This window comes from Mercenaria mercenaria, chromosome 16, assembly GCF_021730395.1.
Source record: "Mercenaria mercenaria strain notata chromosome 16, MADL_Memer_1, whole genome shotgun sequence".
Lineage (NCBI taxonomy): Eukaryota > Metazoa > Mollusca > Bivalvia > Venerida > Veneridae > Mercenaria > Mercenaria mercenaria.
In genome coordinates, this window is record NC_069376.1 from 45,288,727 (window position 1) to 45,432,905 (window position 144,179).

Consider the following 144,179-nt stretch of genomic DNA (forward strand, 5'->3'; position numbering starts at 1 on the left):
GAGAGAAAACATATCATCAAAACTTCTGTTGCAAACATGTCTTCTTTAGCTAAGCAAATTGATGTAACAGTTACTGATAAGTTCATATTTGTGGTGACCTAAACACTATAAACCAGGCCTGCAGTCACCCTGACTATCTGTTGTATAGAGGTTCCGATTTCATACTTGAACGGGTTCGCATATGTGTAGGCTTTCATTACTATTACGCGTCAGCGGTAGAACAATTCAAAATATACACGTTTAATCATTTTTGGCGAACTTGATTAAATCAATCGAATTTATTCAAGAAGGTGCGTTATTATCACCATCAGCAATATTACGTTCAGATGTTCTACCCCGTACGTGTACATGTGCAAACATGAAATAGCAATCTTTGTTTTTTCAGACCTCACTTAATGTTTGGACTTTTCCTAAAATTGAACCTAATTAAAACAAATTTTTGCAGTTATATCGTAAGTTCAAATTTTATTATAAGCAGGCTTGAAGCTCGAAAAACGGGCCGCAGGTCAGCTCTTACACAAATTGAAAAACAAATAAAATTGTTATCCTTTTTATGACGGGTAGTAATACAATACAATTCCCGGTGGGAATTCGCTTAAAATGAGTTTCGCGACGTCCGCTTAAAAAGACGAAATTGAGGTATGTAAAGTTATAACTTTGCTCAGTATGAGAGAATGATAAATTTTCTCGAAAAGGCGAAATGCTATTCGACACAAGTATGATAATACATCATATATGTAAAATATCTGGTTTGTAATTTCTGATTCGGCTTTATCATCACAAAAACATCTGGCGACACGAAGCGTGAAGAAAGTATGACATCAACAAAAATGGCAGTTTCTGACCTCATATGCACAATCTGATGACATCTGACGCTTCTAATGATAAACTTACTGTAATAAAGTAGCGAAAATCACATTTATTTGCTTCAAAATCGGCTTACGGGGACATAATTGACAAATAAAAACATCGGGAATTGGGTTGCGCCACAGGGATGGAGTTGCTCGTATAAACACCATGTCAAACGTTTCTGTTACGTATTTGACTGCATAACAAGTTTCCGCGCACACATTGTTCAATGGAAATAATTGTCTGAATTATTTCAAGAAAAATGGGACTTTGATTTGGATTCCATCGCAAAGAAGAAAACACATGCATTGTATCATTGTGCGTACCAATGGTACAATGGACCTTAGAAATGTTGGTGTAATTAAAATGGAAATATAATCCTGAGGAAAACATGCATGAGTACTATATTTTTACAGCTCTGTGTTACTATCTATATTATTTGCATAAATATATAGCAATTAGTGAACAAATGGGTTACGTTCGCAATTCTGAACTAACATTGACCAAATTCCATTGACTGCATTTACACAAATCTAATTTTCCCTGGTAAAGGAATACTGCTAGTTATTTTTCTTTTTTTTTCTGGACACTCTTCTGTCGGAGTATTTTTGTTGCAAGAACTAATTGAGATGTCTTCCTGCTGAAATGTTGTTACATAGGTCGCACGTATACAAAACATCAATAATCAGGGAGAGAACAGATCTACGTATCGCAGGGTTATAAGTTCGATCTTCGGGTGAGGCTTATTGTCTCTGCTTTAAAAGACATTTACTCCGAAATCATTTGTCCTCTAACTATGATTCATGTGAAGAAGTTGACACATACAGAAAACAGGTTACTACGGATACCGAATCTCTGGCTTGGTTAATCGCAAGTCCAAACTAAACTGAAACACAGCTTTAACCGGCGACCAATGCTACATTTTTTGCACCTCAATTTGAACAGCATACGCTTAGTGTCTGCGTTGATTGTATATTTTTGCAAACATTCCATTGGATTATCTTTACGTTGACCGTAAACTGCTATTAACACTGGCTATAAAGGATTTTTTTGCTAAAAACTAAGTAAATAAAACTTATATAAGAAGGAAAAAGGACATTGTAAAATCAATCGGGATGTAAAAAAGGATTATTATATGTACAATATAAAACCATTCAATCCTTTTTTCAAAAGTTCTCTAGAATATTTATCCCTATCTTTGCATTCAACTGTAACAGTTATATTCGTATACACTATCCTGTCCCAACTTTTGTCATACGGAATAAATGTAAGTAATTTTATTTATTTTATTCGGTCTTACATTAGGAAAGTCTCGCGTAGTCCTGTAGTCACATGTTTTCATCCTCACCTGAATTTGATGATCTTTTTTCACAAAATGGGCAGATTGTTAGTGCCGACGCATTTCAAATTATATTCGCAGACAGGCCTACTTAAGCGAACCATCCAAGATATTTTCACTAGATCTGACAAGCAACAGATTTTAAAATCCACTATGCTTTAGAATTGAAATTGAAATAACTAGTTTATAATTTCTAAATAACAGAATATTCAAAGTATCTAATTCTATATAATGACCCTTTATTTTACAAAATTCTGAATTTTGCTATACGAATAACTCATGTAACAGTTTTCATCGGACCTACTCCGAACAACAGAATGCTTTGCAATTAAGAGAACCTAAGGATAATAAATTCAATGCTTGCTTTTATCGACAGCAAATGTAAGTCATACAATGTTTGTTTGGAACTGTCAAATTTCATCCTGTTAAGGACAAGTTTTGCACACACGTTTTGAATACGTTGCATCTTACGCACCTCAAGTTTAGCGACACAATACAGTATGACATCGCAGTAATTAAGATGTGAAATAACAAGAGACAAAGGCTGCTTTATTTAAATATTTTTGACTGTTTTTTAATTCATAGGTTAATTATGCGTGGCTGTACGATATTTCCAATTTACATGATTTTTGAAGTTCAAGGTTTCGTCATGAAATGTACCAAGATATCTAATTGTGCATTCACGTGACACTTTATGAATGTTAAAATGAATAATGGAAATCCAATTCAGTCTCTCCTTTTATGTACATTGTGTATATTTAAGATTCAATATTCAACATTTGTAAATCCAAAATTATTTCCAATACTGATATAATTTATGCACAATGAAAGATCAAAGCAAATTTGAAAAATCCACTTTAAACAGCAGTTGAGAACAAATATCATATCATATCAAAACTGTTTTGTTTATTCTTCGATTCAATTGGTGAAGTTAAATTCTTTTCTACAATCAACTAGTGAAAATAAAGCAAATTAAAAGCGTCAGAAAAAAAAGATCACTTGAAATGCCCAGCCTACATCACAATGGTACTGACTTTAAAGTTTAGTCCTTTAAAATTTATCACCTCTAATAAAACTTATTTACATTCGGTACAGAATACACAAACGGTTTAATTAAAATATGCCAGAAAATTCCAACAAGAAGTTGCTTCAATATAATTTATATTAAGAATATAACTGATTCTGAAAAATAGCAAATACCCATATTTTATCTATATAACAATATTATCAAAGTTCACTGAGTGCACGAAACAAACTCTTTCTTCTTATGCTCAGTCCTAGTCAAGCAAATGGTGTCGCACTATGTGTACATCATATTAATGACCGTTCATTGACAGAGATCTATCAAAAGAGTGCATTTACTGTTGAGGATTTATAAATATAATTGAACAGAAATTGCAAATTTTTGGCTGGTATACTTTTGACTTCAATCATTAAAAAGTACACAATGTGACAATTCCAGCATTCCTTTAAATGCCAAGGAATGGACTTATTTTAAAATTCAGGCACATAAAATACATGTGCCCTTGACGTTTTTATTTCAGACAATCGCCAGGCAGAAGGCAGAATATACGCCTCATGGAGTGTTCGGTTCTACAACCTCCCGATCTCAAGTCCTGTGCTTTATCTTACTTAGCAAACCAGGTAAACTCATGACTGCACAAATTTGGATGAACGCTAAGATAGTAAACATCGTTGATACTGTTCTCGTCCAAAAATCGTCCTAACGTTTCGAACATTTCCTTTTAATTAAATTAAAATGTATAAAAATGATAACACGTCAATAATTTCTACAGAGATTCACACACTATACTCTGTTTAGTGACGATATTTATTTGAAAATAATACAAGCCATTACCTGTTATGCTTGAAAGTAATATAGTGATTATTTCCAAGAAATAAATTAACTTTTGATCAATAACAGTTGTCTCAAAATGTTCTCTTTCCTTTACAAAGTTGACTGACCGTTTCAATATGGAGACCGTATGGGGGTGGGGGAGGGGGGAGGGGGGTTTCGCGTACTTTACTTTTTATAATTGAATGCGATATATACGCGCACCCATTACAAAACCAAATATTTTATCTGAAAGTGAATGAATGACAGTCGATCTTAGTCATGTTACTAATTGATGTAGAGAGGTGTTTAGTAATTAACCTTATTACTCCAGAATTTTGTAAAATTATAGCTGAAACTTGGACACTGTCTTTGCCTTTCACCAGCTGCTAAAACGGAGCATGTTTTATTTCACTCGTACTAACAGTTATTACGTTCATACTCGAACAATAAACACCAAGAAATAGGTATTTGGACAGTTTTGACGATTAAACATGTTAGAAAAACAAGATTATATATTTGTTATCACGACAATTGCCATTAGTCAACAATGTCAATGCACCGATTATTCGGAGTTCTCTGAACAATAATATTCCAGTTCACATAATATAATCGGTAGAAGTCACTGGTGATACAATAAAAATGCTAGTGTGAGAGATCCCGCAGTCGTGGTCAGAGTTTAAATACTTACATTCAGTTACAAAATGTATTTATAGGGTGTCGTACTGGTCCAGATGTTATCAATGTACATTAATTAGTAATAGAAAAGTAAGTAACAGGTACTGTTTTGGGGACGTTGGGGGAGAGGGTGGGTTGTTAACGTCGCACTGACTTAATCATAGGTCATATGGCGACTGTTCAGCTTTGACAGTGGAGGAAGACCCTAGGTGCCCCTCCGTGCATTATTTTATCATGAGCGGGCACCTGGGTAGACCACCGATCTTTCTTAAGCCAGCTGGATGGCTTAGTCACATGAAGAATTCAACGCCAAGATGAAGTTAGAGCCTACATCGGTAAGGGGCAAGTGATTTGAAGACTTTAACCGCTCGGCCATTGAGGCCCCAATATTTTTTTCAGTCAAGTGTGAATTGTAACAATTCCGCGATTGAATGCTATAAATGATAATTATACATGTATTATATATAAAAGAATGTAAAAAACATGAAAATTACATCTTTTATTTTGTCCAATCCGTTCTTTTCACCAAATATCAACTCTATTATTTATTATCTCGCTATACAAAAGGGGAGCAATGTTATACTAATGTTATACTAATGTTTAAATTAAAATAACTATTTATGACAAACCTTTTTACATGTGTCTAAAATAGAAATATTCTTATAATAACAAAAAGTTGTTTTTGAAATTCAAAAGATGGTTTACAAACATTGTTATTGTAATACTGAACTAGCGGTAAAACAGCACCGAGCCTACCAATCAAATTCCCATCTTATTTTGTCACTTGTACTGCTGCTCGGCAGCTTTTGTCTAAGGTAGGCCTTTGCAGACTTTAAACACGCTTCTAAAGCTAGCAGGAGTGGATTACTCGTCATCGGATCTGGATACCGCACATATTCATAATTCTTTATCGGGTAGAAAAGTGATTCAGGAATGCCCTTGACTTCTGCGTATTGTGTTATCTTTGCTTTGATGCTTTTGCTGTAGAACATATTTCTGATGTCCGACCGAACTTTCGAGCAAATATGGTCTACATGAGTCAATAACGCTATTCGTGGAATTCCTAAAATGGAAACAGCACAACTGAAAAAAGACGTTCTGATTCAAATTCCCTAGTCATACAGAAATACGTGCCTTCGTCATGCATAATAGATTAAAATGATAATAAACACAACTTTAAAATTAAATCATTACATATTTTCTACTATTCTTGCACCATCATTTGATTTTTGTTCTATGTGGAATTGAGAGGAGCGGTGTTTAGTGGATAAGGTGTCGGCCGCTCAATCCAGGGTCGTGTTTTTGAGCCCGTCTCGGGTCACGACCATAACTTCTCATATGACACCAGTACTGAATTTTCCAGGATGTGGACTCGAGAGTGGTTCAAATAAGCTTGCAGCTTCCATCACAATTGAGCTAAAACAACTTAGTATAAACTAAACTAATATGTATTGTTTTTCACTAAAATGTACTCACATGTGTTTTATTTGAACTTTTAAAACGCCTAATTGTGAATTGTAAAAGTAAAATAATTTGTTTATCACATATGAATTCTAATTTATTTTATTCTGCGGAAGCAGCAAGTCGTGGATTTGTGGTGTACACCCATATGAACGCATAAAAATAGCATTCAATCCATAATTAGATATTTAAATATTTGTACACAAGTTACACGAATCAAATTATTGCAATACATAGATATATCGTCTTTTTTTAAGAAAACGTCCGGTAATAATGCAAATGTTTGAGAGCTGTCTTTACTGGATAGTCTAATATAAGCAGGATAAAGATAAATCTGCAGATAAACAGAGAATCCTTGTATATAAGAATGCTATTTCTAAAGTAATTAGAGATAAAATCTGCACACAGAAGGACGTACCTAAATATTGTCTGGTGTCATTTTAACTAGTCCCATGTAGGTATAAGAGTCAAATTTGATTTAACAAAGTACAGTAAAATAATATATAATAATGTACATGTAATGTAATGTCATAGGAATGAATCATGTCTTAATAAAACAAAACTGACTAAATGATAAAAATAACGATGCACGTTTAATTATGAATTGCATAGACGCATTGTAACCGGATAATATAAAACCTCAGTAATAGTTCTGACTGGATAATGTTTTTACCTGGCTGTGAAACCGTGTCATAGTTCTACCTCGGCTGTGTTTTACCTGTTTCTACTTTCGATTCAGTAGGTACAGTTAATGTTTTAGTGCATTTTTGGATTTTAAGAACAAGTAAGTTTAAGCTTCTTTCATTATATTGTCTTTTGCAGTAGCTGTATCTAAAAACGTTTCAGGTTTAATGATAATCAAAACATCTACCGTGTATTGTTACATCTAAATTACATGAAAACATTTATTTCTGTAGATTTTTTTTCGAGAGGTATCAGATCAATATTAGGTATTCCAGCAAACGCATTCAGTCATGTTATTAGGTCCTTTTAAGCGTGCTTATAATTATTTGATTTACAGTTAAAGGCGTGGTGTTTTCACATATTCTTGGATACAGAATAGCCCAAGGAAACACAGAAACATGTTTCAAAGGGTAGGTGGAAGATTCTGAAGAATGTTTCGTCCTTGACAGAAGGAAATGTAAAATAAATGAAAGGTATGTCATAGAATATCATATAAATTTTAATAGGTACTTGACCAAATAAATTTTCAAAATGAAGGATTGCCATACAAAATTTCAACTAAAACACCATCTGTCAATTTTTTTACCAAGACTGGTGACTAATATGTACTTAATATTATAGAGCATCAAAAACGTCTGTTTCATAATTAAAAATGTGATGACACCTGCGCATTTTACGAAGTCTTATTCTCCGTATGCTGTACACATATAATGCCGATTATGTCCGAATCTCCAAAAGATCAATCTCGGTGAATGTGATAGTAAGGGTAATATCCGGGTACGGCAAACGTATAAGCAAAGATGGAACAGAAACGTACGTCGGCACTTTTCATCCTGCCATTTAAACATAATTTGTGTTCTTTTGTTGAATCCCGCAGGAGAATACTTACTAGCATACTTACAGTGTGTTTAACCGATTATTGTAAAAAGTCATAATGCAAGCACAATTCAGGTGCAAGTTAATACTCAAGTATATATTTATCATATAATACTTCTATGAGTAACTTACACACGGTGTATATTTATATCATGCAATTATTCATCAATTACTTATCTCTTACCTATATTTTTTGTAATACCATTTAACAGTATAGATTTAGTCTCTACCTGGTGGAAAAACTTTTCGATTGTTTTAATCCAGATGACATGTACATAGATGAGACTTGAACAAATAAAAATCTATGATATTTGAAATAATCGGAAAGATTCTGGTCCACCAAATATGGAGAAATGGTGCAAGAAATAACTATACTACATGAAAGCTATAACTGCCTACATTCGACCCTTTCTTTAGAATATCTACTAAAATATAGAATATCATAAAAATTATTGGCAAATAACAAATATTAAACTATTAAGAAGGAATTAATATACATCTTTAAAAGCTAGTTAAAATACGGTATATATTACAGTTGTTGATTTTTGTTGTTTTTTTTTTTTTGTTTGTTTGTTGGGTTTTTTTTTCGATTTCAGTGTTCAACGCATAAAGAATTTTTATGAATCGTATTTTAGCATACCGTAAAAAGATTGATGAAGTTGCATCAAGCGGGTCACGAGAAGTAGTCGTTTAAAGATATTTCTATATTTAACTTTAGTGTCCTTGAAGGGGCCATGTGCCAGCCTTTGAATAATTTTCAGAGAGGACCTTCTAAATGATGCTGTCCCCAAATGATTAAGTTTGTAAAGGACCTTGCAATAATGCTACGAATCAAGATCAGTTGGTTCATGAAAGAAGTGATGTAAAGTAATTTCTATTTTTAGGTTTAACAGTCCCTTAAAGAAGCCAAGCGCCCCCAATGGAACACATTTGATATAGGACAGTAAAACGATGCTTTAGACCAAGTTTGATGACGCTCCATCCAGTGGTTCATAAGAAGCTGTTTTAAGGTATTTTTATTTTTAGCTTTAGTGACGAATAGCTCCCATTTGAATCGTTTGGGAGATAAACTTATAATGGTGCTATATACCTCGTTTAATGAATATCTTTTAAGCGTTTCTTGAGCAGATGTCGTTAAAATGAGTTTGTATTCTTAGCCCTTACGATCCGTAAAGGGACCGACTGCCCACATTTGAACAAATTTGACAGAAGATACTTATTATCGATGCTACAGACCAAGTTTGATGAAGATCCATCCAACATTCATGAAAATAAGTCGTTTAAAGGTATTTCTACTTTTAGCCCTAGCATTTGAATAAAATTTGGAGGTAGTCTTAAAAGGTTGTTACAGACCAAGTTTGATGAAGATTTTTTTAAATTTTATTTTTGTTGGATGTAACGTCGGCCCGACACATGATAGTTCAAATGGCGACTTTCCAGCTTTAATGGCGGAGGAAGACCCCAGGTGCCCCTCCGTGCATTCTTTCATCACGAGCGGGCACCTGGGTAGAACCACCGACCTTCCGTAAGCCAGCTGGATGGCTTCCTCACATGAAGAATTCAACGCCCCGAGTGAGGCGCGAACCCACATCGATGAGGGGCAAGTGATTTGAAGTTAGCGACCTTAACCACTCGGCCACGGAGGCCATCAAGCGGTTCATGACAAGAAGTTGTTTAAAGTGTTTTTATTTTCTGCTCAGACGACCCCTAAAAGGGGCCAGTGTAAAACATTTGAAGAATCTTCATAGAGGTCAGTGCCAAAATGCTGCTGATCAAGTTTGGTGTAATTCTGACCAGTAGTTTCAGAGGAGAAGATGTCTAAGTAAAACTGTACACGTGGAACGCGGGACAACGGAAGCCGGACGAGCCACATATACTAACGGCTCACCCCAAAACAAACTTCAGGTGACTTAAAAGGGTATCGGAAATTGTGTTTATCAAGGTCGACAACTTTGCCCACATATTTTTCCTTCGATCATTAACTTCCAGTTTATTAGTCTAATTGGCAAATAAATTGCTTTTCACACATAACGTGCGAGGCATAAATAGCAAAGGCATGCAGTACATAGAAAATGCTGTAACAAAATGCAAAACAAACACAATTATTGTGTTTCAAGAAACAGGAATATCACCAAGGCTATTACATCTCTTGACAAAAACAGCTTTCATATAATTTGATGATTAATGCAACATACGCGTATTATTTATCGGCATAATATGCTCGTTTACTTAAAATTGAATGCTTAGACGGGTATAATTAACATCCGGGTTTCTTGCAAATCAATGAATCGCGCTCTCGGTTCTTGGATACTTTGCAAGAAGTTCCAGTGTGGTTTGTATCATGGTTTACCTGCAGTGTCATTATAACTGTTAACTTCTATCTGTAATTTTCTTCAAGTGAGGGAGAGACGTGGCTATAAGCCGAGCTCTAACTAAGAACATGTCTTAGGTCCCTCCTACAATACTGTAGTGAAATGTTGAACTTTCTGAAATCGTTCTCTATTTCAGTTAGAGTACGCTTATCTAAGATCAAATTTAAGCCGCTCACGTGTTAGTACCGACGATTACAATAGAATGTTAACTTGTCAATCAAAATTAATAGCCGAAGTTCATATTGGCGGACCATGATACGAAACAGAAAGCGAAGGGGCCACTAGAATAATGAGGTTATTTCTCTAAGGCTACGCCTCTTTTCTATTACTTATACCCGTATAAACGTACAAAAAATAGCATTTAATTCTTATATTTACATTTTTACGGTAACTTGCTACAAAAATTAGTGGCCTGGTATCCAGAAGTATCAGAAAACCAAATAAATGTCAGGATAATAATTGTTTCGACATGTAAGTAGCTTCTGGTAGGCCTACAGCCAAAAACGTCCAAGTTCAATTGTAACTCGCAGCCTTCCAATTAAAAAACAGTTCCTGGTTTTTATTTTAGAGTATTGCTAAATCCAGTGAAAAATCATACAATCGTGTCATCTCAGTTTTGATCTTTACCGCAAGAAAAATTAGTTAAAGTTCCTTTGGCCCAATTTCGATAGACTTTTTCGGACGACGCCATTTTGTTCACGTTTTATTGTATATGACGTCAGACTACGCGTCTCGCGGAAAGGACCGTACATGAAATTATTACACAAATGTTGTTTACACGAAAATAAAGTGTTTTTCCCCCATTCAAAATGTATAATGAATGTAAATATTCAAGTTTGAACTGGGTATTAGCTCAACAATTTTCGTTGAATTTCAGATTAAAGTGGTACTCTGTTTCAATTTCATTTGGATTGCAAATACCATCTACCAGTCTGGAGGCGGTGTGAATTTAATCTAAAACAGGTAAGTGGCTTACGTAAAGTGTATAAAAATATCATAATGAAACGAAGTTTTATTTATTCTCTTGTTAGGTATCAGGTCGCACCGACACAATTATAGGTCATACGGCGACTTTCCAGCTTTGATAGTGCATGGAGGAAGACCCCAGATGCCCCTGAGCGGACAACTGGGTAAAACCACTGACCTTCCGTAAGCCAGCTGGATGACTTGCTTACATGAAGAATTCAACGCCCCGTGTGAGGCTCGAACTCGCATCGGTGAGGGTCAAGTTTTATATTTTACAGAATGTCATACATGTGCAAATATAGATCTCGTAAATCACTTTTCAAAATACAGGCATAGTTTACAATAGTATCAAATCATGTAGGTCTTATTTGATGCTTTGTCATCGGCATACAATATAGGTGGATATCGCGACGGTATGACGACCTCACGTAGTTTTACATGGCTTATTTGCTTTTCAATACAGCAGGTTCTACAGACGACCACGCGTGTCTAAATAACAACTGATTTCCACTATGTCGGACTTCATATACATCTCTGGCATTTCTACGATTCATATTTAGTGTTAAAAGCTCACCGCGAAATTTAGGAAAATATTTACATTCATTTCGGCAAAAAAAAAAAAAAAAATTAGTAACATATAATCAATGTATGCATAATGAAGAACTGCTTTAAAAATGATTTAATATTATACCCCATATTTCTGAGAAAAATTTTGTTTTTGTTTCGAGGAATGTTACCGTTATTAGACTGACAATTACGTAAAACATGTCTTACTTTAGATGTTGTCCTCATTCTTTAGAAATTTAAATAGGCAAGTGTACAGCGGCAAGTAGAAATAACAGACTTCGTAAAATGCGTACGCGAAAAATGTTGAATCAGAATACCACTTATTACTATGTTTTGCTTTACATCCTGGCCTATAAATATCATTTAGTAAACGTGTATCTTGCCAACTTATGATAAGTTCTTATGTGCAAGAAAAAGAAACTTATTGCAACTATGCAAACTTCTTGTTAAAGCATTTGCTTTACGATCTAGCGTTATAGTCTAAAAACCGTTTTATTTTTGTGCTTTATGCAGTATATATATGTGGTGTATGCATGTCAAATCTTAAGTGCATATATGAGCCGCGCCATGAGAAAACCAACATATTGGCTTTGCGACCAGCATGGATCCAGACCAGCCTGCGCATCCGCGTAGTCTGGTCAGGATCCATGCTGTTCGCTTTCAAAGCCTATAGCAATTAGAGAAACCGTTAGCGAACAGCATGGATCCTGATCAGACTGCGCGGAAAGCCATTATGTTGGTTTTCTCATGGTGCGGCTCATATATGTATGTATTGTTAACGGCAACGATTTGCCAGAACTTGCAATAAAATTTGAACTTGATGTTGAATCTCTGTAAATTGTTTCTCCTATTGGTTCTGAGCAGCTTTGTTTATAAATTAAATTCACAAATGCAAACTCAGTCGAGTGTAGGTAACCAAAAACCATACATTGTTCTGTGTAGTGTGAAGTTAGACACTCCTTTATTTGTATTTTTCACTGCCTGCAATAATAAAAGAATTGCAGAATGATCATACATTTCCAAAAACATATTAAGATATGCAGCTGGTATTTTAAGATACATGTTTACCATTTGCCATTGTTTTTATGCCCCCACCACTTTGGGGGTGGGGGGCATATAGATTTGCTCTTGTCCGTCCGTCCGTCCTTCCGTCCGTCCGTCCTTCCGAAAATGTTGTGTCGCGCGTAGCTCTGAAAGTAGTTGACGTAGAGTCACAAAACTTTACAGGAATGTTGGTCAGTATGTGTAGTTGTGCACCTGGGGTTTCGCGTCCAGATTCATTCAGCCATGTAGAAGTTATGGCCCCTGACTTTGTAAAAATTGGTCATTTTAATGTTGTGTCGCGCCTAGCTCCAAAAGTATATGACCTAGAGTCACAAAACTTTACAGGCATGTTGGTCAGCATGTGTAGTTTTGCACCTGGGGTTTCGCGTCCGGATTCATCCAGTCGTGTAGGAGTTATGGCCCCTGACTTAGTAAAAAAATGGTCATTTTAATGTTGTGTTGCGCATAGCTCCAAACGTATTTGACCTACAGTCACCTAAGTTTACAGGAATGTTGGTCAGCATGTGCAGTTGTGCACCTGGGGTTTCGCGTCCGGATTCATCCAGTCATGTAGGAGTTATGGCCCCTGACTTAGTAAAAAAATTGGTCATTTTAATGTTGTGTCGCGCATAGCTCCAAAAGTATTTGACCTAGAATCACCAAAGTTTACAGGAATGTTGATCAGCATATGCAGTTGTGCACCTGGGGTTTCGCGTCCGGATTCATTCAGTCGTGTAGGAGTTATAGCCACTGACTTAGTTAAAAATGGGTCATTTTAATGTTGTGTCGTGCGTAGCTCCAAAAGTATTTGACCTAGAGTCACCAAAGTTTACAGGAATGTTGGTCAGCATGTGCAGTTGTGCACCTGAGGTTTTGCATCCGGATTCATTCAGTATTGTAGGAGTTCTGGCCCCTGACCTGGGAAATAATTGTCATTTTTGGCCCCTGACCTGGGAAAAAATTGTCATTTTAATGTCATGTAGTGGGGGCATCTGTGTCCCATGGACACATTTCTAGTTTGTTTTTTTTTTCTAATTTTATATAAATTGTATATTTCAGAGAGAAGTATTCAAGATGCTGTATTTAAACTGCACTAGATGGACTTTGGTTTTCGCGTGTATTATGAGTATGCTATTGCACTGTACTGTGTGTACTGGAGAAGATTACACAAATGAAGAAGACAATTCTGTTCTTTCCAGTATTATACGGCTTTTCTATGCACTTTTCGAATTTATCTGGATGTTATTTAAGTTGATCAGCTTCTTATTTGGAAATATAATTGACGTCGTTGTGTATTTTTTAAATTTGGTTGCAATATTGTTTCATCTTATATCTTGGTAATGGTGTATAAATCTGAGATTTTGATATTCACACTGAATTATTTATGCTGGAAATCAATTGTAACTTGTAAATGACCAAATCACTTCTTTACAGTTGTGAGGCAAGACATTCAATAGAACTATCGGCGTGTCAACGCAGGTTACACGTCTCACTCTGACTTAAGAAATTCATCCGCCAACAAGATAATAATGTTTCTCACAAATTATTTACTTACAGCATGCAAGATACATACTTTGTTGTGTTTACAATCTAACAGCCATATGACAACACTATAGATGCCCATTGGCACTGTATTCAATATATATTAGATTTGTCCAGTTGACCGTGTGAAATATGTAAATTAATCTTTAAGAGTATGAAATATGTAAATTATTATTTTTCCGAGCAAGAAAAGGATGCACAGACCTATTTTGATATTAGTAAAGTCGAAATAATTATTTTACTGACAATGTGGTTTCAAGTCGTCCGAGTCGGCTGGGTCTTCAATTTTAAACGTAAGAGTGATGTTATAAAACACCCAAAGGGTAAGTTATATCAAATACTTTTTTTTTTAAATTATTTTTTACACAGCTGAGTTGAGCCAGAACTATTCTGTAAAAGATCACCGAAGCAAAAACGATTACTTTCACCGTTTTTCGTACTTTGTAAAATATAAAAACAAAACTTACCCTAAATTTTAGCAAAAAAAAAAAACATTCACAATTGACGTCAATGGAAAACAAGGGTTGAACGTTTAAAAAGTACAAAGGGTAAGCGAAAGCGTAAACTTACAACATTTAAAATTATATCATCATTTAAAGGAAAGATTATCAACGACTGTCACCGAAGCAAATTCGTTATATTAAACCATTTAAAAGATATAACGAATAATCGAAATTATCCTTCGTTATTTAATGTGTCAAAAAAAAAACAAAAAAAAAACGATATTCGAATTATTGGAAAAATTGAATATGGGTCTTTGTATAAAAAATCCTGCGGTTGTTTATATTAAATGTAAAGATTTATATTTTGACATTCTTGTTTATTTCTAGTTTGTTTTCTACAGTTAAGAAAAAAATAAAAGTGTACACATTAACAGTGTTTGTGTTGATAAACACTATTTCAACTAATTGTTGGGGATGTTATTTCAAGAAAGCAACTGACAAATATACAAGTGAGAACTTCCCCATACTGTGTCAAACTCACAGTGAACAATTAAGAGACTGAATCAATGACCATTTTATTAGAAGTTTGTGTTTCACTTTATGTGGGAAAGTTGCTGTGAATTTGAATTGACAGAAAATTAAAGAGGCAGCACCATGAAATTAAAATTAACACGAGGTAAGTCAACTTGTAAAAAGAGATCATTTATGCCTCATGGATGCTATTTTCATGAAATATATAAGAAAACAGCTGTAATAATTAACTTGGCTGATGGAAAATTGAAGGGACATCTTATCACAAGGGCATATATTCTAACATTTTACAGTAATTATTGTTATAATTTCTGTATTATTCACGACCTCTTTGCATTAAGCTGTGTATGCAGATCGTTCCGATTAAGTTGTAACTTTTGGAATATATACTGTCTATACTGATCATTATTTTAATTAAGGATGACTACCCGTAATAGGCCTCAAATTCACCAAAAGCGTACATACAACTTGATAATGTAAGCTTTGGAAATGTCAAACGATAGAAATAAGGTGCATATTGACAAGCTATATGGTGAAAGAAGTTCTAAAAAAATTCCTTTAAATTACCTCCCCTGATTATTTCGGTTTTTCATGAGTTATCTCCCCAGAAACTAGAAAAAAAGTAATTTTTTCTTATTTCCTACGGGGAATTTTAGATTTCCTTTTGATATTTGTATCAGAATCAAATAATGCAGCTTTCTACCGCAAAATTTTCTCGAAAAACGAGCTCAGATTCTCATAATCAAAGAAAGTATATATTTCCCATATGCATCAATGTTAATTTCAATACCGATTATCTCCCTAAAAAATGCTAAAATTCGAAAAATCTCTGGATGAAACGTTTTTAATGTTGAATATCTTTAAAGTGACCAAATTTCATTTAAATATTACCATCCAGTTACAAGATATGAAATATGGCTGTTACACCATGTTATCCTAGTCCTAAATATAAGACCTGACATAACTCATATCACTTCATAAGTTCATTTTAATTGATATTTTACATTTTTTATTTTCCATGTTATGTCAGGTCTTAACGTTGAACTGAAATAACGTATAGCACGAAAATCGCTTCAGATTTGAATTTTGATCTGAAGGTTTTTTAACGACTTTCTGGCAAAAATGACTGAAACTTCCACATTTATCATCCCATGTGCGAAAATTTGGTCGAAAATAGAAAAAAATCCAAAATTAAGTCTCTATGTTGTGCCGAAAAGTCGATAAACGTGATTAGAAATAGAATTAGAATAGAATTATGAAATTCCGCTCTGTCTACTGGCACTAGATTTTCACTCCGTCGTACACCTATTTTACACGAGTGTGAAGTTGCCTACAATTCATAGGCTTTGAGCTTTGACAATTTGTACCGACAGAGTCAGGCTAGCAGACGACAATATTTTCCGTAACAGCTTCCGAGTACTTACGGATAACGGCGGAAAAAGCCGGAATTTTTTAAGAAATGTTCACTGTACACACTAAAATGCAAAAAGGACCAAACAAACCATTATTAAATTTAAAACAAATTACACATAACGAAAATTGAATATTTTTTCTACATTTTAGGAGTATCAATTTTTTTATTATTTTCGGAAAATATCTCATTTTATCTGTTATATCTGAAAAAGTCAGTTTTTTTACCCGTTTCCTACAGAGTCTATATGGACTGAGGTGGGTCTATTTAAAGTCAAAAAGGACCAACCAAATATTAAAATATTTAAAAAAAAAAATATTCAAAATATTCGGAATAAATTAAACTTTAATTTGTGAGGTATCGAATTTTTTATTTCCAAATATAACATTTTCTGTTTAAGTTTAAGTAATTTTTTCCTTCTTTGTTTATATAGGCAAATTTATCGATTTTCCGATAGATCGACGTTACTAAAAGTTGGTAATGCATTATACATTTGCTTCAAGAAAACGAAAAGAAAAAAGGGTGTTGAATAGCATGCAGTGAAATGCAAGGTACCCTCATATTGCCGCATTTCAGAAAGCGGACCGCAGAGAATAAACACCCTACTTTCGTTTTCAAGTAAATAACTCGAAAACATGCGAATATTAGCATGAAAAGTGTCCTATTATATGTAAAGTTCATTCCACGAGTGAAATAATGCCCACTTTGCCCACGTTTTACGCACAAATGCGCGAAAAATGGAAAAATTAGGATCTATTTATTTCGGACTTCTTTCTGAATTCATGGTGACTGATTTATAACATTTCGTTATGTCGCGTTGGCGTGCGCGCGGTTGATGTAGCACATTTCGTGGTTTCGACCAAGCCAATGCGCCATAACGAAACTTACCACGTGACATGTCGAAATATAAAACGCGACAGAACGAAACATTTTTCGTGGTGGCGCGTGCGCCATCAAGACACTTTTCATGTTGGCATGCACGCCAAGACAAAATGAAATGTTTCGTTTTGTTGCGTTGAGGCGTGACTATAACGACAAAAACGTGCCACATTGCCGTACGCATGCCAGTGCGACATGTTGAAACTACTTGTTTCGTCTTGGCGTGTGTTTATCTTTGTTAATGTCGCCCACACCATTGTGCAATAAAATTTTCCGTTCTGTTGCTTCAAAAGCCGCCTACACGCTTTCGCAACATAACGAAACGTTCTAGGTCAACCACCATTATATTCATTGATCAGTAACCGACATAATGTTGATCCCTCGGCAATATCTTTAATATTTGTAAAGTAGAACTAAATTGATTTTCCATTTTTAAAATAGAATTTTCAAAGATTGTTTCAATACAGGACGTTCTTTAATGTTAACTTAGCAAATAAAGTGCTCTTGCTGTAACAGTTCATTCAAAATTAAAAAAAAATCACAATTACAAAAAGGCAGGATGTAACGAGATAGGGCCTTCCTATACGATCGGGTTTATTTAGGCTTCTTTATTTACAAGAACAATAATTCTTAACCTAAACTTCTGAATTTCAATCTTAAGTACGCTTAAATTATTCTTTCCACTTTTGGAAGTGCATTTTTCTAAGTCAGCCGAGAGTACGTTTTGAATGCGCTAGCCACTGTCAAGATAATAAAAAGCAAAATTTAGTTTTTGATTCATTATACCGTATAATTAAAAACTCGAGTGCATCTCTGTTTAATAGGATATTACAATATAAACTTTGTATATGTGTTGTCGAAACGTGTTGCCGGTTTTAGAACGAATTTATTTCTGTCTACGATGCTTATCAATTACGATGTGTTGATTTGTACATCTGAGGGTTTTTTTTTGTATTTATAATTAACATTGAGACATTTTTTCTATTTTGCTCTCGGAGGAATAAACGGAAAGGAAAAAAATAAATATTATCATTGCTTCGATTTGATAAAAGATAAAACAAAATATTATATGTAAGGTGGCTAGATTCCATTGCACGCATCGTATTGAACAGTAGTAATAATGCTGATTCATTAACGTTTTACCTACAACTACACGCCATGTACCCGGATAATCTTAACTCTGTTCAGCGACCCTAACTCAGTGTCAACATGGCGGATGTAAAGCCGATACAACTTTGTTTTCTGTGTAATTACGATGTATAAAGGAATTTTCTGTTGATATATCTATCTCCATCGATCAAGTATATATTTATTTCAAAATGTATCATGTTAAATATATCAATCCTTGTGGTTTCAGGTGGAAAAACGACGAACAAGGCAACTTTATCAATGAAAACTTTTACAAAAAAATCTTTAAAAATACTTCTATGCTTTTGATGCCTCGAATTTTTTGTTGTTTGAAAGCAAAGATATACTGCTTTATAGGCCCGTTTACCCTATGTTGTTAACCCACTACATGTTGACACAATACATGTTCAAATGTACGGACAGCGAGAAAAGGGATAAAAACCTAACTTTGATTTGATAAAAACCGAACTCAGTTTACATAAGGAATGGATAAAAACCTAACTTACACGAAATTGCGTGACGGATAAACACCTAACTGACTAGTATTCTATAGAAATGAATGAGTTGACATGTACATGGTCTGATTATTGTAAACATTACTTTATAAGCGGTATTGTCTTCAAACTTTGTCATTAATTTTACAAGATGTTATATGTATGCCCACTACAGCCAAATATTTATTTTTTTCATAATTTTAATATTATGCAAATAGCAATGTTTGGAATAATCTGGATAAACCCTAAAAAATAACTCAGTATAAAAGTCAAAATTATTATATTTATATAATAAATTATTTAATAACACCGATGTTCGAAGTTCTGTAGTCCCCAACCCTCTCTCCCTCCATCACACACACACACACGCGCGCGTGCGCGCGAGCGCGCGCACGCACGCACGCGCGCACACACACTGTTTCAGAAGAATGTTGTTTGTTTCAAATCTTGTATATCGTATAGTGTAAGAGATTTTTATAGAGGTGCTAATGGAATATTTTTGATATTGTTTAATTTTGATTAGATTTATGATTAATTATTAAATATGATATTTTTCAGGCGGTAAATAGGGAAGAAAGGTGTGTGTGTGGTGTGGTGGGGGGAGCGATGCATGGACTGACGGGACAGGGGTGTGGGTATCCTTACATTTTTCACTTGTCCACGGACACTTAAAATTCACTTGTCCATAGTCAAATTTCACTTGCTCTGATTTGTAATATTAAACCTTCATGAAAGCGCAAATAGACTAGAGATCGAGTTCTTTATTTAGGACAATAAAATAGAAAAGCATATCACATAACTGTGGTAAAAAAATAAGCTGTTGAAATATTTGCCTTTTAACGTTTATAAGTCTGAAATCGCGTAAGCAGTGTTCGGGATCTTTTGGGGTCATGCCCGAAACACTGCCCACGTAATGGTGCAAAGCCAGATGAATTCAGAGAAAGACTCTTAAAACGTTCCGACTTATTTTAGTCATACTTGCGATCTCTGTGTGCTTTTGATTTTAATTTGGCTGACTACTTGCTCAAATATATTTTCTTTGACAGTGACTTATTGTCTCAGCAGTTGGAATTCTACTTACAAACTTGTCATAATACTTTTTTAAGTTGTTTACGTTTCTGATGTCTTTAAAATGTCCTTTTAGTTCTCTGTGTGTAACCCTTGTTGTCCTTTTTTAGTTTTAGGTACAGAATGCTATATGCTGATGATGCAAATATTGTTCTTCAGCTACTTTAAGTAGTTCTTATGTTCCCTTTAGCATGTATATGATTTCTTCTTTTATGTTTTTTTTTTTTTTGTTTTTTTTTTTAAATGCATGTTGTAAAATGTGACTCTTCTTATTTTTGTGTAGTGTCAGCTAATCTTTTTTATGCGGCTTTAAATGTGCTAAATCTGTATGTGGTAAATTACTTTTTTCCTTTTATTTGCAAGTAACTATGTGCTATTTTGTTTTAATGCGCTGTAACATGTATGTGATAATTTGTGATTTGTTTCTTATCTACTTTGAGCCAGATGCTTTATTTGCTTTAACATATTTACATTTTATTACAGCTGTTTTACTTATGTTGAGCTTATTTACATGTGTTTGTCGGAAAATAGCTTTAAGCTAGTGTTATATGTTTATACTTATCCGACGTTAAATAGATCTTCTTGTATCTAAATCTTCTCTGATATTTTATCATAGTCACCGAGTTACAGTGTGCGCGAGACCTAGTCAAAGAACCCATTATCTTTATCACCTCCATACACTTGAAGCAACACACAATCTAAATGATATTTTATGTTTTCTCATTTTATACCTGAAAAAGTATGCTTGTCCGCGGACACACAGAATGAAAAATGCACTTGTCCGCCGGCAAAAAATCACGGGTCGGATAAGTTGGACAAAGGAATCCCATATCCCTGCAGGGGTGGGTAGATCAAAGAACTTCGAGCATCAACAGTCCATAAAAAAGCACAGACGAACAGCCGTTTTCGTTTGGTTAGGTGTTTATCCGTTCTAAGTTTGTATTTATCCAGCACTGTTTCCTGTACCAGTTAGGAATTATCCCCAAATTTAAACCTACCTCATAATCAATACAATTTCTAAGCTATAAAAATCAATTTCAAACTTTGATACTGTTAAACATTGTCAAAGAGATATTTCTGGAACTAATACATTTAATAAGTAAAGTCTTGCTGCAATTTCTGATACTTTAAACAGTTAGAAACATAAAACATGTTCATTTTAAAGACATTTTTGAGTACATTTTAATGAATTCTAGCCACATAATGTGACATTTCGATTGAAATATTTAGTACACAAACATGTTATCAATACAGGCTATTATGACTATCAAAAGTTGTACACTAACATTGCATACTCACATAAAAACATGAAACAAGAGGGCCATGATGGCCCTATATCGCTCACCTGTTATCATTGCACTTGAGGACAAGAAGGTCCTCAGAAAAAATATCTAAGCCCAAAGGACAGGAACAACAAAGGGAAGAAATTTAACCAAAAAGAAAAAAAAATCTTACAAGGTATAAATATGTTAAAATACACCTAAAAATTGGAGATACCATCCATGTTGTACCACAGAAAACTGGTCTCGTGTTTTCCCTACGGCCAATAATAAAAAAGTTACTAAAAATAAGCTATTTATAGTAATGTAAAAGGGAAGTAATTAAAAAAAACATGACATAAAATCAGTCCATAGTTATCTACCCTGATTGTCTCAGTCCAACTAATAACAATAATGAAATTTCAAATAAGTCCTGTAAGTACTTAATGATATAAATCCATTTTGATTCCAATCAGGGGAGGTAATCAGATATAAAATAACTCTGGAACCTACGATTGGGTCTGATTTGTCATGGAATCCAATATTTATTGTTGTTGAAGATATTTTGGAAGTTTGTATCAAATAAAACCATAAATGAAGTCTCTATATGGCTGCAAAAGCCAAAACAGCCAATTTTGGACCTTTAAGGGGCCATAACTCTGGAGCACATGATGGAATCTGGCCAGTTGAAGAAAGGAAGCAAGATCTTATGGTGATACAAGTTGTGTGCAAGTTTGGTTAAAATCAAATCATAAATGAAGCTGCTATTGTGCAGACAAGGTCAAAATAGCTAATTTTGGCCCTTTCAGGGGCCATAACTCTGGAACCCATTATGGTATCTGGCCGTTTCAAGAAAGGAACCGAGATCTTATGGTGACACAAGTTTTGTGCAAGTTTGATTAAATTCAAATCATAAATGAAGCTGCTATTGTGCAGACAAGGTCAAAATAGCTAATTCTGGCCCTTTCAGGGGCCATAACTCTGGAACCCATTAAGAAATCTGGCCAGTTCAAGAAAGGAACCAAGATCTTATGGTGATACAAGTTGTGTGCCAGTTTGGTAAAAGTCAAATCATAAATAAAGCTGCTATTGTGCAGACAAGGTCAACATAGCTAATTTTGGCCCTTTCAGGGGCCATAACTCTGGAACCCATAATGGGATCTGGCCAGTTCAAGAAAGGAACCGTGATCTTATGGTGATACAAGTTGTGTGCAAGTTTGGTTAAAATAAAATCATAAATGAAACCACTATCGTGCAGACAAGAAATTGTTGACGGACGCACGCACGGACGGACGACGGAGATCACAAAAGCTCACCTTGTCACTATGTGACAAGTGAGCTAAAAAGACGAGGAAATTAGCTATATACATCGTCTTTCTGTCAGCCATGTTGGCACTGAGTTAGGGTCGCTGAACAGAGTTGGGATTATCCGGGTACTTACGTGAACTATAGACTTTACCTTGCTGTGAAAATGTGTCGTGATTTATCTCGACTTTGTTTACCTGTTTCTACTTTCGATTCAGTTGAAATAATATTAAAGTTTTATTGCATATATTTCGGATTTTGAGATATAAGTAAGTTTAATCTTCTTTATATTCTTACTGTTTGCAGCAGTCGTATCTTTAAAAATACTTTCAGATCTAATGTTAATAAACAAGTGCTAACAGTGCTATGATTATACATGTCAATTACGTAAATTATAAACATTTATTTCTATTGTTGTTTTTGTTGTTGTTGCTGTTTTCTTGGCAGTGCCAAATCAGTATCTAGGTACGCCAGCATCATTTCTTTAAACATTTACTCAAAGTAACAGCGAAATATTACCGATTTACTTTAGTATATGCAACTTTACAAGTAGCTGCTTAGGTGATGCTCAGGTATATATTAATTATAATCTTACACACGGTGTATATGTTATATCATGCAAGTATACAACGAGTACTTAATTCTTATATATGTATATTTTTCAATGCCATTTAACCATATGGATTTAGTCTCTATAAATAGGGAACGATAACGAAAACATTATCGGAAAAGTCGATTATGTCTTTATTGGTAATTCAGGGTTTATTCTATGGTAGATAGGGTTTTCTTTAGAGTCAATACGATTCAAAAGTAGTACAACTATTTTGTCACGGATAATGGTTTCACTACCCGATTCCCCGTTTCTCAATAATAACATTTAACACGTTATTGTTGCAAATATTGTGCACCAACCTAGAGCACCAACATTTCGATTGTTTTAATCCAGATGACGTGACCAAATGTACATAGATCAGGCTAGAACAAATAAAAATATATGATATTTTAAATAATCGGAAAGATTCTGGTCCACCACAAGTGGAAAACTGGTGCAAGAAATAACTATAGTTAATGACATGTACGTCTGCTAACATTTTTTTTATCTCAGTACTAAAATATGAAATATCATAAACATTATTTGAATGCATTGATGAGTGGAAAGGATTTTGTGTTTGTTTACATTATAACCGTTGGTCTGAAGTTTAATTTTGATATGATTTTGGTATTTTTATGAAACTATAGTCCATTTTATTTGACCTGGCGGGGCGTGGTTTCGAGACGGTCCACTATATTATTGTGTAGGGTATGTAGTACATGTAACAAGTGTAGCGTTGAATTTTAGTCATTGGTTGCCGAAGGTTACGGAATTGAACAATTGTATTGCTCTACCTGTTTTGCTCGTTTTTTTTTTAGATTGCCATTGTTTGCATAAGTCAGAGATAAACTCCGTCCCGCCAGGTCGAATAAAATTTCAATGAGACACATTTACGAAGTCTTACATACCCGCATAGGCGTAGGAGCAGGGGGGGCCAGCGGGGGCCAGGCCCCCCCAAAGCTAGGAGAGTGGGGGCCAAAGTATAGTTTGGCCCCCCGAATATTTTGGAAAAGAGATATAAATTGCAGTCTAATATAACATTTACTTAGCATCATATAATTCTTTTCAACCTGATTTCTGATTTGCATTTGGCCTTCCCTTGTATTCTGACTAAAAATGTCTCTTTCCCACGGGTGGTAAACGCGCAATCCAATTCCCGCCGGGAATACGCTTAAAATGGGTTGCGCAACGTCCGGTGTTGGTGTTGCGCGTAAAAAATGACGAAATTGCGGTATGTGAAGTTATGATTTTGCTTAGTATAAGACAAGAATAAATTTTCTTGAAAAAAGCAAAATGCTATTCGACACAAATATGATAATACATCATATATGTGAAATATCTGGTTTGTAATTTACGATTCGGCTCTATTATCACAAAAACTCGGGCGACACGAAGCGTGAAAAAAGTATGAAATCAACAAAAATGGAAGTTTCTGACCTCATTTGCCTAATCTGAGGACATCTGATGCTTTTTATGATAACTCAACTGATATAAAGTAATGAATATCAAAAACATTTGCTTCAAATCCTGCTTACGGGGACATAATAGACAAAAAATCATCGGGAATAGGGTTGCGCACCGGGAATGGAGTTGCTCGTATACATCATAATGTATATAATGTATACGCGCAACTCCATTCCCGGGGCGCAACCCCATTCCCGATTATTTATTGCCAATCTTTCCCCCAAAAGCAAACGTTAATTCAAGTGTATGTAATATTCATGACTGTTTTACACGCGTTTGATCATTAGAATCGTCACATTTCCAGAAAGAAGGCACAAGAGTTAGAAAATTTGCATTTTTCATGATTCCATGTTTTTTTGACAGCTCGAGCCAGCAGAGTTTTCGTGATAACAGAGCTGATTCTTAAATTAATAAGTTAGTATTTCACACATATGATCTTTATTCATTTTTGTGTCGAATAGCATTTTGCTTTTTTTCGAAAGCACTTTTAAATGTGTCATTGTTTACAAAAACAAAAACCCACCTACCTCGATTTTGTATATACTGATGCGCAACACCAGCACCGGAAGTCGCGCAACCCATTTTTAGCGTATTCCCAGTGGGAATTGGATTGCGCGTTTACCACCCGTGTTTCCGTAGTGTGAGTACTGAAATCTGTACGCGCCACGCCAAGAATTGTTTACATTTTATAAAAATAATATATCATTGAGCGCAATCACTACAGTTCCGGTTTGAGCATCTGCAAAATCAATGTAGGCCTAACTATTAAGCTCTTACGCATGTAAACGTTATGTATTTTTTTTTGTTTTTCATTGTCCATTCAAGGGAAATGATATTTCCACAACTTTATACCACAATTAGACAAATGCTAATTGATTGTATGTCCAGGGCTTCAACAGAAGAATGTAAAAAAATGGCACGCTTAATTAGAACAATACATAATATGACTGATTAAGACAGTTCAGTGCCTAGTCGTATGTGTATCACCAGAATAACTCAATGATTGCTAAAACATAAAGGTTTGAGGGGCCTATGGCCCAATTAATCCCTGTACAAGGCTTTGAGTCTTTGTCACGAATAATGCACCGAGGATACCTTGCCCACCCCCCCCCCCCCCACAAACCACCGGTCGAAAATGTTTGCCCCCCCCCCCCCCCCCCCCCCCCCCCCCAAAGTTAAACTCGTTCCTATGCCCATGACCCGACTAGTCTTAGATTGTAAGTTTAAACTTTCAGTAAAGGCTGTTTCTAAGTGCTGAAAGCAGGCTTAGCTTACATTATTAATATTTTCATTGAATTTATCAAAGAGTTATAAAAATAAATTTGTATTTTATACTTCTTTAAATTTATTAATTTGAGAATTTTTGATAGAGACTGCAATCGGTTAATTTCCTATCTTTAAACGTTTGACAGATAAAAAAAAACTGCAAATGATAGCACCAACGGCTATACTGTTTCATACTCTGAAATTCTGGATAGTTGAGCAGAAGTTGTTAGTATTCTTAGCCCTAGTGATCAGTGAAAGGGCCGTCTGTCCACACTTGAAAAAAATTGACAAAATACTTATTAATGATGCTTCAGACCAAGTTATTAAAGATCCATCCAGCATTCATGAGAAGACGTTTTAAAGTATTTCCAGTTGTAGCCCTAGCAGCCACTAAAGAGGGCCAAGTTCCCAACTTTGAATGAAATTGGGAGAGGATCTTATAATGATGTTACAGACAAGTTTGATGAAGATCCACCAAACGGTTCATGAGAAGTTGTTAGAAGTTTTCTTTAGCTCAGGCGGCCCCTAAAAATGGACCAGTGTAAACCAGTTGAACAAACTGACCAAGTTTGGTGTAATTCTGACCAGTAGTTTTACAGATGTCTTAGCATAATACGCGTAATACTTATTGACATAACATGCTCAGTTACTTAAACAAGTAATGCTAGTTTTGGACGTTTCTGAAGACGGGTATAATCAACGAATTTCTCGCTATCACTGAATGGCTTTCTCGATTTTTGGATGATTTGCAAGATATCCAAATGTGGTTTATACCTGTATAAAAGTACAAACATAGCATTTAATTCTTATATTTACATTTTAACGGTAGCTTGCTACAATAATAAGTAGCCTGCTTTCCAGGAGTATAAGAAAATGAAAATAAATATCGGGATAATAAGTATTTCGACATGTAAGTAGAACCGCTAAGAAGACCCGCACAAGTACAATTGTAACTAGCAGCTTTACAATAAAAATACATTTCCTGGTTTTTATTTGAAATATTGCAACATCCAGTGAAAAAAGTCATACAGTCTTGTCGATTCAATTTTTATCTTTATCGTAAGATTTTTTTTTCGTAACCTGGGTAACAGCTCAACAATTTTCGTTGGATTTCAGAGTAAAGTGGTACTCAGATTCAATCTCATTTTGGTTGCAAATACCATCTACTTGTCTGGAGGCGGTGTGAATTGAATCTAAAATAGGTAAGTGGCTTAAGTGAAGTGTAAAAATATGTCATAATACAACGTTTTATTAGCTCACCTGTCACATAGTGACAAGGTGAGCTTTTGTGATCACCCTTCGTCCGTCGTCCGTCCGTCCGTCCGTGCGTCCGTCAACAATTTCTTGTCTGCACGATAGTGGTTTCATTTATGATTTTATTTTAACCAAACTTGCACACAACTTGTATCACCATAAGATCTCGGTTCCTTTCTTGAACCGGCCAGATCCCATTATGGGTTCCAGAGTTATGGCCCCTGAAAGGGCCAAATTTAGCTATTTTGACCTTGTCTGCACAATAGCAGCTTTATTTATGATTTGATTTTTACCAAACTTGCACACAACTTGTATCACCACAAGATCTTGGCTCCTTTCTTGAACCGGCCAGATTCCATTATGGGTTCCAGAGTTATGGCCCCTGAAAGGGCCAAAATTAGCTATTTTGACCTTGTCTGCACAATAGCAGCTTCATTTATGATTTGATTTTTACCAAACTTGCACACAATTTGTATCAACATAAGATCTTGGTTCCTTTCTTAAACCGGCCAGATTCCAGTATGGGTTCCAGAGTTATGGCCCCTGAAAGGGCCAAAATTAGCTATTTTGACCTTGTCTGCACAATAGCAGCTTCATTTATGATTTGAATTTAATCAAACTTGCACAAAACTTGTGTCACCAAAAGATCTCAGTTCCTTTCTTGAACCGGCTAGATCCCATAATGGGTTCCAGGGTTATGGCCCCTGAAAGGGCCAAAATTAGCTATTTTGACCTTGTCTGCACAATAGCAGCTTCATTTATGATTTGATTTTAACCAAACTTGCACACAACTTGTATTACCACAAGGTCTTGGTTCCTTTCTTGAACTGGCCAGATCCCATCATGGGTTCCAGAGTTATGGCCCCTTAAAGGTCCAAAATTGGCTATTTTGGCTTTTGCAGCCATATAGAGACTTCATTTATGGTTTTATTTGACACAAACTTCCAAAATATCTTCAGCAACAATAAATCTTAGATTCCATGACAAATCAGATCCAATCGTAGGTTCCAGAGTTATTTTATATCTGATTACCTCCCCTGATTGTAATCAAAATGGATTTATATCAGTAAGTACTTATAGGACTTATTTGAAATTTCATAATTGTCATTAGTTGGACTGAGACAATCAGAGTAGATAACTATGGACTGATTTTATGTCAAATTACCTCCCTTTATTTCAAATTAAAATGGGTATATCTCCGTAACTAATGAAGATACTGATCTGAAATTTCATTTATGTCAACAGATTTATTTGGCAGAGCCTTCTTTTGTTCACTTACAATATTTTTTTTTTAATTACTTCCCTTTTACGTTACTATAAATAGCTTATTTTTAGGAACTTTTTTATTATTGGCCGTAGGGAAAAACCAAGACCACTTTTGTGTGGTACAACATGGATGGTACCTCCAATTTTTAGGTGCATTTTGACATATCTGTACCTTGTAAGAAAGTTTTTTTTCTTTTTGGTTAAATTTCTTCCCTTTTTTGTTCCTGTCCTTTGGACTTAAATATTTTTACTGAGGACCTTCTTGTCCTCAAGTGCAATGATAACAGGTGAGCGATATAGGGCCATCATGGCCCTCTTGTTTATTCTCTTGCTGGGTATAACGTCGCAGGCCACGCGGCGACTTTCAAGCTTTGAAAGTGGAGGAAGACGCCAGATGCCATGTTGTGCATTATTTCAACATGAGCGGACAACCGGGTAGAACCACTGACCTTCCGTAAGCCAGCTGGATGGCTGCCTCAAATAAAGAATTCAACGCCCGAGTGAGGTTTGAACCAACGTCGGTGAGAGGCAAGTTTTATATTTTACAGAATGGCATTAACACATACAGTCTAATTGTGTAATATAGATCTCGTAAATTACTTTCCAAAATACAGACACAGTTAACACAAACAAAGATATGCAGCTAGTGTTTCAATATCTATCATATGCCATAGTGTTTATTTTCTAATTTCGCATGAATAGTATATTTCAGAAAAAAAGTATTCAAAATGCTGCATTTTAGCTGCACTAAATGGACTTTGGTTTTCGCTTGTATCACGAGTACGCTATTGCATTGCACTGTATGTACTACAGAAGATAAAACGACCAAGAAGAATAACCAAGAAGAAAACCCTGTTCTTTCCAGTATTAAACGGCTTTTCTATGCACTTTTTGAACTGATCTTGACGTTATTCATGTTGATCAGCTACTTAATTGGAAATATCATTGACCTCGTTGTATACCTTCTTAATTTGTTCTCAAAACTGTTTCATCTTGTATCTTGGTAACTTAGTGGTGAATCGACCGGAGATTTTGAAATTTACGGAATTACTTGTGCTCGAAAACAGTGGTAAATGACCAAATCAGAAATCTAACACATGCGTGTTGTGCAACTTCTTCGTATTGTGTAGGTAAGGCATCCAACAGAACTGTCGACTTGGCAACGCAGATTACACTTCTCACTTTGACTAAAGAAACTCATAAGATAAGAATTCTTCTAACATATTATTTACTTAAGTATGCAAGGTACATTTACAATCCGGCAGCCATATGGCAACACTAAAGATGCTCATTGGCTGTATTCAAGTCTACTGTATTATATATGTAAAATCAGATTTGTCTAGTTGACCGTAATAAGTATGAAAAATGTAATCTTTTCCAAGAAAGAAAAAGGCACGGACATATTTTGGTATAAGTAAAGCCTAAACCATTACTAGTCGATGGAAGAGTGGTTAAGTTTATGTCTATGTTTAAACTAGCTCTTCACGATCATGTACTGTATTATTAATATGTACCATGTAATGTGAATAAGTAACTCAATACTGCAAACAGGTAACTCTATTCTATGAACTGTGAAAAAGTAATACTGTATTGTAAATAAGTAGCACTGTTTTGTGAATACATATCACTATATTGTGAATTAGTATCACTTGTATTGCAAATAAGTAATTGTAACACTGTGTTGTGAAAATTGACACTATTTTATTAGCATGTAACTCTGGAGCATGAATAAGTAACTCTATAACTCTGTATTATGACTAAGGAACTCTGTGTGATGAAAATATAACACTGTAGTGTAAAAAACTTTCTCCACATTGTGAATCAGTAGCTCTGTATTGTAAAAACATAAAACGTGTTATGAATGTCTGTATTGCAAATAAACACCTCTGAGTATTGTAAATATGCAACACTAAATTGCAAATAATTCGGCAGTGTAAATATGTAACTCTTTATCCTGAATGAGTAACAATTAATTAACTCTTTTGACATGCTTTTTAGATTATTTGCTGATAGTTCTGTGGACTACTGATATAAACAAGGGAATTAAATATTTTCTAGTGAAAGACTAAAAATGCATTTCAACTGGAATAAATGAAATACAAGTCACAATTAATGTTTAAAAATCTTTTAATCTAAATATCACAGGTGTTTCTTTGCTATAACAATTCAAACAATAATGACGCAGAGGCAACATCTAGACAATTGCAATAAGATCTAATTGAATATATTTTTTGTATAAATGAATTTAGTCAAAGTCCTTCAACCATACACCTGCTTGTCTGCTAAAGTCCACATATTAGTTTTATTTAAATTGTTTAGCTCGACTGTTATGAAAGCTTCAAGTTTATTGGAACCACTCTTGAGTCCGCTTCCTGGAAAAACCAGTACTGATGTCATGAGGTCATGGTCATGACCCCAGTGGGGCTCAAACCCGCAACACCTGGATTGAGCGGCCAACTACTTATCCACTAGACCAACGCTCCCCTGCTCTACATATTCATTTTGTTTAAATTATAAACAAAAGATTCTCTTTACAAATAAAGTTATTTTCTTGTGAGGTTTTGCATGTTTCAATGAATATATACAAAGTTTGTTTAGAAATTTAGAGATATTTTGCTAAACATATCATTTCATAATATATGACTCCTTTGAGCTTATTAATAAAATATTTTGTAATATACTTGGTATTGTTCTAAATGTCATCACATTTGGCAACTTGACTGGTCCATCTGCGGCATGTATATACAACAAACTCTAGATTTACTAACATTTTCATTTAAAAAAATTCTTCAGCTCTGACCTTGTCTCTAAGAATAATCAGAAAGGGGTCATGATGGCTCTAAGCTGCTCGCTTGAATACCACTGCTCTCTGTGACAAGTTAAGGTCACTCACACTGAGTGAGTCACACCAAATTAAGAATACCATGTTCTAACATTACTTTGCCAATAAAATCTTTACCTTTACCCTGCTAAATTTCTATAATGAAGTTGTCCATCTTTTAATCTGGACAGTAGCATTAACTGTTAAAAGGAGTGCTTACCAAAAGGATACTGATTGAATGGCAAACAGTGCAGATCATGATCTGCACTGTTTGCAAAGCAGCATTAATGTGTCAAGCATAAGGGTTTAAGGCGGTGTCAATCGAAACTCACCTACTGTATCTTTTTTCATAGTTTGCCTTTTTTTAAATACAAAACCAGCTTGACTTGCTGTCTCATATGGTCAACATATTTCCAAAATTATTTGAATCTCAATCCATGCACAAAAGTTCTACTTGAATTAGAAAAGTTCCAAGATCCAAACATATATAATGCCAAAGATTTCATTTAGAAGATTTTGAACAAATTCCATGAAAATAAGAAAGAAAGTATGGTAAAAATAATATTTTCAAGGCCCTTTCATGATCTTTCTTTTATCCAAAATAACTCATTTTGAACTTTACCATCATTAGGACAAAACCTCAACCATATGAGGTAGAAAACTTGGCCCCTACACTGCTAACATCTTTAATGATTTGACCTAGTGACCTTACTTTTGTCCTCAGATGATCTTGATTTCAAACTTGACCTACACACAGTTACCAGAAAGAAAACCATTCTTACCCAGTTTTATGTAGATCGGGTACACTCATACTATTTCCCCCAAAGTTTAAAGAAACAATTAATTTGAGTAAAATTTTGTGACAATGGCATTGTATTGATGTCTTGACATATCATTTATACTTTAAGAACAAATATTAAAAAGGAGTAAAGCATCAGATACTGTTTTGAAAATTTAACAAAACAAACTTTCTGTATGAATTTTTAAGACATATTTTATCAAAATTACTAAATTACATTTTTTCAAACACACAATAAACACAAACGTGTGTATTAACAGTAATGTGTTTTAGGTTTACTATACACACAAATAAAAGTGTAAGTAAACATCATATCACTTGGTTTTGTGGGCATGAAATTTCCTGTCTTTGCTGAAACAGTTATTTCCTGAATTTCAACTTCTGAACAATGGGAGTTATACTTGTGCATTGGGATTTAATTTCGTTGAATGACTCGATCATGAAATACATGAAAATTAGTCCTGCACCAATACCAATGATTTCACAGTATGCAATGCCATTCAAAACCGATTTTTAACAGACCTCTGTTACTATAACATTTAAGTCTGACTGCAACTCTAAATGAGCTCATATTTTACTGTATGTTTTCATTTCAATGTACATTTTCTTTATATATACAGGATCCAAAGAGATTGCTCATATATTGACTTGTAAAGCAGACTACAGACAATTGGTTGGAGTTTAAGTTATGCCAACATTATAAACAGTCCTCCCAATAGTACTGGTACATCTAGTATTGGTTTTGGCTCCTTTTGTCAGTTTCTAGCCAGGTATACATTTTATATTAAACTTTGTGTATATGAGGAAATGATTCAAATCCCTTTTTCCATGTGAGTAGCTTAAAGCATGTAAAGATTAACAGAAAATAATTTGAACTAATGATACTGAAACAAACTGAAGTCCATTAATACAGTGTATGAATTAAGTAAATTCAATAAATTATAAAATGTACTATTCCATAACATTTATATTGCAAATTCAATTACAATATTTATCAATGTACAAAATGGACCTTCAAAAATTATTTCAAAAGATTCTTCAGTATAATCCAAAAGTAAGTACCCAACTACACGAAGTGTAATTCATTACACAGGCAATATGGTACTTGGTAGAACCTCCAACCTTTTTCAAGCTGCCTAGAAGACTTGGGAGCTGAAGAAGAAAAAAAAACCTTCTTTGACAAAATCACTCCAACTAATTCTTCATGAAATGGGCAAAACCACTTCAATGCATCTAAAAGAATCATCATAATTTAGCAAATGATTTATGAAATTAAACTGTTTTCAAAAGTTACTGCTAAGCTATTGTTCTTGAAAATGTATCAAAACAAAATTAAACAAGAGCCATGTTAGACATGGCTAATCCCCCCGCCAGGCATATTATAATTGAAGGCTAAAGTTCCTGGCAAGTTAGTGTCTGAAAGTATTAATTTTGGGGAAAGCTTTGAAGAACCGTTTAGTTGTGGTCCGCATCAGGGGTTTTAAAGATGTGGAAGAAAGAATAAGTCAGTGGTGAGGTGGTTTACTGCTAAATTTTATTAATTTTCATGAACAGTATAGCTATGATGTTTTTCTATATGGCTACTGTAAAATGAAGAAATGGAAAGCTAACAGGGAACAAGAGTGCCAGAATGTCACAATATATCGCAGCAAATTTCTTTACTCTAGCAGCTGTATTTGCAAATGGAATTTTAATTTTGTGGTTGTTTAGTAATCATTGTAAGTCTGTTTTTCTAAGTCCACAAAAAAACTCCTTACCAGGTAGAGATACCTTAAAATACACCTAAAATTGGAAAGTAACATCTATGTTGTACCACAGAAAAGTGGTCTTGTTTTTTCCCTATGGTCAATTATAAGAATGTTACAATATAAGTTATTTATAGTAACAACTAAGGGAAGTTAATCTTAAAAAAAAAAAAAAAAAAAAAAAATAAAAAAAATTATAAGTCCACACAAAAATCTTTACCAGGTAGAGATTGGTCAAAATACACCTCAAAATTGGATGTAGCATGCATGTTGTACTACAGAAAAGTGGTCTCAATTTTTCACTACGACTAGTAATGAAAAAGTTACAATAAAAGCTATTTAAAGTAACAACAAAGGAAAGTAATTCTAAAGAAGGGAACTGCGCATGACACTTCATCTCATGATGGTGTATAATTGTGCCAAGTTACATCAAAATCCCTCCATGCATGAAGAAGAAATGCTTCGGACAAAGTCATTCTTGTATCTGACCTTTGGCCTCTAAGTGTGACCTTGACCTTAGACCTAGGGACCTGGATCTTGCGCATGACACTCAGTCTCGTGGTGGTGAACATTTGTGCCAAGTTATATCAAAATCCCTCTATGCATGAAGAAGAAATGCTCCGGACAAGGTTTTCATTCTTGTATCCTTTGACCTCTAAGTGTGACCTTGACCTTAGACCTAGGGACCTGGTTCTTGCGCATGACACTCCGCCTCGTGGTGGTGAACATTTGTGCCAAGATATATCAAAATCCCTCCATGCATGAAGAAGATATGCTCCGGACAATTTTTTTAAAGAAAATATGATAAAGGGGAATAACTCAAAAAATAGGCAAGGTAGAGTTATTTTTCTTGCACACTGCATTTCCTTCCAATGTGTTCTATCAGTGTATGAAGTTTGAAGAAATTCCCTCCAGTACTTTTGGAGTTATGCTCCGGACAAAATGTTTTAAGAAAATAAGATAAAGGGGAATAACTAAAACAAGAGGGCCAAGATGGCCCTAGGTCGCTCACCTAAGAAACACTCCATAACAGTGTAAAACATGTTTGACCTAGTGATTTCATGGAAACAAATATTCTGACCAATTTTCATTAAGATTGGACCAAAAAATTGGTCTCTTGTGATAAAACAAGCATTTTCTTAGACATGACCTAGGTTTTGACCCTAGATGACCCATGTTCAAACTCGACCTAGATTTTATCAAGGCAATCATTCTGACCAAAATTCATGAAGATCAACTGAAAAATACAGCCTCTATCACATACAGAAGTTTTTTCTTTGATTTGACCAAGTGACCTAGTTTTTGACCTCAGATGACCCATATTCAAATTCGACCTAGATATTCATTAAGGCAATCAACCTGACCAAATTTCATAAAAATCAATTAAAAAAAAACAGTACTCTATCGCATACACAAGATTTTTCTTTAATTTGACCTAGTGACCTAGTTTTTGACCTTAGATAACCCATATTCAAAATTGACCTAGATTTCATCAAGGCAATCATTCTGACCAAATTTCATGAAGATCAATTGAAAAATACATCCTCTATTGCATACACAATGTTTTTCTTCGATTTGACCTAGTGACCTAGTTTTTTACCCCAGATGACCCATTTTCGAACTCGGCCTAGATTTCATCAAGGTAATCATTCTGGCTAAATTTCATGAAGATCAGTTGAAAAATACAGCCTCTATTGCATACACAAGGTTTTTCTTTGATTTGACCTAGTGACCTAGTTTTTGACCCAGATGACCCATTTTCGAACTTGGTCTAAATTTCATCAAGGTAATCATCTGACCAAATTCATGAAGATCAATTGAAAAATACCGCCTGTATCGCATACACAAGGTTTTTCTTTGATTTGACCTAGTGACCTAGTTTTTGACCCGAGATGATCCATTTTCGAACTCGGCCTAAATTTTATCAAGGCAATCATTCTGACCAAAATTCATGAAGATCAATTGAAAAATACAGCCTCTATCGCATACACAAAGTTTTTCTTTGATTTGACCTAGTGACCTAGTTTTTGACCCAAGATGACCCATTTTCGAATTCGGCCTAGATTTCATAAAGGTTATCATTCTGACCAATATTAATGAAGAAGAATTGAAAAATACAGCCTCTATCGCATACACAAGGTTTTTCTTTGATTTGACCTAGTGACCTAGTTTTTGACCCGAGATGACCCATTTTCGAACTCCGCTTAGATTTCATCAAGGTTATCATTCTGACCAATATTCATGAAGATTAATTGAAAAATACCGCCTCTATCGCATACACAAGGTTTTTCTTTGATTTGACCTAGTGACCTAGTTTTTGACCCGAGATGACCCATTTTCGAACTCGGCCTAGATTTCATCAAAGTTATCATTCTGACCAATATTCATGAAGATTAAATGAAAAATACAGCCTCTATCGCATACACAAGGTTTTTCTTTGATTTGACCTAGTGACCTAGTTTTTGACCCGAGATGACCCATTTTCGAACTCGGCCTAGATTTCATCAAGGTTATCATTCTGACCAATATTCATGAAGATTAATTGAAAAATACAGCCTCTATCGCATACACAAGCTAAATGTTGACAGACGACAGACGACAGACGACAGACGACAGACGACGGACGACAGACGCCGGACATCGAGCGATCAGAAAAACTCACCTGAGCATTGCTCAGGTGAGCTAAAAATAGGCAAGGTAGAGTTATTGTTCTTGCACACTGCACTTCCTCCCAATGTGTTCTATCAGTGTATGAAGTTTGAAGAAAATCCCTCCAGTACTTTTGGAGTTATGCTCCGGACAAAGATCGTTGCGGACACACGGACGGACGGACGCACGCACGGACGGAGAGCATTTCTAATATCCCCTTCGCCTTTGGCGGGGGGATAATCAAATCAAATAAAGTTTAATGGGAGGGGTTCTGTCCACTAACTAAAAATTCAGGGGGAGTAGTTTTGTAAGGTCATTTTCCTACAGAAGGACAACTTCCTCATTTGAAAGAACTCTGCATCCCATTATGGGTTTTGAACCCACTGCCGTGAGAGGCTGGTAATTATCCAAAGTCTGTGAGTCTGTGACCTTAACCACTCAGCCACAAAGGTCTCTATTCAACATAAAATCACGGTCAGTACCAGTTATAGGAAATAAGTCCACTTGTATAAATTCATCATTTACTTATTGGCATGACACCGCTGTGGAGATTTCATTCTTCCATTTAAAAATATATATTTATGCATGATTCCTTCAAAAGATTTTCCATCAAGAAAACGATCTACATAGTGCCACAGTATGGTCCACTCCACATTCCACCATGTGTGTAAATGCTGGCATGGCAACCTGATGTGTACAAAAAAAGAAAACTTAATTTGTGGATTTGGGAACTTTTGTTTGTTTGTTTGTTTTTGGGTTTAACGCTGTTTTTCAACAGTAATTCAGTCATGCAACGGTGGACAGTTTACCTAATCAGTGTTCCTGGATTCTTTACCAGTACAAATCTGTTCTCCGCAAGTAACTGCCAACTTCCTCAAATGAATTATCAGAGGTGGAGGACGAATTATTTCAGACATAATGTCTTTTAACAAATCATCACATAAAACATACAACCGCCCGAGAATCTAACTCGCGACCCCGTGATCCATAGACCAAAACTCTCCCTACTGAGCAAAGCCAGCGGGCTGAATTTGGAAACTGCATTAACTTACAAATCTATATTACTTTTTAATTTTTATATTTCCATATACATGTACGATACAAAGTATTCTTTGCATAAACAATGCTTCAATTTTGATACAAATTTCAAGAAGAACACATTGTTAAGTCATTAACGAATGGAAGTATAAGCAAGATCCATAGAAAACATCAGCAAGATCCATAGAAAACAACAGAAACTGCCAACACTCATTAAAGGTCCACTACCCTAACATTGTCTGGGAGCAAAAACTTATACCAGTGTAAGTATGTACAAACCTTCAGTGGGAAGTATTGCACATCTGTCTTGTGTATTCCTAGGCAGCCATATTTTCCTTTTCCCCATGTGTACAAGTCCCCTACATCTGTGACATAAAGGATATCATTTATATTTCTTAACTAAGATTATTTTAATAGATATCTTCACTACTTTGAATTAGCATACATAGACAATAAAATATGCTTGAACTATTTATCTTATACTGAAACTTAGTTCATAAGCTTATTTACAGTTGCCTTCGGTAACACATATGGGCGACTCCTCAAGAAGTCAGTCAGTAATGTTATCTGGAGGATAATGCAAGAGAAAGAAGACATTCCCAATTCCAAAAGCTTCACTGGTTCTTTTGCTTGCCAGGTGTAAAGCACCAGTACACAGACCTCTTATCTCTACTTTAGTATTATTTAGATAGAGGAGGAGGGTGCTTGAACTCACGACCCACTCGTTCTTTAGTGGAATATTGAGCTTCTAAAGTTGTGCAATATTTTCGCTGCAGAACTTGTGCGTATTTCCTGATACAAAGCTAGTAACTTATAAATATTCTTACCTGTGACTGCAGCTAAGTGACTCATTCCACAGCTTATATCTACAACTTTCACACTGGGTTGTAGCTCATTACAGCCAAATAGTGGTGGAGGTAATAAACTGGGAATTTTCAGCATGTTTGTTTTGGGTCCTTTTCCTAGTACACCATATCCCCATACATAAACTTGGCCTTTGTCTGAAAAAGGAAAATCTTCCATCTAACCTTCTAAATGGTGAAGTAAATTGGACAATCAGATTTGTAAGGGGAGGTGGCTTGTTTTATTCATTATTTAACAACGTGCTGCCTGACCTTGAGGCTATCAGATATGGTGTGACTCTTACAAGCAAACAGGAGGGTCATTGATGACCCTGGATCGCTCACCTGAGCAATATCAGCTACATATTTCAAATGTCAAATTGATGCTAAAATATTAAGAAAGTAGGTCAGTAGGTCACATTCATGGTCACTGAAAGTTAGTTTTACAAGATGAGTGTGCACAACTGTATATGTAATCCAAATTTCAAGGCTGTAGGTCAACGTTAAAGTCAAGTGACCCCTAATTACTTGGGGTCATCAGGTGATTATAATTACACAGTCTAGGAAATAAGATCAGAAAATTTTGAAGTACTTTTTCCTATATAACTCATATAACAAGTGACCCCCTGGGTGGGGTCTCTTTTCACCCAAAGGGCATAATTTGAACAATCTTGTTAGAGAACCACTAAGCAATGCTATATACCAATTATCAAAGGCCTAGGCCTTGAACTTTCAGACAAGAAGTTTTTTCCTACATAAGTCTATGTAAAACTTGGGACACCCAGGGTGGGGCCTCTTTTCACTCCTGGATAATAATTTGGTTTCAGGCAAGAAGATTTTTAAAGATTTTTTTCTATATAAGTCTAAACTTGGGACCCCAGGGTGGGGCCTCTTTTCATCCAAGGGGCATACTTTGAACAATCTTGGTAGCGGACCACCAGGCAATACTACATACCAAATATCAAAGGCCTAGGTCTTGTGGTTTAAGACAAGAAGATTTTAAAAAAATTTTCCTATATCAGTCTTACGTAAAATTTGGGACCCCTAGGGTGGGGCCTCTTTTCACCCCAGGGGCATAATTTGAACAACCTTGGTAGAGGACCACTAGATGATGTTACATACCAAATATCAAAGCCCTAGGCCCTGTTGGTTTTGACTAGAAGATTTTCAAAGTTTTCCCTATATACATGTAAGTCTTTGTAAACCATGTGACCCCCCTCCCCCCCCCCCAGGTCAGGGCCATATATATTTGACCCTAGGCGGATAATTTGAACAACCTTGGTAGAAGACCACTATATGGTGCTACATGCCAAATATTAAAGCCCCCTGTAGTTTTGGTAAAGAAGATTTTTAAAGTTTTTTCATTCGGTTGCCATGGGAACCAGAGTTCTGTATGGAATTCAATTCTTTGAACAATTTTTAAAGAAGACCATCCAAGGAATATCCCTGTGAAGTTTCATCAAAATTGGCCAGGTGGATTAGGAGGAGATGTTGTTTAAAGGAAAGTGTGGACGGATGGATGCCGGACAGTGAACGATCACAATAGCTCACCCTGAGCCTTTTGCTCAGGAGAGCTAAAAATAGGAAACGAAACCAAATTTAAAAAGAATGTATACTGTGAAATCATTAATATTTGTGGGGAACTATTTTTTGTGGATTTCGTTGTTGAGTGAATCCATGAAATTTAATCCCAATGAACAAGTAAAATTCTCATTCATTTCATGTTCAAAAGTTGATATCCACAAATTCATATCCTCTCGAAATTGCTGTTTTGACCCAAATCACAAACTTTCATGCCCATAAAATTAAATGATTTTAAAGTATGAAAAAATAAAAATTTCTTCTCTCTTCTCAATTCAATGGTATTGCAAAAGTAAGATTCATTTTCATTTTGTTCCCAACAGTATGTATGGTGTTTTTCAATATTTTGTCGGGTAATTAGACTTTATGCATAGATTACTCCCTGAAAGGGGGCCAAATGGTATCTATTTACTGACAATATAATCTCTCAAATATGTAAAGTTGGAAAGCATTTGGCTTAGTAGTTTTAAAGAAACCTACTTACATGCAAACTTTTTGTGATGCATTTTTGGACATCGACAGAAGGGTGACAACAAAAGCTCATTTAAAAAAAAAAAAAACAAAAAAAAAAACCCATGTAGTTGAGCTTATAAATATAGATTTCTTAAAGATCTCTTACATCATTCTCATCATTCAGTGCTTTTGCATAAGCCTGCTTTTTTTTTTAATTGAATTTTCCGTAACTTGAGGCAACTAAAACTTGCAGACATACTGACTTAATCTAAATGAACTGCACCACCAGAAAACCAACATAGTGCATTTGCGACCAGCATGGATCCAGACCAGCCTGCACATCCATGCAGTCTGGTCAGAATCCACGCTGTGCACTTTCAAAGCCTATTGCAATTACAGAAACCATTAGCGAACAGCATAGATCCTGACCAGACTGCGCGGATGCGCAGGTTGGTCTGGATCCATGCTGGACGCAAACGCACTATGTTGGTTTTCTCATGGCATGGCTCTTATTTTCAATATGTTTGCAACAAGTAAAAAATCTATAAATTTCATTATCATACAAACCATTCAGTAACATGCACACAGATCCTCCAGTTGCCACTTTCTGTATTTTCCCACAATTTATAATAGGTAAATGTTTTGGAACACTAACTTGTGTTTCATCTGTAACCATTGACAACTGACTGTATTCAGAATTTCCCCATCCAAAAACCTCCCCTGTATCTGACACAGCTAGTACACAGTCTGCTCTGGAGGCAATGTCAACTATCTTTACACCTTCTATGTCACCTTTCAGTTGCTGTGGAATACCTACTGATTCAAATGTTTGTAGACCTAAAAAGTACATGTATATTAAAATCACTTTAACAGATGTTATCTGTAAGCCAATAATTAATATTCCATAGAAACACTCAGGTAATATGGTAATCCAGGGAACATGGGTCAAGTTAGAAAAATAAATGAAAACTAACTAAATATGTTTTTTTTTAAAGAAAGAATCTACTACTGAATGACTGACAATGTATCTGGATAGCATTTGGAAAGATGCATATCTATTAAAAGTAGAAGGATTCTAGTTTTGTGCCTTCTGTTTGATCTAGAACTCCATTTAAAGAGAGATAATTCAAAGGAAGAACATTTAAAGGGAGAGAATTTAAATACAGCATTTTAATTCAGTGACCATAACAACAAGCTTGCAGTATTTTATGATACTTTACCTGTCTGTCCGTCTGCACCTAATCCACATGAATACACCTGACCATCTTCTGTCAGAAACAGTGTATGATCCTGCCCACATACAACCTGAATAGCAATTATTAACACACTTTTACTTAGGACCACTTGATACTGTATACCTGTTTGCTTGTTCTTAACAAATTTTGGCTCTTTCAGGGGTCAATACGGAACCTATGACTGGATCTGACAAATTCATCATGGAATCCAAGATCTATTGATGTTAAAGATATTTTGCAAGTTTGTATCAAATAAATGAAGTCTCTATATGGCTGCAAAAGCTTAATAGCAAATTTTGGCCCTTTAAAGGGACATAACACTGGAGCCCATGAGGGGATCTGGCCACTTTTCGAAAGGGACTGAGATATTATGCCAATACAAGTTGTGTGCAAGTTTATTTAAAATTGATTGCAAAATATGGTTTCTATCATGTTAACAAGAAATTACAGACAGAAGATGAGGGACGAAGGGCAATCACAAAAGTTGACCTTGTCACTATCTGACAGGTGAGCTAAATATTGAAAGTACATCAAAACTTCAACCAAAGTGTGGATGCGGAAGGAAGCTGATGTCGACGCGGGAGCAAGTAGGATAGCTCTCCACATACTTCGAATAGTCAAGCTAAAAACATCATTATTTCATACACAGTGAGTACCTAGGTAGAAACCAACAGAATTTCAGGCACAGTGAGTACCTAGGTAGAAACCAACAGAATTTCAGGCGCAGTGAGTTAAGTACCTAAGTAGAAACCAACAGAATTTCTGGCACAGTGAGTATCTAGGTAGAAACCAATACAATTTCAGGCCGGTGAGTACCTAGTTAGAAACCAACTGAATTTCAGGCACAGTGAGTACCTAGGTAGAAACCAACAGAATTTCAGGCACAGTGAGTACCTAGCTAGAAACCAACTGAATTTCAGGCACAGTGAGTACCTAGGTAGAAACCAACAGAATTTCAGGCACAGTGAGTACCTAGGTAGAAATCAACAGTATTTCAGGCACAGTGAGTACCTAGGTAGAAACCAACAGAATTTCAGGCACAGTGAGTACCTAGCTAGAAACCAACAGAATTTCAGGCACAGTGAGTACCTAGGTAGAAACCAACAGAATTTCAGGCACAGTGAGTACCTAGCTAGAAACCAACTAAATTTCAGGCACAGTAACCTGGGAAGAAACAATATCTCAGGCTCAGGAGAGTACCTGGGTAGAAACCAACTACTTTTAATTAGCTTGCTATGACTTTTTGATCTCAAACTTCAAGATATACTGTTCAAGTGGTTGGAAGACAGCAACACCCACATCACAAACTTGAGCATTGCACTATGTCTCTGCAGAGATACTGCATAATACAATTAAGGTAATCCAAGTCATGTAAAATAATCCTTCATTTGCAAAACAAATACATTCACTTACCTTGCTGACGTTTTCTGGAATTCCTTCAACTCTCTTTATATTTGACACCTTTCTATTAATAAAGAAGAAATATAATGTAATAGCATAATAAATACAAAATTCTGTAATGAATTTGTATAATTGTAAAGTTTACAGTGAAACTGCTGAATTTTGTTAGCAATAAATTCAATGGTTTAGGCTAACACTGCTTTTTTTAGGACATGAATTCATTGATAAGGATTTCAACGTTTCAAGACAAATACAAATTTAATTTGTCCCATTTGTTAAAGTGAAAGAACACATAAAATTTTACCTAAAAGTCTTCTAAAAGGTGGTTAATCAGATTTCAGTCAACTGATGGATTTGTTCAAAACGTAACCAGCTGATCATTTACACTTACATTGTGTTCACCAAGTTCTAAAAAAAACCTAGATTTTCAACGGAAGTATTTCTAAATTTGATTTTGCTATTCTGGTTATCCAACTAAAATAGCATTATTTTAGCACAAGTGTTTAATTTAAGCATTATTTTAGCACAAGTGTTTAATTTAAGCATTATTTTAGCACAAGTATAATTATATAAAATTATATAAACTATGCCTATGGAATACTACAAAATATGCACTACTGTATTAAAGTTGTCAAAAATTTGCATTTGCAAGTATTTATTTTGCCAAAACTCATTATCAATACAAGCTTATAAAATTATTATAACCTCCCTTTGTGTATCTTGGTTGCAGACAGATTTATAAAAGATGTCATGCTGTTTTAAAACATGACTTTTGTTTCAGGTAGCTTACATATCGCAATAATGAAAAGTTACAAATTACATTGCAATCAAAAGAAATGATCCACTTTATTAAAGGGAGGTAATTACAAAATGTAATAAAAAGTAAAAAAAAAAATGTATATTTCGAATAAGGATCTTACTCATGCAATGGGTCTTTTTCTTCATTAAAAAAACTCTAAGAGAAAATATGAAACTTGAAAAATGTCACAAAATGTTGCTCAAGTGTGATTGACCACCTTTAACCTTCTAAATATCTATAATGGACTGGTCTGTCAGACCATGATCCGACTGCACGAATGTGCAAGCTGATCTTGGTCTACAGTAGTCGCAAAGGCAGAATCACTTGCCACTAGCAGGCTAAAGGTTAAAGAAAATTTCTGAAATGGTACATATTTAAAAAAAAATATTGGTGCTAGAATTATTGACAAAGTATCTATCATGTGAGATGTGATAATGAACAATTTTGAAGTGTGAAGTTTATCCATGATAGGGTAATAAATGAGGACACCATGCTGACTAGGATATCTTTAATATACAGTACTAGTGTGTGGTCAAGTTGATAATTTTTATGCTAAAAAGGCCCAAACAATTTCTTTACCAAAAGAACCGAAACAAGTTCTTTACCAAAAAGACCAAATTGTAAGACCAAACCAATTTCTTTAACAAAAGGATCAAAACAATCTCTTTACCAAAAGGACCAAAACAATTTCTGCACCAAAAGGACCAAAACAATTTCTGCACCAAAAAGACGAAATCAGTCCAAAAAAGCTGAAATTGCAGGATGATATCATGTCTACAATTGGCAATAAAAGACTTACTGAAAACTTTCGCCTTCTATTGATGGTCTGCCACACTGTCCATAGGCATTATTTCCTTGTGAAAACACTGAAACAGATGTAACACAAAATGTACAATCTAGATATTTGCTGCAATATTTTGGCAATTATTTTAACCCTTACTCTGAATTTCTAAACCGGACTGATCCATCATTCAATCAGGGCAGTACCACTTATTATTTAAAGGGGTGTTCATTGAAAATTTACTGACTGAACAGTGAACAGTGCAGACCATGATCAGCCTACATGGATGTGCAGGCTGATTTTGGTCTGCACTTCGGTTGCAAAGGCAGCATCACTTACTGCCAGCAGGCTTAAGGTTAATACTGGGTAATTCATTTGAAAGTCATATTTCTTATATTTGGTCTTAAAAGAGAAGCCTGTAAAACTTTACAAACTATTACTATACATCGCAATGAATGCTGTAATATGATTGGATCAAAACTCAATAAAATAGTTCAACAAAATGAGCTACTGGCTCATTATTTCTTCCAAAATGACTTTTAACTCCTGAGATATGAACTACTGACCACTTATTCAGCTGAATCCAGATTTATCTTGGAAATGAGTCAATAGTCTGCCAGTGCTGAACAACCTAAAACGTTCTCCCTATTATTGTTTTACTGCTTTCAAATGTAATAAAACAACTACCTACCTTTAAAGTGATCTATGGATAAATTATCCGGCCTCGGAAAAAGACTATTGACCCTCATCAAAACTATTAACCTCGACTCCATCTCGGTCAATAATTATCTGATGATGATCAATACTAGTCATTTTCCTTGGCTGAATCATTTTAAGCACTGACCACGTAAAAGGTAAATATTTGTACATCATTTCTCCTTAAATAAATTACTGGTCCATTGTTTTTGCTATTAAACAGTCTATAGTTCAACATATTAACTTTGCTGGGCTAAAGTCAAAATCTGAAGATAAGAAATCTGTAAAAATGTATTCATGATGATTGTAATGTCATCGAAAAACTTGAAAGTGAACAGACAAAACCATTGGCTCTCTGTCACAAGGATTTTTACATGATTTCATCAGTGACCTAGTTTATGATCCCATACGACTCTGTTTCAAACCAGAAAACTCTGACTTTTTTGACCCACAGATTACCCAGTTTTGAAAGTTAAACCTAGAATTTACACATTCCTATGGAATATCATATAGATCAAGTAAAAATAGATCAAGTAAAAATGTGACATCTAGAGTGCCACCAATATTTTTTTATCATTTCACATAGCTTTAACTCCAGACCCCAGTCTTTCAGCATTGACCTAGATTTCATAGCGACAAACATTCTGACCTTAAAGTGTAATAAGGTAGGAAATGCAACCTCTTTCTTGTTAACATCTGACCCAGTTATATAGTGTTTGACTGAAGATGACCCGATTTCAAACTTGACCTAAATATCATTAAGGCAAACATTCGGACTAGGTTTCAATAACCTTTACCCTGCTAAATTTCTAAAACGGACTCAGGTCTACTTCCAATTTGGGCAGTACCTCTTATTCATTCAAAGGAGAGTTCACTGAAAATTTATTGACTGAAGAGCGAACAGTGCAGACCAAGATTTGCCTGCACAAATGTGCAACCAGCAGGCTAAAGGTTAAGACCAGGTAGAAAATGTGACCTCTAGCGTGTTAAAAAGTATTTTGTATAATTATATTTCATTAGACTTGGATTCCTACAGTGTTAACAGTAAAATTAGTAAAAACTGTTAACAACAGACAATGCAGGTGATCAAAAAAGCTCACCTTGAGAATTCAATACTCAAAAGAGCTGAAGAGAGCAACAATTTACCTCAGAACTTCAAGTTTTATCCTAATTTCTATCTGAAGTATGGATTTCTGGAAGAGATTTTGTGCACAAGGTTTTAACCTTTACCCTGCTAAATTTCTATAATGGACTGATCCATCACTCAATTCGGGCAATACCATTTATCATTCGAAGGGATGTTCACTGAAAATTTACTGACTGAAAAGCGAACAGTGCAAACCATGATTTAGCCTGCATGGACATACAGGCTGATCTTGGTCTGCACTTATTGCAAAGGCATAATTACTTGCTGACAGCATACTAAATGTTAAACTAAACAATTATACATTCTGTCCAAAAACCTTCATTAAGACTTGTAATTCTGAGTGCATCTTTCCTCAAAGTTCTTAAAGGGGTATACAGGTAGAACAGTGAATGAAAAATTTCAGTTCTTTTTATTCACAGTAGAAACAATTATCATAATTATACAGTTTCATATTTTATTGGCATGCTTAATTATAGAAGATATTTTTTTTATTCTTGCTCTGATAACATTGGGCTGCAATGTTAATGATATATCGCTAACCTGACCTTAGTAACACATGCCAGGTTAGGAAAACACTCGAAAACAGCTATAGTAAAATATAATATTCCACTTCTCTTTATTTTAACCTTACCTATACATACCAAAAACAAGGTGAGATCATTAGTCTAAGAGTGGGATAGTCAAATTCCCAAACGGAATATGTGTTTTTGTGACTTCATATGTAGTCATATAGCTGCCATCATACAGCAAGATTTACTTCAAGAAACAGCCTATTTCTATTCCTGTTCATATCAAATTATGGATCTATTTCTTTAAATAGGCCAATGCTATATAATCTAAAGGACAGAACGCAAAGTACTTATGTACTTCAAAATGTAGAGAGTAATTTCTCTTTCATATATTTCTAAAACCAAAACCAAATGAGGAAACAGGAATCAAAAAAATCGGAAAAAATGATGATTCAATATTAATTAGTACTTTATTTCCTTTATATTTCCTTCAATTTCACATCAACAACTCTATGCTCTGTTATTTTGTCAAGCAAGACCAATTCCAAGTAAGTTCTAAAACATGTTACTTACTTTTATTGTTATCTGTAATGAGTAAAATGGTTTCGTTAAAGGCACTGACCTCCAGATTTGGGCAAAAAATGATCTTTCTTTGAACTTGAAGTCTGTTCATATTATGAACATTATAGTATCAGTTTTTGTTTCTAAACTAACTTAAAAATGCCAAATCAATGCTTTTCAATAATCAACTGATGTAAAAATTAGTAAAAACAGTTAATTCTCATGTATTTCCATAACATATAGTTTGTCAGTTATTAAGTTTCAAAGTTTCAAACTTCCTGATTCCAGATTCCTAAAAATTTTCTCTTCTTCTTTTTTTTTGGTGTCCAATGGCATGATCTGGTGGCCAGTACCTACAGTCTAACCTGTCTTAAGCAGCCAGCCAAGGGAAGCAGACAATTTGGCCGCTAAAGCCAGGTGACCGCTGACCGGAGGTGCAGCCAGTATATGTATTTTCCTAAAAATTTTCTCTTCTTCTTTTTTTTTGGTGTCCAATGGCATGATCTGGTGGCCAGTACCTACAAATGTATAACTTAGCAACAAGAGATCAGAAATGACATCATAGAGCTTGTTTCTTTAACAGATCTGGACACACATTCATAAAGCTTCTTAGTTCAATCTAAACTTCAGAAACAATTTCTTAACAAATTTATACATCAATTTCTTTGGTTTCAATACATTTTCTAATAAAGTATCATGATAATCTATAAATACTGGCCCTGCATATCTAATAGTGTGTTTGCTTAGGGCCGTATTTTGGGTCCCGTGTGACTGGAAAAAAGATTAAAGATTTAACAGTGAAATATACCAATCTGTTCTGTACCCCTTGTTTAAAGTTCTTACACTCTCTGCTTTTATGACAGATTTCTCTAAAATTCTGCTGGAGAAGGTACCGGTACAGCCTTTTAGCACCTTAGCATGATATCTCATTTTTATCAGGACGTGACCCCTAATTCATTCATGGTTTGTTTTTACGACGTTAGGCCAGATGTTGCCTGAAAATTACTCAGTCTTAATTCTGCGACTGGACCGAGTTAAGATGTCATCAAAATGGCAGCCATTTTTTAAAATCAGGTCTATCACCACCGTCAAATGACTGATCGTAGTTGTTTTTTTTTGAAAGCGAGCTTCTTTTATAGGTTACATCATACACATACATAGTTATTTCGCATTATGGTATTTTGGAAAAAAAAACATTACTTATTCACTATTCATTAAAGATATATTATGCCCAAATATCATATTTTAATATATGAATAATTACTGCATGTTATCTACTGAATAATGAAATAAACGTGTTTGTTGGAATGAACTGTAGTGTGTAGATTTAAAATACGACACACTAATAGATGTGTAAGTAAACATAGTATGAATATGTAACGCCACTTAATATCTGGAAGTTACATTTGGAACAAATGGTTAATAATTAAATAAAATAAAATAATAATAATAAAAGTCACATTTAATTGTGACTGCAGCATACACATTTAGTAGAGAGTTATTCCTCTTTCATATATTTCTAAAACCAAAACCAAATGAGGAAACAGGAAACAAAAAATCAGAAAATATGATGATTCAATATCAATTAGTACTTTATTTCCTTTCTATTTCCTTCAATTTCAGTTCAACAAGTCTATGCAGCTAGTATTTTGTCATTAACAGCCAAAGATCTATTCCAAGTAATTTCTAAAACATGTTACTTACTAATATTGTTATTTGTAATGAGTAAAATTGTTTCGTTAAAGGCACTTTGGCTAAAAATGATCTTTCTTTGAACCTGAAGTTTATTCATATTATGAGCATTGTAGTATCAGTTTGTGTTTCTAAACTATCTTAAAAATGCCCAAACAAGAAAAACAAAAGATGCAAGAGTTGGGAATAGAACAGGAACTGCTGTGACAATAAAATCTTTCCCATTGTCACAGAGGAATATGTATTTATATTATAATAATTGTCAAAAAAGATCTTTATAAGTAATGCATTTACCTCAAGTAGGGAATTACAAATGCTTTTCAAAAATCAATTGATGTAAAAATTAGTAAAAACAATTAATTCTCATTGTATTTCCATGTACTATAGTTTGTCAGTAATTAAGTTTCAAAAGTTCCAACATTAATTTCCTGATACTTTAACCTTTTTTGGTGTCCCATGGCATGATCTGGTAGCCAGTACCTATAACCTAGCAACAATAGATCAGAACTAACAGAACTATTTGTTGTACAATGGTAAAAAGATTAAAGATAAAATTTTACAGTGAAATATACCTGAATTTGTTCTGTATTGTTTAAAGATCTTAGAGATTTTCCCCGTCTGAATTCTGTGACTGTACCAAGTTATGACATCATCAAAATGGCAGTCATTTTTTAAAATCAATTCTATCATCACCCTCAAATGACTGATTGCAGTTGCTTTTTTGTTGTTTTTTTTTGAAAGTATTAAAAGTGAGTTTTTTTTGTATGTTACATCATACACATACATAATTATCTTGCATTATGTTATTTTGGAAAAAAGGAATGTTACTTATTCACATATTATTAAAGATACAGTATGCCAAAATTTCATATTTGAATATATGAATAACTACATGTTATCTATGGAATAATGCAATAAACATCTTTGTGGGAATGAATGGGAGTGTGTAGATTTAAAATACGACATACTAATAGATATGTAACTAAACATAGTATGAATATGTTACACCACTTAATATCTGGAAGTTACTTTTGGAGTAAATGGTTGTTACTATATAGACATAATAAAAGTCACATTTTATTGTGACTGCAGCATACACATTTAGTAGAGTTATTCCTCTTTCACATATTCTTAAAACCAAAACCAAATGAGGAAACAGGAATCAAAAAATCAGGAAAAAAGATGATTCAGTATCAAATAGCTCTTAATTTCCTTTATATTTCCATTCAATTTTAATTCAACAAGTCTATGCAGCTAGTATTTTGTCATTGACAGCCAAAGAAGTATTCCAAGTAAGTTCTAAAACATGTTACTTACTTTTACTGTTATTTGTTGTGAGTAAAATGGTTTTGTTAAAGGCAAATATCTCCAGGCAAAGATTTTGGCTAGAAATGATTTTTCTTTAAATTTGAAGTTTGTTCATATTATGAACATTATGAGTTTTTGTTTCTAAACTAGCTTAAAAATGCCAAATCAAGTAAAACAAGAGGGTCATGATGACTCTGAGTAAAATGAGTTACATGTTTCAAATGGCAAACTGATGCTTAACTAGTAGAAAGTAGGTCAGTAGGTCACATTCATGGTCACTGAAAGTCAGTTTTAAGATTGGTATGCAAAACTGTACATGTCACCCAAATTTCAAGGTTGTATCTTAAAAAAACAAGAAAGTAGGTCAGCAGGTTAAGGTCACAGTAAGGTGACCTGTAATCACATGGGTACATCAGGTAAATATAATTAAACAGTCTAGGAAATATGATCTGATAATTTTTTAAGTATTTTTTCCTATATAACTCATTTAACAAGTGACCCCCAGGGCGGGGCCTCTTTTCCCCCAGGGGCATTATTTGAACAATCTTGTTAGAGGTCCACTAGGCAATGCTACATACCAAATATCAAAGGCCTAGGCCTTGAACTTTCAGACAAGAAGATTTTTTTCTTTTTCCCTATATAAGTCTATGTTAAACTTGGGACCCCCAGGGCAGGGCCTCTTTTCACCCTAGGGTAATAATTTGAACACTTTTGGTAGAGGACCAAAAGGCAATGCAACACACCAAATATCAAAAGTCTAGGTCTTGCAGTTTCAGATGAGAAGATTTTTAAAGATTTCTCTTATATGTCTATGTAAAACTTAGGAACCCCGAGATGGGGCCTCTTTTCACCCCAGGGGCACAATTTGAACAATCTTTATAGAGGACTACAAGGCAATGCCACAAACAAAATATCAAAGGCCTAGGTCTTGTAGTTTCAGACAAGAAGATTTTTAAAGTTTTTTTCCTATATAAGTCTATGTAAAAACTTGAGGCCCCCAGGGCAGGGCCTCTTTTCACTCCAAGGTAATATTTTGAACAATTATGGTAGAGGTCCACAAGGCAATGCTACATACCAAATATCAAAGGCCTAGGTCTTGTGGTTTTAGACAAGAAGATTTTTAAAAACAATTTCCAGTATAAGTCTTTGTAAAACTTGGGACCCCCAGGGCGGAGCCTCTTTTCCTCCCAGGGGCACAATTTGAACATTCGTTATAGAGGACCATTAGATGATGTCACACGCCAAATATCAAGGCTCTATGCCTTACAGTTTTGGCAAAGAGGATTTTTGAAGTTTTTCCTTTCGGTTGCCATGGCAACCAGAGCCTTTACAACAATATATTAGAAAAGTAAGTAAAAGTAGAAATTTCTTACCATGGAAGACATAAATAATGTTTCAAACCAATCTCATTAGAAGCTGCTAGGTATATTCATTTACATAAAAGATAAAGGGAGGTAATTTGTCATAAATTCAGGCAATATGTATCTTCACTGATTGTCCAAGTCCATCTGATGGCATAAATGAAATTTCGGATCAGTATCTTCATTAGTTACAGAGATATACCCATCTGAATAAAGGGAGGTAATTTGACATCAGTCCATAGTTATCTACCCTGATTGTCTGAGTCCAGCTAATGACAATAATGAAATTTCAAATGAGTCCTATAAGTACTTACTGATAAAAATTCATTTTGATTAAAATCAGGGGAGGTAATCATATATAAAGTATCTCCAGAACCTATGACTGGATCCGACAGATTCATAATGGAATCTAAAATTCATTGTTGTTGAAGATATTTTGCAAGTTTGCATCAAATCAAACCATAAACGCAGTCTCTATATGACTGCACAAGCCAAAAATAGCAAATTTTGGCCCTTTAAGGGGCAATAACTCTGGAACTCATGATGGCATCGGGCCAGTTTTCGAAAGGAACCGGGATATTATGCCAATACAAGTTGTGTGCAAGTTTGATTAAAGTTGACTGCAAAATGTTGTCTCTATCGTGTTCACAAGCAAAAAATAGCAAATTTTGGCCCTTTAAGGGGCCATAACTCTGGAACACATGATGGGATCTAGCCAGTTTTCAAAAGTAACTGAGATATTATGCCCATACAAATTGAGTGCAGGTTTGATTAAAATCAAATACAAAATGTGGTCGCTATCGTGTTCACAAGGAAATTGTGGACAGACGGACGATGGACGAAGGGTGATCACAAAAGCTCACCCTATCACTACGTGACAGGTGAGCTAAAAATAAAGGGAGGTAATTGGTCATAAATTCAGTCAATATGTACCTTCACTGATTGTCCAAGTCCATGTGATGGCATAAATGAATTTTCAGATCAGTATCTTCATTAGTTATGAAGATATAGCCATTTTAATTTGAAATAAAGGGAGGTAATTTGATATAAATCAGTCCATAGTTATCTACCCTGATTGTCTCAGTCCAACTAATGACAATAACAAAATTTCAAATGAGTCCTATATACTTACTGATATAAATCCATTTCGATTAAAATCAGGGGAGGTAATCAGATATAAAATAACCCCAGAACCTATGATTGGATCTGACAGATTCATCATGGAATCCAAGATTTATTGTTGTTGACAATATTTTGCAAGTTTGTTTCATATCAAACCATAAATAAAGTCTCTATATGGCTGCAAAAGCAAAAATAGCAAATTTTGGGCCTTTAAGGGGCCATAACTCTGGAAACCATGATGAGATTTGGCCAGTTTTCGAAAGGAACCGAGATATTTTGCCAATACAAGTTGTGTGCAAGTTTGATAAAAGTTGATTGCAAAATGTTGTCTCTATCGTGTTCACAAGCAAACAATGGGATCTGGCCAGTTTTAGAAAGGAACGGACATATTATGCCAATACAACTTGTGTGCAAGTTTTATTAAAGTTGATTGCAAAATGTGGTCTCCATCGTGTTCACAAGCCAAAAATGGCATAATTTGGCCCTTTAAGGGGCCATAACTCTGGAACCCATGATGGGATCTGGCCAGTTTTCGAAAGGAACCGAGATATTATGCCCATACAAGTTCAGTGCAAGTTTGATTAAAATCAAATACAAAATGTGGTCTCTTTCGTGTTCAAAAGGAAATTGTGGACAGTCGGACGGACGGACAAACGGACGACGGATGAAGGGTGATCACAAAAGCTCACCCTGTCACGTGACAGGTGAGCTAAAAAGATGCCCAAGTTTGGAATCGAACCTGGACCAACATAACAATAAAAACTTTATTTCTGTTTTTACCAATACACCACAAAGGAATATGTATTAAACAATTGTTAAATATAGATTTTTATAATTAAGGCAGTTACCTTAAGTAAAGCATTATAAATGCTTTTCAATAATCAACAGATGTAAAAATTTGTAACAAGAGGGTCATGATGACCCTGAATCGCTCACCTGAGTAATATGAGCCACATGTTTCAAATGGCAAACTGACGCTAAAATATTAGAAAGTAGGTCAGTAAGTCACATTCATGGTCACTGAAAGAGTTTTAAGATTGATGTGCAAAACTGTACATGTCATCCAAATTTCAATGCTGTATCTTAAACAAGATGGCCACGAAGGCCCTGTAGCGCTCACCTGACCTATTGACCTAAAGATCATCAAGATTAACATTCTGTCCAAGTTTCATTAAGAAATGGTCATAAATGTGGCCTCTAAAGTGTTAACTAGCTATTCTTTTGATTTGACCCTGTGTCCTAGTTTTTGATTTGACATAACCCAGATTCTAACTTGACCTAAAGATCATCAAGTTTAACATTCTGACTAAGTTTCATGAAGATACAGTGATAAATGTGACCTCTAGAGTGTTAACAAGCTTTTCCTTTTATTTGACCTAGTGACCTAGTTTTTGACCCCACCTGACCCAGATTTAAACCTGACCTAAAGATCATCAAGATTAACATCCTGACCAAGTTTCATTAAGATATGGTCATAAATGTGGCCTCTAAAGTGTTAACTAGCTTTTCCTTTGATTTGACCCGGTGAGCTAGTTTTTGACCCGACATGACCCAGATTCGAATCTGACCTAAAGATCATCAAGTTTAACATTCTGACTAAGTTTCATGAAGATACAGTCATAAATGTGGCCTCTAGAGTGTTAACAAGCTTTTTCTTTGATTTGACCTAGTGACCTAGTTTTGACCCCATCTGACCCAGATTTAAACTTGACATATAGATCATCAAGATTAAGATTTTGAATAAGTTTCATTAAGATATGGTCATAAATGTGGCCTCTACAGTGTAAACTAGCTTTTCATTTGATTTGACCAGGTGACCTAGTTTTTGATCCAACATGACCCAGATTCAAGCTGGTCCTTAAGATCATCAATATCAACATTCTAACCAAGTTTCATGAAGATACAGTTATAAATGCGGCCTCTACAGTGTTAACAAGCTTTTCATTTGATTTGACCTTGTGACCTAGTTTTTGACCCCAGATTACCCAATATCGAACTCGTCCAAGACTTTATTGAGGATAACGCTCTGACCAAGTTTCATTAAGATTGGGCCAAAATTGTGACCTCTCAGAGTGTTAACAAGCTTTTCCTTTGATTTGACCTGGTGATCTAGTTTTTGATCCCAGATGATCCAATATCAAACATGTCCAAGATTTTATTAAGGGTAACATTTTGACCAGGTTTCATTAAGATTGGGCCAAAAATGTGACCTCTAGAGTGTTTACAAGCTTTTCCTTTGATTTGACCTGGTGACCTAATTTTTGACCCCAGATGACCCGATATCAAACTCGTCCAAGATTTTATTGAGAGTAACATTCTGACCAAGTTTTATTAAGATTGGGCTAAAATTGTGACCTCTAGAGTGTTAAGCTTTTCCTTTGATTTGACCTGTTGACCTAGTTTTTGACCCCAGATGACCCAATATCAAACTCATCCAAGATTTTATTGAGGGTAACATTCTGACCAAGTTTCATTAAGATTGGGCAAAAAATGTGACCTCTAGAGTGTTAACAGTCAAATTGTTGACGACAGACGACGGACGGACGGACGGATGACGACGGATGACGGACACAGGGCAATCACAAAAAGCTAAAAACAAGAAAGTAGGTCAGTAGGTCAAGGTCACAGTCAAGTGATCCCTAATCACTTGGGTCATCAGGTTACTATGATTAAACAGTCTAGGAAATATGACCTGATAATTTTTTAAGTATTTTTTCCTATATAACTTATAATTATAACAAGTGACCCCAAGGGGCATAATTTGAACAAACTTGTTAGAGATCCACCAGGTAATGTTACACACCAAATATCAAATGCCTAGGCCTTGAACTTTCAGACAAGAAGATCTTTAATTTTTTCCAATATAAGTCTATGTTAAACTTTGGTACCCCCAGGGCAGGGCCTGTTTTCACCCTAGGGACATAATTTGAACAATTTTGGTAGAGAAACACTAGGAAAGGCAACATACTTAATATCAAAAGCCTAAGCCTTGCAATTTCAGGCAAGAAGATTTTTTATTTTTTTTCCCATATAAGTCTACTTAAAACATGAGACCCCCCTGGGCAGGACCTCTTTTCATCCCAGGGGCATAATTTGAACAATTTTGGTAGAGGACCACAAGGCAATGCTACATACAAAATATCAAAGGCCTAGGTCATGTGGTTTTAGACAAGAAATTTTTAAAGTTTTTTACTATATAAATCTATGTAAAACTTGTGACTCCCGGGGCAGGGCCTCTTTTCACCCAAAATATCAAAGGCCTAGGTCTTGTGGTTTCAGACAAGAAGATTTTAAAAGTGTTTTTCCTATATAAGACAATGTAAAACTTGGGACCCCCAGGACGGGGCCTCTTTTCACCCCAAGGGCATAATTTGAACAATCTTTAGATGATGTCACATGCTAAATATCAAGGCTCTACACCTTGTGGTTTTTCAAAATATTCTCTATATAAGTCTATGTAACCATGTGACCCCCAGAGCGGGGCCATATTTGACCCTAGGGGGGTATTTTGAACAATCTTGGTAGAGGACCACTAGATGATGCTACATACCAAATATCAAAGCCCTATGACCTGCGGTTTTGGACAAGAAGATTTTTTAAGTTTTTCCTTTCAGTTGCCATGGCAACCAGAGTTCTGTATGGAATTCAATTCTTTGAACAATTTTGAAAGGGGACCAGCCAAGGATCATTCCTATGAAGTTTGGTGTAATTCTGCCCAGTGGTTTTTAAGAAGATTTTTTTTAGAAATTGTGGACGGACGACGGACGACGGACACCGCACCACGCATGACCGACACTGAGCGGTCACATAAAAACAATTAATTCTCATGTATTTCCATAACATATAGTTTGTCAATAATAAAGTTTCAAATTTCCTGATTTCTAAAAATTTTCTCTTTTCATGCCCCGCCATCTACTGATGCATATAGTAATTGTTCTGTCTGTTTGTCCGTCCATCTGTATGAGGTTAACCAAATGGGACTGTTTAGTCTAACATCAATACCCCTAACTAGAATGACTTGATACTAATGCAGATGTAACATGTGACCATTCTTCATCTTCAGATATCACTTGACATCAGTTTGACCTTGACCTCGTTTTGGACTTAGGTTGCTTTGTATCGACAAGGATGCCAGCGTTCATTGAACGCAGCTCCTTGTTTTATTTATTTATTTTTATTTTTTTGTGTCCCATGACATGACCTGGTGGCCAGTACCTTTAGCCTAGCAACAATAGATCAGAACTGACTCCATATAGCTACTTGTGTCTTTTACAGATCCTCACCTACATTCATGAAGCTTCTTAGTTTAATCTCCACTTCAGAAACAATTTTTTACCAAATTCATACATCAATTTCTTTGGTTTCAATATATTTTCTAATAAAGTATCATAATAATTTTTAAATACTGGCCTTGCATATCTAATAGTGTGTTTGCTTATGGCCGTATTTTTGGTCCCGTGCAACTGGGAAAGAAATTAAAGATTAACAGTGAAATATACCAATCTGTTCAGTATTGTTTAAAGTTCTTAACAATTTTCGTCAGTCTGAATTCTGCCACTGGGCACAGTTATGACGTCATCTAAATGACGGCCATTTTTAAAATCAATTCTATCATCACCTTAGACATGCTATCTTGTGCGCACATCATCTTATCTCAACATCTTACCTGTTGCGCATGACATCTTATCTCTCAAGCATATGTCATCTTATATCATACACACAACATCTTTTCTTGAGCGTATAACATCATGTCTCATGAGCACAACATCTTATTTCAAGCTTATAACATCTCTCAGGTGCACAAAATCTTATCTCTCTTATAAGATGTGGAGCCCACAGCATAACACCTGGAGCACATGAGATAAGATATCGTGCACATGAGATAAGATTTTGTACACTAGAGATAAGTTGTGGAGCGCACAAGATAAGATTTGTGCACTTGAGATAAGATGTTGTGCACTCAGGTTAAGATGTTGTGCACTCAATATAAGATGTAGTGCACGTGAGATGATTTAATCTTATAAAAAGATAAATGCATGTCCTAAACATACTGCTGTAATTCTCCACTCAATCTTAAGCAAATGTGAATCAAATATAGAATCCTATTGATATCAAATGATAATAATTAATCTTGCACAAATGAAAACAGTATCAATTTAATGAATTTAATCACTTAAAACTAAAAACGTCAATTAAGACATAGATTAGTCCAGTCACAGCACTTGGACTGGTGACGCGTCTTTCTGTGACCTTCAGACACTGTCTTGACAGTTTGGTATATGTTCCTGTTAATCTTTAATCCAATCACACAGGAGTCATGTTTTACATAAACTATTATCATTATTAATATGTCATTTAAAAGTATTCAAGTTAAGCAAGTGAATACTGTTCCTGGGGTCTGAAGCAAGTGTAGTGTTCCTCCAGTCTGAAGTTGTACCTTGAAACATTTCATTCAATTCTTTGTACATGAACTTTTGTTTTATGGGTGTGTGTCAAACTTGTAAAGAGAGAAAACTGTTTCAGTAACCTTAAATTTTTTAAACATATTGATAAATTCTGACACTTAAAACATAAACATCCTCAACAATTGTGAACCCAAACAATTCTACTTGCGAAACAATTAAGCAAATGCAAAGTAAACTGCTTGATATCTTATCTATATATTGCAAGATGAGGTTTTATAAATTTAAAGTCAGACCTAATATGTTTCCTTGTTTAATGGAGTAAGTTAAATGTCATTGATCTAAAGTATTTGAGCCGCGCCATAAGAAAACCAACATAGTGAGTTTGCGACCAGCATAGATCCAGACCAGCCTGCACATCCGCGCAGTCTGGTCTGGATCCATGCTATTCGCTAACAGTTTGTGTAATTGCAATAGGCTTTGAAAGCGAACAGCATGGATCCTGACCAGACTGCGCGGATGGGCAGGCTGGTCTGGGTCCATGCTGGTCGCAAAGCCACTATGTTGGTTATCTCATGGCGTGGCTCATTTATGAGTTTAAATACTGCCTAAGTTATTAAAAGAACCCGTCTCACACAGGTATAGTCTTATAGTCAGGCAATAATGAATACAAAAAGCTTTATCTGCAAATCTGAACAGTTCTCTCATGTAAATGAGAGGAAAATGCCTCCTGAGGTAGGTCACTCTAGACAATATTTATGATCTATTAGAAGATCTTTGGAAGCAAAGAATGTAACAAAGCAAAATAACAAACTATTATCCTTCAAAGGATGTATTTCTGTATGTCTATGGATATTTGTACTTCCAGTTAGACCAAGGTTAAAAAGAAATATTACCATAAAAATTAATCCTACCTTTTGTGAAAAAAATAACTGCATCGTTTCACTTACTTCATGCTGGTTTTGAAATATCACTTTGTGTATAGCCACTTAAATAATGTCAAGAAAAATCAGTTTATTATGTTACTTTGAAAAATATATCTTCTTCCTAATGTGCATAAAGTGTGCATAATTGTAATCAGACCCCCTCTCAATCTAACTTTCATTTCACAATTACTATACTGGTACTGATGATAAACACGAACAGAAAATGAGGTTTTTTACCTGTAACTCCTTTATTTCCGCAAACTGAAATCAATTACTGGTATCAAAATAAAGCTTAACATTTGCTGAAAACTTACATAATTCAAACTTTATATTTAGTAAGCAAACTCACACGAAGTGAGGCCCTGAAAGGGGTTTGTAAAATGGGGACTGTATGAACGTTGACTGATGATAAATTCGACCACTTTGTCATTTACAAAATTTTCTTCCTATTATTATATTGAAACTTTCCCCAAAAAGCTGCAACAATCATTCCTGATCAAGTAATGAAAAGTGACCCAATGTCAGGCCTTCATGTTTCAACAGAGAGCATGCGCAAAAAAACACCCTCTTCCCAGTAATTTTGGATAAATATTTTTCAACAAATAAATGTAAGTTATTTATTTATACAGAATATTTACCAATTTTGTTTTTGTTTACACGAATCGGTGTTGTAAGTGGGGACTATTAGATGGTGTGTTCAATTTTATAAATAACTGCTCGCAATCGAATATTTCCAAGGTGGTCGACTTTATCATCTGTCCGGGTTTATCATCAGTACATGCAGTACCAGTACAAATTTCATTTCAGAATGTTCAAAAAGCCGGAATATGAAAATAACATTTCACTGAAGCTATCAGAAGTCTTAGATGACATAGGAATTAATGAAAGAATGGTGAAGAAAAGGAGAAGAGTATACATGCTGGGAGAGACTATCACTACTATCAATAACCAGTTAACTGTTAATAATCAGACTGTGTACTTTGCAGGCAGTCGAACAGAAGGAGCAACAACTAAAGGACTTGTTTCAGACTTTGATATTCTACACTGTAACCATTATTTCAATGTGATGCAGGACTGGTCAGAGTGGAAACCTGGCAAGGAAAATCTGCTAATGATAAAGAACGAGACTACAACACCTGGGTATTGCTTTCTACAGCGTCTTAGATCTGACCTACCTCTTCATATAACTGAAATTAATAAACACAGCATAAGAGATAGAAATGGGAGAATACTGTTGAAGAACACAGTCCTGAATGTTTATCAGGTGGGTGTACAAGAACGTCATGGACCATCATATTTTACTCCAGGAAAGCTAGGAAAGCCTGACATAGACTATGTTATTGCTTATCCCTGCACATCATGGCCTCAATCAGCAAAAGGCTGGATAGAAAGACAAGGCATAGGTAACTGGCCAACACCATATATGAAGAGATATGCTGTCAGCAATGGATGTTTTGTTGTTGGAGTTGTCAGCAAGGTCAGTGCTTACACTGATATGGAATGGAGGATATCTACTAGTCTGGCAGAGAGATGTTTGATGTATAATTTAAACATTACACAATTACGTTGCTATGTCTTAATGAAAATGCTAGTTAAAACATCTCTGAATCCTCTAGGAGAAAATAACATGTCAAGTTTTATGTGCAAAACAGTTCTGCTACATTGTATAGAAAACACAGAAACAAACACATGGCAGGAACACAATTTGCTAATGTGTCTAACATACTGCTTACTGGAATTAAGCAGCTGTGTAAGAAGTGACCACAGTGACTGCCCACATTTCATTATACCTGAAAACAACTTGATGGCAGGACAATTTTCAGCTGAGGTGAAACACTTGTTGTTAGAAAGAATCAGTGGCTTGATACAGAGTGATGTAAATGCATTGCTTAGTGTGCATATTGATAACCTTGGCCTTAGACTGCAGATCAAACTGAACATTGTACCTCACTATGTAACATATAATCTACCTTCCCCTGCTGAAATCTGTGAATTGGTTTCAGCTGAGTTTTACATAAACTTAGCAATAAGCACCAGTTATTCATCTAATCTAATTCTGAGAGTAAAAGATAATAAAACAGAAGTAATAAAGCTACAATTAAAAAGAATAATAAACTACAGCAAACAAGGTAACAGACTAGAGAAGGCGGCCTGCCGGTTTTTGGCACCTCTGCTATATACCAAACTAGGATCCATCCTGGCATCATCAAATATTGGTCAGAACAACATGGTGTCACCTGTAGCACTGACCTGTCTCTCAGCAGGCTTGAACTCTGATGTGGCATCAAGCAGACTTACACTGGCATCAGTGTTCTACTGTATAGGGGATATGGAGAAAACAGAATTTATTCTACGAAACACCAAACAGCAATGTAACTCTGGTGTTGTTGTGCCTGTTTGTGACTGCTGGGAACATCCTGCGCCTGATGTATCTGCAGAGTTCAAAAAAATTTGCAATGAACAGAATGAAAAATGTATCAAATATATCACAACTTTCTGTATCAGATTCTTGCGGTGTGAGATCAACTGTGTTCCTTCTGAGCTAAAATATGAAATGTTCAGATCTACACATGATGACATGCTCCACAGAGATCAGGATAAAGACTGCTGGATGGACTGTGCTGTAGCTGATCCTCTCCCTTACCTCTACTTCCTACAATACAAGACATATGGTCATCTCCAAAGATACCCACATCAACAACAAGCTCTCAGTAACCTTATGAGGACCATTGACACAGATCCAAACCTCCGCCACAAAGAAACAGCCCTGAATCTACTTGGACAGTGCATGGAACAGGAGAACAGGTCCCAACAAGCATTAAAATGCTATATGCTTTCTTTAAATGAAAGAGCAAGAAACAATGCAGCAAAGTTCCATATCTGTAGACTACTCTCAAATGCAATGTTAAATCGATAGGGCTGTTAAGTATTTGCCGTGTTACGCACTTTTTTATAACAAATTTTAACAGCATTAATAGCATTTACGTCATTTACATCACTTCCTTTGTTATGTATTGACGGCATGTAATATTCAGTTGAGAAACAGATTTTAGAGCAAACACTACATGTTGTATATTCAGCTTACCAAAGTTCACAGATACCCACATTTTTGGTGCCGTGACTAAAAAGGAAAATGAATTTACAGAAACTACAATCATCCATTACGACGAACAATTGCGATATTACTCGAGAAATTAGAAGAAATTAAAGAAAACAGAACTTAGTTAGATTTCAACACTCTGCTGAAGACACTGGAGATAAAACTGGATATGCTTACATCAGTCAAAGAAAAGATACAATCTCAGACTAATGTCGATGGAATAGAAAAGGATATGATGGAGACAATCATTTATATGATTGAGTAAGATTAAAAACTAAACCAATTTAAAGACTTTCTATGCCAGCAGCAGACAACAGTTCAAGGTTCTACATAGCAGACGACAACTTGAGATTCTAGCAACAGACGCTAATTCAAAGTTCTACACTGCTGATTACAGTTCGAGATTCTACGCAGCAAGTAGATTCAACGCACATTCCATTCCATTTTAGAGATCACCAGTTACCACCGGACATTTAGCAATTTTTCATCAGCTTCATCTCAGTTTCAAAGACTACTGAAGCTAACCTTACCAATGTTTAGCGGAGACACGATCCAGTGGCAGACTTTTTGGGATTCATTTGAATCGACTGTGCATTTAAACACAAATCTTACAGACGTCCAGAAGTTTAATTACTTGAAGGCGTAGTTGGAAGGCAGTGCAGAAAGAACCCTGGAAGGTTTCCCACTCACGAATGCAAACTATGTTCCCACTCACGAATGCAAACTATGTTTAGGCCCTAGCTTTCCTGAAAGAGAGATTTGGAAGACCGCATAAGATCATAATCACCTATATGCAAGCCCTATCGGAGATACCAGTGCCGACTAACAGCTTACAGCTTATATACTTTAAGAAGTTTTCAAGATAAGATAGAGGCATATGTGCATGATCTGGAATCGCTAGGCCAGTGCCAAGACACATACGGCAATTTACTTGTGCCAGTCATCTTTGGAAAACTACCGCCCGAGATTAAACAAAATTTGGCACTAAAACATGTTGATAACTGAATTTTGAGGAGATTACAATCATAGAAGCTGGGCAGCAGCAACAACAGGGACCCATAGGCGCGTATGATTTGACCACACCTTTGACCACACCATTTTTTCACTGGAGCGAGACCAAGGAACAGGCACAACAGGGATAAAAGACCAGCACCACCATCCAGGTCAACTGGTCCCTGGAAAGACAGCAATTCATGCATATTCTGTGATGGAACCCTAATGAATGCTGGAAAGTCATCAGTGTAGAAACAAGAAGAGTGATCGTGAAAAATAAACACCTGTGTTTTAACTGCCTGCAAAAACATTACGTTTCTTAACGCAAGTCAAGCGGCGGATGTACAGTTTGCAAACGAAAAACATCATACAAGCATTTGCAATCAGAAGTCGTCATCCAGAGGAGAGGCTAATTCCCAACAACCAGTACCCGAAACTTCAACTAAAACAGCATACTAATACGCAAAGGACGAGACCTGGAGTCCTGCTGAGGACCGCGATAGCTACTGTTAGTAATAGTTCCGGAAATGTACATGTAGAGGCAAACATACCTTTTGATGGGGGTGCACAAAGATCTTTTATAACAGATGAATTAGCCTGTAAATTACAACTTATTCCAGACGGAACAGAAGAAATAAACTGTCATCATTCGGAAGCAGTAAAAACTGTGTGCAGAATCTCCGTACATCTACGTATTTAATTACTGACATAAAGGAGAAATTACCAATTTCAGTGCCGATTGTACCAATGATTGCCACGCCCTTCCATAATCGATTACAGATTACCGTATCTCAAAGGATTGAAATTTGCACATCTTATTACAGACGACAACCATTTTAGTGTATCTCTTTTGATTGGTGCCAACCACTACTGGAAGATCGTTGAAGACAGAATTGTTTGTGGCAGTGGACCAACAGCAGTAAAATCTAAGATTTACTTACTTTCCGGACCAGTTCAAGGAACGAAACCCACAGATTCAGCAAACATTATGAACGTGATTACCTCCCATAGACCAGAAGAAGCAGCACTCGAGAAATTTTGGAGTCTTCAGAGTATGGGAATCATCTCCGACAAAACAGACAGAAAACACAGTGATAATAGCTACTTACAAGAATACCAGACCAATTCCATTACGTTCAATGGAAACAGGTATGTTGAGATGTTTCCATGGAAACAAGATCATCCGCCACTACCGAAAAACTACAGTGTTACAAAGCAAAGAACTGAATAGACTTCTAGAAGATTGAAGGAAGAACCACATATACTACAAAAGTATAGAGACGTAACAGCTGATTAAGTAAAAAGAGGCTTTATTGAAAAGATTAGCGAGGATTCGAACCCACAGGAACCCCCACATCAAGTTGTCCATTATATTCCACACCACCCTGTTAAGGATTCAACGACCGCACCAGTAAGAATAGTTTATGCCTACAGCTGCAGTCATGTGACTTACCGAGCGTGAACGATTGCTTACAGTCTACACCACCGATCCTTAACGATTTGACATGCCTACTTGTGATATTTTGTTTAAATTCAGTAGCTGTAACAACAGATATTGAAAAAGTTTTTCTTCATGATGGACTTCATGAGAAAGACCGAGACGCTTAGCCTATAAGATTTGTCTTTCTAGTGATCCAAAGAACACAGATAGCCAGCTAGCCAGCTATGTACATATAGATTAAAGGCAGTTTTGTTTGGCGCGACCTGCTCTCCCTTCATATTAAACGCAACAATTCTTAAGCACCTGGAAATAAATAATGACACTTTAGCAGCAGAAATTTTAAGGAGAGACAGTCAGACCTTTATGCTGACAACATTCTGTCGAGTTTCGAGCACGAGACAGAGGCATTGACGTACTTCCGGAATGCATGTGACCTGATGCTGAAGGCCGGACTAAATCTTCGTTCATAGACATCTAACAGTCAGTCCATGAGGTCAGTCACAGCACAGGAAGGTGTTTTAGACAAAAGTACTAGGGATGCAATGGTTAAACATTACCAAGAGGCTTCTACTTTGTCATTCTTCAAGGATATATGATCCATTAGGATTTCTTAGTCCAATAACATTACACGCAAAAATCGTGTCAACAGTAGTCATTTGGTCCGATAGCCAGACTGTATATTGCACTGGATGACATCTAACAGACCACAGAAAAGATTAGTTAGAAACTGTGTTGCTAAGATTAAGAATCCTACAGCAAAATACACATGGAAATCTTGCCTGACCAATGACAATTTCCAAAATTTGTTAACAAGAGGAATCAGTTCAACTCAGTTTACAGATGAAAAATTATGGTTCAAAGGACCGTTTGGATTACAGACACATCAAAATGGCCAACATGGGAAGTAGTGTTCAAGTACGTAAGAGAGACATACTGCTCCAGAAAAACCTATTGCCTCGGAGAAACCACCTACTTCCTAAGAGAAACCTACTGCACAAGACAGACATACTGCCCCAGAGAAACCTACTGCCTCAGAGAAACATAATGTCCCAGAGACATACTGCCTCATAGAAACCTACTGACTTCGAGAGACATACTGCCCCAGAGAAACCTACTACGTCAGAGAGGCATACTGCCCCAGAGAGAAAAATAATACTGCACCAGAGAAGCTTACAGCCCCAGAGAGACATACTGTCCCAGAGAAACCTACTGACTAGGAGAGACATACTGCTTCAGAGAAACCTACTGGGTCAGAGAGACATACTGCCGCAGAGAAACCTACTGACCCAGAGAAACTTACTGCCTCAGAGAGACCTACTGCCCCAGAGAAACATACTACCCCAGAGAAACCTACTGTGTCAGAGAGACATACTGCCTTAGAGAGACATACTGCCCAAGAGAGACATACTGTCCCAGAGAAATCTACTGCCCCAGAGACACCTACTGACCCAGAAAACCTACTGCCTCAGAGAGACATACTGCCCCAGAAAAACATACTGTCTCAGAGAAACCTACTGTCCTAGATAAACCTACTGTTCCAAAGAAACCTACTGCCCCAGAGAAACATACTACCTCAGACAGACATACTGCCTCAGTAAAGCTACTGCCTCAGAGAGAAATACTGCCCAAGAGAAACCTACTGCCTCAGAGAGACAAACTGCCTTAGAGAGACCTACTGCCTTAGAGAGACATACTGTCTCAGAGAAACCTACTGCCTCAGAGAGACATACTGCCTTAGAGAGACCTACTGCCTCAGAGAGACATACTGTCTCAGAGAAACCTACTGCCTCAGAGAGACATACTACCCCAGAAAGACATACTGCCTCAGAGAAACCTACTGCCTCAGAGAGACAAACTGCCTTAGAGAGACCTACTGCCTCAGAGAGAACTACTGCCTCAGAGAGACATACTGCCTCAGAGAGACATACTGCCCCAGAAAGACATACTGTCTCAGAGAAACCTACTGCCTCAGAGAGAACTACTGCCTCAGAGAGACATACTGCCTTAGAGAGACATACTGCCTCAGAGAGACATACTGCCTCAGAGAGACATACTGCCTCAGAGAAACCTACTGCCTCAGAGAGAACTACTGCCTCAGAGAGACATACTGCCTCAGAGAGAACTACTGCCTCAGAGAGACATACTGCCTCAGAGAGACACCTACTGCCTCAGAGAAAACTACTGCCTCAGAGAAACCTACTGTCTCAGAGAGAACTACTGCCTCACAGAGACATACTGCCTTAGAGAGACATACTGTCTCAGAGAAACCTACTGCCTCAGAGAGACATACTGCCTTAGAGAGACCTACTGCCTCAGAGAGACATACTGTCTCAGAGAAACCTACTGCCTCAGAGAGACATACTGCCCCAGAAAGACATACTGCCTCAGAGAAACCTACTACCTCAGAGAGACAAACTGCCTTAGAGAGACCTACTGCCTCAGAGAGACATAATGTCTCAGAGAAACCTACTGCCTCTGAGAGACATACTGCCTTAGAGAGACCTACTGCCTCAGAGAGACATACTGTCTCAGAGAAACCTACTGCCTCAGAGAGACATACTGCCCCAGAAAGACATACTGCCTCAGAGAAACCTACTGCCCCAGTGAGAACTACTGCCTCAGAGAGACATACTGCCTCAGAGTGACCTACTTCCTCAGAGAGACATACTGCCCAAGAAAGACATACTGCCTCAGAGAAACCTACTGCCTCAGAGAGAACTAGTGCCTCAGAGAGACAAACTGACTTAGAGAGACCTACTGCCTCAGAGAGAACTACTGCCTCAGAGAGACATACTGCCTCAGAGAGACATACTGCCCGAGAAAGACAAACTGTCTCAGAGAAACCTACTGCCTCAGAGAGAACTACTGCCTCAGAGAGACATACTGCCTCAGAGAGACATACTGCCTTAGAGAGACATACTGCCTCAGAGAGACATACTGCCCCAAAAAGACATACTGTCTCAGAGAAACCTACTGCCTCAGAGAGAACTACTGCCTCAGAGAGACATACGGCCTTAGAGAGACATACTGCCTCAGAGAGACATACTGCCTCACAGAGACATACTGCCTTAGATAGACATACTGTCTCAGAGAAACCTACTGCCTCAGAGAGACATACTGCCTTAGAGAGACCTACAGCCTCAGAGAGACATACTGTCTCAGAGAAACCTACTGCCTCGGAGAGACATACTGCCCCAGAAAGACATACTGCCTCAGAGAAACCTACTGCCTCAGAGAGAACTACTGCCTCAGGGAGACAAACTGCCTCAGAGAGACCTACTGCCTCAGAGAGACATACTGTCTCAGAGAAACCTACTGCCTCAGAGAGACATACTGCCTCAGAGAGACCTACTGCCTCAGAGAGACATACTGTCTCAGAGAAACCTACTGCCTCAGAGAGACATACTGCCCCAGAAAGACATACTGCCTCAGAGAAACCTACTGCCCCAGAGAGAACTACTGCCTCAGAGAGACATACTGCCTCAGAGAGACATACTGCCCCAGAAAGACATACTGCCCCAGAGAAACCCACTACCTCAGAGACCAACTGCCTCAAAGAGACATACTGCCCCAGAGAAACCTACTGCCTCAAAGAAACATACTGTCCCAGAGAGACATACTGCCCCAGAGAAACCTACTGCTTCAGAGAGACATACTGCCTTAGAAAGACATACTGCCCCAGAGAAACCTACTGCCTCAGAGAGACACACTGCACCAGGGAGACAAACTGCCCCAGAGAAACCTTCTGCCCCAGAGAAACATACTGCCTCAGAGAGATGTACTGCCCCAGAGAAACCTACTGCCTCAGAGAGACACACTGCACCAGGGAGACAAACTGCCCCAGAGAAACTTACTGCCCCAGAGAAACCTACTGCCCCAGAGAAACATACTGCCTCAGAGAGATGTACTGCCTCAGAGACATACTTCCCCTGAGAAACCTACTGCCTCAGAGAGACATACTGCCCTAGAGAGACATACTGCCTCAGAGAAACCTACTGCCTCAGAGAAACATACTGTAACAGAGAGACATACTGTCACAGAGAGACATGCTGCCCCAGAGAAACCATCTGACTTGGAGAGACATACTGCCCCAGAGAAACCTACTGCCTCGGAGAGACATACTGCCTTAGACAGACATACTACCCCAGAGAAACCTACTACCTCAGAGAGACATACTGCCCCAGAGAAACCTACTGACTTGGAGAGACATGCTGCCCCGAAGAAACCTACTGACTTGGAGAAACATACTGCCCCAGAGAAACCTACTGCCTTAGGGAGACATACTGCCCCATAGAGAAAAACAAGTGAATGAAGTATTGCCATGCAATACAAAGTCCCCTACTGGAAGGCACCTAATTTTCTCTACTGCAGTATAACATAATGAACTGATATCTGTCAATGATGTATAAACAATATTGTACTATATATACAATATGTTATAACAAAACACTTGGATTAAAATTTATATATATAAAAACCTACAGTTGTTTTCATATTGAATTTTTTTGGCTGATTATAAAAATGTTATCATGTAAGTTATTTATAGTAACAACAAAGGGAAATTAATCTTTTAAAAAAAAAAAAAAAAAAATCTATATAATACAAGTCCACAAGAAACTCTTTACCAGGTAGAGATAGGTCAAAATACACCTAAAAATTGGATGTAACATGCATGCTGTACCACAGAAAAGTGGTCTCGATTTTTCTCTACCGCCAGTAATAAAAAAGTTACAATAAAATCTATTTATAGTAAAAACAAAGGGACGTAATTCTAAAAACAAGGGTGCCTCATGTTGGTGAACATTTGGTCCAAGTTACATCAAAATCCCTCCATGCATGAAGAAGAAATGTCCCGTACAAAGTCATTCTTGAATTTGACCTTTGACCTCTAAATATGACCTTGACCTTAGACCTAGGGACCTGGTTCTTGCGCATGACATGTTGTCTCATCCAGGGGAATATTTGTGCCAACTGATATCTAAATCCTGCTTTGCATGACAAAGTTATAGACCGGACAGGAAAAAAATCCTCTTGACCTTTGATCTCAAAGTGTGACCTTGACATTTAAGCTAGGGTATTGGGTGTTGCGCATGACACGTCGTCTCATCATGGGAAACATTTATGCCAAGTAATATTGTAATCCCTTGATGGATGACAGAGTTCTGGATCGGACAGGGCAAAAACCTTATTGACCTTTGACCTCCAATTGTGACCTTGACCTTTGAGCTAAGGGTCTGGGCTTTGCGCATGACATGTTGTCTCATCATGGGGAACATTTGTGCCAAGTAATATTAAAATCCCTTCATGGATGGCAGAGTTATGGACGGGACAGGAAAAAAACTCTGTTGACCTTTGACCCCCAATTGTGACCTTGACCTTTGAGCTAGGGGTCTGGGATTTGCGCATGACACGTCATCTCATCATGGGGAACACTTGTGCTAAGTGATATTAAAATTCCTTAATGAATGTCAGAGTTATGGACCGGACACGAAACAGACCCTGTTCATGCTATGTTAACATTTGACTGCTAAGTGTGACCTTGACCTCTGAGCTAGGGGTCTGAAAGTTGTGCATGACACATCGTCTTATTACGAGGTACATTTGTGCCAAGAATATTAAAATCCCTTCATAGATGGGAAAGTTATGGACCGGACAGGAAAAAAGCCTTGTTGACCTTTGACCTCCAATTGTGACCTTGACCTTTAAGCTAGGGGTCCAGGTTTTGCGCACGACACGTCGTCTCCTCATGGGGAACATTTGTGCCAAGTAATATTAAAATCTCTTCATGGATGGGAGAGTTATGGACCGGACAGGAAAAAAGCCCTGTTGACCTTTGACCTCCAATTGTGACCTTGACCTTTGAGCTAGGGGTCCGGGATTTGCGCATGACACATCATCTCATCATGGGGAATATTTGTGCCAAGTAATACTAAAATCCCTTCAAGGATGGGAGAGTTGTGGACCGGACAGGAAAAAAGCCCTGTTGACCTTTGACCTCCAATTGTGACCTTGACCTTTGAGCTAGAGGTCCGGGTTTTGCGCATGACACGTCGTCTCATCATGGGGAACATTTGTGTCAAGTAATATTAAAATCCCTTCATGGATGGCAGAGTTATGGACCGGACACGAAATTGCGGACGGACGGACGGACGGACGGACGGACGGACGGAATGACGGAAAAGTGCATTCCTATAGTCCCCGAAACTGGTTTTCAACCAGTAGGGGACTAATAATACTGCCCCAGAGAAGCCTACTGCCCAAAAGAGACATACTGTCTCAGAGAAACCTACTGACTTGGAGAAACATACTGCCCCAGAGAAACCTACTGCATCAGGGACATATACTGCCCCATAGAGAACAAGAGGACCATGATGGTCCTGAATCACTCACCTGTCTCCATATGACCCAATTTTCATGAAGATCCATTGAAAAATATGGCTTCTCGAGAGGTCACAAGGTTTTTCTATTATTTGACCGAATGACCTTGTTTTTGAAGGCACATGACCCATTTTTGAACTTGACCTAGATATTTTCAAGGTGAACATTTTCACCAATTTTCATGAAGATCTCATGAAGAGTATGGCCTCTAGAGAGGTCACAAGGTTTTTCTATTTTTATACCTACTGACCTAGTTTTGACCACACATGACCCAGTTTCAAACTTTACCTAGATATCATCAAGGTGAACATTCAGACAAATTTTCATGAAGATCCATTGAAAAATATGCCCTCTAGAGTGGTCAAAATGTTTTTTTTTATTTTTAGACCTACTGACCTAGTTTTTGACGGCACGTGACCCAGTTTCAAACTTGACCTAGATATCATCAAGATGAATATTCAGACCAACTTTCATACAGATCCTATGAAAAATATGGCCTCTAGAGAGGTCACAAGGTTTTTATATTATTTGACCTACTGACCTAGTTTTAGAAGGCACGTGACCCAGTTTCGAACTTGACCTAGATATCATCAAGGTGAACATTCTGACCAATTTTCATGAAAATCAATTGAAAAGTATGGCCTCTAGAGAGGTCACAAGGTTTTTCTATTTTTAGACCTACTGACCCAGTTTTTGATCGCAGTTGACCCAGTTTCAAACCTGACCTAGATATCATCAAGATGAACATTCAGACTAACTTTCATACAGATCCCATGAAAAATATGGCCACTAGAGAGGTCACAAGGTTTTTCTATTATTTGAACTACTGACCTAGTTTTTAAAGGCACGTGACCCAGTTTCGAACTTGACCTAGATATCATCAAGCTGAACATTCTGACCAATTTTCATGAAGATCTTTTGAAAAGTATGGCCTCTAGAGAGGTCACAAGGTTTTTCTATTTTTAGACCTACTGACCTAGTTTTTAACCGCAGTTGACCCAGTTTCGAACTTGACCTAGATATAATCAAGATGAACATTCAAACTAACTTTCATACAGATCCCATGAAAAATATGGCCTCTAGAGAGGTCACAAAGTTTTTCTATTATTTGACCTACTGACCTAGTTTTTGATGGCACGTGACCCAGTTTCAAACTTGACCTAGATATCATCAAGGTTAACATTCTGACCAATTTTCATGAAGATACATTGAAAAGTATGGCCTCTAGAGAGGTCACAAGGTTTTTCTATTTTTAGACCTACTGACCTAGTTTTCGATCGCACTTGACCCAGTTTCGAACCTGACCTAGATATCATCAAGATGAATATTCTGACCAACTTTCATAAAGATCCCATGAAAAATGTGACCTCTAGAGTGGTCACAAGCAAAAGTTTACCGACGGATGCACGGACGGACGTACACCACGCGATCACAAAAGCTCACCTTGTCACTTTGTGACAGGTGAGCTAAAAATAATACTGCCCCAGAGAAGCCTACTGCCCCAGAGAGACATACTGTCTCAGAGAAACCTACTGCCCCAGAGAGACGTACAGCCCAAGAGAGACATACTGCCCCAGAAAGACATACTGCCCCAGGAAGACATGTTACAATAGAGGAGAGACATAGGCCTGCTAGAAGACACATAACACCAGAAAGGAGACCTACTACACCAGGCAACAGTTCTATCTTACAAGAAACTGGACCCACAAACCCGAGAACAGACTTACTACTACAGTACTAGACGCGCATCTCGAAATAGAATACGGCACACACAGGCTCATAGATGTTACCAGATATAACAAATACAGTAAAATGTTTTGTGTTACAGCCTATGTTCAAAGATTTATTAGAAGCTGTAGAGTTACAAAAGTATGCAGATTTCAGATTCATCCAACTGTAAAAGAACTCCATGAGGCAGAGATGATTTGGATTAGATGTTGCCAGTCTACAACCTACTCATAAGAAACAACTAAAGTGAGATCAAAAGAAAACCGACAACTAATGGTTAAACAACTACACTTGTTCCTGGAGGAGACTGGATACATTCATTGTGGTGGCAGGCTTCATAATGCCCCTCTTGATAATATGACAAAATTTCCCTTCCTGTTACCTAGGAAACATCCGTTAACAAAACTTATAGTACTGCACGCTCACCAGAACATGTTACAAGCTGCAGTTAATTCATACATAACACATCTAAGGCAAAAATTCTGGATACCAGCCGTAAGACAATATTTTAGAACAACACTGAGAAAATGTGTGAACTGTCTGAAGATATGTGACAGACCATACTGTGCACAAGCCCCACCACCACTACCAAAAGAAAGAGTTGAAGACAAACCGCCCTTCACAGTGACTAGGGTAGATTTTCCTGGAGCACTTTATCTTAAAGAGGAATCAGAAGCAGAATCAAAAGCTTACATTTACTTATTCACCTTCGCTACACTTTGAAATTGTTCTGAACTTGACAGAAGAGACATTCCTGCACACATTCTGGAGATTTTCCAGTTGTAAATCATTACCTAGAGTTCTGATATCAGAAAATGCTACGACATATAAGGCAGCATCTGAACACCTGAGACGATTGTTTGAGTCCCCCACTTTACAGGATTCACTGAACAATCAATGAACTGAATGGCAATTCATACCCAAGCGCGCACCCTGGTATGCAAGCTGGCGGAAATGGCTAATTTGGATGACCAAAACTACGCTGAAGAAAATTTTAGGAAGAACCAGTCTGAACATGAAAGCACTGCAGATGGTAATCACCGAGATAGAGGCTACGATGAACAAGAGCTTGTAGAACAAGAAATGCCCCCTTGATGCATTCAGTAACTGCATATGGAACAGAAATTATTTGGTCAGACTTAAAAAAAAAGGTTATACTGTTCTCGGTCAATGTGACCTTGACCTTTGACCTATCAACCTCAAAATAAATAGGAGTCATCTGCTGGTCATGATCAACCTCCTTATCAACTGTCATGACCGTTGGACCAAGCGTTTTTCAGTTATCATCCAGAAACTGTTCAACAGTTTAAGGTAGCAGTGACCTTGACCTTAGACCTAATGACCTCAAAATCAGTAAGGGTCATCTGCTGATCATAACAAACCTCCCTATCAAGTTTGGTGATCCTAGGCCAAAGCATTCTCAAGTTATCGTCCAGAAATGGTTAACAAATTCTGGGTCATTGTGACCTTGACCTTTGATCTACTGACCATGGTCATCTCTTCATCAAATTCAACCTCCCTATCAACTTTCATGATCTTAGGCCTATGCAGGGTTTTTTTCCCTTCATAATATGGGCCGTTTATAGGCCTCTTTCCCTCCAAAAATTTCTTTAAAATCATGCAGTTTTCCCAAAAAATTGACTTTACATCAGGTTTTTCATTCCCCTTTGCTTATTTGCCGAGCTATTTTTCCCCAAATCAGAGGCCTGGGCCCCTTCCCCTCCTGGTAAAAAAAACCCTGCTTATTGTTTTCGAGCTATCAACCAGGAACAATTTAACTGTTCTGGGTCACTGTGACCTTGACCTTTGACTTACTGACCTCAAAATCAATAGGGGTCATCCGCCAGTCATGATCCTTGGCCCAAGGGTTCTCAAGTTGTTGTCCAGAAACCGTTAAACTGTTCTGTGTAACAGTGACCTTGACCTTTAACCTACAGACTCAAAATCAATAGAGGTCATCTGTTGGTCATGACCAACTTCCTTATCAACTTTCAAGATCACAGGCCCAAGCATTCTCAAGTTATCATCCGGAAACCATTTAACTGTTCCGGGTCACTATGACCTTGACCTTTGACCGACTGAATGCAAAATCAATTAGGGTCATCTGCTGGTCATGACCAACCTCCCTTCAACTTTCATAATCCTAGGCCCAAGTGTTCTTGAGTTATCATGTGGAAACTGTTAAAACTGTTCTGGGTCACTGTGACCTTGATCTTTGTCCTACTGGCCTCAAAATCAATAGGGTTCATCTGCTGGTCATGACCAACACCCCAATCAATTTTCATTATCCCAAGCCCAAGTGTTCTTGTGTTATCAATCGGAAACCATTTAACTGTTCAGGGTCACTGTGAAATTGATATTCAACCAACTGACCTCAAAATCAATAGGTGGTCATCTGCTGGTCATGTCCAACCTCCCTATCAACTTTCATTATCCTAGGCCCAAGTGTTCTTGAGTTATCATCCGGTAACTGTTTAACTGTTCTGGGTCACTGTGACCTTGACTTTTGACCTACTGACCTCAGAATCAATAGGGGTCATCTGCTGGTCATGACCAACTCCCTAGCAACATTCATGATCCTAGGCCAAAGCATTCTTGAGTCATCATCCGGAAACGGACAGGTCTACCGACCGACGTACCAACTGACATCTGCATAACAATATACCCCTCCTTCTTCGAAGGGGGGCATAATGACCGCCCATTAACTCACATATCTAGCAATCCAGATGACTTGGAACCTTTAACGTGGGCACATCTCTTGTATGGCCAGAGGATTAAGACACTGCCCTACACCGAAGCCCTGGAAGAAGCCGAGCTGTACCAGACATCCGACAGAGCCACAATTTACAAAACAGCTATGTCTAAAGCTCACATTATTGAACAGTTCAGAAGACAGTGGAAGCTCGAATTCATAAAGGCTCTGAGGGAACATCATATGGCAACCGGAACTGAAACACGGTCGACTGACATCAGTGATGTTGTACAAGTTTTTGACTATAGACCACGTGTCCAGTGGAAATTAGGTGTCATGGAGGAGCTATGACTTGAAATGATGGACACAGGCCGTAAAACTTAGGACGAGCAGTGGACATACCACTAGACCAGTTAAAAAACTTTATTTATTGAAAACAGCAAATAAAAGAGAAATTGTTTGTCAAATTAAAAAACTGTCAGAACTTGTGTTAATGTGATATTCAGGACTTGTGTTAACGTGAATAAGAAATTCAAAACTCTGGTTAATGTGATGTTCAAGACTTGTGTCAATGTGATATTCAGGACTTGTGATAATGTGATATTCAGGACTTGTGTAAATATGATATTCAAGACTTGTTTTAAACTGATGTTCAGGACTTGTGATATAGAGAATATTAGGTTACTGTGTGATAAATTTAAATTTATTAGGCGAGTAGAAGAAAATATATTATGCGAGGCTGTGCCGAGCCTTATATTTTTTCGTAGACGAGCCTAATAAATTTAAATTTTTCAGGCAGCAATCTTATATTCTATTTATCCTACCTGTTCAGGAAAAATAGGGAAAAAAGTCGTTGGAAAGAGCAACAGCGTGTAGACTTGACGTCATATACGACGTTTGCAAGTGCAATTCTATTTGTGGATAAAATTGAAAAATTGCAAAAACTTTCTTGTTTCTGGATAAAAACTTTTGATATTACCACTTATTTTCTTAGTTAGAACATTTCCAATACAATGATAACGGTTTTTATGAAAAATTCGGAAAAAAGATGTTTTCAAAATTTCCGCCTGAAGCACTGTAAAAGTGAAAAATAGCAATAACATTTTTGTTTCCGGATAAAAACCTATAATTTGACCACTCATTTTCTAAGTTTAAGCATTTCCAATACAATGGTGACGGTTTCAATGCAAAATTTTGATAAAATATGTGATTTCAAAAATTCCCGCTAAAGTGATATCTTGACAATGACTAGATAAAACAAAGTTTATTAGGCAGGCCGATTTTATGCTATATCTTGTATGAGGGTAGGATAAAATATGATATTCAAGACTTGTTTTAAACTGATGTTCAGGACTTGTGTCAATGTGATATCCAAGACTTTAATTAATGTGATATTCAGGATTGATGTACTGCAAGTAAACCCCTGAATATCTTATTTCTACTTGCACAACATTTATTTGTTAAACTTTGTAGACGTATGACATTAGCATAATTTCTATTTAATTAACACTTGAATCATTTTGCAGCCCCCAGAATGTTAAGAATTTGCCGCATTACGCACTTTGTATAAAGTCTTTTAACAGCATTAATAGTGTTTACGTCATTCAAGTCACTTCTTTTGTTATGTATTGACATCATGTAATATTCAGTTGAGAAATAGATATTAGAGCGAACACTATGTTGTGTGTATTCAGCTTACCCAAGCTCTCAGATACCCACAAGGGCCAATCTTAAAAATAGCTTTATTTCTCCCCCTGCAACCAATGATATCAAAGGCTGTGTAGGCAGGTAAAGATTTTTTTGTACAATTTCTTTTTTGTTAATACATTTTTAATTAACATACATTTTCGAGATATTAACCCTTAGCCTGCTGACGGCAAGTGATTTTGCCTTTGTGACCAGTGCAAACCAAGATCTGCCTGCACCTCCATGCAGGCTTATCCTGATCTGCACTGTTCTCTGTTAAGTCAGTATATTTTCAGTAAACATCCCTTTGAATAGTAAGTGGTATTGCTCAAACTGAGTTATGGACCAGTTCATGTTAGAAATATAGCAGGGTTAATACATTTATTTATTTTGTGGGGCTTAACGTCACACCGACACAATTATTGGTCAAATGGCAAATTTACAGCTTTGATGGTGGAGGAAGACCCCAGGTGCCCCTCCTTGCATTATTTCATCATGAGCCGGCACCTGGGTAGAACCAACGACCTTCTGTAAGCAAGCTAGATGACTTCCTCACATGAAGAATTTAACGCCCCCAATGAGGCTCCAACCCAAACCGATGAGGGACTAGTGATTTGAAGTCAGCGACCTTAACCACTCACCTATGGAGTGCCCTGGGTAAGGTGAAATACTTGCGAGAAATAAAATCTATCTTAGCTTCTGCATATTTATAATATCACCAGTTTTCAGCCATATGCAAGCAGCTCTGTAATACATATCTCAAATTCTGTAATCTGTATCATCATTTTGATTTGAAATTAACATAATTTCAAGAGAAAGAATTCCTTTAGAAGTGGAACCACACATCCAAATAATAATTTTGCCTTTATATTCGAGATAAAATATTTTGAGTAGAGCCAATTTTTGTGTGTAGGTTGCGGGAGGAGAAACAAAAAATATTTCATTTCAGGCCTAAATAGTCTGACTGAAACCTATTTTAACAGCTACCTGTATTACACAATGTAAGCAGCCATTTGCCTACAGCAGCCAGTCAGCTAGCTTCCCAAATTATCTTTTTGTTCTTATTTCAACTTGCATTAAGCACCCGCTTGCCGTAAGCAACTAGATAATGTCAATTCCTTACTACAAGTTTGAATGTTCAGAAAAGTAACAAACGGGCCATGACGACTCTAATTAGCTAATGTAGACATAGTCAAGATATCTTTCCAAATCAGTCCAAAATGTGATTCTAAAGCTTTTATCCTGCTTTGATCTAGGAATCCAAAGTGAATAAGATTTTAAACTACAGAAGATTTTTATGAAGATCTTACTTAGTGACCTAGTTTGGGATCACAGATGATGCAATTTTATCTAACACTTTTCATAAAGAAAATATTTTGACCAAGTCTCATTTTAACATCTCATCGCAAATGTGTTTAAAATATAATTGTTGAAGATGACATGAGACCATCTTCACACATACTAACAGCTTTCATAGAACCTTTGGTTCAGGTGAGCTAACATGCAGCAGCTCCGACACACAAAATGCAAAATGAAACAGATGAAACAGTCTGGATTCCTTGAATATAAAGTCTAATGACACTTGACTTTATGTTGCACAAACTTCTATTTTCTCATTATGCTTAGTATTTAAAATTTTATTTTTTTTGTTCCTTGTATAAAGTGTTATATATAGCCACAGTAAAAATATATACTTGAATGAAGTTTATCTTTTAAATGGAAAACACCCATATTCATTTGTTCCCCTTCACAATAATTGTAAATCAACCAATATGTTGTATTTAAAATGTGTTTTGCTTTAAAATACTCAAGAATTTCATTAAATGATTTCTAAAGCGTATTGGATAATGAACAATATTCAAAAACAATAAAAAGACCAATGCCTGATCTAATTCTCATTTAATACCATAAAGGACCTGGTTACAAACTGATGAATGGCTGTTTATTTTTTATCAAATTATCTTTTTTGATTACTCACAGTTAAAGGTACAGGGTCAGCTTCAATCTCTAAGGTTGTAAAACTTACATAGGATACCAGTCTCAGAGTCCAACCATGTCATTGGTCAATTCTGAAGGTGTGTTCAGAAACAACCAATAGTTGCTAGAGTTTATAGACTGGACTCCTATTTCAGTTCTAAAACCTTTTTATAAAAATCAAGAAAGCAAAAAAGTCTAACCTCCAACTTTGGTCAGGAAGACGCTATGAGCTCGTCCACATGCTACTTGTAATACAGCTTTATTGTCAGTCTGTGAAATTCCTGGAATATCTACAGGTACTGGTTCTATGATATAATCCAAAACCCTTCCTGTAAAATAAATCTACATCATACATTACTCTAAACCAGAGTTTCTTACCTAAAATCTTGTTAGTTGTAATTGAAAAAAAAATGCAATGGTGCATAGCAAGAACAACTTCAAAGTTATGGATTCATATCAGTCGCAGAATAAAACCACAATCGCAACAAGAGCTGTCACTAATGGTGACAAATGCCCCCGCAGCACCTTGACCTTTGACCTGGTGACCCCAATGTCAGTAGGGGTCGTGTACTCAATAAGTACTATCAGCAAGTGAAGTTTGAAGGTCCTGGGTGCAGTGGTTCGCGAGTAAAGTACCTTCATGCAAAAAGTTAACGTTGTGATGAACGAACTAACGAACCAACTAACGAACAGACGGACAGTTGAAAACTAATATGCCTCCCTTCAGGGGCATAAAAATTTTGTATAACAGCATGAAACTGGTACTGGTCAGAATCATTCACAGGATATAGCAAAATCATCTGAAAAATGTTGAAGATAGAAAAATTGGCTTAAACTGAAGATAAACATTCTCTGAATCTATTAATTTAATATTTCTCAGATGTAAATCAGACATATTACACAGACATTATTTGGCAGGTCTATATTGCTCCAAAAAATTTTTTTTAAATACCTGCAGGGGTTGAAATTTGGTGGGGGTTTAAATTATAGGGGCTGGGTTTGGGGACCAACAACACTGAAGTTTAATCCTCATCATGTGTAATTTTCACAGTATCATAAACGTCATAGGAAAACCAAGTTTGAATATCATTATACATTGTATTATTTCTAGGTCAATGAGATTAAAATACCATGAGTTTGATTTTAAAGTCTGTGTAATATAATTGTCACAATCATTTACTCAAGTCGATTAAAGGTGGTCAATCACATTTAAACAACATTTAATGACATTTTTTACTTTTTGTATATTCTGGTAGAGAATTATTTAAGGAACAAAAAGACCGATTACATAGAGTTAGATTCCTATTTGAAATGTATATTTTATTATTCTTATAAAATTTTGTAATTACTCCCCTTTAATATGAAAGTATATAAAAAGCTGAGTATTTCTTTTTATTTTGATACAATGTCTAGTTTTACATTTGCATTTGATAGACATATCAACTATTGAACAATCTGAACCAAAATGCAAGTTTTAAAGCTGTGTGTAGCTTCTGAATTCATTTATTTCCAATCTATCTTGGTTGCGCAACCAAGATAGGCAAAGGGAGGTAATAATAATTTTTCAAACTTGCATTTCTAATGAATTCCATCTAAATACATAATTTTTAATGCAAATATTTTACAAATATATTACATTATGTCTAATATATATACATTTCCTTAGGCAAAGTATGTTTATCAAATTTATACTTATGATAAAATAACTCTATCTTGGTTGGGCAACCAGGATAGGAAAATGAAATTTTAAAAATACCTCCAGTGAAAATCTAATTTGTATTAAGTGTTAAGTGAACATAAATGAGTGTAAATGATCAGATGCTAAAGTTTCGAACAAATCCGTTACATGGCCAAAATCTGATTATCCACCTTTAACAGATCCTCAATCCGAGGCTGCAGTGCCACATACTCCAATAACTTTTCTATCCGAAAAAAACATTAAGATCAACGTTATATTTTAAGACGTTAATAAGTTAGTTTTCTTGGTTATTCATACTTCATAATTTTTACTAAACCAAACTTTTGCCATTAAACAGGAAACATCTCAATTGATAATACTTACCTGTATTCTTTGGATATTCATGGTAACCAAGTTGTGAGTCTGTGTTTATCCCTGTAGCAAACACCAGGTGACGCCGCCGTCGCTTTGTGGCAAATAGAGTAAAACCATACCCACATGCCACATTATAAACCTGTTAATGAAATATTCCAACAAATCATTCAAAACTAAATTATAAAACTTAAACAACTACTTAAAGTAAAGAACTCCCAATAGTTGTTGGTAGTTCTATTAATAGCCAATATGTCTGAAAGATTTACTTACTCGGCATCAAAATTTAGCCTTTAGCCTGCTGGCGGCAAGTGATTCTGCCTTTGCGACCAGTGCAGACCAAGATCATCCTGCATGACCGTGCAGGCTCATCATGGTCTGCACTGTTAGCTATTCAGTCTGTAAAATTTCAGTGAACATCCCTTCGATTAATTATAAATGGTATTTCCAAAATTGAATGATGGACCAGTTCATTTTAGAAAATTTAGCAGGTTAGTTACATAAACAAGAGGGCCATGATGGCCCTATATCGCTCACCTGAGTTAAATTGCTTTCTTGAAAAAAATTCTTTGCTAAAGCTAAACAAATAACCCCATAGGGTTGGGTCAATTTGACCCCGGAGGTAATGATTTGAACAAATTTTGTAGAAGTCTACTAGGCAATGCTACATGTCAAATATCTAAGATCTAAGCCTTCTGGTTTATTTTTAGAAATTTTTTGAAGATTTTCCTATGTAAAATCAAGTGACCCCTGGGGTGGGGTCAATTTTAACCCTGGGGGTCATGATTTGAACAAATTTTGTAGAGGTCCACTAGGCAATGCTACATATGAAATATCTAAGCTCTAGGCCTTCTGGTTTATTTTGAAGATTTTTCTATGTACAATCAAGTAATCCCATGGGGCGGGGTCAATTTGACCCCGGGAGTCATGATTTGAATAAATTTTGTAGAAGTCTACTAGGCAATGCTACATGTCAAATATCTAAGACCTAGGCCTTCTGGTTTATTTTTAGAAAATTTTTGAAGATTTTCCTATGTAAAATCAAGTGACCCCTGGGGTGGGGTCAATTTTGACCCCGGGGTCATGATTTGAACAAATTTTGTTGAGGTCCACTAGGCAATGCTACATGTCAAATATCTAAGCTCTAAGCCTTCTGGTTTATTTTTAGAAATTTTTTGAAGATTTTCCTATGTAAAATCAAGTGACCCCTGGGGCGAGGTCAATTTTGACCCCCGGGTCATGATTTGAACAATTTTAGTAGAGGTCCACTAGGCAATGCTACAAGTCAAATATCTAAGCTCTAGGGCTTCTGGTTTTTGAGAAGAAGATTTTTTAAGATTTTCCTATGTAAAATCAAGTGACCCCCGGGGCGGGGTCAATTTTGACCCTGGGGTCATGATTTGAACAAACTTGGTAGAGGTCCACTAGGCAATGCTTCACACCAAATATCTAAGCTCTAGGGCTTCTGGTTTTTGAGAAGAAGATTTTTAAAGTTTTTACTTTTGGTTGCCATGGCAACCAGAATTCTGTATGGAATTCAATTCTTTGAACAATTTTTAAAGAAGACCATCCAAGGAACAACCCTGTGAAGTTTCATCAAAATTGGCCTGTTGGTTTAGGAGGAGATGTTGTTTAAAGGAAAGTGTGGACGGACGGACGGACGACGGACGGACGGACGGACGCCGGACGGTGAGTGATCACAATACCTCACCCTGAGCACTTTGTGCTCAGGTGAGCTAAAAATGCTGTCTAATATCAGCCCACTCTACTTTTTGAAACCTTCCACATAAAACTGGCTTACATACAAAAGTTTGTGTTACATACGCCTTAAAAAAATATTTCACTTCGAGTCAGGAAACTATGTACAGTGACAGGCTTATTTGATACTGAAACCTTTTAAGGTAGTTCTTCACTCTTCACCTCTGAATAACAAGAATGATGGCATAATGTCATTTATCCTAAAAACAGAATAAAGCCTAGATCTGGCTTTAAGAAGTGTTAATCAAACCACAAATAAAATTGGCAACCTTTGTGTTACTTTATAAAATCAGCACATTTCTATCTTTCTAAAGATTAAATATAACAACAAAAATTTTGAAAAAATTCCTGATTACGCCATTATATCAGCTTGAAATTTGCAGATTTCCCCAACCATGAGCAAGATTTCTCAAAAATAAGCCAAGAGATCTAAAAATAGTATTCATCCATATGAAAGCCAGTCAATCAATTTACAACTATTGAAATTTTCATTTCAATATACATTCTATATATTTTTCTGTATGAGAAAAGGGGTTCTTTCCAAAAACATACTGACTGAATGGCGAACAGTGCAGATCTTGATCAGACTGCACAAATATGCAAAGCTGATAATGGTCTATATGTACACTGTTTGCAAAAGTAGAATCAATTGATCCAGTATGACAAGGGTCAATAGATACAATTTCCATTCACCTACAGAAGTTGAAAACCAATGTTTCATAATCCCAATGAAATTGGCAGTGCAACTGTGATGAAATTTCATTCCCATAAAATGAAAGTAGGTGTTTTTGTCACATAAACATATGTCTCCCCCTATGTATACCTTTCAATCTTTTTTTGTTTTGGGTTTAACGCCGTTTTTCAACAGTATTTCAGTCATGTAACGGCAGGCAGTTAACCTAACCAGTGTTCCTGGATTCTGTACCAGTACAAACCTGTTCTCCGCAAGTAACTGCCAACTTCCCCACATGAATCAGAGGTGGAGGACTAATGATATCAGACACAATGTCATTCATCAAATTGTCACGGAGAACATACGCCCCACCCGAGGATCGAACTCGCGACCCCGAGATCCGTAGACCAACGCTCTTACCTATTGAGCTAAGCGGGCGGGCACCTTTCAATCTGGTTGCCATTTTGTGCAGCAAAGCAGAACATGTCGGGGATATGCACAACTAGGGTTGGTATTGGTTACCCCTATGAAGTTTCATCGATATCTGATGAGCAGTCTGACAAGATTTTTCTTTTTTTAGCTATGGCGACCATTTTGTACAGTGAAGGGGAACATACCAGCGATATGCACAACTAGGCTTGGTACTGATCACTCCTATGACACTTTGTTGAAATCCAGCCAGCAGTTGGATCTGTGAAAGCTGATCAAGATTTTTTCTATTTTTAGCTCTTGCAGTCATTTTATGCAGCGAAGCGTTATGTGCTGGCGATATGCACAACTAGGCTTAGTACTAATCACTCCTGAGAAGTTTCGTTGAAATCCAGCAGTTTGACCTGTGAAAGCCGGACAAGCTTAATGCGGATTGACAGTCAAAGGCAAAAACAATTTCTCCCCCATCTTAAAGGGGGAGACATAATGATTTAACAGTTTTATTATCAAACACTGCTTAATCCTCTTTCACAGCTATGCCAATCAATGTATAAATCTAGCCAGACAATCAATAGATACAGCCAAATATAATGAAAAGATATAGGCAGCAGTGAACAGATGTGGCCAAATAGTGAACAGACGTAGCCAAGCAGTAAATAAATACAGCCAAGCAGTGAATAGACTTAGCCAACACTGAATAGCCAGCAGTGAATACATGTAGCCAAGTAGTTATAGATGTAGCCGAGCAGTGAATAGATGTAGCCGAGCAGCGAATAGATGTAGCCGAGCAGTGCCAGTGAATAGATGTAAATAGATTTGACCAAATTTAAAGTTTTACCAACAACTACCTCAATATCATTTTCATCCATAAATTATAGTCTGGCATAGATGTAGCCATAGGTATAGCCAAGTAATGAATAGATATCACCAAACAGTGAATAGATATAGTCAAACAAAGATTAGTTTTAGCAAAATAATTAATAGATTTGACCAAATTTTAAGTTTTACCAACAACCTACCTCAATGTCATTTTCATCCATAAATCGTAGTCTGGCAGGTCTGTGCTGCACTGTGACAGGTTTCTGGTGTCTTTTTTCAGGGCGCAAGTAGGAACGTACACCTGAAAGAAAAAATAAGTAAAATATTGGGTGTTTTTGACAGAAATACATGTTTCACTAAGTATTTAATCTGGTTAAGGCTGTTTAATAGGAAATAAAATTTGAAAGTAACTGTTAACTTGATACAGACAAAGAAAGTGAAAATTACGAAAGGTGCTGTTTTAGATTTTATAATGCATAAAAGCCAAATAGTCAAAACTCAGTGAGAAATCATTCAACTGTATATCACCTAATATATAATAACTGAGCCGCCATGAGAAAACCAACATAGTGGCTTTGCGACCAGCATGGATCCAGACCAGCCTGCGCATCCGCTCAGTCTGCTCAGGATCCATGCTGTTTGCTAACAGTTTCTCTAATTGCAATAGGCTTTGAAATCCTGACCAGACTGCGCGGATGCGCAGGCTGGTCTGGATCTATGCTGCTTGCAAAGCCACTATGTTGGCTTTCTAATGGCACAGCTCATATATGCTTAAATATGCTTTCTACTCCATCATTCCTAGGTTTCATATCCCACCTGGTATTGCAAAGAAGTAGCCTGAACAATCAGGGCTCAACAAATTCTTTGAAAGCAACTTGTCCTACAGGACGAGGCCTAGACTTTTCACTCGTCCTGCTAAAATTTGCACTTGTTCCTGCCGCAATTCACTTAAGAAAACGAGTTTCTGCAGACAGCATCTACTTTTAAGTCCATTGAAAATGGTACCTACTGGAATCTTGTTGAGAACTACATGTATCAGGCATCTAGCTAATGCAATCATAATGCAGTACTGTAACGGAGCGGAGATTACAAACAAAAAATTGTATTTTGTTTTAGATCTTTTAGCTACATGTATCTGGCTTGTTTACAGCTCTGTTTTAATTGGATTTATTATCTTTCTGGTCAAAAATCACACTTTTAGCTGGTCCTGCCAGACAAGCTCTACAAGAAGTTCCACTCACCCTTAGGTTTAAGTATACCACATCTTAACATAACTTAATGTGCATACCTAAAGCACCAGCTGCAGCATGACCCCAAACATAGACCCTTTCTGCTGGCGTAGCTTTCACACTCTGGTATTGTACCACTTGTTCTTTGCGTTTTTCCCGAGCTTCACGCCTTCTTACTGATCCAGAAGCATAGCGAACTGTTTGACATAACCGACAAGATTTCAGCAATTGAGTAGTTCTAAATATAGCTTCCATGATTCTGAAATGAAAATAACGTTATTTCTATATCAAATAACTTTGAATTCCTAAATATGCATAGGTTTCAGTGAAGTTTTGCTTTTTATGTCACTATAATTGAGCCGCTCCATGAGAAAACTTCAAAGCCTACCGCAATTAGAGAAACTGTTAGCGAACAGCATGGACCCTGACCAGGCTGTGCGGATGCGCAGGCTGGTCTGGATCCATGTTGGTCACAAAGCCACTATGTTGGTTTTCTCATGGTGGGGCTCATATAATGATGCAATCAGAAGTGATGGCCTTAGCACTATAATTAGGCCAGGAATAGTCATACTGTAATGACTAAACAAGAGCTGTCTGACAGTCACAGGAGACAGCATGCTCGACTATTTCGATGCTGGATAGTGAAAATGGGCACATCTGAGGAAACTAGAGCTGTCACTGGAGTGCTTAATGACTCCAATTGTGGATGAAGATATTGCACAATAGCCTGAGTCTATGTCAAAAATATCAACTTAAAGTAATAAGAGAGGTAAAGATAAAATGTATCAAAACACTATATAAGTATATCCTAAGCAAAAAGGGGCATAATTCATTAACTATTGGTGCCAGAGTTGTGCAGCTTGTGTCATATAGTGTGGGTGATGATGCTGAACAACTATTTTAAGTTTGAATCAAATCCATTCAGTAATAACAGAGACAGAGTGAAAGTGCATCAAAACTTTAACCTAAAATTCTAAGTTAAAAGGGGGAATAATTAATAAAAAATTGGTGCCAGAGTTATGCACCTTGCATCATATGGTGTGGGTGATGATGTTGAACAACTATTTTTAGTTTGAATCAGATCCATTCAGTAATAACAGAGACAGAGTGAAAGTGCATAAAACTTTAACCTAAAATTCTAAGTTAAAAGGGGGAATAATTAATAAAAAATTGGTGCCAGAGTTATGCACCTTGCATCATATGGTGCGGGTGATGATGCTGAACAACTATTTTAAGTTTGAATCAAATCCATTCAGTAATAACAGAGACAGAGTGAAAGTGCATAAAACTTTAACCTAAAATTCTAAGTAAAAAGGGGAAATAATTCATGAAAAATTGGTCCTAGAGTTATGCACCTTGCATCATATGATAAGGGTAATGATGTTGAACAATTGTTTAAGTTTGAATCAGATCCATTCAGTAATAACAGAGATAGAGTGAAAGTGCATAAAACTTTAACCTGAAATTCTAAGTAAAAAGGGGAATAATTCATGAAAAATTGTGCCAGAGTTATGCATCTTGTGTCATATGATGTGGGTGATGATGCTGAACAACTATTTTGAGTTTGAATCAAATCCATTCAGTAATAACAGAGGTAGAGTGAAAGTGCACCAAAACTTTAACCTGAAATTCTAAGTAAAAAGGGGGAATAATTCATGAAAAAATGGTGCCAGAGTGATGCACCTTGTGTCATATGATGTGGGTGATGATTTTGAACAACTATTTTAAGTTTGAAATCAAATCCATTCAGTAATAACAGAGATAGAGTGAAAGTGCATCAAAACTTTAACCTGAAAATCTTAGTGAAAAGGGGGGATAATTCATGAAATATTGGTGCCAGAGTTATGGCCCCTATGTCAGATGATGTGGATGATGATGAGGAATAAGTATTTCAAGTTTGAATCAAATCCATCAAGTAATTACAGAGATATGTTGAAAAACGAGAAAGTGCACCGAAACTTTAACCAAGGTGGGGACGCTGAAAGACGCAGACGCCGACGCCGGGACCAGTAGGATAGCTCTGCTTATACTTCGTATAGTCGAGCTAAAAAGGGGAAAATTTATCAACCAAAATAAGAGGTATTTTCCATCAAAACTGCATCTCAAATGTTTATAACATTAATATAAATCTATATTACACATGGTAAGAACTTGAGCTGAAATATGGAAACAAGAGGGCCATGATGCTATCGCTCACCTGAGTTTGGTTGCTTGCTTGAACAAATTTCTTTGCTAAAGTTTCAGAAACAAAAAACTAGATGAGTAGCCTTATTTATGGTTAAAGTTATAATCAGTTGTCATAAAATTGCTGTCATTAAGATTTTTGTAAATATTTTATTTATATTCTCTCAGGTTTGAGGCATATTGAATATGAAATTTTAACATTGATTTGCATCTCTTATAACAGCTTTAGGCAATGACGTTTCATCAAATGTGCTTATAACCGGTGTAACCCGACTCCCAACGCGATTTGTAAATCGCCCCCCATTACTCAAAATAAGCTTTCAGAACGTTGAAGAGAAAGTGCTTGTGTTAAGGAACAAATGGACACTTAAAGACACAGATAAATATAAAAATGTCTACATTAAGGGCTACATGTCGCGCATTGAAAGACTTATCGAAATGAATGCACGCGCTATATTGAAGGAGTTACCTCAAGGTAACGCATTAAGGGTGAACGCAAATGGACGTATCATACATCGTGCACAGCAACAAGATAGACATACATAGGAAGGACCCCGTCTCAATGGAACGATTAAACTAGCTCATATTAATGTATGTGGGTGGACAAAGGAGAATTGTGAGCTTAGAACTAGAATTATTGAATCAGTGAATGCAGACATCGTATCAATCTGTGAAACGCACTTAAGTGGAAGCGATGGTGTAAATATACCAAATTACTCATGGTTTGGATTCAACAGAATCGAATTGCATAGAAACGCCCCGAAAGCATCAGGAGGAGTAGGTCTTCTCGTGAAAAACTCTATTTGTGAAGAATACGAAACATGCATTGTTGATAAGTCATATGATGGAATATTAGTTATGAAATTTGTAAATAGATCATGTGATTATGAATTTGTCGTCTGCACCTGTTATCTGCCACCCGAAAACTCAACAAGAGGAAGAGATTCCGAGGGATTTTATTCGCATTTGTTAGCACAAATATATTTGAACAGTGACAGTGACGCATTATTTCTACTGGGTGACTTTAACTCGCGCATAGGTTCATTTTCGGATATAATCAGTGGAATAGACTCAGTGCCAAACAGACACGTACTAGATCAATCGGTCAATCAACATGGTCATGAATTTTTAGAATTCCTTTGTGAGTCTAAATTTTGTGTACTCAATGGTAGATTTAATATTACAGACGACAATTTCACATCAATATCACGTAAGGGGAAATCAGTGGTTGACTATATATGCGTGCCTCATGACGTTCTAAAAATATGCACGAACTTTAGTGTAAATACGGTACAGTCTATTGTTGATAAACACGGATTACACGGATTACTGGGTGAAAGATCACGGTTGCCAGACCATTGTATGATATTAACGGAATTTACTGTAACAAATACACGGAATAATTGTGATAACGAATATGGCGATGATAGTAGTGCGACACGATTCAATCTGAATAGGATACCCCCGGACTTTATGGGTAGTGAACTTTCTAGAAGGAAGTGTCTAGCCGTCCGGTAACCGGACGCCTAGCCTGCGTTCTAGTCGTCCGGTTACCGGACGGCTAGCAAATCCTCAAGGGATTTTCTAGACGTCCGGTAATTGATTTCCTAATGAATAAGACATGATTTTATATAGTTTTAATGTTACTTACTTAAGATATCGATACTTATCTGCAAACAAAATTTTGTGTAAATACATATTACAAACATTTACAATAAATCATTGCATTATTCAGCCGATAAAATGGAAGTTTGCCGAACTCAATAATGGCGAGATCGACGTGACGTCACTTATTAAAATCTGTTCATCTGGAGGCTTTTATGGGAACGGAATTTTTAAATTTTAACAACTTTTTCACTGGATTTTTTAAGGACTTTCAAATTTTAGTATTTAAATATTTTTTCATGAATAACTGTTTTAAATGACATCTAATTTCAAAAGCGGCAGCGTGATGTTCAAAACCTTAAGAAAAACAGTAGTTAAGCGTTCATAATTAATCCATTTTATTTTGAAATAATTATAGTCAAAATTAATGAATGAATTGCTTTTTTAAGCTTTCCATTCTTCAAAAAATATATATAAATTTGTGTTTTAATAACTAAAGTTAAGGCCGTTAGAAAAAACATAACTTTTTACAAAATAGCATACTATAGACTATACGGACGTTCGGCGATCAATGTTTTATCATTTCTAAAAAAAGAATATCAACGGATTTATAAACAAACACGATCTCTTGCGTTTAATCGACTGAAAAATCAGATAAGTATTGATATTTTAAGTAAATAACATTTAAAACTATATAAAATCATTACTTATTCATTAAGAAATCAATTACCGGACGACTAGAAAATCCCCTGAGGATTTGCTAGCCGTCCGGTAACCGGACGACTAGAACGCAGGCTAGTCGTCCAGCATTAATGGATATAATTACACGAATTGAAATTTGCCGGGAGACTCAGTGTGAAGTTGATAATATTTACGAAACATTTTGTGATGCAGTTATAACGGAAATGAATAATACAGTACCGAAATACAGTTGCTCAAAACGCACAAGCAAGCGATTTAAGAACAAAAAACCGTTCTGGGATGAAAATTTGTCAGAATTGTGGAAAAATCTAACAATTAAAGAACGGGCGTTTCTAAAGTGCAAGGAGACAAGACCTGTGCGTAATGCACTAAGAATGGAATATATTAATGCCAGGACTTTATTTGACAAAACACCGAGGCGAGCTGAACGCCAGTACCGTGAAGCAATCGCGCTAGATATAGAGGATATGTCGTCAAATAATCCTAATGACTTTTGGGATAAAATCCGCAAACTAGGACCTAGACCGGATAAATCTATACCGATCGAAATTATAGAAAATGGAGATATAGTGTCAGACAAAACTCGGGTATTTGAAAGGTGGAAATGCGACTTTGAAAAATTGTATAATGGTGAAAGCGACTCTGACTTTGATGAAGAATTTTTCAATCAGAAAAAAAACTCATAAGCAATTAATTGAGTTAGACATGTTAGACCCGTTATATACACCAAATACACAACTGAACTGTAATATCACAATCGAAGAGATATCCGCTATAGTGATGAAAGCGAAAGCGAGATCCGCCTCTGGATACGATATGATTCCGTATGATGTAATTAAATTCCCAAGTATAATAACGGTTTTGCAACAGTTATTTCAATTGGTCATGGACACAGCTATAATCCCTACACCCTGGAGGAAATCGATAATTTGTCCGATTTTGAAGGACCCGAACAGTGACGCAAGATTGCCAATGAACTATAGAGGGGTCAGTTTACTGTCATGCATCAGCAAGTTATATAGTTCTTTCATAAATAAGAGGATTACGGCTTACTTAAACGAACACGATATATTAGCGGACGAACAGAATGGATTTAGAAAAGATCGTTCATGTGAAGATCACATTTTTACGCTGGTTAGTATTACCAGGAACAATAAATCCGTTATGGCAGCATTCATAGATCTGAAGAAATGCTTTGATTTCATTGATAGAGACATGATGCTTTACAAGTTGCTTCTAAACAAAATTGACGGTAAAATATACAATTCAATTAAAAGCATTTACAGTAATTCAACATCATGTGTACGGATTAACCATAAACTTACAGACTGGTTCAACTGTTCGAAAGGCGTGAAACAGGGATGTAATTTGTCGCCGACACTTTTCGCCATCTTCGTGAACGACCTGGTTAAGGAAATCAACGACCTTGAACTTGGGGTCAAGGTTGAGGACACATCAGTTTCAATGCTACTTTATGCGGACGACATAGTTTTGGTCGCTAATTCTGCTGAAAATCTACAAGCTATGCTTAATCAAATGCACGAATGGTGCAAACGCTGGAGGGTCTTGATCAACTGCGAAAAATCTAAGGTCATGCACTTCCGGAAAGGACGCGCCGAACGCAGTGACCATCAATTCACAATTGGAGATAACCAACTTGAAACTGTTGATAGCTATAAATATCTTGGTATTATTCTTCATGATAAACACGACTTTAGTTATAACTGTGAATCCCTCTCAAAAGGTGCGGGTCGTGCTCTTGGTAGCGTTATCTCAAAGATACACTGTATGAAGAATTGCGGATTTAAAACATTTCAAAAATTATACAACTCATGTGTTGTACCTATTTTGGATTACAGTGCTTCCGTATGGGGTTTCAAACATTTTCAAGCAGCTGATAGTGTTCAAAACCGCGCAATTCGCTATTACTTAGGCGTTCATCGATTTACACCTAAACTTGCACTTTTAGGCGAAACAGGATGGATACCCAGTACCTATAGAAGATGGATTTGTATAATCCGATATTGGAACAGACTTGTAAAATTAAACGATAATAGAATCACTAAACGAGTATTCAATAAGGATTATCAGAATTCAAATATAGTAAATAACTGGTGCAACGAAGTGAAAACCATTATGACAAAATTAGACCTTATCACTCATTTTAATAACAAAGTAACGGTAGATATGAATTATGTTAAATCGAAAATTGGAGAATATTATGCACACATATGGAAAAGTGATTATGAAAAGGTGCCTAAGTTAAGGACATACAAAACATTTAAGACTCAATTTTCGTGCGAAAATTACTTGTCTTTAAATCTTAAGAGAAACGAACGTTCCATCTATGCACAGTTCAGATGCGGTATTCTGCCCTTAAGAATAGAAACTGGAAGGTATGTCGGGGAATCTGCAGACCAAAGACTTTGTAAAATATGTCAAACGGGATTAATTGAAGACGAAACTCATTTTTTAATTGTTTGTCCTGTGTATAACAATACAAGATCAGTGATATTTAATGACATTATTTCGAATGATGTATATATCAACATGACAGACAGTGAAAAACTAGTTTTCCTTATGAAAAATTATCAGAATAAAGTTATAAAGTTTCTAGTTAGAGCATATATGTTAAGAAGAAGCTTACTTTATGATAAGTAAATATAAGATACTTTGCAATAATTAAAACACAATATTCTGTAATATGTTTTTATCCATTTTTATCAGTGTTCAATTTATATATAGAGATGTATACTCGATCTCATTCATGTTTCAGTCTTGGTATTGTTCACAACTTATGTTAAATGTAGTAATAAGGTGACTTATAGGTCCGATGGGCCGGGTGTCTTTTGATGTATTTGTATTATGTATTCAGAATTTATGTATACACAAGTCACTATAATAAACAATTTACTTACTTACTTACTTACTTATAAATTTACTCAAGCAGTAAAACGAATTCAACAATTCATGAGCACAATCCATGAACTTAAATAATTAAAAACATTAATTTATTATTCTAATTCATCAGTTCCTAGAAAAACAAGAACTTGATAAAAGCTGATTATGGTGTACAAACTGCTATTTATTATCGAATTTTCTACGATCGTATTATTCCCCCGATATTCTGAACATTTTAATTACATTTATTTCACAGCAAATCTAAAGTTTGTTGAAATTACACACTAATTCATAGAGCAATTTAATGTATCTTTAAGATAATCAGGTTTGTAGGATATTACAGAAAGTATTATTCAATTTATTGTTTATAAATCTGTATAAAAAATACTAATTTTAGACCAGTCTGATTGTTATTGAAAGTCTGCATAAATACTTAGTCTGGGTCAGCAACTCTGACCCTACGTGTAGTATGTTTGTCACAAATTGGGGGTATCCGGCAGCCATTTTCTGTCATAACCCTAAGGGAGGTTCCTAAGTAGAATCCCGTTTTTAAACACTTAATTTTTTATCTCTGTAAGGGTACTGACAGCAACATTCTGTCATAACCATAAAATAGGCTCTCGTTCAAATTAGGTTACAGATGGCCTTCTTCCATCACAAACTCTGTGTTCTCTAGTGGAACCCTAAATTTAGATTTATTCAAATGGACCTCAGTATTCATGGTGTTACTTGTCACATTTTATTTTATGACGATATTCTGGTATTATAAATTGGCTGTTTACTACTGTTAAGGGCTTTGTAAATAAAGTTGAAAACTGTTTTTCGATCAAGTTGGTCTTTAGTTGAACTTAGATTAGTTACTTGTGAGTAAACTTGATATACTCAAGTGTTTGAACCTTTGGGGTAGTAACCGCCCTATTGGAATATCTGTCCCTTTTAACTGAAGTGTTTCTTCCACAAGCAAAAAGGGGCATGGTGCAGTTGAATCAAATGGGCACTTTTCAGCAGGCTGTTGCAAAAAAGGGGCAATCATTGCAGCTTTCATTATGGTCAGAACTGATGTTCCTTATTTTAATCACTTAATGCTGGTGGCAAACCCATTATGTTGGTTTTCTCATGGCACGGCTCAATTAATAACATTCAATTTTTACATCATTCTAAAGAAAGCCAAGGGTGGTAATAGGACCTTGTATCTTGTAAGACATGGTTTGAATTTTTGATAGAGCATTTTGCAGTTAACGTTTCATCCATTTTGGTCGCCAAAAAGATTTTAAATTTTTAAGTTTGGCTTTGCTGATTATCATTTAAACATTTAGAATGACTTAGCAGGCTAATAGTTAGTATAGAAGCAACTTTTATGAGTTAAAAAAATAATTTTAAAAAAACTATTTTTCATGCTTCAGGAAAATACAATTTTGATCAAAATATTGACATTATTGATAATTAATATATTTGCATTAAAAAGCTCATAGTACCAATTCTACTGACCTTAGAATGAAGTATAAATCATTTATATAAAATATAATGATTTGCAAAGTCAGGTACAAATTCAGGAAAAATCCCTGATTTAAACGGTAGACTCTAACAGACAAATTTTAGAGTCTGTCATGCATATTTCTGAGAACTGATTTAACTGTTTACAGCTATCTACCTCTGGGTCAAGAGTGAACTCCTAGCCACTGTCTCCAGTCAAAGAGCTATAAAATAAATAGATCCGTAAGCTGAAAGGTGTATAGAGCGAATCGCACCAACATCTCGTGGGAATTGAACAAGATCAACAGTTGTTGTTTAAAAACTTGACCCGATTCGGTTTATTACATGTACATGCCGGTTGTATCGCAAGTGTATTACTTTAATAAACGTCTGTTAATGTGATCAGAAGTAATCAAGTCAGCAAACACTTCAATAAGATAATGCCTGTTAACATGGTGACACAAGCTTAAGCGAGATTATCTGCTCCAATTTCCAAAATTACCAGAAAAAAAGCCTTACCCAAATGGCTTATCGGGATGACTTAATTTATGATCCGATATTCTATAGTTGTCATCCCTCTAAGCCTTACCCATATCTGCATTTTACTGTTAGGAAAAACGAAGACATTAAAAAATCCAAAAAACTCAAAATATACTGGTCAGACTTACTTGCTTGGATAAAGGACATCGGACATTATGCTAGGGATTTTGCCCTAAGTTCAATGCTATTTCTTGACTTCAGTAGCTGATCGTTTTATATAACAGCTTCAAATACTGATAAATAAGTTATATTCCTATCAAACTGTCACAAAAAATAGTTTTATTTTATATTCTTTTCTTGAAATTCGAACAGTTTGTAACTAAGGGTCATATATTTGAAAAATTAAAAATGTGTATTTTTCGTTAAAATAAGCATTGGTATTTAAGGTATGTCTACTATGAAATATTTTAACACAATAAATAAACTGATACCATGCAGATTATCAGTTTTATTGACATTTTTGAAAATAAACGAAACGGAAAAAATAAAAGTGGAACAAAACATTTGGTCCCTGACTGTACTTCAGTTATTTCCACCCGAGTGCCTTTGAAAACACTGATGCATTGATCATATCCTATTGTTTGTTTTCTATACATCTATTGCTATACTGTATTTATACACATGTACAATACTGACCGGGCATTATGTGGAGGATTATCATTGAATACATGCAGTGGTGTAGCTTGTCATACACTGGCGTAGTTGGCCTTTTTCAGTTGAAACGGAGGGGTGCAGGAGACTGCCTATTCCACTGCAGGTTCAGGGATGCCTTACTTTTAGCATTTTATATCAGTGAAACTTCACTAGCTAGTATCAACATTTATATAGATATTCTTGTGGTGTCTGTGTTAGTTATTTGAGGTCCTTACTAGTATTTCGGTTGGCTTCGAAATAAGTTTCAGACGTATGAGCGAACTGATGTTAATTCTGGGGGTGTCAGTGTTAGTTATGGGTGAGTCAGTATTAGTTCTATTGGTGTCAGTGTAAGTTCTCGAAACAATTAGGTTAGTTAATGAGATGGTGACTGGTTTAGTTCTGTTAGGGTATAGGATGCTGGATCGAATAAAAGCAAATGTTGCTCTTAAAATGCATTCTAGGTTCGCTTCAACTGTGTCCTTGAAAAATTCATAAGATATACTTATAAGGATCTGTCTGCTTTCTAGCTTCACTTTCTATGTCCCCTATTTATTTAGTTTAGTGTTTTCTGCGCTTGAAATACTTACAAAAATGAATAAAGCTGTATATATGTAAGGTTTAGAAAACACATGCAATAAGTGTCAAATATATATGTAAAAATTTATTTGCTGACACCCTGTACGTAGTTTTTTTCAATTTTAAACACTTTCCCACCTGTGACCAAGTGCCATTTTTGCAGCATACGTATATAACAATTATTTACAAAGGCATGTAAACTATTTTGTTGCGTCAATGGTGGGAAAGATGTTTAAAACGTAAAAATGATTTATGTTCATATTTTAAAAGAAAAGAGAATGAGAAATGTCTACAAAGTCTTCTTTTTTATTCATAAACTTGCAAAATGAAGTCACATTTATCAAGAAATGGTCTTCAACTATCATAACTATGCAATTTCAGAAATCTATCCCTATGTCACTTTTTCCTTAATCGGTTAGGCAATCTGAATAGGAAAATGTCCGAGGTCCTTAAACATTAATATTCATATATGTGGAAACTGCATATGGATTGAATTAATCCATATTTTTTAATAAGAGACTTACTGGTAAATCTTAGAAAATATAATGTAACATGTGCGAGGAGATATCTACCCTGATACCAGTTCAATAAAAGAGCAGACAGCCGATGACACTAAATTGCAGAAACAAAACACAAAATATACATTCATGAAATGTTAGCAAGGCAAGTTTATTCTTTAATGTCAACATAAATTCATTATCAGAGATGTATTCATTACAAATACTTTGTACATGTACCAGGAAACATTCCCAACGGATTTCATTGGAGATTTCCTAACTGAAAATATGCAGAATAAGTTTGGACGTGACAGATACAGAGACAGTCAAAAGTTATCACATTGTCCCGAAACCTCCTATTATTTGGACTAATATCTCTGCAGATCATTCAGGTGCAAGTCAAAACATACCCAAGTCAAAATGTACCCACAAGAAATCAAAATGTACGAACTTGTAAAAGTCAAAATGTACATGTACCCATGTTTTTTTAAGAAGTAAAAATGTATCCATGTTTTTAGGTTGACTTTTCGAAGAAAAAGTAGAGCTATTGTACTTGCCTCAGCTTCGCTGTTGGTTAAAGTTTTTAATAAAGTCAAATATCTCTGTTACTATCAAAGCTATATTGACTTGAAACTTAAAATACATGTAGTTGTTTACTATCAAAGTCTACACCAGGAGAAACAATCCCCATAACTCTGGTTTGAACTCTGACAGAGTTATGCCCCTTTTTAACTTAGAATTTTTTTGTTGAAGTTTTATCAATATTTAACAGGCAACGCTCTAATTCAGAGAAAAGTGGGTACATTTTGACCAAACAATGTGGGTACATTCTGGTCTCTTTGGGTACATTCTGACTTTACCATGTGGGTACATTTTGGTTTGGGTACGTTTTGACCATAAATTATAATCCAATCATTCCATCCGATTAGGCAGTAGGGAAACAGGCTGATTCGGACCATGGCTGATTCGGACCAAATACTTTGAATAAAAAAAGACGGTTTTGTATGTCCATCTTGAATTGCATTGTACTGAATAAATTCCAATGGTATATATATTATTTTGGAACAAATTGTTTACTTTTCAGTATCACATCGAGAGAACAGGAAGTGATTTCGAATATAAGAAAGGCTAATTTATGTCTATGTGTAATATTGTTGTCATCAAATGATATATATGTATAGATTTATGCAACAAATCAATGAATTCAATGAATGTAATGATAATAGTGTGAGTAATAAATATGTCATTATTCTAAGTTTACATCATGTTTCACATATCATGTTACACGTTGTATGTTCCCTTCTCGGTGATATGGACATACAAAACTGTCTTTAGAGCCATATGAATAGCCTGTGAGGCTATTCTTACGGGACCGTAGGAATAGCCACTTCCTCATTGATTATATTTGAAAAGATAATGTGTTAGTGCATGCTTTTATTTAGAAAGCATGATAAAATGTACACCAAATTGAGGAAATCCAACCAATCCCCATGCAAAAGTAACACTTTCAAAGCCCTTAAATATAGCATCCAAAAACAGCTAAGGAACTCGTACTGGTCTTACCTAGAATCAGTCATATTCATAGACGATTCACAACCAGGTAAAAATAAGAAATTCTGTTCCTTCATAAAACATAAGAAAACAGAAAATTGTGGTGTAGCACCTCTTAAGCATGAGGGTCTAACATATACTGACCCTGCCACCAAGGCCAATATACTAAATAGGCAATTTGAGTCTGTCTTCTCAAAACCACAACCACTCAGTTTGAAGCAACTCTGCAAAAAAGTTACTACAAACACTTCAGCACCCAATATGCCCATGATCTCCGTTACAGAAGAGGGTGTTGATAAACTCCTGCAGGGGCTCTCTCCAAACAAAGCCACTGACCCAGATGAACTCTCACCAAGAGTTCTAAAAGAGCTACACCACGAGATAGCGCCTATCCTTACAATTATATTTAGGTCATCCCTGGAAATTGGCTGTGTCCCACCAGATTGGAGAAGTGCAGTTGTCGCCCCTGTGTATAAGAAAGGCCCGAAATCCAAGGGCAGTAACTACAGGCCAATATCTCTCACCTGCAAAGCTTCCAAATTATTGGAACACATTCTAGTCTCCAACATCATGACACATTTTGACATTAATGACCTCCTAAGCCAGTACCAGCATGGCTTCAGATCTAAGCACAGCTGTGAATCACAACTGATCAGCTTTACACAAGAAGTTTACGACAACCTTGAGTAAGGCCAACAAACAGATGTAATAGTTTATTTATTTTGTTGGGTTTAACGTCGCAACAACACAATTTTAGGTCATATGGCGACTTTCCAGCTTTAATGGTGGAGGAAGACCCCAGGTGCCCCTCCGTGCATAATTTCATCACGAGCGGGCACCTGGGTAGAACCACCGACCTTCCGTAAGCCAGCTGGATGGCTTCCTCACGTGAAGAATTCTACGCCCCAAATGAGGTTTCGAACCCACATCGATGAGGGGCAAATGGTTTGAAGTCAACGACTCTAACCACTCGGTCACGGAGGCCCCCAGATGTAATAGTAATGGATTTTAGCAAAGCATTCGACAATGTTGATCACAATAAACTGATATTTAAACTTAATGAGCTGGGCGTCCACCCTATGGTATCACAGTGGATAAAGTCATTTTTGAAGGGCCCAACCCAAAGAGTAGTTGTAGACGGCTGCGCTTCTGACACCTTGCCTGTCCTGTCCGGTGTCCCTCTGGGATCTGTCCTAGGGCCCTGTCTCTTCCTGGCTTACATTAATGACCTACCAGATTCTATTAGAGGTAAGGCAAGACTGTTAGCAGATGATACCATAGTATACCTTACAGTCAAGTCCTCATCTGATGCCCAAACACTACAAAAAGATTTGTACGCCCTCGGAATGGGACTGGTCAATGAAATTTAATCCAGACAAGTGTGAGGTGCTGAGAATTACTCGCAAACGAAACCCTGTCATGTTTCCTTACACCCTGCATGACAAGGAACTGAAATCTACCGATACCGCTAAATACTTAGGTGTTACACTAACTAAAGACTTAAACTGATCTGAACATATTAATACTATTTCCTCTAAAGCAAACAACTCTCTTAAATTCATCAAAAGAAATGTTCAGACAACAAACAAAAAGGTCAAAGAGAAAGCCTATAACACCTATGTTCGACCACAACTCGAGTATTGCTCATCCATCTGGCACCCCTGGCAAAAGCCCCTCTCATACAAAGTTGAAAAAGTGCAAAGATCAGCTGCACGGTTTATCTCTAACGACTATAATTATACAAACAGTGTAACCAAGATGATTAACACTCTAAACTGGCAAACTTTAGAACAACGGCGCATACATCAGGCCCTTCCCCAGAAATTTTTTAAGGCGCTGGGGTAAAGTTTGCGTGGTGGGATAAGGGGTGGGTGCGGGAGGGGTCTCCCCTCCCGTGCTCGTTTTTTTTTAAATAATCGAATCCAAATGGTGCTTTTTTAAGTATACCATATGCAAAAAAACACAACAACATGTATTTCATTACTTCTACATTTTCACATAATCAATATATCATATACACTACACAGATGTCAACTTCTTTTATAAGTATTTTCGAACAACACATATGTCCTTCCACTTCTTTTGTACTAACACTAACAACACATAGGCATTTTTTTTTATATAAGTGTCTGTCTTTGGCCCTGTGCCATTCCTTTACTGCACCACTGAAATTAAAGTCATTCAATTTTTGTCCCTGCATGGACACCATGGGTAAGGCATTAAGCACTTTCATGCTCACTGGTGAATGGTGGGTGGTCTTTACACATTCAACTGCTGAAACCTCTCTCACAATCTGAAAGTACAAAAAAATAGTATTTGTTATTTTCCCAGAGCAAGGATAACCAAGGATGGATTTATATTGTAAAAGTTCCTACTAAGATTTGACATTTATCTTGTGTTCTTCTCTGCACAATGAATTGCAACAGTATTCTGTTAAATATTTGTGGGTGTTAACAACAACATTGCAGCTTTCTTTTTTTTTTTAACGTCGCACCGACACATGATAGGTCATATGGCGACTTTCCAGCTTTAATGGTGGAGGAAGACCCCAGGTGCCCCTCCGTGCATTATTTCATCACGAGCGGGCACCTGGTAGAACCACCGACCTTCCGTAAGCCAGCTGGATGGCTTCCTCACATGAAGAATTCAACGCCCCGAGTGAGGCTCGAACCCACATCGATGAGGGGCAAGTGATTTGAAGTCAGCGACCTTAACCACTCGGCCATGGAGGCCCCCTGCAGCTTTTTACACACAGAAGCAGGTTCTGTATTTCAAGTTTAACTATGTATTTTACTGCAAGCAGCAAGTTTCAGGAAGAACATGTATACACACCAGCTGTGGAGGTTGGTAGAAGCAGTCCCACTGTAGCGACTTTGCACAGGTTTGGGTGAGACTCGGACAGATTACCAATAATCCACTCCATTGTGCTCAAATGTTCATCTGTGGTAAGGGTGGCTTTCGCCTGTGCCCATTCAATAACCGCCCGGTCTTCTTCAAAGGAGAAGTGTGATGAAAGAGCCTGAAATGAAACATAAGTTACAATGACATGTTTCAATGACTTGACAAAATGAATCAAAACTTTTTTGTTGTTGAGAAGTTTCTTGTTTTTTTTTCTTCTAAAATTCTTTGGACCATACATGATGCTGTAAATATATTCAGTAAATAGAGATTCTAAACAAATCAATGTTTATTAAGCATAGAAATACTTACTTCCTTGAAATACAGCAGAAGAGAATTCATTCATCCCTTTTAGTTTTACCGACTAGCCCGGCTCTTTACGTGAGAAAGTAGGCAGTTTATTTGGAACTGGTCTTTCCCAGGAACGATGGTTAGGTAACCTGCCCTAAATTTTGTTATTCCACTGAAACTTGTATCATTTGGTCTTTTCATGTTTACTTTGAGAGATACAAAAGCAAAGTGATAGTAGATAAAGTTTAATATTTAGAAATTAGCAGCACCTTAAACAATAGTAATTAAACATTCTCGAAAAAGTTTGCTTCAGTTCATCAGGAACAATGATTTCAAACTTCAAACAGTCAAAGAATCACTGGTCATTTTAATACAGTTGCCTTTCTCTGCTAATTATTACTCGAGAACAATTAACTTACCCATGCATGCCTCCACCAACTGTTATCCCATTTCTTTGTATAGACTACTAATAATCCTTAACTAATAATATTCCAATCACTCCTGTTCCAATTAACCGCAAACTTGTGAAAACACAGACTTTCATCAACACGTGTCGTATTTAAACCCTTATCAGTACACGGTAAACAGCTAGCTACACTGTGTATTCATAAACTATACCTGAGGTATCTCACGGGGATGAAATCGCTTACTGATTAAGACGCTGCGCTAATAATTGAGGCACCACGCGGGATATTTAAACGCTGGGGGGAAGCTATATTTTGTGTTTTAAGCGCCGCGGTAGCCCGGTGCCTTATGCGGCTGGGGAAGGGCCTGATCTTTTCTCAATTATTTTTACAAAATCCGAACGAATCATGTATGCATCGACCATAACCATCTAACTCCGACCAGAAACCTTAACTACTATTCCACAGTCCCGTACTCAATACCACATGAACTCCTTCTTCCCCCGTACAATCAGAATATGGAATGGCCTTCCTCACTATGTAGAGTCTAGCCCCAGCCTCAACATATTTGCTGAGTGGCTGGCTACTGTACATCTGTAGTAACTTCCTTCACTATGTTTTTAACTTAGCACCTGTAGTAATTTTTATTCTTTGCACCTAATGGGTTTTCTCATTTTTTAACACTGCCCAGACAAGCGCCTTCCAGTCATAATCGCTAATGATTGTTGGAAGTAACATGTAGATGTAGAGATGTAGATTATAATTTAGACAAGGATTACATCTACATCTACATCTTTCACCCAACCGTCGATTTCCGACTATCACTGGGCGGCGCTGTCAGAGAAACAGTTGTTAAAGAACTGATATGTTACAATGTTAAAAGAATAAAAGCTAAAAAAGACAGTATGCTACAGTTAAAATGGGACAGAGGCAACAGAATTACATACTGACCACCGCCAGCCTCTCTCTAAAGATACTGAGACTGGGGCTAGATTTAACATGAGTTGGTAGGGAGTTCCAGAGTCGGATGGTCCTAGGGAAGTAGGAGTTAGAAAAGTACTGAGTGTGAGACATGGGGATTAAGTAATTTAGGTTTCTAGTTGGAATAAGATGAGATTGGTCGACTGCAACTGTCTGGGTCCTTATTTTATAAAACATTACTAATGAATTGTGTAACCTTCTATATTGGAGTGTATTCCATTCTAAGGTTTTCAGCATTTGTGTAACACTACTGGTGTAACTGTAGTCATACATGACGTACCTAGCAGCTGACCTTTGGACATTTTCGACTTTGCTAGTGAGGGTTTTTTGCCAAGGATGCCAGACGCTTGAACAGTACTCAAGTTGAGGGCGGACATAGGTGTTATAGGCAGCAATTTTGACCTTTTTATTATCAGTTTTGACATTTCGTTGTATGAAGCGAAGAGTGGAAGTTACGGTACCGTAATCGTAGCCACTGCCTACTTTATATAAGTGAGTTTGTAAAAATAGAAGTAGCACAAATTAACACTTAATTTAATTCATTTTTATTCTAAATCACTTGGCATCTTAATGTTTCCAAGTGCCTAGTCCAAATATACCAAGTGCCGAAATTTATCGAGTACGAATATTTTTTTACCCTAAAGTAATCGAATTCTTTTTTCTTTTCGGATTGAACTCGGACAGTGCAAGATTTCTATAAAATGAAAGCATGCACTAACACATTATCTTTTCAAATATAATCAACCAGATTACCAAAGTCTGTGTATTCAAGGACAAGCTGATAAATATTGTATTCACGTCTTCCAATTTTTCATGGGCGCTGCCATTTTGGATTGATATCGAGGCCACGTCCATTTACACAACTTCCGCTTTGGCAATAACTGGGAAAGAGACCTTTATTTTGTATTTTTGGTCACTCTTGCTTATTGTAGAGGTTTGTTTGGGTTAAGTTTATTATGAAATTTTACTTGTTACTTCAAATACAGTTATTGATCGTAGGTTTTAACCAACAAATGCAAATCAATCTTTTATATTCTGCACCAGATTTCGGATAGAATTGACCCGGTTTTTCTAGCCGTTCGGTAAAAATAAAGCTTTTATATTCTGCATCAGTTGTGGGATGGAATTTACTAGCTGACCGGTAACCAGACACCTAGCCTGTTCGCTAAGGGTTTTCTAGCCGTCCAGTAATTAATGAACAGTGTACTGAATTAATTTAGGATGTGTCTAGGGGTACGGATCCGTACCTCTAGAATCTGATTCTAGAGGTACGGATCCATACCTCTAGACAAGCCTGTAAGGGGTTTTCTAGGGGTACAGACCTCCGATTTTCTACAGATTAATGGTCATTTACATTTCAAATTTTGTTGAAACTGAAAAAACAAACAAGACCATCAGAATTCACCTTAAACTTGGACCTAAATGGTTTACAGAAAACACCGTTCACCCGATTTGTTACATTTTCTTTCGAAACGTAAATAACCGAGGAACACCAAATAAATCATGAACTGGCAGAAAAAAAATATCAAGATTAAACAAAATAATGTTAAATATGTTGGGGGAAAAACTATTTTTAATGATAATTAACCCTTAGGCTTAGGGTATTTATGTTTTCCACACATTTGGTAGCCGTTACGAGATACAAGGGACGTTTTCACAAACAGTTTTCTTTACTTAATGTCGGTTAATTGATTATTAAACAATTCTGTGCCGATTATCATTATATCTTGTTAAATAACAAAATAAACAGGTGTATATTATTATGCTTAATTTATTTTTTCTGCTGAATTTCAAATAGAATCATTTAAGGGTTACATGCACTCATTTATCTGTTATCAACAGTTTATTTTACAACAAAGTAATCGGCAGGGAACAGTGTATTCATTTGGAGTTCCTCGGTTATTTAGTTTTTGAAAGAGAAGGCAAACAATTGGGTGAACGCTGGTATCTGTAAACCTAGCCTGGCTCCCTGGCTGCATGGTTATTTTTATATAAATACTGGAAACATTTTATAAGAAAATTTTAGGCCTCTAAAATAGCACAATTTTATCTGATGGCTGAACCATACAGCCTGGTGAAAGTTGGCCAATGTAACCCTAGGTTAACCCTTTAAACTGTTAACTACTGAGAACCCTATCAATTGTAAAGTAATTAACTATGAAATGTAATGACAAGTTCTCCTTACCAATTTGATAAGGGTCATTTGAGAAAACATCAGATGTTGTTATTTTCTAGAAGAGTATGATACTGAACCCATTCATGATTCAACAGTTTACTAGTAAATGAAAGTGTGAAATATTGTATGTGGATAATTATTTGGAGGTAACATAAACTCAGGATCTTTTTTATTATGAATTTTTAGGTTTTATTAAATGTTAAATATGAAAACTCTAACTACAGAAAGTGTTTACTGTTGTGGTAAAATTAACCTTTACATCAAAAAAGTTCAAATGTATTTTATGTGGAGAAATGAATAGCTTTCTGACATTATGCTGGCAACCCACTGACAACAAACTGATAACACACTAATTTTGGATGACAATACTGACAATAGGCCGGCAACAATATGGAATAACACTGACTACAAAAAATTGGATTCTTGTAATACACTGGTGCTATTTCCAGTGTGATGTCAGCAACTGCTTATAGAATGGAAAGCCTCTGGAAACAAAATGGCAAGAATTTAAAGAACTGGTAATACACTAATGTCAGTGTGTTGCCAGCAACTGGCTACAGAATAGACATACACTGGAAATAAGAAGGAAATACTGGTTATGCATGTGCACTATGGTCAGTGTATTAATTACCAGAATGAACATGCACTGGAAACACAATGGCAGAAAACTGTTACAGCTATTAACTTACATGTTCATTCATATTTTAAAACTACCATGTTTCTGACAATACACTGGTTTTATCGATACATATTTAAATTGACATTTGGCCTTAGTGGCATTACAACGGATATTGTGTGTTATAGGTTAGGCATTGTGGCAGACTGTGGACACTTTCCATAGCGAAATATGGATCATGATTAATGTTGGAACATGTTTTTGTATCCACAATCATGTTAGCTAATCATGTTTTATGAACATGTTCAACTATCAAACATGATTATGTTATAATCTTCTTTTTCTGCCAGAAATGCTTTTTACGACTTAAAGCAGCCAGAACTAAATTAAAACTGATGCAGTGTTAAGATATAGCAAGCAATCAGAAAAATGGCAAAATGTTCAACATGTTCAACCATGATTATACAAGAAATAACTTTTCCAAAATCCCTCCTATTGCTAGTGTATTGGTTGTTTATTATCAGCTGTTCTGTGTGGTCAATGTATTACCATACTTTCTTCAGTTAAATGCCAGTTTTGCAGTCTGTCTATTGTCATATGTGTCTTAAATTGCGTTAATAAAGTGTACTGAAATTAAAAATATTTCATTCATGCATGATTTAATAGTGTTTTGCATACAGTGTGTTTTTAGTTAGTTTTCAGTTTAATGCCAGATTATTGTATGCTGTTACCAGGTCTGGTACTACACTGATAATAAACTCAATACACACTGTGATAACTGGTGATAACAGAATAACAACAGAATAACAAGCTGGAAATTAGCTGGAAAAAAACTGAAAATACACTGGGAATACAATGGTAAAACACTGACAAACAAGAGCTGTCACTAATGGTGACAAATGCCCCCGCAGCACCTTGACCTTTGACCTGGTGACCCCAAAGTCAGAAGGGGTGGTGTACTCATAAAGTACTATCAGCATGTGAAGTTTGAAGGTCCTGGGTGAAGTGGTTCGCGAATAAAGTGCCTTCATGCAAAAAGTTAATGTTGGCCCCTGTGACCTTGACCTTTGACCTGGTGACCCCAAGGTCAGTAGGAGTGGTGTACTCAATACCTACTATCAGTATGTGAAGTTTGAAGGTCCTGGGTGCAGTGGTTCGCATGTAAAGTGCCTTCATGCAAAAAGTTAACGTTGGCCCCTGTGACCTTGACCTTTGACCTGGTGACCCCAATGTCGGTAGGTTTGGTGTACTCATAAAGTACTATCAGCTTGTAAAATTTGAAGGTCCTGGGTGAAGTGGTTCGCGAGTAAAGTGCCTTCATGCAAAAAGTTGATGTTGGCCCCTGTGACCTTTGACCTGGTGACCCCAAAGTCAGTAGGGGTGGTGCACTCAATAAGTACTATCAGCATGTGAAGTTCGAAGGTCCTGGGTGAAGTGGTTCGCATGTAAAGTGCCTTCATGCAAAAAGTTAACGTTGTGACTAACGAACGAACGAACGGACGGACAGTTGAAAACTAATGGGGCATAAAAACTGGATTTACACTGACAATGTACACAATTTTGGTAAGGGATGGGACGTCGCTTCAGGTACATGAAGTGACTCAACAATAATGGTACATTGTGTGCTGTCATAATGGAAAAAATCAAATGCAAATGGGGCAATTTCAAAAGTTAAGCTTTTGCCACTGCCAGTTGGTCAACAGAATAAAACATAATTTCCTTTTAAATATTCTTTTACAACATGCTCTTGGTTTGGTCTTATTTGTTCATATTTTAAAACTTTTAATTACAGCTTCATCCATTTCATCATTAAAAGTGGTTTAAAATTATTTAATTCTTGATCTAAAGATCATAAATCCTCTGATAAATATATAAAAGCACATTCCTGTTGTCTGATAAGCCAATACAAGCTGAGGGCAGGCCATAAATCAGTAAATTAGGTGTGGCTCATTAAATGATGGTTAGCACATGAAACCCTTAGGTAACACATCACAGTAATAGCAGCGGATTGTCACTGAAAGAAATTAATGGGAATTTGTCTCACAAATTTGTGAGACACTGGTAGCCAACTTTCACCAGTCCCTATGTTCGGAGCCAGGGGCAATAAAAAATCTCAATGTAGAAACACCATTCTGGAGTTACTTCCCTCTTAATGAAGAAAACTGATACATGTAAATAAGAACAAACATAGGGACGGGAGCCAGTCTACTGTAAACCATTTAGATCCAAGTTTAAGTAAACACTGGTTAAGTCTTAAATTTTATTTCATTTTCAACAAAATTTAAGATATATATAACCCTAAATCTCTAGAAAAAGGAGGTCCGTACCCCTAGAAAATCCCTAACAGGATTGTCTAGAGGTACGGATCCGTACCTCTAGAATCAGATTCTAGAGGTACGGATCCATACTCCTAGACACTTCCATTAATTTAATTCATCATATGTTTTGTTTCATCAACTTTGCCAAAGATAGCAAAATCTATCAGTACACAGATACTAGGCACTGATCCCATTCACATACATATGTATATGAAACGCGTACAGAACACAGACACAAACTTTAAGTGTTTTTGTATGTACAATGCACGCACTCGGAATTTGCATGTACTGCATTATTTTTTCATTACCTTGAGCGGGTCAATCAGTTTTTCTATGAAAATAAACCAGTAATGTCACGTAATTTCTGTATCTGTTCAAGTACGTAGAAGGACCACTTCTGGTGTGTATTCTACGGGGAGGAGGCTAGAAGTGATTTGGGAGGGCTTTCTTAAAACCCTCGACTGTAGATGCGCGCACTACACTATCCTCTAGGTGGTTCCAATACACAAGTGTTTCCACAAAAAAAGAGTTTTTAAACTGATTTGTGTGAGCAATTTATTTGTGTCTAAGTTAAAACGTGGATCATGGAGTCCCAGGTACGCATGCCATTCCCGTATATGCTTATACATGAATCATGGGTGACAGATACCAATAAACAATCGTCGCGGTTAACAATTTGTTGCCTCCTGCTCTCATTCTAAATTGCAGTACATCTACATCGGTACAACCAACAATCGATTTCCAATTATGACTGGTCGGCGCTGTCAGAGAAACAGTTGTTTAAGAAATTTAATATGTTACAGTATTAAAAGTAAAAGATAAAATGACAGTATGCTACAGTTAAAATAGGACAGAATGGAAGAATTACATAGTGACCTCCGCCAGCCTCTCTGTAAAGATACTGAGGCTGGGGCTAGCTTTGACTGATGTGGGGAGGGAGTTCCAGAGACGGATGGTTCTAGGGAAATAAGAGTTGCAAAGTATTGGGTGCTGGAATAAGTGATCAAGTAGTTAAGATTTCTAATGGGGTAACCTTGGTCAGTTGTGACGGTCTGTGTCCTTATTTTGTAAAACAGAAGTAATGAACAGTTTAACCTACGATACTGGAGAGTTTTCCATTCAAGTGATTTCAAATTTCAGTTACACTGCTTGTGTAGCTGTAATCGCTCATTACATACCTAGCTGCTGACTTTTGGACTCGTTCAAGTTTATGGATAAGAGATTTCTGCCAGGGATGCCACACATTTGAACAGTATTCTAGCTGGGGACAGACGTAGGTGGTATATGCGGCTTGTTTAACCTTTATGTTGTCTGTCTTGACATTTCTCTGGATAAATCGAAGGGAAGAGGTTCCCTTAGAGGTTATATTCTCTATATGTTGTGACCAGTTCAAATCATTGGTGATAGTTATTCCTAGATATTTGGCTGATGAGGTGGACTTTAATTCTGTGTTGTGTAACCTGTAGGGATAAATAATGGGATTTCCCTTCCTACTTACTCTAAGGACTTCACATTTGTCAGGGTTAAATTCCATTTCCCAGACTCTTTCCCATGTTTCTAACTTATGGAGATCTTCTTGGAGGGATAAGCTATCATTATTTGATTTGACCGTAAGGTAAACAATTGTGTTGTCTTCAAACATTGGGGTTTTACATTGTAGACAGTAAAAAAATGACAGCCACTTTACCAATCAGTGATCAATTTCACTGATCTATATTTTCCTTGCATAACCCTCTACATCTGTTGGAGCAATCTAGGGCATTCATGGCAGTCTTGTCCTGGGAATGGAGGATAGGTTTTTATTTCTCTATGCCCAAAGGGTAGCATGTAGTAATCAGATTGTCTGTCTGTCTGTTACCTTGACCCCTATCAATTTTGAGGTTGGCTGCGTAAAGGTCAAGGTTGCATGGAAAAAAGAAATTCAGGGCTTTTCATCAGGAAATTGGGAAGAGGCCGTGGCCTTTCAAATTGGGAAATTCATACGTGATAATTGCTCTTTTTGGGAAAAGAGCATTTTATTTAAACAGGGCTTTTTTCCTTCTGCAAAAGAGGTATACGTAATAGAGGACACAATTTGGTGGTTTCCTAATCGTAAATGAGATTGCTAAATATTTATTGCTATCTGTGATATATTATATAATTGAATTTTTTTTATATATATATACATTTTGGGAAATTCCTCTGCCACAGTTGGGAAAAAATGACCTTATTTTCAATTGGGAAGTGGCCGAATATCGGCCTCTGTAAGGATGAAAAGCACTGAAATTCTGAAGAAAAATATTTGAAAATAAAAAGGATTGATTTAACATAAAAAGTAGGGGCAGGGGGTGGTAATGATTGATCCCTTACTTTTTTTATGACTTAACCTTCATGGCCTTATGGAAACAACTGTCAGTAAAATTAGTCTCAGGTCTGTTCAGGTAGCTGTAACTAAATTATATTTGGTACTTTAGGGCACTTATATAGTTTTTCAAGTAATTAAGTTGTGTAAGAGAAAGCACCATAAATAAGTAAGGTTTCTCTGGAATTTTGAATTGCTATATTTGAAGTTTATTACCGCTAAGATTCTGATTACTTTAAGGCTGTGTACACAATGGCTCGTGGTCATCAGAAGATACAGTCACAACAGAAGAACAAAGAAAGACAGGAGAAGTTGAAGAAATCTCAAAGTCATGATCAAAAGAAGGCAGCTCAAGCTGGACTCCAATACGCATGCACAGTATGCAAGGTAAAAACCCTTCAGTTACTTGAATTAAGTTTAAGGTAAAGGTCTAGTAATAACTGCCTGCAATTTCAGTGCGATTATTAGTGTAAAGTTGCTACCTTGACTCAAACTGTCTACAAGATACTGGCTTACAGTAAAAAGGAGAGATGTGTAAATCACATACATTTAGAATGCATAATAAATTAAAATTGTTAATCATGGTAGATCCACTGCCTGAAGATGTTCATAATTATGCTTGTACAGTTTTGAGATATTATGAAGTAGGTTTGCTTTTTGTGGGGGGCGATTTGCTTCTCAAACAAAGGCATATTCCACCCCCACCCTCCCATGGTGAATTATAAATTATGCCCTAACTTCGTATTTGAAAATATGAACAGTTGCGACTCTGTCTTATTATAAATGTTAATAAGTATAAATAATAAATTTAAAACACACTACTAGATGTTCAGGTAAACAGTATGGATATTATATTGCCATTAATAAAGGTTGAAGTTTTTTATGCCCCCGGCATCTACTGATGCGGGAGGCATATAGTGATTGTCCTGTCCGTTCGTTTGTTTGTTTGTACGAGGTTAACCAAATGGGACCGTTTCGTCTAGCATCAATACCCCTTACTAGAATGAATTGATGCTAATGCAGATGTAACCTGTGACCATTCCTCATCTTCAGACATCACCTGACCTCAGTTTGAACTTGACCTTCACCTTATTTTGGACTTAGGTTGCTTTATATTTGCCATCTCTTGGTTTAAAACCAAATGGGACAGTTTCGTCTAGCATCAATACCGCTTTCAAGAATGAATTGATACTAATACAGATGTAACCTGTGACCATTCCTCATCTTCAAACATCACCTGACCTCAGTTTGACCTTGACCTTGCCCATTTTCGACTTAGGATGCTTTGTATCAACAAGGATGCCACTGGGGGGCATCAAGCATTTATTGAACACAGCTCCTTGTTTTAATAAATGACTTATTTATAAAATTACGAGGTATAATAATACTGAGCCACGCCATGAGAAAACCAACATAGTGGCTTTGCAACCAGCATGGATCCAGACCAGCTTGCGCATCCACGTAGTCTGGTCAGGATCCTTACTATTCGCTTTTAAAGCCTATTGTAATTAGAGAAACTGTTAGTGAACAGCATGGATCCTGACCAGACTGCGCGGATGCGCAGGCTGGTCTGGATCCATGCTGGTCGCAAAGCCACTATGTTGGTTTTCTCATGGCGCGGCTCATATATAGTTGAGGTTGCAGCTCTGTTTATATGTTAATTTATATATATATAATTATTATTACTTGTGTAGTCAATATATACTTGATTAGGATTTTGTTAGTACATTTAAATCAAAATTTAAAGATGAGAGATTTTGTTAAAAAATGTGCAGGTACATTTTTAAATTTCAAAAAGTAGTTTTTTGCTAGAACATGTTTGAATTTTGTATTTATTATTTCTTGTTTCAGGCACAAATGCCAGATCCTAAAACATATAAACAGCATTTTGAAAACAAACATCCGAAACAAGAACTACCTGCTGTACTAAAGGATATATAAAATCAGGTGTGCTAAATTTTGTCTTTACACTTTGTATTTATATGCCCATTTTGAAAAAGATACAGACATATATGCTGATACATGTGTCCCCGTTTTTAAGGTATTGACTTTAAATGTGGCATTTAGGTTGCTGGAGTTGAGTTGATGTGCATGGTGCTGGATTTGAGTTGATGTGCATGGTGCATGAATCAAGTTGGTATGCCAAAGGTCCTGGTCACAAATGGATAAAATTTGTCTCCCTATATTTTGTGTCGTGAGCATAACTTAATAACTATTCAAGTTACTGTCTTTAAACCTAGCATGTAGTTGGCAATAAAATGTTGTGCAGAGTGCATGAACTAGGTCAGTAGGTGAGAGGTCAAGGTCACGAGCGGAGCAGCTTAATAGTCTAATTTATCCTTCCTATTTCATGTCTTGAGTATAACTTCGTAATCATTCATGGTATTAATAACTTCAATCTTGGCATATATATAAGTAGGTGCCGATGAGAACAATATATGCGTATAGTATATGAACCAGTTTGGTAGGTCAGAGATCAATGTATTATAACAACAAGGTTAGATCTGTACAATGTTTTGTGTCCAGGGCATAATTGAGAACCATTCAAGCTATTGACTTGAATTTTGGCAACAGTTTGATGGTGATTAGACGATGTGCAGAACATATGAAATTGGTCTGTAGGTTAAATGTCGAGGTTTGAAATTGAGATCAAATATCAAGTCTGTGCTTGTATTTGTTGTATGGAGCACTACTTCACGACGACTTTTCCAAGGTATTGACTTTTAACTTGGAATATAAGTGGGTGGGGATGAGGTGATTTTAGGAGTGCATTAGTCCATATTACCCTCCAACCAGTTTCCCCCCTCATTAACGTTCCTCTCTCTTCAGCCCCCACTTCCTCTCAAAAGAGAAATAAGATGATTTCACTTTTAGTTTCTTAGGCTTTAGTATTCCATCACTAAACCCTCACAACCTGCGCCCACCTCCACCCATTAATGGCAGCATTTCATTACCCCTCTGTCACACAAAGTCACAAACACAAAAGTTCTTTTAATTTTACTTCCACCTCATCAAATCTAGAACTTTACTGGTAGGCATATTTTGCCTCACTTTGCGGAGCTATTGCTGATGTTTATTATTTGTTTAGGAGTATTTGGCCCTATTTCAACTGGAAATTTTAATTTTGTTACTTATAGGAATTTATGCAATTTTCATTCTTTCACAAAGGTTTAAAAGTTCGAGGATGCCCTTGTATTGGTACTTGTTTTGAAATACTGTGAAACAGGATAAATTTATGGGAATTAGGGGCATAATGATATGCTAGTCTCACAATAAAATACAAATTGTGATACAGATGCAACGATACAGTACATAATCTTGATACACATTGAGCATTCATGTGACAAAATGAAAAAGAAAAAGCAAAGTTCCTACACTTGGAAAGTACTTAAAACTTTATTTAAAGTTAAAGAAACTGTTATAAATGATAATATATCTATAACACTGATTTTATGAAAGTTTTCATTCAATGCTTTTATTTTTCACTGTATTGTTTCTGTATGGTGAAACAGGTCTATGATAAGATATGTGTATCGCCAGACTAAGGTATCGCAATACATTGAATTGCGATATATAGTTCCACCCTTAGTGGGAATTTAATTCGTTAACTTAACACACTTTGAAGAAGAAGCAAATGGAAAGTTTAATTGTTCTTGGACCTTCAGATTTATTTTTTTATGCCCCCCCGGCATCTACTGACGCGGGAGGCATATAGTGATCGTCCTGTCCGTCCGTTCGTCTGTCCGTATGAGGTTAACCAAATGGGACCGTTTCGTCTAGCATCAATACTGCTTACTAGAATGACTTGATACTAATGCAGATGTAACCTGTGACCATTCCTCATCTTCAGACATCACCTGACCTCAGTTTGACCTTGACCTCATTTTGGACTTAGGTTGCTTTACCTGGGCCATCTTTCGGTTAACCAAATGGGACCATTCTGTCTAGCATCAATACTGCTTACAAGAAGAATTGATACTAATACAGATGTAACCTGTGACCGTTCCTCATTTCCAAACATCACCTGACCTCAATTTGACCTTGACCTTGACCTCATTTTGGACTTAGGTTACTTTATATGGGCCATCTCTTGGTTAACCAAATGGGACCATTTCATCTAGCATTAATACTGCTTACAAGAATTAATTGATACTTATACAGATGTAACCTGTGACCATTCCTCATCTTCAAACATCACCTGACCTCAGTTTGACCTTGACCTCGTTTTGGACTTAGGTTGCTTTTTATCGACAAGGATGCCACTTGGGGGGGCACCTGGCGTTTATTGAACGCAGCTCCTTGTTTTGTTATGAAGCAAATGCGAAATCCTTAAAAAATTAATTCCGTATAAAAAAGTAGTAATTTAACAGTATAAAGTTGTCAGAACTGGCACATAATGGAAACTGAAAGGAAATCCACAATATGTACAGTAACTGTCATTATGCGTTTCTGCTTGTCTCTCTTCCAGACTATAACAGTGTTTCATTGGGAACCATGATCTTTCATTGATGGGAGAATTTTTTGAAGAGACCAACTGCCACTCTCCTGCTGTTGTCACGAAGACTTTTCCATTTGTTGTCTTTGTTTCATCAAGTTCTTTGTACATTCTTTCCGTTGTGAAATAAAAACATTCAACATCGCCTTGTCGATGCCTTGTTTTCACATTGTTCATGTCAGATTTTTTATCAATTTTTCCATACATTTGATGAGATACATTGTAAGATAAAGGCTTTCTTGTTGAATGGGATGGGGTTGGGGGTGCATCACATTGGCAAGTACGATTTCAAAACATTGATTTAAATTTAGCAATCTTGATTATTCCCAAGATCCAAATATGTAGGACTTTAAAGGTGAGACAAATAGGGTTGTAATTCCATTAAGCCAATTTATTCATTTTAGAGGCTGTCATGTGCCTTTGTTCTTATTGGGCTGTTAACCATATCAGTTTTACTGTTGTAATTCGACTACGTTGTTGTTATTCAGGAAATTTTTGCATTATCCGATTTTATCAAAAGTGGCGTAGTATTAGTTTGGTTTGTGTCATATTCACTAAGTAACTTTTTTTGACTGTCAACTATAATATCTGGTCGAACTGCATAAACTTCTATTATCTATTTGAGGTATTGGCAAAATTTAGCTTTGACAGTCATAAATATTATGGGCACATGGATTTCTGTGGAACTTAAGTGTTCTATATGGAATAGGGTGTCCAACTTCAGTTTCTATTGAATATACAGTCAAACCTTACAAAGCAGCCAGTCTAAAGAACAGCACAATCTGTCTGTCTAAGGCAGGTGGCTTCTTAAAAAAAGAGATCAAGCATACTGTTAAAACAAACAAAAAATGCGAAGTTAAGTGACTGGCTGGTTATGACAGGTGGTTGTTTAATACAGCTGGCCACAAAGACGGGTTCAACTGTATTGGTTTCAACTCCTTAAACATGTTAAATTAGGTTTACTCCCGTCTCTGTGTTTACGTTTTGAAGTATACCACTGTTCTGCTTGAAATTTGTTCAACATTTTTATTGACAAGATATTGAAATTCTTTTAATCTTAAAAGTTTTTCCCCCATTTTGTTGTTGGTATTGAACCATGCTAGGCACTGTTAAGCATCTTAAATTTTCATATTTGTAGTAAAAAAATTATGTTTAAATTTGGGTCACCAGTTAACCAAATGTAGCTGTCAGAAAATGATTGACAAGCATGTTACATTAGGCCATCCTAGAAAAACTGTTTGTTTGTTGTGCTTTGTCCAACACTTTCAACATTTCTAGGTTGGAAATTTTTATTAACTTGGTTTGTTGTTTTTTTTCCAGTGAGCTCTGAGCTTTTTAAATTTTGAATAGTGACATTTCATTAGAGCTCAATGTGAAGAAACTTTCACATGACTTAAATGTTTCAGAGGCAATAGGTGTTTGATTCACTATGAAACCTAGAGCGTTTGGTATGGCTTATTTTGATGGGTTTGTCAGAGCACTGAAAACAAACAATTTTTCAAAAATGGTCTTGCAGAAAACCTGCTGTCTCTAATTTTCTGTGTGGTTCATTAGACTTAAAAAAAGGCCATGTATACAGTACATCAGGTCATACTTATAATTACATTACATGAATATAATGATCATGAAAGATGACAAGAGTAATTGCTTTATGAACATGTTGAACATTGTTTCGGCATTTAATTCACTGATGTTACGTGTTGTATAACTGAGAATTTTTTCAGCCTTGAATGCAATGTAGAATGGAATTCAAATGATCAACACTATTGTTGAAAGTCATTTCAGAATGATTATCAGGGATAGTAAATGTTAAAAGGAACTATATTTCACCTTATTTTTTTTTCATGTTTTCTAAAAAGTAGCATGTACTGAATTTTTTCCTAATTTTCCTTCATTTTTTTTTCTGATTAGCTGATTACTTGATGAGTCTGAATTAATTATAAACATAATACATGAAAAGTGAAGTTGTTTCAAATATATGTTGAACAGTTTAGATTTTGTGTCTGTAATTGGTATATGAAATATTTCACTGAAAATATGTTTAAACAGTGTGGTATAATTGGACAGTTTGACAAAAATGCATGATATTAGCAGAGTTATCAAAGTAATAAGCTGAGATTTTACTTTTAATAAGTGATGTAACAGAGCCGCACCATGAGAAAACCAACATACTGGTAGTGCAGCATGGATCCAGACCAGCCTGTGCAGTGTGGTCAGGATCCATACTGTTAGCTTTCAAAACCCTATTGCAGTAAGAGAAACTGTTAGCGAACATAGATCCTGACCAGACTGCATGGATGTGCAAGCTGTTCTGGATCCATTCTGGTCACAAATGCACTATGTTGGTCTTCTCATGGGCAGCTCAATTATTGTAACTTGATTTTTGTGAGGGCTTTGTTTCATGTTACCAGCATTACAAAAGTTGTTATTTTCCCATTCACACAGTCGTTTACGTTTTTATGTTCCAAAGCTGGTGTCTGTGTACACAAAAGCGGAATAGTTATTTAGAAATTGAGGAATAATTCTAAAAATTAATAAACGTAGAAACTTACTGGATTATTTTGTATTTTTATTTTGAATTGTCCAGTACCATATTTATCATTTTTATTTTAATGTAAAATTCATGCCTGGGTTTTTAAAAACATTTTAATGAAAAAAAAAAATGGTTCCCAAAAATCACCTCAAACTTCTTTCCTTGTTGCGTATTCGTAAAGAAAAATGATAAATATGGCACTCCTATCTCAGTCTGTATTTTTACCAGGTTTAACACTTGTAGGTAGTCACAAAGTAGAGTCAGACAAGTGTATTGTATGTAATTTTTGAGAATAAATTATGTTTTTAAGTCGGAATTTGTTCTTTATATCCTTTCGACTACCGCTATCGTACACCGACGCACTACCTGAGACGCCAAATGCGGGACTATATTTTTGGGTTTCTCCATTCCCGCTACGTTTTGCAGAGGGCTACCGCAGACGACTAATAGTACCGAAAAATGGGGGTTCTCATTTCCTAGCGTATAATGCAGTTATTTGGGTAAAATTGTTTTTTTCACAATTGAAAATAGAAGGAATTAACAAAAATATACTACATTTTTATGCGCGGTAATTTTTATGTAAAACGGTTGCTACACTATGGTAGTTGCCCTTGTGTGGTTATGGTAAACTACACTGTGGCACAATTATAGTTTCTTGTTTCCTGCAATAGTCTACTATGGTATTTATATGCAGAAAACAAACAGTTAATGTTATTTATTAAAAGTCACATTATTTAAACGGCTACTGCATCACTGCGGCAGTACATGCTATTTTGTGTGATATGTATTAATACGCTGCGGCATTTCTTTTTGGTTTCGAATGCCTTGCTTTAAAATTACTGTGGTAATCGGGGAATTTAATAATGCCTACAGGATTAAGGGTTTTGATTACTAGTATAATCCTTACGCAGGGTAACTTTCTCAACACTGTGGAAGTGCACTAAATTTCATTTAATATGTATAACTACACTATAGCACTGCCTTAAATTCAAGTTTTCACAAAAGTCTACTATAGTTCTTAGTAACCAGGACGAGTAAAACTACACTGCGGTATTTACACTAAAATTCGTTCTTCCTGCAAAGTTACTGTGGTAATTTTTTGGGGTGGTTAGGTTGCTGTACCACTTCTCCCTAGTCAGCCCCCCCCCCTCCCTAATCCGTGTAACAAGAACATATGCATCCCCATACCTACTAGGATCCTCATCCCTGAATTACTATAAGTACTTTTTTTTCCAGGCACCATAGTGCTTTGGAATTCCCTTCCTTTCAACTTGTGCAAGCCCCAACCCTGAACCAGTTTAGGCCAGGGGTGTAACCAACCTTGCACACAATGGCTTAACATGATAGACCTGTTTCTTAAACCCGCTTTTATCTGTAAGTCCTTCTGTTTTAACACTTTCAAACTGTATTCGTGCTTGCAATACACATCGTGTATTACTTTATTTCCTATTCATCTACTTTTAAATTTCGTTACAGGCGCGCAGCTGCACGTAATACTGTAAGAGGAGTTGATGCAGTATAAAAAGATAAATAGATAAACGTTTAGCTAATTTGTATGTATTAAAAGAGAGGCTTTAAAATATTCGTTTTAGCAGATGCAGTTTCTACATATCTTTGGAAGTTTAAAGTTTTTATTAGAGGAAAAAAGAAGTAGAACTAACGAGGAAGGTTGTTGAACATCTGTTTGAACCGTATGTGCTTCTTAGACACATCCCTTTGGCACAGGCGTTCCTTGCCAGCTCAAACCCCTCTTTGTGGGTCGTTTGATAAGGGCGAAAATTTTTGCCATACGATTTGAAACCACAGAAATTAGACCGACAGAAGGATGTTTTGGCAGGAATAATGTAATACATGTAATACATTATAATTCCTGGTTCCGGCTAGTACAATGAACAAAGGACAGCATATGACACGTCAAAGCAAAGATTTGGGAAAAATGGTAGCTAGAGTATGGAATGTTACCGTTCAGGAATTAGGAAACCCAAAAAAACGCAGGTAGTTAATACCATTGACCGAGAGTTTGAAGACTCACATAAAATTATCTCAGTGTCAGGGCGAACAAATGCTTGTCAGTTTTGCAGTATTTAAGAAACTAAAGACCGCCGGTGGTCTCCCAACACCAACGTCATCATTTGGTTTAAGCAGTATAAAGACAATTTACACAGGTAAAAACAATACTCTTTTTATTAAAAGTTATATTGATCTAATGAGTAGTTTTAAAGATTTCATGGTATTATTGAGTCATTGCTATGTTACGTGAACGTACTTTTTTTACTCCCTGTATATAAATTGGGACTGAGTCAAGAAGTCGCTCAATCCAAAAATGTACTAAATTATCGTCTGGGTCAAATTTCTCGAAATATTTAAGCATGTCAGAAGAGGAAAAGTCTGTAATTGCATTATATATTCGACTGCTTTTAACAGGTTAAACTTCTTAGTAAGGATAAAATGTTTTGAGAAATCTAGCCCCTTTAAATACAAAAGCCAGTTTCAGAGAAGCTGTGCAATAATTGTAGTTGAAAATCAAAATGTCTTGCTTACATAAGAATATTTGTCATCTATTTTCAGGGTTAATCCCCGTGATCTTTTAAACAATACTTTCAAAGAATGCTTTCTTCCGTATCATGCGTCCAGAACTGGGATTGGCTAACTAAAGAACAAATCCATACAGACCTCCAATCCGAAACGTCCGTAAAATTATGGCAACAAGAGCAAAACTGGAAACTCCAGAAAATCGATTTTAGTATATATAACCATTGCAAATCACTAATGTTTAATTTTATACGTTTTATTATTGCTCATAGTACTACATTTTAATAAGAAATCCCTTCCTTCCAATTTAGCTACACAAAAATCACCCAGGAAGGTATATATCAAAAAAGAAACAACCCGTTAAAATGCCAACAAAATTATCTTGGAAATCGACGAAGAAAATGACTGTCTGACTAGCGGCACTAAGCACAAACTGGAGAAGAAACAGACAGTGTCTAAGATTTGTGACAACATTACATGGTGTACACATTTTTACTATGTTTCGTGTGTATATTTTACGTTATGTTTTTAGTATGAATGAGAAGTTTGATTGATTCATCTTTGATAATAATTTTCACATGCAATATACTTTTCTAATATGAGCTGTCTCAAGGGAAAAGGTGTTTAGAGTTAAAGTTTTGAAATTAAAAAAAAAAAAACGTTTCATAAAGTTTGGCTTTTTTGTGAATTTTGATACATTGTAATATGGTATAGAATAATAATCATCAAACGGGGATTTTAAATATAGGGCACATAACTAACTTATTATTATAATAAACAGTTTCTACCCATGACATGTTTATCACAGTGAATTTTGGACATTTTATCTTTATATGCGTCATTAACAATGCTAATTACCCTACCCCCCCCCCCTTGCATTAGACGGCTATTAAAAAAGTACATGTATATATAATGAACGGTTATTGTCGTAAGTTGTTGACAAAATTGTTACATTCTTACTCAGTTTTTTTAAAAGGGACTACAGTACAAATTCAACAAAAAACAGGAATTATTTCATGACTTTTAGTGAACATTTTGTGAACATTACATATGCTCTATGTTACCTTTTGCGATGATTTGTAAGTAATGAATGATCTTCATCTGTTATAGCTTTCACAAATTGCTTTCGTTTAAATATATATATATTTTTATTTTCTGTCAAATGTTTTTTTTTGTTTTAATGTTTTACTTTTAGTCTCTTACCTGTTTCTCCGGATCGGACTATAAGTGACTGTCTAATGTATCATATGAAATTTAGTCAAAATACGTTGCTCAGGTTGTGTAACATTTGATATATGATTCTTTTACTATTACCCGTTCATAGGAGATTGTCTGTACTCTAGTGTTTTCATTCAGTTGTTAATTTTATTGTTTATCTTATTATTTTCTGTTTATAAAAATGTTCTTTTTTGCATTTTACTTTTAGTCACCTACCAGTTATGTCAGCGGACCATGTAAACGCGTCAATATACGTTATTAAGGTTCATTTAATGTATTATATTTATAATCTGTTTTTGGTGTATACGATGCAAGTGCCCAAAAAAAAACTCAAAAAAGTTTGAATGACACTTCGTGGTAAACTTATAATAGTAGCTAAAAGTGTCTTTTTCTTAGTTTGTTATGCCTTACTGCTTTCAAACAGATTTTAAAATAACTGAAATTTTTTAATGCATTATATCTAAATTAGAGCGTTCCCCGTTGCGAATGTATTCCGTTGATACTTTTCTTTAAAGTCCCAATTAAGGTATCAATTTTTTAATCATATAATGAAGAATTGTAAGATCTCATTTCACCGGAAGCACATTCATGTACGGTTTTGGAAACGATCATTTTAGAGTCTGTTTTTGTTTGAATTTACGGTCATTTTCAACATTATTCCTGTTATATTAGGCAGCCAGTTCAAATAACCATCGTTCCTGGGAAAGACCAATACTAGACGCCAAAATCCGTAAGCAACTACCTACTTTCTCACATAAAAAATCCCAGTCGGTAGCACAGCTCGAAACCTGCGCCCTCCGTCAGTGAGGGATTTAGGGATTACAAGTGCACGAATGTATCTCCTACATTACGGAAACCCCGGGCTATAAATTAATATAATGAGTATACAAAGGCCCCATGTGAAATACTGAATACTGTACCATTTATAAAGCATTCCGAGATCCTGCATTATAATAAATAATGCATGGAGCTCAAAGTCAAAATTACCTTGGTAAATTTGGGATAATTTTAAAAGCATTTTTTACCTAAAGTTTGAGTTTTAAATTTGAAATAAGTACAATACTTCCATAGTGGATAAATTTACACATACTTGTATGCAATTGGAAAAAGAAGCGATGTGTGCATATGATTACCGTTGCGGCGTAAAAAACGATGAAGCGTTCTGTAGGAGAATTACCACAGTGTATATATGTATGTTCCAAGTGCAATAACAATTTAAAATTTACTGCCGTAGTGTATAAATGTACACTATTTCTGATTACCACAGTGAAATTTTGTATTTCATGGAAAAAAGTTCAGAAATACCCTAGTGCCCTGGTGAAAGTAACTGGTGAAAGTCTACAAAACGCATCAGTGGCAGACCCCTGGTTTTCAGACTTCTAGAATGCCAGAGCCGCATAATGCAGACGTAGTAAAATAGCTTTAAATACGTTAGCGTAGAAATGAGTAATTAATTAAATTTTAAAAAAATGAGTTCGGTAATTACCGCGACGAGCAACCATCAAAAAAATAAGGTATGTTTGGAGAGTAATGATCCCTTAATTGTCTTTAAAAGGATTTTCTTATCAACAAATTGCGATAAAAAATGATTTTAGAACATTATTGCGCACGAGACGTTTGGTTTTGTTTTTAAATTTTATGGAGACCCGTAATTTGTTGCGTAATATTATTTAGTATGTCATATGAATGATTTAATTATTAGTTTACTGATTCTATACCGTTTTGTTAATAACATAAATGAAAGTTTACACTTCAGATCAAATTCTGCAATAAATAAAAAGCATTCAAATTCCCCAGATACAAAGAAAAAAAAAAAATTCGGTAGTCCTTACGCTGTACGATGTCGGTAATTGGACCCTCGTTTTGGTGGTTTCGTTTTAGGCGTCTGCGGTAGTCAGTCGGTGTATGATAGCGGTAATAGCGACCCCCGTTTTTATGGTACGTATTAGTCTGCTATGGTAGCCGAAAGGATATTATATAAGTAAGTGCTGTGCAATGAAATATTCCTTTGTAACAGTTGTTGTCGCTGCTGTCCATCCAATAACTGTTTTCTGAAAGCCCGCCTGCTTACCTCGGTAGGGAGAGCGTTGGTCTACGGATCATGGGGTCACTAGTTCGATCCCCGGGCGGGGCATAGCTATGTTCTCCGTGATGATTTGATAAAAGACATTGTGTCTGAAATTATTCATCCTCCACCTCTGATAATTCATGTGGGGAAGTTGGCTGGTACTTGTGTAGAACAGGTTTGTACTTGTATAGAGTCCAGGAACAGGTTAACTGCCGCCGTTACATGACTGAAATACTGTTGGAAAACTGCATTAAACCCAAAACAAACAAACAGCTCTGAAAAACATCTGATGAAATTTGAGCTAGCTTGTCCTCTATCAAAGTTGTTTAAAGTTTTTTTCTGTCTTTGTAGAACTCTGGTTGCTAGGAAAATACTTGCTGGATTTCAAAAAAAGTATTATTCAAATTTTTAGCTCACCTGTCACAAAGTGACAAGGTGAGCTTTTGTGATCGTGCGGTGTCCGTCGTCCGTCCGTCCGTGCGTGCGTAAACTTTTGCTTGTGACCACTCTAGAGGTCACATTTTTCATGGGATCTTTATGAAGGTTGGTCTGAATGTTCATCTTGATGATATCTAGGTCAAGTTCGAAACTGGGTCACGTGCCATCAAAAACTAGGTCAGTAGGTCTAAAAATAGAAAAACCTTGCGACCTCTCTAGAGGCCATATATTTCATGAGATCTTCACGAAAATTGGTCAGAATGTTCACCTTGATAATATCTTGGTGAAGTTCGAAACTGGGTCACGTGCCATCAAAAACTAGGTCAGTAGGTCTAAAAATAGAAAAACCTTGTGACCTCTCTAGAGGCCATATATTTCACAAGATCTTCATGAAAATTGGTCAGAACGTTTACCTTGATGATATCTAGGTCAAGTTCGAAACTGGGTCACGTGCCATCAAAAACTAGGTCAGTAGGTCAAATAATAGAAAAACTTTGTGACCTCTCTAAAGGCCATATTTTTCATGGGATCTGTATGAAAATTGGTCTGAATGTTCATCTTGGTGATATCTAGGTCAAACTCGAAACTGGGTCATGTGCGGTCAAAAACTAGGTCAGTAGGTCTAAAAATAGAAAAACCTTGTGACCTCTCTAGGGGCCATATATTTCATGAGATCTTCATGAAAATTGTGCAGAATGTTCATCTTGATGATATCTAGGTCAAGTTTGAAAGTGGGTCACATGCTTCAAAAACTAGGTCAGTAGGTTAAATAATAGAAAAACCTTGTGACCTCTCTAGAGGCCATATTTTTCATGGGATCTGTATGAAAGTTGGTCTGAATGTTCATCTTGATGATATCTAGGTCAAGTTCGAAAGTGGGTCACGTGCCATCAAAAACTAGGTCAGTAGGTCAAATAATAGAAAAACCTTGTGACCTCTCTAAAGGCCATATTTTATATGGGATCTGTATGAAAATTGGTCTGAATGTTCATCTTAATGATATCTAAGTCAAATTCAAAACAGTGTCATGTGCGGTCAAAAACTAGGTCAGTAAGTCTAAAAATAGAAAAAACTTGTGACTTCTCTAGAGGCCATACTTGTGAATGGATCTCCATAAAAATTGGTCAGAATGTTCACCTTGATGATATCTAGGTCAAGTTTGAAATTGGGTCATGTGCTGTAAAAACTAGGTCAGTAGGTCAAATAATAAAAAAACCTTGTGACCTCTCTAGAGGCCACACTTTTCATGGGATCTGTATGAAAGTTGGTCTGAATGTTCATCTTGATGATATCTAGGTCAAGTTTGAAACTGGGTCAACTGCGGTCAAAAACTAGGTCAGTAGGTCTAAAATTATTAAAATCTTTTGACCTCTCTAGAGGCCATATTTTTCAATGGATCTTCATGAAAATTGATCTGAATGTTCACCTTGATGATATCTAGGTCAGTTTCGAAACTGGGTCACGTGCGGTCAAAAACTAGGCCAGTAGGTATAAAAATAGAAAAACCTTGTGACCTCTCTAGAGGCCATATTTTTCATGAGATCTTCATGAAAATTAGTGAGAATGTTCACCTTGATGATATCTAGGTCAAGTTCAAAACTGGGTCAAATGAGCTCAAAAACTAGGTCACTATGTCAAATAATAGAAAAAACGACTTCATACTCAAAACTGGGTCATGTGGGAAGAGGTGAGCGATTCAGGACCATCATGGTCCTCTTGTTTTTGGATGACCCTCGCCCGTCACAATTCAAATGACTGATTTGTTAAAAAAAAACATGGCTGCCTAATCACCATGTCAGGAACTGCTTGCCGGATTTCATTATGATTCCACTAAAATGTTCCTTGTTTGACCCAAGTCCCATCTAGCTTGTCAAAAAAAATCTGGCTGTCATGAGGTGAGGACACTTCCCTATATTTAGTTACTAAGAATTATAAAAAATTGTGTTGGGGAATGCTGGTCCTATTTTCAGGTAATTTCATGCAAATGTTCATTGGCTGACCCTCTTCCAAGATTGTTCAAGTTATTATTAGTCCTTGAAGAACAATGAACCGGCAAGGGTGGTCACTTTTGGCAATACGTTAATAATTAGAATCTCCTCAAGTAACCTCAAATAATTTCATTGATATGTTTATTGAGTAATCAATTACCGCAATAGTTACTCTGATTTATTTTCAAATTACTGCTGCCAGTGGTAAAAATAAACTTAGAACCGAATAATCTATAGTGCTGGTCCTTTCCCAAACTGCTAGCAAATGTTTAGCTACCTGAACCAAAGGTTCAAAGTGAGCTATTAATTTAGGTGGATAGTCTGTCCTCCATCAACCACAATTTACATAAATATCTCCTCTGAACTACTAGTCAGAATTACACCAATTTTGGTGTGTGACAATGACATCGTTGCAAGGTACTCTCTCAAGTTTGTTCAGATTGTTGTGCTGGGCTCCTTCACCCGCATCATCTGGCATAAGGGCCATAAGTCTTGCACCAATATGTTATGGATTATTGGATTATTCCCCCTTTTTACTTAGAATTTCAGGTTAAAGTTTTGGTGCACTTTCACTCTATCTCAGTTATTACTACACGGATTTAAATCAAATTTAAAATAGTTGTTCCACATCATCACCACAAGGTCATAACTCTGACACCAATTTTTCATGAATTATGCCCCCTTTTTAATTTAATAGAAAAATACCACCAAACACGAAAAACTGAAAATTTTAACATACCGACGTTTTCGCCGAAAGGCTTCATCAGGGAATAAACAGCAGAACTGACGTAACGTCAGCATGAAAAATCGGCCAGCGCCCTAAATAACATTTCATACATAAGCGGCGAAATGCATTGTACAAAAATACAGCAAAATGTTACTTTATTTGTAATATCAGGCTTTTGGATCAGTAAGATACGAAAAGTTTCTATAAAGTTCAGGTTAAAGTTTTGGTGCACTTTCATTCTATCTCAGTTATAACTAAATGGATTTGATGCATCACCCACATCATATGACACAAATTTTTCATTTTCATTACTTGTGTCCTTTCTACATAGAATTTCAGGCTAAAGTTTTGATGCACTTTCACTCTGTCTCTGTTATTACTAAATGAATTTGATTCAAACTTAAAATAATTATTCCACCTTATCACCCACATCATATAACACAAGGCGCATAACTCTGACATCATTTTGTCATGAATTATGTCCCCTTTAAGTTAGAATTTAAGGTTAATTTTGATGCATTTTCAGAAAATCTCAGTTATTACTGAATTGATTTGATTCAGACTTGAAGTCCTTGTTCCACATCATATGACACAAGTTGTTTAAGTCTTGTACCAAAATTTTAGGAATTGTGCCCCTTTTTTGTTTATAATTATACTTATATAGTGTTTTGATACACTAAATATCTTTATCTCTCTTATTACTTAATATTTTTGACACAGACTCTAGTTATTTGTGCAATATCTTCATCCACCATTGGAGTCATTAAACATTCCAGTGACAGCCCCAGCTTCCTCAGATGTGCCCAGTTTCACTATCCAGCATCAAAATAGTCGAGCGCGCTGTCTCCTGTGACAGCTATTGTTTCAAATGGGTGTACTGGACTAGTTTAGGGGCTGTTAAAGCTAATAGTAGAAAAATCTTAAAATGACTTCTTAATTAAACTAATTGTAAGCTCCTCTTCCAGTTTTATTGAAACTTGGCCCTTTTTAGAGGCAGATAGGGCTATAAAAAAGAATAATAAAAACTTTTAAACAAGTTCTTCTCATGAACTACTTCATGGGTCTTCATTATGTTGGAGACGTATTGTTTTTGCCCTGTCTGTCCGTCTGTCACATTTCATTTCCGATCATTAACCGGAGAACCATTTGACCTAGAACCTTCATACTTCATGGGATGGCAGGGCTCTTGGAGTAGACTACACCTATTGTTTTTGGTCACTTTATTAAAGGTCAAGGTCACAGGGGTTTGAACATGGAATAAAGTTTCAGATCAGTAACTTAAGAACCACTTGACCCAGAATGATGAAACTTCATAGGATGATTGGTCATGCAGATTAGATGACACTTATTGATTTTTCGGTCACTCTGTTAAAGGTCAAGGTCACAGGGGCCTGAACATAAAAACCATTTCCAATCAGTAACTTGAGAACCACTTGATCCAGAATGACTAAACTTTGTAGGATGATTGATCATGCAGAGTAGATGACCCCTATTGATTTTGGAGTTATTCTGTTAAAGGTCAAGGTCACAGGGACCTGAACATGGAAAACCATTTCTGATCAATAACTTGAGAATCACTTGACCCAGAATGTTAAAACTTCATAGAATGATTGTACATGCAGAGTAGATGACCTATCTAGATTTTGGGGTCACTCTATTGAAGGTCAAGGTCACAGGGGCCTGAACATTTAAAATCATTTCTGGTCTGTAAGTTGAGAACCACTTGACCCAGCTTGTTGAAATTTCATGAGATGATTGGCCATGCAGAGTAGATGACTCCTATCGATTTTGGTGTCACTCTGTTAAAGTTCAAGGTCACAGGGGTCTGAACAGGGAAAACCATTTCCGATCGTTAACTTGAGAATCACTTGACCCAGAATGTTAAAACTTCACAGAATGATTGTACATACAGAGTAGATGGCCTATCTTGATTTTAGGGTCACTTTGTTTAAGGTCAAGGTCACAGGGGCCTGAACATTTAAAACCATTTCCGGTCAGTTGCTTGAGAAGCATTTTACCTAGAACCTTCAAACGTCATAGAGTGATAGGACTTACAGAGTAGATGAGCCCAGAATGTTGAAACTTCATAGGATGATTGGGCATGAAGAGTAGATGACCCTCTATTGATTTTAGGTTCACCCTATTAAAGGTCAAGGTCGTAGCGGACAGAAAATTGAAATCCATTTCTGGTCAATAACTTGAGAGCCATTTTACCTAGAACCTTCAAACGTCATAGAGTGATAGGACTTACAGAGTAGATGAGCCCTATCGTTTTTGGGGCCACTCCATCAACGGTCAAGCTCATAGGAGGCTGAACATAGAAAACTCTTTCCAATAAATAACTTAAGAACAACTTGACCCAGAATGTTGAAACTTCATAGGATGATTGAACATGCAGAGTAAATTACCCCATGATTATGGGGTCACTTGATCAAAGGTCAAGGACACAAGGGCCTAAACATGGAAACCCGTTTCCAGTTCAATTATTAATTTGAGAACCAATAGGCCCAGAATGTTGAAATTTAGTGGGAGGATTGGACATGCTAAGTAGATGATCCCTATTGCAGCCGACCATCAATGTCTCTTTGACTTTCCCTCCTGTCCCATTTTGACTTCTTGCCTATACGACTATGCATTTGGGGAGACATGCGCTTTTGTACAAAAGCATTTTCTAGTTTAAGGTTTGTATTCTCTTTGTAACGTTCTCTCAGTGTAGTTGAAATGGGGTGCTTACGGCATGCTAGGGCAGAAAATGAAATACCTTTAAACAACTTTTTTCTCATGAACCTCTTGGTGAATCTCCATCAAATATGGTCGGTGTCATCATTATACGTTTTCTTTCTTCATTTTCTTTCAAATGGGGGTACTAGGCCTATATTAGGAGCAATTGGAGCTAAAAAAATATAGAAATATCTTGTAATGGCATCTTATTGTGAACCACTTGAGAGCTATAGATCTTCAAACTGAACATAGCATCATTTAAAAAATCTTGCCTTTAATTTATTGAAATGGGGTCACTTAGCATGACACTAAAGTTGGTAGGCAGTTGGTAGTTGGTAGTTGAACATTCGAATAACCAACTACGTACTAGTTGCCAGTTGGTTATTCAAAATGTATAAGCAAGTCTGATTACCTTTTAAAACATAATGAAGAAAAATCATTCTTATCCATGTTTTGTTCTTTAATATGAATCTTCATTTCTTAAAATGCATTCAGCAGTCTCAAAAGTACCTTGAGAGCCAGTTGCCAATTCGCGATATGTCTCAGAAAAGCTTCTTTTTTCAGTCACAAATGGATAAAATCATTGAATATGACATTTTATATGGTCTTTCATATCAATATCCGACACTTTAAACGTAAAGATCAGTCGTGGAAAACTCAGGAGAGCCAGTTGCCAATTCGCGTGTTAATAACCAACTGCCTACTGGTAGGCAGTTGGTTATTCGACATTTTACATACAGTCAGTCTTTTGGTAGAACATGATAAAAAATTTATTCAAACCCTTGTTTTGTTCTTTAATGATAATATTTATTCCTTTAAATGCATTCAGCAGTCTCAAAAGCACCAGGAGAGCCAGTTGGCAATTCGCGATATGTTTCAGAAAAGCCGAATTTTCAGACACATATAAAAAAATAATTCAGTTTTACATATATTTCGTTCTTTTGTATCAATACCCGACACTTTCAACGTATAGGTCAGTCTTGGAAACAATCAGGAGAGTCAGTTGCCAATTCGCGTGCAAAAAACCAACTGCCTACTGGTAGGCAGTTGGTTATTCAACATTTTATAAACAGTCAAAGTTTTTGTCGAAAATGATAAAAAAATCAATCTAGTCCTTGTTTTGTTCTTTAATGTTTTTTTTTTCCTTTAAAATTTTACTGACAGTCATTGTTTTGGTCGAAAATGATAAAGAAATCAGTCTAGTCCTTGTTTCGTTCTTTAATGTTAATATTTATTCCTTTAAATGCATTCAACAGTCTCAAAATGCACCAGGAGAGCCAGTTGCCTATTCGCGATATGTTTCAGAAAAGTCAATTTTTCAGACACATGCATAAAATAATTCGATTTTACAGATATTTTGTTCTTTCATATCAATATCAGACACTTCCAACGTATAGGTCAGTCTTGGAAACACTCAGGAGAGCCAGTTGCCAATTCGCGTGCGAATAACCAACTGCCTACTTGTAGGCAGTTGGTTATTCGACATTTTACTAACAGACATAGTTTTGGTAGAACATGATAAAAAATTCATTCTAACCCTTGTTTTGTTGTTTTATGTTAGTATTCATTCTTTCAAATGCATTCAATAGTCGCAAAACACACCAGGACAGCCAGCTGCCAATTCGCGATCTGTTTCAGAAAAGCCGATTTTTCAGACACAAATGAAAAAAATAATTCAATTTTACATATATTTTGTTATTTCGTATCAATATCCGACACTTTCAACGTATAGGTCAGTCTTGGAAACACTCAGGAGAGCCAGTTGCCAATTCGCATGCGAATAACCAACAGCCTACTGGTAGGCAGTTGGTTTTTCGACATTATACAGACAGTCATTGTTTTGGTAGAACATGATAAAAAAAAATCATTCTAACCCTGGTTTTATTCTTTTATGTTAGTATTTTTTCTTTAAATGCATTCAACAGTCTCAAAATTAACCAGGAGAGCTTATTTATCCTTTTTTGTGTCTTTTTCCGTTTTCAACATTTTTTTCTAATTTGGAAGGTTAATTTTCTCGTGGGTTGAGCAACTGGTTTGGTCAGCCTTTAACTGAAAATCTTTCAATTTTACAATGCCTTTGAACCTGTCCTGAAATGAACTTAGGCATTTTAACCCCAGTCAGATGTTCAGCTCTGATGAACTCTGCACATTGTTTAAATTCCGATGCGTAATATCCCCATTAGCACAACCGATTTATGACCTAAGATTCCTCGTCCAGCTTGATTTATGACTTGAAACTTCTTGAAACTCGATCTCATGAACGGTGTTATTGAACTTGACCTGCAGCTTTGTTTTCCCCGAGGATTTTCATTCGTGACTTCCTGCCATGTGAATATATTTAATGGTATGCAGTTGGTTATTTTATTTTTGTCAAAAATTCACTATTTCGGTCGAAAGTCATAGAAGTATTAAATATTATTAGATATATCCATTTAAACATTTAGTTTGTACTTACACATCAATATCTGACACTTTCATTTGGAAACATTCAGGAGAGCCTGTGGCGTGCAAAAAAAACAACTACCTACTTGTAGTCGGCATTAAATCTCACACATTGAGTTTACGCATACATTGAATGTACACTAGTAAAACCTATGTTAAACCTAACCCTAACCTTTAGTCAGTATATAGAACACACAATAGTGCGTATATTAAATAGGAGATATTTAATGTTGACGCGTACATGTAGCAGTAAGATTGTTGATGCCATTTTTAAGGCGTAAAATGAATTCTTTTTTTTTATTTTTTTTTTTTTTTTTTTTTTTTTGTCGTTTTTTTGTGTGTTTTTTTTTTAATGCATTTAAAGGAATAAAAAATAACATTAAAGAACAAAACAAGAAAACAAGAATAAAAATGAATTATTTATCATTTTCGACCTAAACACTGACTGTCTGTAAAATGTTCAATAACCAACTGCCTACCAGTCGGTTATTCGCACGCGAATTGGCAACTGGCTTTCCTGAGTATTTCCAAGACTGACCTATACGTTGAAAGTGTCGGATATTGATATGAAAGAACAAAATATATGTAAAATTGAATTATTTTATGCATATGTGTCTGAAAAAGGATTTTCTGAAATATATCGCGAATTGGCAACTCGCTCTCCTGGTGCATTTTGAGACTGTTGAATGCATTAAAAGGAATAAATATTACCATTAAAGAACGAAACAAGGACTAGATTGATTTTTTTTATCATTTTCGACCAAAACTATCACTGTTAGTAAAATGCCGAATAACCAACTGCCTACCAGTAGGCAGTTGGTTATTCGCACGCGAATTGGCAACTGGCTCTCTTGAATGTTTCCAAGACGGACCTATACGTTGAAAGTGTCGGAAATCGATACGAAAGAACAAAATATATGTAAAATTGAATTATTTTATTCATATGTGTCTGAAAAATCGGCTTTTCTGAAACATATCGCGAATTGGCAACTGGCTCTCCTGGTGCATTTTTAGACTGTTGAATGCATTTAAAGGAATAAATATTAACATTAAAGAACGAAACAAGGACTAGACTGATTTTTTTTATCATTTTCGACCAAAACTATGACTGTCTGTAAAATGTTGAATAACCAACTACCTACCAGTAGGCAGTTGGTTATTCGCATGCGAATTGGCAACTGGCTCTCCTGATTGTTTCCAAGACTGACCTATACGTTGAAAGTGTCGGGTAATGATACAAAAGAACAAAATATATGTAAAATTGAATTATTTTATTCATATGTGTCTGAAAAATCGGCTTTTCTGAAACATATCGCGAATTGGCAACTGGCTCTCTGGTGCATTTTGAGCTGTTGAACGCATTTAAAGGAATACATTTTAACATTAAAAACGAAACAAGGATTTAGATTGATTTTTCTTTATCATTTCGACCAAAACTATGACTGTCTGTAAAATGTCGAATAAACCAACTGCCTCCCAGTAGGCAGTTGGTTATTCCACGCAAATTTGGCAACTGGCTCTCTTGAAGTTTCCAAGACGGACCTATACGCTGAAAGTTCGGAAATCGAACGAAAGAACAAAATTTTATGTAAAATTGAATTATTTTATTAATGTGTCTGAAAATCGGCTTTTCTGAAACATATCGCGACTGGCAACTGGCTCTCCTGGTGCTTTTGAGACTGTTGAATGCATTTAAAGGAAAAAATATTAACATTAAAGAACGAAACAAGGATAGACTGATTTCTTTATCTTTTCGACCAAAACAAGGGACTGTCTGTAAAATGCTGAATAACCACTCCCTACCAGTAGCAGTTGGTTATTCGCACGCGAATTGGCAACTGGCTCTCCTGATTGTTTCCAGACGGCCCTATACGTTGAAAGTGTCGGGTAATGATACAAAAGAACAAAAGATTGTAAAATTAAATTATTTCATTCATATGTGTCTGAAAAAAGGCTCTTCTGAAACATTTTCGCTAATTGGCAACGGGCTCCCCTGGTGCATTTTGAGCTGTTGAATGTTTTTAAAGGAATACTATTTAACATTAAAACGAACAGGACTAGATTGATTTTTTTATCATTCCCGCCCAAACTATGCTGTCTGTAAATGTTAAATAACCCCCTCCTACCAGTAGGCAGTTGGTTATTCGCACGCATATTGGAAAAACGGCCTCCTGTGTTTCCAAGACGGATCTATACGTTGAAGTGTCGGAATTCGATACGAAAGAACAAAATTAATGTAAAATTGAATTATTTTATTTATATGTGTCTGAAAAATCGGCTTTCTGAAACTTAATTCGCGAATTGGAAACTGGCTCTTCCTTGTGCATTTGGAGGACGTTGAATGCATTTAAAGAAAAAAATTTATTAACATTAAAACGAAACAAGGGACTAGACTGATTTCTTATCATTTTCGACCAAAACATGACTGTCAGTAAAATGCCGAATAACCCACTGCCTACCGTAGGCTGTTGGTTATTCGCACGCGAAATTGGCAACTGGCTGCCCTGATGTTTCCAAGACTGACCCTATACGTTGAAAGTGTCGGGTAATGATACAAAAGAACAAAAATATGTAAATTTGAATTATTTTATTCATACGTGTCTGAAAAATCGGCTTTTCTGAAACATATCGCGAATTGGAAATCGCCCCTCCTAGTGCATTTTGAGACTGTTAAATGCATTTAAAAGAATAAATACTAACATAAAAACAACAAACAAAACAAGGGTTAGAATGAATATTTATCATGTTTACCAAAACAATGACTGTCATTTAAATGTCGAATAACCAACTGCCTACCTGTAGGCAGTTGGTTTTCACACGCAAATTGGCAACTGGCTCTCCTGATTGTTTCCAAGACTGACGTATACGTTGAAAGTGTCGGATATTGATACGAAAGACAAAATATATGAAAATTTGAATTATTTTATCATAGTGTCTGAAAAAATCGGCTTTTCTGAAACATATCGGAATTGGCAACTGGCTCTCCTAGTGTATTTTGAGACTGTTGAATGCATTTAAAGGAATACATATTAACTTAAAAAACGAAACAAAGGACTAGATTGATTTTTCTTTATCATTTCGCCCAAAAATAATGACTGTCTGAAAAATGTTGAATAACCAACTGCCTACAGGGCAGTTGGTTTTTCGCACGCGATTTGGCAACTGCTCTCCTGATTGTTTCCAAGACGGATCTTACGTTGAAAGTGTGGGTATGATCGAGAAAAAAATATATGTAAATTTGAATTATTTTATTCATATGTGTCTAAAAAATCGGCTTTTCTGAAACATATCGCGAATTGACACTGGCTCCCCTGGTGCATTTTGAGACTGTTGAATGCTTTTAAAAAGGAATACATATTAAAAACCGAAACAAGGACTAGATTGATTTTTATCATTTTTCGACCAAACAATGACTGTCAGTAAAATCCCGAATAACCAACTGCCTACCAGTAGGCAGTTGGTTATTCGCACGCGAATTGGCAACTGGCTCTCTTGAATGTTTCCAAGACGGACCTTTACGTTGAAAGGGTGTCGGATATTGATACAAAAGAACAAAATATATGTAAAATTAAATTATTTTATTCATATGTGTCTGAAAATTGGCTTTTCTGAAACATATCGCGAATTGGTAACTGGCTCTCCTGGTGCATTTTTAGACTGTTGAATGCATTTAAAGGAATAAATATTAACATTAAAGAACGAAACAAGGGCTAGACTGTTTTCTTTTCATTTTCGACCAAAAACAATGACTGTCAGTAAAAATGTTGAATAAAAAAAAAACTGCCTACCAGTAGGCAGTTGGTTATTCGCACGCGAATTGGCAACTGGCTCTCCTGATTTTTTCCCAAGACTGACCATACGTTGAAAGTGTAGGGTAATGATACAAAAAAAACAAAGATATGTAAATTGAATTTTTTTAAATTCATATGTGTCGGGAAAAGGCTTTTCTGAAACATATCGCAAAATTGGCAATGGCTCTCCTGGTGCATTTTGGACTGTTGAATGCTTTTAAAAGGAATAAATATTAACATTAAAAAAATGAAAAAAGGACTGGGACTGATTTCTTTATCATTTTCGACCAAAAATGACTGTCAGTAAAATGCCGAAAACCAACTGCCTACCAGTGGGCCCGTTGGTATTGGGCTTTGCGAATTGGCAACTGGCTCTCCTGTTGTTTCCAAGGGACTGACCTATACGTTGAAAGTGTCGGGTAATGATACAAAAGAACAAATTATATGTAAAATTGAATTATTTTATTCATATGTGTCTGAAAAATGGGCTTTTCGGGAAACATCGCGAATTGGAACTCGCTCTCCTGGTGCATTTTGAGACTGTTAATTGCATTTAAAAAAATTTAAATACTAACATAAACAACAACAAAAAAAGGGTTAGAATGAATTTTTATCATGTTCTACCCAAAACAATTGACTTTTCAGTAAATGCCGAATAACCAACTGTACCAGTAGGCAGTTGGTTATTCGCACGCAAATTGGACAACTTGTTCTCCTGATTGTTCCAAGACTGACGTATACGTTGAAAGTGTCTGATATTGTACGAAAGAAAAAAATATATGTAAATTTGAATATTTTATTCATATGTGTCTGAAAAATCGGCTTTTCTGAAACATATCGCAAATTGGGCAACTGGCTCCCCTGGTGCATTTTGAGACTGTTGAATGCATTTAAGGAATACATATTAATTTTAAAAAAAACGAAACAAGGACTAGTTTGATTTTTTTTCCCATCATTTTCGACCAAAACAATGACTGTCAGTAAAATGCCGAATACCAACTGCCTCCCAGTAGGCAGTTGGTTTTTTCGCACGTGAATTGGCAACTGGCTCTCTTGAATGTTTCCAAGACGGACCTATACGTTGAAAGTGTCGGAAATCGATACGAAGAACAAAATATATTTTAAAATTGAATTATTTTATTCATGTGTCTGAAAATCGTCTTTTCTGAAACATATCCCAATTTGGCAACTGACTCTCCTGGGCTTTTTTAGACTGTTGAATGCATTTAAAGGAATAAATATTAACATTAAAGAACGAACAAGGACTAGATGATTTTTTTTCATTTTCGACCAAAACTTGACTGTCTGTAAAATTTTGAATAACAAACTGCCTACCAGTAGGCAGTTGGTTATTCGCATGCGAATTGGCAACGGGCCCTCTCCTGATTGTTTCCAAGACGGACCTATACGTTGAAAGCCTCGGTTAATGATACAAAGAACAAAATATATGTGAAATTGAATTTTTTTTATTCATATGTGTCTGAAAAATCGGCTTTTCCTTAAACATATCGCGAATTGGCAATCGCTTGCTAGTGCATTTGAGACTGTTAAATTGCATTTAAAAGAATAATATTACATAAAACAAAAACAAAACAAGGGTTTGAATGAATATTTTTCATGTTCTACCAAAACAAGGGACTGTCAAAAAAATGTCGAATAACCAACTGCCTCCCAGTAGGCAGTTGGTTATTCGCACGCGAATTGGCAACTGGCTCTCCTGATTTTTTCCCAAGACGCCTATACGTTGAAAGTGTAGGGAAATGATACAAAAAACAAAAGATTATGTAAATTTGAACTATTTTATCATAATGTGTCTGAAAAATCGGCTTTTCTGAAACATATCGCGAATTGGCAACTGGCTCTCCTGGTGCATTTTGAGACTGTTGAATGCATTTAAAGGAATACATATTAACATTAAAAAAAACGAAACAAGGACTAGATTGATTTTTCTTCATCATTTTCGACCAAAACAATGAGGGTCAGTAAAAATGCCAATAACCAACTGCCTACCAGTAGGCAGTTGGTTATTCGCACGCGAATTGGAAAATGGCTCTCTTGAATGTTTCCAAGACGGACCTATACGTTAAAGTGTCGGAAATCGATACGAAAGAACAAAATATATGTAAAATTGAATTATTTTATTCATGTGTCTGAAAAATCGTCTTTTCTGAAACATATCGCTAATTGGCAACTGACTCTCCTGGTGCATTTTTAGACTTTTGAATGCATTTAAAGGAATAAAATATTAACATTAAAGAACGAAACAAGGACTAGACTGATTTTTTTATCATTTTCGACCAAAACTATGACTGTCGAAAAAATGTTGAATAACAAGGGCCTCCCAGTAGGCGTTGGTTTTCGCATGCGAGTTGGCAACTGGCTCTCCTGATTGTTTCCAAGACTGACCTATACGTTGAAAGTGTCGGGTAATGATACAAAAGAACAAAATATATGTGAAGTTGAATTATTTTATTCATATGTGTCTGAAAAATCGGCTTTTCTGAAACATATCGCGAATTGGCAACTCGCTCTCCTAGTGCATTTTGAGACAGTTGAATGCATTAAAAGAAAAAATACTAACATAAAACAACAACAAAACAAGGGTTAGAATAAATATTTTTTCATGTTTACCCAAAAAAATGACTGTCAGTAAAATGTCGAAAAACCCAACTGCCTACCAGTAGGCAGTTGGTTATTCGCATGCGAATTGGCAACTGGCTCTCCTGATTGTTTCCAAGACTGACGTATACGTTGAAAGTGTCGGATATTGATACGAAAGAACAAAATATATGTAAATTTGAATTATTTATTCATATGTGTATGAAAAATCGGTTTTTTCTGAAACATCGCAAATTTGGCAACTGGCTCTCCTGGTGCATTTTGAGACTTTTGAATGCATTTAAAGGAATACATATTAACATTAAAAAACGAAACAATACTAGATTGATTTTTCTTCATCATTTTCCCGACCAAAAAATGACTGTCAGTAAAATGCCGAATTAACCAACTGCCTACCAGTAGGCAGTTGGTTATTCGCCACGCGAATTGGCAACTGGCTCTCTTAAATGTTTCCAAGACGGACCTATACGTTGAAAGTGTCGGAAAAATCGATACGAAAGAACAAAATATATGTAAAATTGAATTATTTTATTCATGTGTATGAAAAAATCGGCTTTTCGAAACATATCGCGAATTGGCCTGGCTCCTGGTCATTTGAGACTGGTGATGCATTAAAGGAATACATATTAACATTAAAAACGAAAAAAGGACTAGATTGATTTTTTTTATCATTTTCGACCAAAACAATGATGTCAGAAAAATTTGCCGAAAAACCAACGCCTACCAGTAGGCAGCTGGTATTCGCACGCGAATTGGCAACTGACTCTGATTGTTTCCAAGACGACCTATACTTTGAAAAGTGTCGGGTAATGATACAAAAGAACAAAATATATGTAAAATTGAATTATTTTATTCATATGTGTCTGAAAAAGGCTTTGCGGGAAACATATGCGAATGGCACTGGCTCTCCTGGTGCATTTTGGGGACTTTTTGAAGCTTTTTTAAAAGAATAAACACAAAACATAAAACAACAACAAATCAAGGGTTAGAATAAATTTTTTATCATGTTTTTACCAAAACTGACTGTATGTAAAATGCCGAATAACCAACTGCCTACCAGTAGGCAGTTGGTTATTCGCACGGGGAATTTGGCAACTGGTCTCCTTAGTGTTTCCAAGACTGATCTTTATGTTGAAAGTGTCAGATATTGATATGAAAAACGATATAATTTGTCATATGGAATAATTTTATCCATTTGTGACTGAAAAAAAGGTTTTCTGAAACATATCGCGAATTGGCAGCTGGCTCTCAAGGTACTTTTTGAGACTACTGAATGCATTTTAAGAAATGAAGATTAATATTAAAAACAACAACATGGATTAAATAATCTTTTTATCATTATGTTTTAAAAGGTAATCAGACTTGCTTATCATTTTTAATAACAACTGGCAACTAGTAAGTAGTTGGTTATTCGAATGTTCAAGTACCAACTACCAACTGCCTACCAACTTTACTGTCATTCACTTAGCCCCTATTTGAGACCACTAGAGGCAGATATAGAACTCTCATGTGTACGGACCATGTTTATTTCATATTTGTTTACTTCTGAATGAAGAATAAATTGCCGAAACGTTAAATATAAAAATGGAGTTTGCCTTGTTATTCTCCAGTTCTTTGACCATACTTTAAGACATATACTCACAAAATGTTGTTGGATACCGACCATGGGTTTATACAGACTGACAAAGAGCTTGGATTAAAACAGACCATGTATTTACAGACTTATTTTTTGAATTAATTACTTTTATAGGATGGAGTTGTTACTTTCTTAGACCAGAATTATTCATACAGTATACAAAATTTCCACAGGATATGTATTCACAGTTTCATATGCTTGACCATGTGTGCTTTGACTTGACTTTGGTAAGAGAATAACTTTTTACAGACAGAACACGCATGTGGCTTGTCACCCGCATGTATTTTCCTATGTTTGTTGAGGTTGCCCTTTGAGGAAAACACCTTTCTACATACAAAACACGTGTAACCAAACGCTTCTGTTTCGTCACCTGAAAAGTAAAAAAAAAAAAGTCGTTAAATAAAACACAGGGTTTTACTTAAGTTTCTATTAAAACAAATGTAATACAGAATGGTTATCTCGCAATACGGAGAAAAAACAAAAATTGTTCACATTCAAGCTTAAATATTCAGCGGAACTTTTGACCAACCTGTATTCCGATGCCTAGTTATCAAGGGAATATTTACTGTCGTGAAAACAGAAAAAGACAAAAAAAAATCAATTAGAAGAAAATAAGTTTAACGCTTTATACATGAAAAACCAAAACAAATAAGGGGAGAGGTGTCGGACGCTATACCATGGGGTCGTGGGTTCGAGCCCCACTGGGGTCACGACCATTTCCTTGCATATGACACCAATACTGGGTTTTCCAGGAAGCGGACTCGAGAACAAATAAGCTTGAAGCTTTCATCACAATCGACTTAAAATAAATTAGTGTAAACAAAATGTTAAAGGGTAAGGAAAGCCTGAAATAAGTTATTTTCATATGAAAGCTATCATCAATCCTTTCATAACGCTGAAATAATTTTTAAAATCGGATAACTATTGAAAAAGAGATGGCAGTTTGAAATTTAAGAAAATGGCTGATAATGGAGGCAGCCATTTTAGTGTGTTTATGACGTCATTTACACACTGCTGGATAATTTATTTAGCAAAACACTTTTAAAAGACTAATTTTCATATGTTTCTTGAGTGTAAAGTGTAAAACATAATAATTTCTTTCATGATAGCTGGAAAAAATAGAGAAATTATTTTACAGTAATAAGTAAATGCAGTTCAAATGTGTATCTAGAAATTTATTAAATCCGCCATTTTGTTTTTTGTTGCCATGGATACAAAATGGCCGCCAATTTGACCAAATATTTATACGCTCATAACTTTCTCATTTTTACTCCGAAAATTCTTTCACTTCTTTAAACGATTAAAAAAATCCCAGCTGACAAAATTAACATAAGAACAACGTTGCCTTTCCCTTTAACATGTATTAAATAATTGTACAAACATGAACCATATCTCTACAATATGAATTACATACCTATCCTCTCTCAGATGTGAAACTGACATAACTATGCGTATGTTATGATTCTTAATAACTGTGGTGCAACAATATTTTTTTCAACATGAGGGCCATGGTGGCCCTGGATCGCTCACCTGGGTTTCAAAAATCGCCTAAACAATTTTCATAGAGGGTCGCACATGGAAAATAAAAGTACAATTATTTTGAAACAGAGCAAGCGTTTTCTCATAAGATTTTAAAATATCCACTATATGCAGAAAAGGAAATTCAGTATACATATATGACAAGAGGGTCATGATGGCCCTATATCGCTCACCTCAATACCATTGCTCTTAATGATAAGATCAAGGTTTGACAAAGATCACATATGCATACCCATTAAATATCATCAGCATAAATATTTTCTTGTAACAATCCCTTTTGACCTACGGGTCACATACTAGTCAGGGTCAATTTCCATACCAAGTTTGAGGGTCCTAGGCTCAAATGCTGCATTTTGTACTAGCATGACTATTCCTTACCCCGGAAGACTTAAATAATATTCAAAACCAATCTCATTAGATGTTGCCGAGGTATATTCATTTACATAAAATAAAAGGAGGTAATTTGTCATAAATTCAGTCAAAAGTTATTTACCCTGATTGTCCGAGTCCATCTGATGGCATAAAGGGCCCTTTCAAATCAGTATCCCTTTATTGGTTACTGAGATACACCCATTTTAATTTGAAACAAAGGGAGGTAATTTGACATAAAATCAGTATCTAGTTATCTACCCTGATTGTCTTAGTCCAACTAATGACAATAATGAAATTTCAAACGAGTCTTATAAACACTTACTGAGATAAATCCATTTTCATAAAATCAGGGGAGGTAACCTTGCATTGGCATATGCACGTAGAAGATACAGAGTACAAGCCTTTACAACAATATATTAGAAAAGTATTGATATACGTTCAATCAAGAGTTATCTATCATGACTATTTCTTACCATGGAAGATATAAATGAAGTTTCAAGCCAATCTCATTAGAAGCTGCTAGGTATATTCATTTACATAAAAAAGGAGGTAATATGTCATAAATTCAGTCAATATGTATCTTCACTGATTTTCCAAGTCAATCTGATGGCATAAATGAAATTTCAGATCAGTATCTTCATTAGTTACGGAGATATACCCATTTTAATTTGAAATAAAGGGAGTTAATTTGACAAAAATCAGTTCATAGTTATCCACCTTAATTGTCTAAGTCCAACTAATGACAATAATGAAATTTCAAATGAATCCTATCAGTACTTACTGATATAAATCCATTTTGATTAAATTCAGGGGAGGTAATTAGATACAAAATAACTCTGGAACCTTTGTTGGTTCTGACAGATTCATCATGGAATCCAAGATTTATTGTTGTTGAAGATATTTTGCAAGTTTGTATCAAATCAAACCATAAATGAAGTCTCCATTTGACTGCAAAAGCCAAAATAGCAAAGTTTGGACCTTTAAGGGGCCATAACTCTGCAACCCATGACGGGATCTGGCCAGTTTTGGAAAGGAACCGAGATATAATGCCCATACAAGTTGTGTGCAAGTTTGATTAAAGTTGATTGCAAAATGTTGTCTCTATCGTGTCCACAAGACAAAAATAGCAAAGTTTGGCCCTTTAAGATGCCATGACTCTGGAACCCTTGATGGGATCTTGCCAGTTTTCAAAAGGAACCGAGATATTATATTTCATAGAGACAAACATTCTGACAAAGTGTTGAAAACGTGATCTTTTGAGCATTAAGATATGTTTCTTATGTTTCTTCTATAACTTAACGTAGTAACCTAGTTTAAGATCTCTGTACCCTACAGTTGACTTATATTCATAAAATAGGAGCATAATGATAAAGACATAAGATGATGAGGTAGAAAATGTGACCTCTAGAGAGTTAAGAAGGTTTTTCTATTATCTGACCCAGTGACATAGTTTAAAACAACTGGCATGATCCCAATTTTTATCATTGACCTACAATTTGTACAGACAAATGTTCTTGCAGAGATTTATGACGATCAAGAAGAAAATTTGACCTCTAAAGTGCTAATAATAATTTTAGAACAACTGACCAGGTGACCTACATTAAGGCCTCAGGTAGTCGAATTTTAAAGATCATAATTTAAAACAAGAGGCCCAAATGGGCCTAACTCACTCACTTGAAGAGGACCTTAACCATCTGACCATTAAATGGGCCAAACAGCCCAAACTGAACAAAATATGAGAGGACCTTATATTGATGCCACAGACCAGGTTTGATGAAGATCCATTGGGTGATTCTTGAGAAGTAGTCATTAAAAGGTATTTTTACTTTTAGCCCTAGCAACCCATAAATTAGGCCATCTGCCCCCATTTGAACAAAGTCAGTAACGAGCTCGTCTGAGATTTACTGAGAGTAACATTCGGACCGACTATCATTAAGATTGCGTCAAAATTGTAACCTCTAGGGTGTTTACATTACA

The 144,179-nt window shown here is 36.1% G+C and overlaps 2 protein-coding genes and 1 long non-coding RNA gene across 5 annotated transcripts; 2 read left to right on the forward strand and 1 right to left on the reverse strand.

Annotated features, from left to right (window-relative positions):
* The first annotated feature begins 7,164 nt into the window (after window positions 1–7,164).
* On the forward strand, window positions 7,165–15,062 carry LOC128549221 (uncharacterized). Its single transcript, XR_008367523.1, has 4 exons — window positions 7,165–7,318; window positions 8,606–8,731; window positions 10,971–11,056; window positions 13,730–15,062. It is a non-coding gene; the product is annotated as an uncharacterized LOC128549221 (long non-coding RNA).
* A 20,715-nt stretch (window positions 15,063–35,777) lies between these two features.
* Window positions 35,778–104,501, reverse strand: LOC123540446 (RCC1-like G exchanging factor-like protein). Of its 3 annotated transcripts, XM_053526918.1 has the most exons (13): window positions 104,386–104,445; window positions 102,667–102,748; window positions 86,453–86,652; window positions 85,365–85,465; window positions 81,498–81,627; window positions 79,636–79,764; window positions 44,735–44,801; window positions 43,149–43,200; window positions 41,721–41,805; window positions 41,068–41,337; window positions 38,452–38,625; window positions 37,904–37,989; window positions 35,778–37,273 (listed from the first exon to the last, which is right to left on the reverse strand). In XM_053526918.1, exons 2-13 carry the CDS (start codon window positions 102,672–102,674, stop codon window positions 37,196–37,198), a joined length of 1,380 nt encoding a protein of 459 aa, XP_053382893.1. In that variant the 5' UTR covers window positions 102,675–102,748; window positions 104,386–104,445; the 3' UTR covers window positions 35,778–37,195. The 3 variants fall into 3 exon arrangements, with proteins under 3 accessions (XP_053382893.1, XP_045181417.2, XP_045181418.2); XM_045325482.2 differs by lacking the exon at window positions 102,667–102,748 and having other exon boundaries at window positions 104,386–104,501; XM_045325483.2 differs by lacking the exon at window positions 102,667–102,748 and having other exon boundaries at window positions 104,352–104,471.
* Window positions 60,242–65,746, forward strand: LOC123540445 (uncharacterized). Its single transcript, XM_045325481.2, has one exon. The coding sequence runs from the start codon at window positions 60,249–60,251 to the stop codon at window positions 62,355–62,357; it is 2,109 nt and encodes a 702-aa protein (XP_045181416.2). The 5' UTR covers window positions 60,242–60,248; the 3' UTR covers window positions 62,358–65,746.
* Window positions 104,502–144,179: the final 39,678 nt, after the last annotated feature.

Coding starts and splice junctions, on each gene's coding strand:
- LOC123540445 (XM_045325481.2), top strand. CDS start 60,249: ATGTTCAAAAAGCCGGAATATGAAAATAACATTTCACTGAAGCTATCA.
- LOC123540446 (XM_053526918.1), bottom strand. Junction 38,626..41,067: donor TGTGTGCATGTTACTGAATG/GTTTGTATGATA, acceptor TTCCTTTTTCAG/ACAAAGGCCAAGTTTATGTA. Junction 37,274..37,903: donor TGCAATACTTCCCACTGAAG/GTTTGTACATAC, acceptor TGTACACATCAG/GTTGCCATGCCAGCATTTAC.